This window comes from Pipistrellus hanaki (genome assembly GCF_964339955.1).
Source record: "Pipistrellus hanaki genome assembly, chromosome: 1".
NCBI lineage: Eukaryota > Metazoa > Chordata > Mammalia > Chiroptera > Vespertilionidae > Pipistrellus > Pipistrellus hanaki.
In genome coordinates this window covers 197,549,192-197,693,370 of record NC_140503.1, presented here as the reverse complement: position 1 = coordinate 197,693,370, position 144,179 = coordinate 197,549,192, and the positions used below count along the sequence as shown (strand labels likewise).

The 144,179-nt window shown below is 44.5% G+C and overlaps 2 protein-coding genes across 8 annotated transcripts; one reads left to right on the top strand and one right to left on the bottom strand.

Annotated features, from left to right (window-relative positions):
- Positions 1 to 20,496: 20,496 nt before the first annotated feature.
- SOD3 (superoxide dismutase 3) lies at positions 20,497 to 25,185 on the top strand. Its single transcript, XM_084890774.1, has 2 exons — positions 20,497 to 20,627; positions 24,210 to 25,185. The coding sequence occupies exon 2, from the start codon at positions 24,241 to 24,243 to the stop codon at positions 24,916 to 24,918; it is 678 nt and encodes a 225-aa protein (XP_084746900.1). The 5' UTR covers positions 20,497 to 20,627; positions 24,210 to 24,240; the 3' UTR covers positions 24,919 to 25,185.
- Positions 25,186 to 36,641: 11,456 nt separating this feature from the next.
- On the bottom strand, positions 36,642 to 130,402 carry CCDC149 (coiled-coil domain containing 149). 7 transcript variants are annotated; one of them, XM_084890629.1, is made up of 14 exons: positions 130,057 to 130,402; positions 98,289 to 98,450; positions 96,576 to 96,614; positions 82,413 to 82,520; positions 65,370 to 65,486; positions 64,394 to 64,566; positions 63,580 to 63,652; positions 61,608 to 61,692; positions 61,016 to 61,087; positions 59,042 to 59,186; positions 50,740 to 50,816; positions 49,435 to 49,467; positions 46,264 to 46,380; positions 36,642 to 37,277 (listed from the first exon to the last, which is right to left on the bottom strand). In XM_084890629.1, the coding sequence occupies exons 1-14, from the start codon at positions 130,102 to 130,104 to the stop codon at positions 36,850 to 36,852; spliced, it is 1,677 nt and encodes a 558-aa protein (XP_084746755.1). In that variant the 5' UTR covers positions 130,105 to 130,402; the 3' UTR covers positions 36,642 to 36,849. The 7 variants fall into 7 exon arrangements, with proteins under 7 accessions (XP_084746755.1, XP_084746750.1, XP_084746751.1 ...); XM_084890624.1 differs by lacking the exon at positions 49,435 to 49,467 and having other exon boundaries at positions 130,057 to 130,254; XM_084890625.1 differs by lacking the exon at positions 61,016 to 61,087 and having other exon boundaries at positions 130,057 to 130,254.
- Positions 130,403 to 144,179: the final 13,777 nt, after the last annotated feature.

Sequence of the window (144,179 nt, the reverse complement as noted above, 5' to 3'; positions counted from 1 at the left end):
ACCCACATCCCTCTATAGCCATTGGCCATAGTCACTGTATTTAACCACTACTGAACTGACAAGGACCAATCCCAAAGGATGTAGCTAGCCTTGGTGCTGAAGCTTCCGATCATTTGTGGAAGAAAGAAAATCCTATTGCTGATGACATGGTAAAGCTCCAAAACTCTTAAAATATATTATTGCTTTTTCACAGAGAGGAATAGAGAGTTAGAAACATCGATGAGAGAGAAACATCGATCAGCTGCTTCCTGCACACCCCTTATTGGGGATGTGCCCGCAACCAATGTACATGCCCTTGACTGGAATTGAACCTGGGACCTTTGAGTCCGCAGGCCAATGCTCTACCAACTGAGCCAAACCAATTAGGGTCAAAACTCTTTTATAAAGAAGAGCAAGGATCATTGAGTTATCCATGATTTTCCCAATAAAATATAGATTTCTTTCTCTTGAGATAATAGAATTCTCATGACCAATTTCATGACCAATCTTTTTGAATTCTAGATTTTGATATTGGAGTTCTTTCAAGAAAACAGAGAGCATCTGATTTTCTGGATGGCCCAGTTGTGCCAGGAATTAACTCTTTAGTTTCTGGAAACTGGGAAAGTCTCTGAGGGGCCAGGTTAGCTGGTAATGAGGAGATAAACAGAGGACTTGGATCAATGTCTACTTACCAAGGAGCATGAAACTCTCCCAATGTTTTAACAACTGGAGCAGCTGGGTACCAATGCACACCAGTTCTACCTACATGTACCATACCGACACACAGGACAGGTGTCCTCATCCTGATATCATTTCCTGAGGGTTTAGATAGCCAACTGAGGCTCTCAGTCCCCTGAAGTTTAGTTGGGACCTGGATAGGAGAACAACCCTGCTTCAGTTCAGGGCACCTCCCATGCTCAGGCAGGTTTTTCTACATACCCTCCTGCATAGATAAGAAAGCTATGTGGGATTGCCCTTTCCCCCTGTATCTTCAAAGTGAGGCAGGTCCGCATGCCCCAATTACCATTTTAGGGTTGTGCTCTGCCTCGCCTAAAAATAAAAGGTTGACTTATTTTTAACTTTAGCTCTTCTCCTTCTGGGCCTGCTTAAATGCTAGTTGATTCGTAGCTGGCAAAATGAAACTGTTTTCATGACCATAAAAACCCACCCAAGGTCCTCACCAATTCAACCCACACCCGCCTACTCCAAATCAATGAGGCTGACTCAGTGTCCTACTGACTCACAGCAGTCCCAGATTTATCAGTCAGCTGGTTCTATAGGTTAAAAGTGGCTCAGGCGGAACCGAAGATCCCAGAGAACCAGAGCAATTGCATATGGCAATGCTGTGAGGGACTCAGTGTGAGTCCTCAGACGTCCTCCCCGCACCCACCTCCCCAGTCCTGCATTGTACTCATGGCCTGGGTCTTTTCAAAGGGCTGAATTTCTCCAGTTTGCGCTCTGAAATGGGAGCCTGAGCAATAGTAGGAGGTTCAAGGACAGCTGGAAGCACAGAGCTGAGGTTGCTACTGAGCTAAAGGCCTTCAATTCCTCATCTGTTACTTAATATCAAATACTTTGGGATATTCAGGCAACCTGATGGTTAGGTGTAGAGAAAATCTGGGTTCTCAACTAAACCCCAATTAGTTGTGAAAGAAAGTAAAGCCTCTGCTGGTGACCTGGGAAGGCTCTGAAGCCCTTTTTTAAAGGAGAAAGGATAATTAGGCTGCCCATGATTTCCCCAATAAACCACGTTTCCTTCCTGCTGAGACCTATACAAGTCTCTCCACTAATCTTTTTTAATTCTGAGTTTTGATACTGTGGTTCTTTCAAGATAGCAGAAGGAATCAGATTTTCTTAAAGGAATATCTTCATGGCTTAAGATCAACTTTTAATATCCACTCCAGTGAATCTCCTTGCACAATTAACAACACTCACTCTGCTAATGAAAAAAAAATGGTAATCTCCTAATAAAATCAGACAATTCCAAGCTGATGGAACAAACTACTTTATCTTCTCATAATTCTTAATTTTAATAAAATCTATAAGCTCTGGGAGTAGAGCTTACAAGTGACAAGTACATGGTTCTTCTTGGGGGAGCAACTGAATTACAATTTCAAATAACCACCAAACTCCTGTATTTACTCCTTACAGAGAAAGTTTTTGATATCCCCAAACAACTGTTAAATTGTGATGGTCAATTTTATGTTTCAACTTGACTGAGTCGTTGTACTCAGATATGTAGCCAAACATTGTTTCTGGATGTTTCTGTGATAGGGATTTTTGGATGAGAGTAACATTTAAATCAATGAATCAGGAGTCGAGCAGATTGCCCTCTATCATGTGGGTGGGCCTCATTCAATCAATTGAAGGCAGGAATAGAACAAGAGACTGTCTTCCCTAAGCAAGACAGCAGACAGCCTTTACACTTGAACTGTAGCATCAGCTCTTCTCTGGTCTCCAGCCTGCAGCCCACCCTGCACAAGTTGGACTTTCCACTTCCATAACTGAATGAGCCAATTCCTTTAAATAAAGCTCCTTCTCTGTGTATATGCATCCCATTGGTCCTGTGTCTCTGGAGAAGCTCGACTAATACACAAATGTTTCTCTATGTCCCTGATTTGATTACCTCCTTCTATTCTCTCCTCAACCTTGGCTGAGCAGTGGAATCACCAAGGAACCTTAAAAAAACATAGATGCCCAGCCCCCAACTCCAGAGTCTGATTTGATTAGTCTGGGCTGTGGCCTGAGCATCAAGATTGTAAAAGCTTCCCAGATGATTCTAAAGTGTAATCACTGCTGAGAAAAATTGTCGAACTTGGTCAAAAGTTCTAAGTAAGAACTGGGCTAAAACACTTTCACTATGCTAAGTTCCTCATCAGCTGATTGGCTCCCTCTCCTGCAATCTTATCTTTATGAGAGTAGGAGTACAATGTGGATGTATTTTTTCTCATCAACCTACTGCGAGAACTCTTTGTCACCAAGTATGAACCGTGCCACTTTGTATTTACACACAAATTCCTATCTTGAAGAAGAAAGACGTGCTTTTCAATTTCATTTCAAGGCTTTACATTAATTCTTCAATGCTGGCAAGAGCTAGTTAATTTGCATCCATTTGACTCACAAGGAAACTGGGACAAAAAAAGACAATTTCTTTGCATAGAGTGCTTCCTCGCAGCCATAACTGTCCAGTGAAGGAATAAATTGCCTTTTGAGAATTTCTTCCCTTAGCGATGCTTATGAAGTCATGGAACCATGTCTACTGCTATATTTGCACATGAGCAAAATGACGTGCACACAAGGTTATCCATTAAAGCCTGGTTTGTGGAAGTAAAAGACTGGAAACAACCTAAGTGTCTACCACGAGGGACTAGTTAAAAAATTATAGTACATCCTAAAATGACATGCTCTGGAGTCATAAAAAGGAATGAGGCAGCTCTGCGGTATGGAATGATTCAGTCATTTGCTGGAGGGGCTTGGACACGTTTGTGAGGGCAGGTTATTAACATCTCCTCCTAACTCCGCAGCCAGAGACCTCACAGAGTGGCCATCTCCAGGTTAGGAGTTACACTGTGCAAATCATGAGTGCTACCAATCAGGGCATTTCCTAACCCACTAGAGCTGGTTATTAAACATGTACTAGTGCACCACTGAGAAGATTCTCCAAACCCATTGTCAAGTGAATAGAGCAAGGCACAGCACAGCGTGCATGGTATGATAACAAATGTGCAAAAATAGGAGGAGTTATGGACATTCAAAAAGCCTCTGGCTTCTCAATGAGAGAACTTAGGTTGTTTCCAGTCTTTTACTTCCACAAACCAGGCTTTAATGGATAACCTTGTGTGCACGTCATTTTGCTCATGTGCAAATATAGCAGTAGACATGGTTCCATGACTTCATAAGCATCGCTAAGGGAAGAAATTCTCAATGAGAGTTACTGTTTGACCAAGCAACCCTACCCAAGTCATATGAAAATATTATGTGCACACAGACACTTGTACACAAATGTTTATATCAGCATTACTCATAATAGCCAATGTGGTGAAAATAACCCAAATGTCACTCAGGCATACAGAGGAATAAAGTGCTGACACATACTACAACTTGGATGAACCTAAAAAACACCATGATAAGTAAAAGAAACCAGACAGCAAAGGTCATAGGTTTATGGTTCCTTTGATATGATGTGTTCAGAAGAAATGGAAAGCAGTCCATAGAGATGGAAAGCAGACTAGTTGTTACCTTGAAGTCAGGGAGGGAAAATGGGAAACAATTATTACCTAATGGGATTTAGTTTTTGTGTCTTTTTTCCTGGGTTGATGAAAACATTTTGTACTAGAGAGAGGTGGTGGTTGCACAACATTGTGACTGTCATTGAACTGCACACTTTCTAAAAGCCATATGTGAATTTCACTTCAGGTTTGGCAAAACCAAGACTGCAAATCTCTGGGAGGTTATAACAACTGATTAACTAACTGTCTTTGGGAAGGGGAACCAGGTACCTGGAAGACAGGGTGCAAAGGTGACCTTTCATTGTGCTTTTTTTTTTTCTTTGTGAAATTTAAAATTTTGAACTGTGTGGACAAAAGAAGGTATGAAGATTTAGCAGACACATACGTCCCCTTTGCAAAGGCCAAGCTAAATAGATAAAGAAGGAGTCAGTGGCAGATCACAATTAAGTTAGAATCTACAAATACTAGGTTTGCAGAGACTCCCATTGGTTGGGCTAAATTCGCCATATGACCTCAGGTGGGGGTTTCTTTTTCAAAGGGGACTTGGAGATCTGGGTGAGGTCTGCCCTGTGGATAGAGGATGCAGAATGGTAGTACATGTTTAATAAACAACTCTAGTAGGTTAGGAAGTGCCCTGATTGGTAGCACTCATCCATTCTGCACCATTGGTAGCACCTGGTGGTAGAGTGGATGAGGTTGATCTGGAGAGTGGCTACAAGTCAGTGGGTTAGGCAGGTGACCTCTTTGAACCTCAGTTTTCCCCTCTGTAAAGTGGGGATGATCAGATCTACCTCTCAGAGTTGTTATGACAATGCTATAGAGAATTAAGATATCATAAGGATGTACCCAGGACACTGCAGGCACTCAGCAACGCTTGTATCCTTTGCCAGGAAGGGCACAGTGCTGCAGGCTTCTGCCTGCTCAGTAGACTCTACCCGGTGACTTATGAAGAGTTGTTCAGTTTTCTTTGTTCAACTAGACCAGCTGTTAGTATGATCTTTCTTCAGTGTCTCTGTACGCCCTCCATTTCTGTTTTTAACCAATCAAGTCTGTCACTGAAGTGGAGAATGAATAACAAACTAAAAGAACTAGACTCCTAGGGGTAACTAGAGGTGGGATTTATTGAGCGCTTACCTTGCATTTTATGTTTTCAATGTATTATTTCTAACTCTTGCAACAGCCCTGGAAGCAATATATTTCCATCATCAATTTATAGGGCACAGAGATTTAAAAAATATATATATATTTCTTTATTGATTTCAGAGAGTAAGGAAAAGGGAGAGAGAGAAACATCAATGATGAAAGAGAATCATTGGTCGTCTGCCTTCCTGCATGCCCCACGCTGGGAATTGAGCCCACAACCCCAGCGTGTGCCCTTGATTGGAATTGAACCTGGGACCCTTCAGTCCCTAGGCCGATGCTCTATCCATTGAGCCAAACCAGCTAGGGCAGGGCACAGAGATTATAAGTAACTTTCTCACAATCACACAGCTAGTAAGGGTCAAAGCAGGAATTGTAACCCAAGACTTCCGGACTTTCTACCCACCACACTCCATCATGGAACCCAACTGGCAAATTCCCAAAGTCAAAACTACTGCTCTGTGTGGGCTTAGAGCAACCATAGTCTCTAGGTGAAGGTTGGAAGAGGCCCAAATTAGTATTGAGTCTAACCCCTACCTGACAAGGAACCCTCATTTCAACATCCTGGATTCTTTGGCATGGGAGCTCGCTACCTCATGTGATGGCCCATTCCATTTTTAAACAGCTCCAACGACTAGGAAGACTCATAATGTTCTATTTGCTGTCAGATTCACTTGCTATTTTCATTCCAACTTCATATACCCAGATGAGGCCATCATTAAGATGCGCTCGGCTGAAATCCTGAGCTCCATTACCTCCTGGACTTGTAGGAAGGCCCCTCACACCATTGCCAAGTAAAGTTTCCCCAGCACATCATCAACGCAGACAAAGCCATGAAAGGGATGTTGATTGCTGCTTCAGATGAGTCCGGGACAGGTGATTATCTCTTCCTGAGAACAGGTTATTCCAGATGGGATGGATTGCTACCCAGGATAGAGGTATAGCATATACTGCAGAAGTTTAAAATAACCAGCGTCGTGTGTAAGCCACACAATTCCTTGGTTAATTAAATGCTGCGAAAAGCAACGAAAGCTGATTTTTGTGCGTCTCCCTCTTCCTGGTTTTCAGCTTCTCTGGCAGTTTTCTGTTGACTTGAAGGACAGTCAGTTCTAAATGATCCAAAATGAGCTCGTGTTGCTAGCTTCCTGCACGAGGAGCCTACTGTAAGCTCCAATAACTAATAACAGAGATTAAAAATGGATACACATTTACAAGGGGGTATTCAAGGTCTTCCCGGCGTGTGAGCCAGGCTCATCTGCTCCTCCGCGGGGGAACTGTGCGCACCGTGGGAAACTGAAAGATGCCAGGGTCAGGAAAGCAATGCGACTCCTCTGGGAGTTCAGGTGGCAAATAGGATGGAGAATCTTAACTTTAATGAAGACAGCAAAAATCACATAATTAACACACACTGTTAACACCTCATTAGTCTCCTGGGGCTTCCGTTATGCTAAAAATAATCAACACATTTTGCTTAAATAAGCAAATAAATTGCTCTTACAGGTGGTTGTGAAGACTGCCTTGGTCAGAGCAAAACGAGGCCGTTTCTCTGCATCCTCTTCAGATGCTTTAAAGCTGGCCTTCTCTTCATTCCGAGGGCAGGACTGTTCAAAACATGTGTGGGACGATGGAGTAGAAATGAGTGTATTAGTGAGAGGAAATGACTGAATGAGTGAGGGGAAATGACTATATAAGTGAGAGGAAATGAGTGTATTACTGAAAGTCTGTCTGACTCCGAGCTTGACTCCAAAATCTTACACAGCCCTATTTCACAACCCAGGCCCCTCAGTCAGGGCTGTCTCCCAAATCAGTCTGCTAGGGAACCTTGGTGATTGCCCACAAGTCAAGCTGTGAAGCAGTTTTGTTAGGTGCCTTCTCTTCTCTTCTCTTCTCTTCTCTTCTCTTCTCTTCTCTTCTCTTCTCTTCTCTTCTCTTCTCTTCTCTTCTCTTCTCTTCTCTTCTCTTCTCTTCTCTCCTCTCCTCTCCTCTCCTCCCCTCCCCTCCCCTCTCCTCTCCTCCCCTCCCCTCCCCTCCCCTCTCCTCCCCTCCCCTCCCCTCCCCTCCCCTCCCCTCCCCTCCCCTCCCCTCCCCTCCCCTCCCCTCCCCTCTTCTCTCCTCTTCTCTCCTCTTCTCTCCTCTTCTCTTCTCTTCTCTTCTCTTCTCTTCTCTTCTCTTCTCTTCTCTTCTCTTCTCTTCTCTTCTCTTCTCTTCTCTTCTCTTCTCTCTTCTGGGAGAAACATTTTCCTTAGCTCATCTGGTTAGGGTTTACAGCCCTCCCTTCAGATAAGGCATGTAGAAGATGTTATTGTTATTGTTATTAGTCTGGGGCCTCTTTCTTTATGTTTAAGTTAACTGTCAGGAGTTAATTCCATGAATGAACTTAATTCTCCTGATCTAATCTCCTTTCTGTCTTTATAAAATCCCAAATTAAAGAATCTTTAGTCCTCCTTAAAGGACTAAAGATAAATATCCGAACAAGCGTGGAAGACATTGCTAGCTGCCTACATAATAGACATTCTCTCCTTCCTTAACAAGGAAAATTCCATTTTGTTAGGGTTGCCATATGTTCAGACAAGAACACTTGCTCTGCCAGGTTCCCATGGGTCTGGGGATGCTCTGTGATACATTTCTGGCCATGAGACATAAATTAAAGTCATCTGGGAAATAGGGTACTCTTTCTCCTTCCTTTCTTCTTCCTGCCTCTGAAATGAGATGCCATGTCTGGAGCTGTCACAGCCAACCTACAGCCATGAGGCAACATGCATGAGGGCAGAAATCTACACACTGGTGATATGGAAAGGAAAAATGAGAAAGCCTGAGCCCTGATGGTATAATGGAGCCTCCCTGCCAACAGTAGACTTTATTTTTCTATGTTTGCACCATGTGACAAACATCTGTATGTTTAAGGAACCTTTTATCATAGTTTCTGTTATTTGCAGCCAACAGTATTCCTGGCAGTTACTCTTGGGTTGACCCGATTTGAAATTGTAGTCTCGGTTCTAGGGAAAGGGGAAAGCATCCTTTATTGAGCATTACCTGCAAAAAGGCCAGCTCCTCACAGGGGACGGCACACTGTATTAGTGTGGGCTACAAATAAAAGAAACCCCTGGCTTGCACTAATTTATAGGACAGATCACATAGTGGGAAGTCCAGAGGTAAAGCTATCGGGCACAGAGCCATCACAGCCTCAAGGTCTCAGACTCTCTGCTTGGCCATCCTTGGAGAACCCCATGTGCTAATTGAATTAGATTCATCAGCAACTTTCTTTGGTGACCCTCTGATGTCCTTAGATACCTGAACAAACTACATACCAGTTAGAAAGACAACCAGGGGTTGATAATCACGGGAAGCCCAACGTGTCCATGGCACACAATTGTAAAGACTTTGCAAAATGTGGAAGCCCCAACATGCAAAACGAGGATGACAATCCTGCCAGCTGAGCACCAGCCTTGTTTTGAACACTTTCTGGCTACCAGCTGAAAGAGATGGCTTGTTTTCTTGTCCATTCAGCTAACATTCATGGCTTCCAACTGAATAGTCTGATTCATTCATCCTATTTGACTGGTCTCATAACAGGAAGCAATTAAAGTGTCCCAAGGGACCAAGTTGCCCACTTATGAAAATGGAATAGTTGAAAAAACAAACAACCCCTCCTTTCTTTTCCTCCCAACAAAGCCACTTTCACTGTACGAAAGGGTGGTGCTGAAGTAAACCCACGCTCTGTGTAAATGGAAGGAATTTCCCAAGTCTGGTCAATAACAAGGCAATGTCATGAACACTTCTTAGAAATGGTCTGCTTCCAGCAGGGGGCCAATGTTCTCAGGACTTTTCAGAACTGGTGCCTCACTGGGAATAGATGTGGAAACCAAGCAGCAGGATCATGTGACATGTAGGCAGCTTCACAGGAGTTCCTTTCCCCGCAGAACACTAATCAGCTTGTGCATAATGTGCTGTGGCATTCAGTGTGGCATGCATGGGGGGACTGATTCGTAGTGCTGGGAAGCACCTGCCAGGTGGACAGAATGCATCCAAAACAGAGCAGCACCTGTGTCTTCCTTCCGGGTGCCATGTCCCTGCCTCTCTCCTCTTCAGTTCTGGTGGTGCTGACCTCACCATGCCTGGCTCCCGGGATAGGCCTATGACAGAACTGCATTCCATCCTCATCACATAGGAGTTGGTTCAGAAATGGGAACGTGGCCCGCAAAGGTCCTATGAGACTCAGCCTGACACGTCTGTTGGAGGTACTCGGGTTGTAGAGCTACTGGAATATAAGATTCTGGATTTTTCAGTTATATGAACCGATAACATCCCCTTTTTCTAAAATTGGCAAGAGTGGCTTTTCTGTCTCTTAGAACTTAAGGAGATCTAGTTAATACAGAAGCAAAACATACTAGTATCTTGAGTCCGAAAGAGAAATAGACAACTGGGATGTTATAAAGAAATTCATTTTATATAGACAACAATCTTCCTACCCCCACCCTGAGATCTTTGTGTATTTCCCTAGCTCAATTCAGAAAGTGAATTAGCCTCACAAACAAGTCATGAAATTAGCAAATGTGGTGACAATATGCCAAGCACTTTGCTGGCTACTTTTACACACATTTCTCACTTAGACCTTACACAATCACTGTCTGGTTTTCACAGGGAGGACCGAGGACCCTAGAGCTGGAGTGATGACATGTGTGAGGGGCCTGCGGGTTAGTTGGCCTGAGGTCAGGAGCAGCACTCTCACCACTCATGATGTCTCCATCAGTGGTCAACTGTCCAGCAGTCATTCTCTCAGGGATTGTTTAGGACCTCAACAAGACAACCATGAATAAGAAAGCATTCTCTGTTCTAGAATTCTTGCTCCTTTGAGGTCTGATCTCAACCTCTGCAAAACTGAATTTCAAGGACCAACAACATGTGATACAAAATTCCATTTGAATAACCTTAACTGGAAAGAATTTGAACTTGAGGTTATTCTCACACCATGAGGTCAGCCCAACAGCTGCCAGCCAGCCTTGTTACTCTGCTAATGTTTGCAAACCTCTCTGCTTTTCAAAAATTATTGAAGTACAATTTATAAGCAACAAAATGCATCATCTCAATTGAGAGGAAAAGGAGACATATGTAAAACTTTAGACAAAAAAAAATGCATGATCTTTGACAAAAAAAAACAAATCCTCATGTCAGCATCCCATGTTCAATGTATAAAACACTTCCATCATCTCAGAAAACTTTCTCATGTCCCTTTGGAGCTAATTCTAGCACATACCCTGCCTCTGCCCCTCCCCCCCCCAACCACCACCAATGCCCCTTCACCTCATCCTAGGAAGCCATTGTTCTGATTTCTATGACAATGACTAGCTCACCTGTTCTAGAATTTCATGGAATAGTCATATAGTATGTGTTATTTTGAGTCTGGCTTCTTTTCCTCAGGGCAATGTTACTGAGATCCATCCATGTTGTTGTATGTACCAGTAGTGTATTTCTTCTTCTGAATAGTGTTCAGTTGTGGGACTATAATACAAATAATCTGTTTACCTGCTGATGGACAATCTGTGGTGTTTCCAGTGGAATTATTAGGGATAGAGCTTGTGTGTATATTCTTGTATAAGTCTTGTGTGGGCATTCATTTTCAGTTCTCTTAAATAAATCCTGGGAATAAGATTATTAGGTCTCATGTTAAGGGTATATTTCACCCTATAAGAAACTTCTGAACAGTTTTCCAAAGTAGTTGTGGCATTCTAAACTCTCACCAGTAACATATAAAATCTAGTTACTGTACAATCTCACCAATATTTATATTGCCAATCTTTTCATTTTTAGCCAAGCATATTGATGTGCAGTGATTTTCAATTGTGGTTTTGTTTTCCATTCTGATGACCAATTTGCTTATTGGAAATTTGTATATCTTTCTTTATAAAGCATTTGTTAAGTTTTTTGATCCATTTAAAAATTGCATTATCTTATTATTGTGTTTTAAGAGTTCTTTATATATTCTGGAAATATATTAAAAATATTTTTTCCTAGTCTGTGGTTTGCATTTTTAGTTTTATGAAGTTGTCATTTGAAGAGCAAACATTTTTACTTGTAATGAAGTTCAATTTGCCCATATTTTTCCCTATGATTTATGCTTTTTATGTTCAATTAGACAATTTTTGCCTACTTGGAGATCACAAAGATTTACCCCTTGTATTAGATTACTAAAGTTTTATAATAAATTTTGAAGTCTGGTAGTATAAGTCCCCTAACTTTTCTCCTCAAATTATTTTAGCAATTCTATAAAAAGTCCACTGGGATTATGACTAGAATTGCATTAAATTTGAGATAATTTGCATCCTAACAATATTGAATTTTATAAAATACCTCTCTATTTATTTAGATCTATTTTAGTATTTCCCAGAAACATTTTTATTTTTGTACATTTTGTAATTTTAAATGTATAGGTCTTATAATTTTTTCCTAAACTTATTACTAAATATTTTATTCTCTTTGGTGTTATTATAAACTAGAGGCCCAGTGCACAAAAACTTGTGCACTGGAGGGGGGTCCCTCAACCCAGCCTCTCACAGTCCGGGAGCCCTCAGGGGATATCTTACTGATGGCTTAGCTGTAGTCTGGCCTCCTTCTGCGGGAAGCAACCAGCAGATCAGGGGAAGGTGATGCCCCCATCACGCCTCTGCTGCTGCCACTGCTGGACAACATGGTCTGCCTAAGCCTGAGGCAGCCACTGTGGCTTTGTCCCTAAGGATGGCTATCCTAATTAGCATATTACCCTTTTATTAGTAAAGATGGCATTTATTTCAATTATTTATGCTAGTATAAATATACAATTGCTATTTATTTACTGACTTTTTACTTTGTGACCTTGTTAAATTTCCTTATTATTTATAGTAGTATTTTTAAATAGTTCTTCGAATTTTCTATGTAGACAAAGATGGTGTTTATATATTTACTTTCTTCCCACTCAATATTCATGAATTTTATTATTTTTTATTCCTGTCTAACTGCACTGGCTAGCACTGCCAGTACATTGAATTGGGGTAGAAAGATCATATATCCTTGCTTTATGCCCAATCTTAAGTGGAAAGCAAGCAACTATTTCTTTATTAAGTATGCTGTTACCTGTAGGTTTTTCACAGCTGCCTTTAATAAAATTAAGGAAGTTTCCTCCTATTACTAGTTTGCAAAAGTTTTTTTTTTTTTACCATGAATGGGGGTTGAATTTTAGCAAACACTTTTTCTTCATTTATCAAGATAACCATGTGATTTTTCTTCTTTTTCTTCAGTAATTTTGTTTTTAAAAATCATAGCTATTTTTCATGAAAATATTTATGTTAACATGTAATAAACTTATTGTTCCTTTGAAATAAATTAAACATTTTTCAATTTTAATTTCTAATACAGTAAATTTTCTTCTTTATTCTGTTAATGTGGTGAGTTGAATAAGTGAACTTTCAAATAAATGTTAAACAAATGTTGCATTTTTGAGACAAACTTTACTCACTCATGATATATTTTCAATATGATATATCTTCTGGATTTGTTTTGCTGATACTTTGTTGAGGAAATTTTCTCTATGTTTATGAGAGACATTGATCTGTCAATATTTTTATTTCAGGGTTACGCTAGCCTCAAAATGAGTTGAGAAGAATTTTCTCTTCAATTTTCTGAAGGAGTTTGTAGAAAGTTGGCATTACTTCTTTCTTAAATATCTGATAAAAATTTGGTATAAATCACCAGTGAACCCATTTGGGCCTACACTTTTTCTGTGGTAAGGATTATTTAAATTACAAAGTTAATTTTAAAAATATAGGGCCATTTAAACTATTTTTCTGTGTCAATTTTAATAAATTATGCTTTCCATCTTATCTCAGTTATTGAATTTGTAAACATAAATTTGTTTAAAATATTTACTTATCCTCTTGAACGCTATAGAATATGAGTGTCATGCCCTCTTTCATTTCTTACATTGGTAATTTGGATTTTTAAAGAAGTCTTGCTAGAGTTTTATCAGTTTTATTAATCTTTCCAAAGAATCCACTATTAGCTTTTCAGACTTTCTGTAATGTTCATCTGTTCTAAATCTCAGTGATTTATATTTCAAATTATTATTATTATTATTTCTACTTACATTAGATTTAATTTTCTGTTATTTTTCTAGCTTCTTATCATTTAAAGCTTCCTTTTAAAAAAATAAAGGCACTTAAAGTTATATATTTTCTCTTAATAACTGCTTTCTCTGCATCTCACAAATTTTGTTATGCTGTTTTCATTATGATTTACTTAGAAATATTTTCTAATTCCCTTACAGTTTCTTTTTAGACTCATGGATTACTTACTGTGCATTATTTAATTTTCATATATTTGGGGATTTTCTAGATATCTCATTATTGATTTCTATTTTTATTTCATTGAAATCAGATAACATAGCTTGTAGGCTTTAACTTTCTTAAATTTAGTGAAATCAGGATAGACTAGAATATGGTCTATATTGGTGAACATTTCATGAAAATGTAAAAAGAATACATTTTGCAACTATTGGGAAAATATTCCAGACATGTTGGTTGATAGTGTTGCTCAGATAATCTATGTACTAATTGATATTTTATTTATTTCTTTTCTCAATTAATAAGAGGGTCTGTCAAAAATGTGCAACTATGATTATGGATTTATTTCTCTCTGCAGTTTTATACATTTTTATTTACTGTGCTCTAAAGCTTTGCTACTGTATATGTAAATGTTTAGAATAATTGTCTTCCTAATAAATGTGGCTTTTATCATTGTAAAAGTAGCTGTGACTATCTACACACACTACAGCAATAGACTTTGTCTTGATATCTACTTTGTCTGATATTAATATAACCATGCTCATCTTATGTTTAACTGTTTGAATGATAAATATTTTTTCATCCTTTTACTGCCTACCTACCTGTGTTTTATATTTAATATGTCTCTCTTATAGGCAGCCAAAAACACTACTGAGCCATCATTTTTTTTAAAAAAAATGAGTGATGTCACATAGAAATCTGAATCTCTGGCCTCTCTTGAGAAATAGGAGATCTAGGAATAACAGGTTGCACTCCATATGGCAACATCCCGTTGAGCAGCCGATGCCCCCTATAGATTCGGCATGTTTTCTCCAGCTCCCCCTCTTCTCTATCGTCTTCCAGGCACCGGGGCTGAATTGCCATTTTTCAATGGGCTCTCATTCTTTTCATTGAAGACAAATATTTCTTTGGGTAAATATCCCCAATTACACAGGAAGACAAAATGTAGATAACAGGCTGTCTGTTAAAGACAATGTATACCTGTCCCACTTTATTCATTATGCCACCTGCTTGGCCTCCACAGACATTTGAGCTTCCCTTTCTATTGTAGTTCTGTTCAAGTTCTGTTTGAGATTATTGAACTCTGAGGATTAGTATTTTTAAGAAAGAGACAATAGTTTTAGCCTATGTACAGGCATTTCTTTTACAAATGGCTGTTCTCTCCTTGTAAATGCATTTAAAAAAAAATCAAGTGTATACTAGTGTTTTGTTTCATTTTTAAAATATATTTTATTGATTTTTTAGAGAGAGGGATAGAGAGTTAGAAACAGCAATGAGAAACATAGATCATCTGCCTCCTGCACACCCCCCACTGGAGATGTGCCTGCAACTAAGGTACATACATGCCCTTGACAGGAATTGAACCTGGAACCCTTCAGTCTGCAGGCTGACTCTCTATCCACTGAGCCAAACTGGTTAAGGCTATACTAGTGTTTATATAACGCATATATGCTCATGAATGAAGAGTTAACTTTATCCTGGTCAATAATACCCAATCAGAACAATGGTCTAGTTATTAAAATATGTCTCTATGAGTAAAATCAATAGTTGAACCAATAGTTGGCTTCTATCTCTCTGCTCTGGCTTTTGAGGGCAATAGACCAATAAGAAATAAATGTCTGCTTCTCATGTAACAGTTGTGTGGAAAAAGACCAGTGTGAACATTTTTTTATGCTGAGATGGACAGAAGGTGGGGGAAACATTTGCAAAGTTCCTTGCCTTGATCCCCTGTTCCATCCCCACTATAAGGAGATGTCCTGAGACCCAACCCTACTCCTATACTCTGTCCAGGTAGGGCAAGATGTTGCCCTCCATAGCTGGGCCAGGGCCCAGAGCACTGGGAGGAGCTTGATTGCTTTGTAAGAATGCGCCAACCTTCTGTGAAATGAAATGCAGAATATGCTACTGGGGCCATATCACAGAACCTTCCAATCTTCCAGATGCTTCTGGCTTGTGGCTTTACCATCTGGGAGGACATAGTGAGTGATGGTGGTTTGGAGGATGTAGTGAAGGTGGTCACCCATTCCATTTAGCCATCATTTAACAGTGGCCAGAGCCATACTGCACTCATTTTCTGAGACCCACGGCTGCTTTCCTGACAATTTCCTTCCCTGGGCCTAGAATCTGAAGCTTTGGAATCCTGTTAGCACTTACACATCCTAATTCATTTTCTATAATGGAGGCTGAATCATAAGACCTCTCCTTCCTCTGTAGTTTCTTTCAGCAATGATTTTCTATAAACCTAGGAGAAGAAAAGGTCTAGCACCTTTCCCTACATTCTGTTCTCCACATGTTGTGTGAGGTTTGTGCATTTTTCACACATTCCCTGAGGTTTTTCTGCCTGTGTTTTCTGTTTGGCCATGATGGTGTAGTGCAGGCAAGGGACTGGGCCAAGCTGGCTGAGTAGGGAGAGTATTTCTTCATTATGATGAGGTTGCAGGGTGTGTGTGTGTGTGTGTGTGTGTGTGTGTGTGGTCAGTAGGGGGAAGTTGAAGAGGTGGCCAATGGCTTTTCAACTTGTGCAGTGGGAGACAGCAAGAAGATGGGTAGATGTAGGCTGTGGGCTTAACAGATTTATACATTTTAAAATATATTTTTTTTATTGATTTCAGAGAGAGAGAGGGACATAGAAACATCAATGATGAAAGAGAATTTTTGATCAGCTGCCTCCTGCACGCCCCACATTGGGGATTGAGCCCACAACCTGGGTATGTGCCCTGACGGTGAGTCAAAATGACCTCCTGGTTCATAGGTTGATGCTCAACCAGTGAGCCACACTAGCCATGCTCACCAAATATTTTTAAATAAACATGACTAGAAAGTAGGCTGGAAAAGGCTTCTCTTCTTCCAAGCAGAACGTACTGTGCAGTTATTTTGAGGAAATCAGTACCACCTGGGATATGCTTTGGAGTTACTCATACTGCATCTCGCTTTTGAATGACTTGAGCTTCTTCTTGCAGGTCCAGCCAGAAAGCAGACCTGGAGACAGGGTCGGGGTCCATGAAAACGTAGCCCAGAGGGATTTCACTCCGTGTTTTCCTGAGAATGCTTTGCACACACTCACCTTCTGGTCAGAAAAGGCATTGCTTTTGTATCCAACCTTTGGTCACTGTTCTCACGTGGCCCGCCAAGTGGACCTAGTTGAGAAACTCCTGGTTCGGACTGGTGTTCATTACTTTTTGATTCAAACACATTATCCAGACACTTGAATGGGAGGGTGATGTGAAAGGGACACTTGCCAGAATGTGACGTGGACACAGAATGCAATCTGTCTTTTTCATTGAGGAGCAGTGCCATTAACTCGGATGAAAAGGTGCCTGTAAATTGCTTAATAAGTGCCTGGCACACAAGCAGCACTTAATAAATGTTCAATGTTATTACTATATTAATAAGAATGATGCCTTTTTCCTTCCTGCCCACCTTGCCAACAAGGCTCTCCCCAACCCTCCCCCCACCCCTCACACCCTCCTCCAGATTATCCAAATGTGTTTTGGACAAAATGAGAGGATCCAAGATTGAATTATGCAGTTACCTGGTCCCACTCCCTCCCCCAGGGGTTTCTGGAAGAACCATAGGCAGGTAAGACACTCTTGAAGTCTCCTGGGGCATGTCTGAAGGGCTCTGGTTGGGTAGCCTGTTATGACCCAGAACTTAGCCTTTTAGGGAGGCAGCCTGGAACCCTAATTGTTGCTTGTAAATTTTTTCTCTTCATGGTAACCACTTATTTCCTATACTTTCACTCTACTGACTTTTTGAACTCAGTGAGAGGGAAGCTATTTACAACTGGTATCCTACATAATAAAAGGCTAAGACGCAAATTGACCGAATGGCGGAATGAACTGTCACTATGACGTGCACTGAACACCAAGGTGCAGATGCTCAATGCAGGAGCTGCCTCCCAGGTGGTCAGAGCACTCTCACAGGGGAAGCGCTGCTCAGCCACAAGTTGGGCTGACAGCTGGTGGGTCCAGCAGCAGTGGTGGGAGCCTCTCCTACCTCTTCGGTAGCACTGAGGATATCTGACTCATGGTTTAGGCCCGCTCCCTGCCTAAGCCATCAGTTGGACATCCTCCAAGGGCTCCCGGGCTGCGAGAGGACACAGGCCAGACTGAGTGACACCCCCCTCCCCCAACTCCCAGAGTGCACAAATTTCGTGCACTGGGCCTCTAGTTTCTGTATAAAAGAAGAACAAAGTCCTCTAGCAGAGATTTCTTCTATGAACAGGGTGGGGCAAAAGTGGGTTTACCAGAGGTTCATATAGAAAATAATATAATAACGAATAAGTAAATAATACAAGAATAAACTCTCTTTTGCAGTCTCACAGCTGTAAACCTACTTTTGCCCAACCCTGCAGATATAAGTATGTCTGCATCTCCTAATACGGCTGCTTGCCAAGGCTCTCTTAGTTTCCTGTTGTACAGGGTGGGGCAAGGGTTGATTTAGATGCCAACATTTCTATGTCTCGAGTGCAGGGCAGGCACTAATGTTACAGAGATAACTACGCCTTGGTAGACTCACATGTTGTTTCTAATTTATCTTTCCTTTGTAGCCTGGGAGGTAGTAAAGTGTAATGATTAGGAATCAGAGAGTCTGGAGTTGAAATCTTGACTTTGCTATTTCCTAGTTCTGCAACTTTGGGCCCATTCCTTATTCTCTGTGAACTTTATTTTCTTGTCTGCACAGTGAGCAAATGAATAGCCAGTCCACACAATCATTGAAAGCATTGAATAGCATATCATATGAGGATGTGTTTTATAAAGTGTTCAGTTAAGTCCAATCCAAACAACTTAAGCAAAAATAAACGTGTATTGACCTCCTCAATAAAAATTAGAGCTATAGGCATGGCGAGATCCAGGGGCTCAAACACTGCTGTTGGGTCCAGACTTCACCTTACTTTTATTCTGCTCCCCTCCACATTGGCCCTCTCTTCAGACAGGTTCTCCCTTATTGGGGCAAGGTGGCTGCAATATCATCCTTCTTTCTCCCCCAGTTCAAGTCCAGGGGATAAGAGAGGATTCCTCTCTTCCAACAGTCCCAGCAAAAGTGTCAGTGCATTCATTAGCTCTGAATGGATTATCTAGGAACCAATGCAACCCTAACATGAATGGGGGAGGGGAAGGTAGGAACAAGGGGTGGAGTCAGTACCCTCTGAAAGTGCAATGGTTTCCAAGAAGGAAATTGGGGTGCTATTGCCAAAGGAAGGGGAATTAGATATTGCCAGGGTCAGGGTGAATTTCCCCTAGAAGGCCCTAAAGATGAAAGAGTATGAACTTTAACACCAGTTCTAGAAGTCCATATGGAGGTCCTTCTTGGACCTTAAAAGAAAGAAAATCAGATTAAATGAAGAAAGCACCACTGGCTGCAGCAATCGTGAATTTACATAATTGTTATTATTTCAAGAACGGAATGAAAATACAGAGTTAAAAAAAAATCAATGAAAGGTTCATCATGAGACACCAGAACATTCTGGAGTGGGGCGGGGTGGGAATGGTGGCCGTGACTCGGGAAAGGCCATAGCCCAGGACAGACACTACGCCCAGCTGCAGAATGCAGAGCGGCAGGGGCGGAGCCGAGGAGTTCCCCGGAGCCGGAGGATGGATGGCTGGGCAGAGGGCTGGAGCCCTGACTTCCCAGAAGTTTCCACGTTATCATCTGGACTGGCTGTCCCGGCCAAAGATCTTCAGTTCAAGTTCTTCCTGCCAAGTAGTGGTTCTCAGACTTGGCCGCTCACTAGAATGACCAGCTTTTTAAAAGATGATTCCAGGAAGCACCGGCTGATGTGCGGTTCACTCAGCCTGGGTGGGGCCAGAGTCTGGACGTGGAACCAGCTTTCCCGGGGCCAGGATTAGTGTTTGGGCCTCTAGGGGCCCTGTCCATCCCTCCCCAGCTGCACTCCCCACTCCATAATGGAAGGACCTGTTGACACTGCTGTCTCTTCTTCCACCCCCCCCCATGCCTCCTACCCTTAGAGTATGCGTCCCCTGAGGGCAGGAACCCCTGCTGCTTTGGACACCTGCACACCGTGCAGGACCTGGGGCGCTGTGAGCACCCACTAAGTGCTTGTGGGAAGAAGGCTGGAGGACACATAGTCTGTCAGGCCAGCTGCCTTTTCCCACGTGAGTTTTTCTGGGGCAGAAAAGCTGCTATTTCTGGAAGAGTCTGTGATTGAGGCAAGATCACAGCAGCAACGGAAGAAAGGCTGCTGGGGAGGAGATGTGCTCAAGGTCCACGCAGACTCCGTACTCCGTAACGTCTCTAATAAAGCGACAGCAACGCTGGTGACGATGGTACCGGTTAGCATGCCATCCCCATTTCACAGATGCAGATTAAGAAACAGAGGCACAGGGAGCCCACCGGGCCAGGAGCCCAGCGCTAGGACAGGACACAGCTGGGCCTCTGCCATCCGTGCCACCACACCTGCCTCCCAGCTCTGACAAACACCATACATACCTGTCAGGTGCCCATCTCCACCATGAAAGCGTCCAGCCAGAATGAGTCAGTAGCTAAGGAAATCTAGAGAGAGAGAGAGAGAGCAAAGGGCCTCTCATTAAAGAAACCATTGTCCACCTTTCCACACAGGCTATTTTCGGTCTCATTTTTATTCCCCTGCTGCCTTGTGCTGAAGGGCACTGGCTACGTCTGTGCACACCAAAGAGGTCACTGACAAGGAATACTTGGCCGGGAACCCCGGAGCTGGGGAGGAGCTGAGGGGGGAAGGAACAGAGGAGAAGGAGGTGAGGCAACCCCACAGGGGCCAGCCAGCTTGGCCTGCTTTCCCTCCCCAACCACCCAATGACCTTCTTTCCTCAGGGTGACCACTCCCCTGGGCTGGCCTTCCGGCACACCCACAGGCAGCCCGGCCCGGGAGTCAGTTGACATTCCAGGGACCAGACCGTCTGCATCTGCGTGCGCAGGGAGCTGCTCTCCACTCCTCAGCCGGGGAAACGCTCTTGGAAGGGCTGGCAAGGTGGGTGCCAAGTGGAGGTTCGTTTCCTTCTTCTCGGAGAGCGCCTAGGGAGAGTTTAAACCGGGGTGGGGCCTGAGGCCTCCTCTTGGGAAAGTCTTTGATCATCTTCTTGAGACAGAAAGAGGGACAGGCTGGCTGCTTGGAGGGGATGAGCAGGGAGCTGGGGAGAGGGGTGAGGAAGGCAGGCGGGAGACAGAGCTGTTCTCCTGTGGACCTGCCAGGGCCAGACCGACCGAGGGGACCTCAGTGCTAGAAGAGATCAGTCCGGAGGGCACTAGGCTGCCCTCTCTGGGCGCTGCATGGCTCCGGTGGTGGGAGCTACACTGAGAAAGAGCCACCTGCTTGGGGGAGGTGGCTCAGGCTCCCAGCCAGACTCCTTCGAGGAGGGGGGCGAGGCATTATCTTGTCCCCCCAGACCGGATCCTGAAAAACCACTTGGCCACCCACAGTTCAAACGAAGGGGGAGACTGTGTGGGAAGGCTGAGCCTTGTGGGAGCTGGCCTCCAGGGACAGAGTGGAAGGCCTAAGAACCCCAGAGTCAGGGCTTGTCTGGCGTTCAGGACGTGTTTTCTTTTTAAGAGAAAAACATCTCCATAGCATGTTAATTATTAGCCAAGTGTGCTGGAGAGAACAGTCTGTTTTTGCTCTATGCTTTTAAGGAAGAACTTTCCTGTTGGCAGAGCCCTCTGGGGTAGGACTGCCTCAGAGGGAGGGGTCGGCCCCAGATGATGGAGAGTTAGGCTGAGGCCTGGCAGGGATGGTCCCATGGCTGCAGGCACTTCCCGGGCTATGTCACGCCAGGCCATGTCAGAGTTGGTTCTCTGGATGTCGCTCTCTGGGCTTTCCCCCTCAGCTGCCACTCCTTGGAGCCTCTGCCCACGGCTTTTGTATCAGCTCTTATCTGATGGGCCGGAAATCTCTATGCATGGTTTGTCTCTGATCCCCGAGCAAAGAGCTGCCATTCACTGAGAACTTTCTGGGCATCAGCGCTGAGCTCCGTGCCCTCGTTGAGAGCTGTGCAGGGTGGGGTCTAGGCCAGGGGCTCAGAGCAGACCACACGCTTTCCAGTCTTGTCCTCCACTGTTACAGAACGTGTAACCTTGGACAACACACTCGCCCCTCTGTGCCTCAGTTTCCCGACACTTCAAGATGGAGCTCACAATACCACCTACCCCACAGAGTTCTTGTGAGGGTCGCAGGAATCGACACGTGCCAACTGCTTTCAACAGTGCCTGGCACGTGTGTTCAATATATGTTAGCAATTCTAATGGTCTCTTCTGAGCGTCACAGCAGAGCTGGAAGGAAAGTGTAATTATCCCTAATTTCGGATTAAGAAAACTGAGGCTCAGAGAGGAGGTGGAGCCTGGCTAGAGTTTGCAGTCCAGGCACTCTGCTAACAGGAACAGCGAACCCTTGGCGAGCACAGGGTTCAGACCTAGTCAGTTTCAGACCTAGGCAGCGAGCTTCAGAATCTATTGTTATTATTTTTACTCCTTACCCAGGAACACATTTTTGGTTGTTTTTTAAAACTGATTTTAGTGAGAGAGGTGGGGAAGAGAGAAACAGCGAAGTGAGAAAGAAACATCGTTCGGTTCCTTTCCATACTCGCCCTGACTGGGGATTGAATCCGAAAGCTAGGCATGTGCCCTGACTGGGAATCAAAACCCTGGGTACCTGGGCCGATGCTCCAACCAACTGAATGAACATCTGGCCAGGGCTCAGCATCTATTCTCTTCATCACCCTCCCAGACCACCTTTCTGTAATGGTCATGGAAAGAACCAATAATCAACCCCGGTGTTGGCTTCTACAATGACACTGGCTTTGGGGTTGGAAAAGGCCTTTGAAAGGCCTTTGAAAGTTGACCCTCAAACCAGCTTTTGGGAGGCAGCAGTGACCCCTGTGGGCAGACTTAAGTATGTGAAGGGGACCTCGATTATAGTAACTTATTTAATCCTTCCTGGGACCCGTGGTAGTTATACTGGGCTTATTTACAAGTAGCTAAGACAGAGTCAGACCTCCCCGGTGATGTCACAGTTGTTGGCATTGGCATTTGAATCTGTGTCTGGCTGGGTCCCAGAATCTTTGATGGAGTTTTTTTATTTATTTATTTATTTTTTAAAGACAATTCCGGCTCACAGGATCAGATTTTCTTAGGGAGCGCAGGCCTCAGGTGGTTTAAGAGCCAGAATGTCATGTGCAGCCAATCCTGAGAAGCCTGCCCAGCTGCGCTGCTGCCTCCGCGTGTCGCAGTTGCATTTCCAGGCCTCTGTTGAGTATCCCACATGGGCACTCTCCAGCATCTTCCCCTCTCTCCTCATGTCTTTGACCACCATCCAGGCACCCAGTCTCCCCTGGGAACCTAGGCATCCTCAACTTCTTCCCTTCTTCCCCTCAGGATTCCCCACGTGTCTCCCCAATCCATGCCTCCTCTACCTCTGCTGCCTCCATCTTGGAAAAAGCCTTCATTGTTGCTGCAACAGCTTCCTGATTCATCGCCCTCTGACTATCTGTTTCTCCTTCTCCGTGTCTCCATCTCTCCCTAGGCCATTCCCATTTCTTCTCCCCCGAAGGCCAGCCCACATCCTTCCTCCTGCCAGACATAATGAGCTAAAAGCTATCGCATCACCCACTTTTCTGCTTAAAGACGCCCATGCACACAAGCCTCCCAGCTAATATCCACGATCAGCACAGCAAACCCATCCCCTCAGTCCCTGGCTCAAAGTTTACTCTTGAGCTTCGACTTCTCCCCGTGACCCAGGCCATGTTCCAGCCACAATGAATCCCTCCTCCCCTAACAGTGTCCTTTCACAGCGTGTGCACATGCCACGCTGTGCCTTCTGCCTGAAATGAGCTTTTAAACCGGCTTGGCTGAAAAAACTCCTTGTAGAACCCAGCTCAAAAACCACCTCCTCTGGGAAGCTTTCCCGGAGTCCCTCAGAGACATGGACACTGCTTCCTCCATCTATCCCTAGCACCCAGCTCCATCTTTAATCACAGGATGAAGCTGGAACGATTTGATGGCATGTCTGTCCCTCAGTGAACTCCTCATCCAACAATCACCTATTAAAGGTGCAGGCCCAGGCGCCGGGGTACTGATGAGCAAAAGAGAGTTTCTGTGTTCACATCCACTGCACCTGGTTGAGAAGGGGGACAGGGCACTTCAGAGAGAGGGCCCCACACGGCAGAGACCCAGAAGGCAGGGGCAGCGCGTCTTAGGAGTGCCTGCAAGGCGGGTGCTTAGGATGGCAGGGAGGGAGATGCAGACAGGGAGGTGTCTGGAAGGGCCACGAGCTTCCTCTCAGGCGCCCTGAGGTCCTCCCACCCAGGAAGCTAGGACTTGAAAGAACCATGATCAGATTCGTGGCTCAGAAAGATCGCTACGAGTCAGTTTATTGAGAATTTCATGTCATTCATAAACACAGTTTCTGGATCTGGCAAAATAAGGGCTGTGGGTCGGAACGGACTGGATAAGGACGTCTCTTGGTGGGGATGGGTTGGATCTAAAGACTTTGGTCCCTGGGATTCCCTGTCTCTATTACTAAGCCTCACTCCCCTACCCCCACCCCCACCCCCACCCTTAGGGGTGCCCGCAGGTGCCAGAGGAGTCCAGCCATGCTGGCGCTGCTGTGTGCCTGCTGCTTCCTGGTGGCCTGCGCCTCGGGCTTCGGGGGCCCCGAGCAGCCGAACGGAGACCCGGAGAGCCGGGAGGAGCTGGCCCGGCGGCGGGCGGCCAGCACGCTGTACGCGGCCTGCGAGGTGCGGCCGTCGGCCAGCCTGGACGCCGCGGAGCCCCGGGTGACCGGCCTCGTGCTGTTCCGGCAGCTGGCGCCCGGCGGCCGGCTCGACGCCTACTTCGACCTGAAGGGCTTCCCCACGGAGCCCTACAACTCCAGCCGCGCCATCCACGTGCACCAGTTCGGGGACACGATGCGGGGCTGCGAGGCCACCGGGCCGCACTACAACCCGCTGGGCGTGCTGCACCCGCAGCACCCGGGCGACTTCGGCAACTTCGCGGTGCGCGGCGGTGGCCTCTGGAGGTACCGGGCCGGCCTGGCCGCCTCGCTCAGCGGCCCGCACTCCATCGTGGGCCGCGCGGTGGTGGTGCACGCGGGCGAGGACGACCTGGGGCTGGGCGGCGACGCGGCCAGCCTGCAGAACGGCAACGCGGGCCGCCGACTGGCCTGCTGCGTGGTGGGCCTGTGCGGGCCTGAGCACTGGGCGCGCCTGGAGCAGGAGCACCAGCAGCGCAAGGAACGCAAGAAGCGGCGGCGGGAGAGCAAGGCGGCCTGAGCTCTCCGTGCACCCCTCCAAGCTCCCTGAGATCCCCTCCGTCTCCCCAAAGGCCCTGCCCCGCCTTGATGGTCTCCTTCTTCTTCCAGAGACATCCTCTGCCCTGAGATCTCCAGCCAGGCCTGCTGAGACCCCCCTCCATCCAGAGGGCACACCCCCCTCCATCCAGAGGGTAGTCCCCCTCCATCCAGACTAGGGTAGCCCCCCTTCGGAACACCCCCACCCTGAGCTCTAAGAACCCCCAGAGGTACGCCCCTCCACCTACCATCTACCCCATCTACCCTTAGGGCCTCCTAGACTCCTGAGGTCCTTTTCTACCCTGTCACCCCTGCCCTCACCCCATGCGCCCCGAGATACCTCTATGCCCTCAGGACACCTCCCCTAACTCCCCCGCCCCGTAGATTCTGCCAGGCTCTCGAAGGCCCGTCCTGGGGTTGCCTAGAGTCCCCACCTCCCCACCTACCACCCATGCGTGACCCTGCCAGCCCGCCACCTGCAGTAAGGAGCCTTTGGCTAGTTTCAGCACCTCGCCACCCTGCGGAGAGATGCCCTTTGGGGCGGCCTGGCCATCTTCACATCGCACATTAAAAACGCAGCCTCTCAGCACTGCATCAGGACCTCGGTTCCTTTGTTTGTCTGAGGCTTCTCTCCGGGGCTCAGTTACTGTTTGAAAATAGCAGAGCTATTTCCCAAACCCCTTGCAGGACTTCTCCTTATCCCCCTTGTCCCAGTTCTGCCTGCCAGGATTGTTGTGGGAAGGGGGAGAGGGAAATTCCGTTTCCTGGGCTTCATTCTGGAGCTGTGGAACCCAGCCAGAGAGAAGGAAATCTGTTTGCAATAGGCTGCGGGTGATTCCGACCCTGGGGCCACGGGTCTGGGCCCTGGGGCTCCTCACCGCTGCCTGAGGTCCATTTCCCTGGTGGCTGAGGTCCGGCTGGTGAAGCTGGGTCACTGGGAAAGTTCCAGGAGGGTGTGCTGGTACACAGCATTGTCCGGCCTTTGCACAACCCGGACGATGCTCTTCTCCACACAAAGGCACTTGGAGGCAGGGGGGCCCGGAGACAGGCTGGTTTTAATTCAAAGCTTGGAGTTTCAGCCTCTCTTTGAAAATCACAATCTGCACACAGACTAGCTCAGTCTTGTGTATCCACCTTCATTTACTGAACAAAAGTTCTCATAATAACTTTTCAACCTCCTGATGTAGTAGACCCAAGCCCAGGCGTTTGCACCCTGGTTAGCTGGAGGCAGCTTCTGTGTCTCCCCCAACTCTTACAACAGTGAGTCACCCCAACCCTTAGCCAGAAACCCATCCCCAGCAGTTATTTTTACGGCTTACTAGGACTAACTTGTCATTGAAAGTTCTTGCTTTGAACCCAAGTGACAATTGGGGAGAAAGGCTATTGTTGTCTGATGACTCTGCTCCACCAACTGGTTCTCACTGGTTTGAAACCTTAACATGAACTCTACAGGTCAGCACTGAAAGGGGATAAGCAAACCGAGTCTTTAAATATCCTGATCTCAAAGAGATGGGCTCACCTAGCCCCACAATTAAGAGTTCCAAGCACGGCCAGGCAGCAATTACAGGGGACTAAAATGCCAGCCACGTCATCTTTGACTCCGCTGCCAGATTGTAGGTTAATTCGGGATCACCCAAGGAGGTTTGGGTTTATTTTTCAGAAGGAGACTGGTGATTTCCACCACTTACCTTCTGTCTTTCTCTGTTGGGGCTGCTATCACACACACACACACACACACACACACACACACACACACACGACTGTGTAACTTAGAAACAACAGGAATTGATTTTTCTCACTCCTGGAGGCTGGAGGTCCGAGATCATGGCACCAGCATGGCCAGCTCAGAGACCTTTTTTGGGGTTCACAGCCAGGGCTCTTTTGTCGCATCCTCACATGGTGGAAGGTGCAAGGCATTTCTCTGAATCCCTTTAAGCACTAATCTCATTCATGCCTGCCACTCTCTCTCTCTCTCTCTTGATTTTGGGATCTCCCAAAGGCTCCACCTCCTACAACCATCAATTCTGAGGGATAGCATTTCTACATGTCTATTTTGGGGGGACACATTCAGACCATAGCACCTTCTGTTCTTAGTTTCTGTCTTCACTACCCTCAGCCCCTCAGACTGAGGAAAGATCCCAGCAGACCTACTCCTTTCTGTTCTGTCCATCAACGGGAGTGGAATGGATTCCAGTGGTTGGCAAACTCATTATTCAACAGAGCCAAATATCAACAGTACCACAATTGAACTTTCTTTTGAGAGCCAAACTTTTTAAATTTAAACTTCTTCTAACACCACTTCTTCAAAATAGACTCGCCCAGGCCGTGGTATTTTGTGGAAGAGCCACATTCAAGGGGCCAAAGAGCCACGTGTGGCTCGCGAGCCGCAGTTTGCACACCAAGGCACTATTCCATGGGGCTCCAGAGCCAAGAAGCAGAGAGGAACTAATACAAGGGCCAATTCCAGTTCCCTGCCAGGGCAAAGGAACGCATGGAACGTGATGGCTGATGGCTCGGGCTCAGCTGGAAAAGCCTGTTTGAGACCCTGGCTCTGCCATACTCACACTCTGTGTGACCTGAGCAAGTCACCGCACCTCTCTGGGCCTGGCTTTTCTCATGTGTAAAATAAGACTATCCTGTTGGATTGTTGTGAGGGTTAAATCATGTATTACTCAGGAAAGCTGTAGAGCATCACATGAAGACCTCAGGATCGACTACGTATCTAATTAGTAACCCTGGCTATGGTCAGAAATATAGCTACTCCTCATGGATTGGACTCCCTTGTTAGGTACTGAGTGCCATACCACTGGGAAGATTCAAGTAAAGGGAAGAGTGACACCTCTGAGGTTTGTTAGAAGAGAAACTCTGCAATCCCAGCTCTTGCAGGGAGGGGATCGGAGATGAGGGACAGATTGTGGGCCAGAAAGGCAGGCCTTTGCTTTTTAGCCCAGAACCTGTCACCAAACCTGTCCTTTGGCCCCGACTTGGCCCCTGGAGGCTATTTTTAGCCTCTCCCCTTACTGTTCTATTTTGTTAATCTCTTTACATTTGCTGTTTTGACTTCCTAGCCAGCTTGCTAATCAGCTTGCCTATTTGACTCACAGGGTTTGCATTTGTCACTGAGACTTCAACATACACTTGTTTTGATTTCTTTTTGTAAAATTAGAAGCATTTGATGTAATGACTTTACCTAGACACAGCTGGTAAAGTGAGAAGAATGCTCAAGTTTGCACAGTTTAAACACAATGTAGACAATAATTAGAAATGCTATCTTTAGATGTTTAGGATAAGCTTTTTCTCAGAATTGCAGTGAATTTTTCTGAGCTGGGCTTTTCAGTGCATATATATATATATATATATATATATACAGAAATACTAAAAATGTGAGAAAATAGAGCAAATCAGTGAGTACTTGGATCAACTTGAAAGATTGCAGGAAATAAATGAACTGATTTTAGATCTGGCATTTTGGACTGAATGCATAAAATCTTTACATTCTCCTTAATTTTCATGATGAGCACATGAGCTAATAATTTTAGGGGATAGATTTGTAACTGATAAGTTGCTACAATATGAAGAAACGCTCAGCCAATGTTTGGCCTGCAGCGGAGGTGGAGACAGAAAAATGACCCAAATAATAAAGGTAATTAATCATCTGTATAAATAAAATTACCACATATTTATTTCAGGTAACAAAAAACGATATAGTCATGATACATGATGATCATATAATCTAATAAAGCAAAGCCTGTAAATGAATAGAAGTTACTTCTTTTCAAAAAAATTAAACTACAAAGTAGCAGCTGTTTTGCCCCCCCCCCCTTTTTTTTTAAAGCCAATTGTTCTAAATTTAATAGGTTACCACTGGCCTTGGCTGAGATTCCCAAAAATGTATATTCCCGGGCTCAGGTAGGTTCCAGAAAGTCAGACTTGTCAGTGGTATACAAACACTCACTGTGCATTCCAAAGCATTCTCATTTAGCAAAGAGGTGATACAAAATGTAAGGCAGCACATAAATATCTATCCTTTTAAATTGCCTTCATGCTGTATCAACGTGGTTTGCTTTGTTTTGGTGAGCAATCATATCGAGAGACGGGCCCTTCTTATTCTTTCTGCCTCTCATTTCTATTTAGCTTCACTACTGAGCTCTCTATTGCATCTCTCTGATCTTCGCATTTTTCTTTGTTCAGAAAGACATCTGGAAAAAAGGGGAATATATTAACCTAGTGAGTTAAGGGGACTCCTCTGCCTTTTTGACATCCTAAGGTACCCTCCGTATGATTAAGGAGACTTCCTGAATGAAAGCAGAGGGAGAAGATGCTCAAAGAGAGACCTCTCTCAAAGAGAAGTGGGGTACCAAGCCAGTCCCAGGAATGCAGGGAAATGGTCAAGCCAGGAGGAGGTGCCATTTTTTTTTTTTTTTTTTTGGAGGAACAGAAAACCAAGAGGAGCCAAGTCACGCTGTAATTTTAAAGAGACAGGGAAGTAGCTGGTCTTTGAAACTCCTTAAAGAGGAGACTGGACCTTTTATGTCCCGTGGGGAATCAGGGTGCCCATCCTCAATGCTCCAGTCGGAAGAACAGATCCGAAAATGCACCCCAACACGTGAATGATGGATACAGAACCCTTTTTAAGAACTTCCTAATGCGATGGTGCTTGGGAGAGAGGGGGCGGAAGAACAAGGACGGGGAAAAGGAATTTGGCTTATTTAAGGTTGCCAGCTGGGCAGAGGTTCCAGCAGGGGTTGAGCTGAGGGCCACGAGCAGCCCCCCTGGAAAGGCTTGGGGAATGGCTGTGTCCGCAAAGAAGAAAGGGGGGGGGGAGGAGGACAGAGAGGCTTGTGGGGGAGAGGCGTTAGAGATGAGAAATGCCTGGTTTGCAAAAACCAATCCATTTCCTTGAGCCTTAATTAAAAGAACGACAAACACTCATATGTAAAAATCCTCACCTAAAGGCTCCCGGGTACAGAGAGATCGCCAGCAATGCAGCCCGTGTGAACAAGCTTTCATTAAGAGACCTGTCAGCCCCGTTTCATTTATCCAGGCCGCTGTGCATTCTGCTGGCAACCAGGCTGGAAAAATAATGGCAGGACAGACACACTCGAGGAGGTAAACAAAGGTGGGAGCGTTCCAGCTTCAAAATAGGACGGATGATGGAGAAGCGAGGAGAGGGGGAGAGGTGGCGGCATTCTTCTCAACTGGCAAAACAGCACACCACCTCCCCCCGCTCCCCCAAGGCCACCCTCATCAGTAACATAATATATATATATATATATATATATATATATATATATATATATATATATATATATATATATATTTTTAATGGAGAATCAATTTTTAAAAAACCAGATAACCCTCCATCAGATGTGGGGTTCAGTGACAATGCTGTTGATGGCCTACTACTCAAATCTATTCTCAACTCACCTATGTTCCTCAAGACCTGACTTTGGTGTTTACCCTTGTAGGGTCTGCATGTTTGGGGACAGGGCCCCTCCCCAATTTGTGAACCTAAACCCAGGACATACTTCCATCTCCCAACCGGGGATTGGTTTAGACATAGGCAATTCTCACCAATGAAATGTGACAAGAACTGAGTGCTTTGCTCTTATACACACACACACACACACACACACACACACACACAGACACAGAGAAGCTTCCTTTTGGCTTTGAACACTGCTGTGAGAGGTGGTGATGGCTGGAGCTGTTGCAACATTCTCGTGAGCTTGAGGAAGTAGCTGACACTGAGGTGGCCAGAGCAGGATGACGGAGACCCAGATCCTTGATGACTTTCTTGCATGAACCAGACCTGGAAGCCCCTACTTCTAAAGCTCTTGTTATGCAGTATAATTCATTTTTCTATTGCGTAAGTTTCTTAAACAAGAAGTGTGAATTACAGGTGAGGGAACCCTGACTGATGCAGGACTATCTGGTGAAATAGGGGAGAGAAGGCCGCACCCTTTCACAGTGGCTCCTAAAAAAAGACGAAAGGCAGCCCTGACCAGTTTGGCTCAGTGGATAGAGCGTCAGCCTGCGGACTCAAGGGTCCGAGGTTTGATTCCGGTCAAGGGCATGTGCCTTGGTTGTGGGCAGTTCCCCAGTGGGGGGTGTGCAGGAGGCAGCTGATGGATATCTCTCATTGATGTTTTTATCTCTCTATCCCTCTTCCTTCCTCTCTGTAAAAAATCAATAATAAGAAATCAAACACATGGAGACTAAACAGCTTGCTATTAAACAAGGACTGGGTTACCAGAGAAATCAAGGAAGAAATTAAAAACATCCTGGAAACAAATGACAATGAAAGCACAACAATCCAAAATCTTTGGGACACAGCAAAAGCAGTTTTGAGAGGGAAGTTCATATCCTTACAAGCCTATTGCAAAAAACTAGAAAAAATAGTAACAGATGATCTAACTCTACAACTCAAAGAGTTAGAAAAGGAGCAACAAGAAAAGCCCAGTGTAAGCAGAAGGAAGGAAATAACAAAAATCAGAGCAGAGATAAACGACATAGAGACCAAAAAAACAATACATAAGATCAACAAAACCAAGAGCTGGTTCTTTGAAAGGATAAACAAGATAGATGGACCTCTAGCCAGGCTAACGAAGAAACAAAGAGAGAGGACCCAAATAAACAAAATCAGAAATGAAAGAGGTGAAATAACAACCGACCCCACCGAAATACAACGGATTGTTACAAAATACTACGAACAACTCTATTCCAACAAACTGAACAACCTGGAGGAAATGGACATATTCCTAGAAAAATACAAACTTCCAAAACTCAATCAGGAAGAATCTAAAAATCTCAATAAACCAGTGACTTGGGAAGAAATTGAAACAGTCATCAAAAAGCTTCCAGCAAACAAAAGCCCAGGGCCAGATGGCTTCACAGGAGAGTTTTACCAAACATTCAAGGAAGAACTAAAACCTATCCTCCTCAGACTATTCCAAAAAATTCAAGAGGAAGGAACACTTCCAAACTCCTTCTATGAAGCCAGCATCACCCTAATACCAAAACCTGATAAAGACAACTCAATGAAAGAGAATTACAGGCCAATATCCCTCATGAACATAGATGCCAAAATCCTCAACAAAATTCTAGCAAATCGGCTCCAGCAGAGCATCACAAAGATCATACACCATGACCAAGTAGGATTTATTCCAGGAATGCAAGGTTGGTACAATATCCGCAAATCAATAAACGTGATACATCACATAAACAAGTTGAAAGATAAAAATCATATAGTCATATCAATTGATGCAGAAAAAGCATTTGATAAAATCCAACACCCTTTCCTGATAAAAACTCTTAATAAGGTGGGAGTACAAGGATCATACCTCAACGTAATAAAAGCTATATATGATAAACCCACAGCCAACATCATACTCAATGGGCAAAAACTAAAACCATTCCCTCTAAGAACAGGAACAAGACAGGGATGCCCACTATCGCCACTCCTCTTTGACATAGTACTGGAAGTACTAGCCATTGCAATTAGACAAGAGGAGGAAATAAAAGGCATCCAAATTGGAAAAGAAGAAGTAAAGTTATCCTTATTTGCAGACGACATGATATTGTATATAAAAAACCCAAAAGACTCCATTAAAAAACTAATTGGCTTAATAAATGAATTTGGCAATGTAGCAGGATACAAAATTAACACCAAGAAATCTATGGCATTTCTATACACAAACAGTGAGTTTATAGAAACAAAGACTAAAAAAGCAATTCCATTTACGATCGCACCAAAAAAATTAAGATACCTAGGAATAAACTTAACTAAGGAAGTAAAGGACCTATACGCGGAAAACTACATGACACTGAAAAAAGAAATAGAGGAAGATGTAAACAGATGGAAGAACATACCATGTTCATGGATTGGTAGAATCAACATCATCAAAATGTCCATACTTCCTAAAGCAATCTATAAGTTCAATGCACTCCCCATTAAAATACCAACGGCATATTTCACTGACCTAGAAAGAACTCTCCAAAAGTTCATTTGGAACAATAAAAGACCCCGAATAGCCACAGCAATCCTGAGAAAGAAGAGTAAAGTAGGAGGTATCTCAATACCAGACTTCAAACTGTATTACAAAGCCACTGTTCTCAAAACAGCCTGGTACTGGCACAAAAACAGACATATAGATCAATGGAATCGAATCGAGAACCCAGATATCAACCCAAATCACTATGCTCAATTAATATTTGACAAAGGAGGCACTAATATACAATGGAGTCAAGACAGTCTCTTCAATAAATGGTGTTGGGAAAATTGGACAGATACATGCAAAAGAATGAAACTAGATCACCAACTTACACCATACACAAAAATAAACTCAAAATGGATACAGGACTTAAACATCAGACGGGAAACCATAAAAATACTAGAAGCATCCACAGGCAACAAAATCTCAGACGTATGCCAAAAGAACTTCTTCACTGATACTACCCCTAGTGCAATGGAAGCTAAAGAGAAAATAAACAAATGGGACTACATCAAAATAAAAAGCTTTTTTACAGCAAAAGAAACCATCAACAAAACAACAAGAAAGCCCACTGTGTGGGAGAACATATTTGCAAATGTTACCACTGATAAAGGTTTAATCTCCAACATCTACAAACAGCTTATACAACTAAATAAAAGGAAGATGAATGATCCAATTAAAAAATGGGCAAAGGACTTAAATAGAATATTTTCAAAAGAAGACAGAAGGAAGGCCAAAAAGCACATGAAAACATGCTCAAAGTCACTAATTATCCGAGAGATGCAAATCAAAACAACAATGCGGTACCATCTCACACCTGTCAGAATGGCCACCATCAACAAATCAACAAACGACAAGTGTTGGCGAGGTTGTGGAGAAAAAGGAACCCTCGTACACTGCTGGTGGGAATGTAGACTGGTGCAACCACTGTGGAGAACAGTGTGGAGTTTCCTCAAAAAACTGAAAATGGAACTCCCATTTGACCCAGTAATCCCACTTCTAGGAATATATCCCAAGAAACTAGAAACACCAATCAGAAAGGATATATGCACCCCTATGTTCATAGCAGCACAATCTACAATAGCCAGAATTTGGAAACAGCCTAAGTGTCGGTCAGCAGATGATTGGATCCAAAAACTATGGTACATCTACACAATGGAATACTATGCTGCCATAAAAAAGAAGGATTTCTCATCATTTGCAGCATCCTGGATGGAATTGGAGAACATCATGCTGAGTGAAATAAGCCAATCAATGAAAGAGAAACACCACATGACCTCACTCATTTGTGGATAATAAAGAACATTATAAACTGATGAACCATAAGATAGATATAGAGACAGTATATCAACAAGTAGACTGTCAAATTACAGCGGGGAGGGGAGGAAGATCTGGGGGAGATAATAGATCAACCGAAGGATTTGTATACATGCATATAAGTGCAACCAATGGACACAAAACTCTGGGGAGGGAGGGGATGTGTGGGAGGGAGGGAGGGGGTCAAAAAAAAATAAATAAAATATATTTAAAAAATAAATAAATAAAATAAAAAAATAAATAAAAAAATAAAATAAAAATAAAATGGAAAGGCAAGAAAAAAAATCAATAATATATATTGATTATATATATTATTGATTTTTGGGCCTTATTTGTCATATATATGACTAATTTGTCATATATGTATGACAAAAGGCAACCATCAGTAATGGCGGAAACTCCCTTTAATGCTGTGGAACAGAAGAACCACGCTGGGTTGGGAGAGCGGAGGTAGGACAATGCCACAGGTGTGTATGGGGCACGACAACAGGATCAACTCCTTGGCTCCAATGCCATCTCATTACACAAAGCCTTTCTAGGCTGATCGCCCACAGGGGGTTTGGGGGATCGCTCTCTATGACCTCCCTGCCCTGCACCCCAGGCTCCCTGGGGCTCACGGCAGTTTCCTGCCCACGATGGAATGTGTTGGGAGTTTGCTATAAGCTTTGCTTTCTGGAAAGTCATGAACGGGCCCTAAAGATGCGCACCTGGCCGACCGTGTGTCCCAACCAGAGCTTCTGCGGGGAGACACTGTCCCTTTGGTTAGGATGGTATTAAACCTGCCTGCTTTCCTGTGCAGCAGGGCTGAACATTTGCAGGCAATTAAGGCCGAGTGCAGCAGGAAAGTGATGTCTGTGGCTGCTGGGCTGTGCGGGCTCTGCAGCTGTGGAAATGGCCTCCCCGGAGGAGAAGCTGAGGGGTGGGTCTGGGGAGGGGGCGGAGAAGCTGGAGCACAGAATGGGGAAAGGGGCACTCCTGCCTGACAGACGGGGGTTGCGGGGGAGGCAGATGGTGTGTCCAGCTCACCAGGAGCCACAGTGCACTGACTCGGGCATGCCCCCATTCCACTGGCAGGGCAGACCTCCCGTGAGTGGAAAGAAAGCTGCCCGAGACTCCCCCTTCACGCAAGGGGCATAGGACCGGGCCTTCTTGTCTGCACGTTGCCTCTTCGGAATGAGAAGCACTGATTTCTACGGGCTCCGACTCGGCTACAGGAGATGAAAGGTGACAGGAAGTGTCAGGGTGGGCCGGCCACGCACGTGCAGGTTTCTCCCCAGGATTGTGATTGTCCGGTTTTTAGGGTGAATTTTCAACCTTTCCCACCCAGTGAACCTCTCTTGGAATGAAAGGGTGATTCTGGTTCTGAGTGTTTTGAGCTTTGGGATCTGGTATCGGGTTTTCCTGGGAAAAGAAACTGAGTTCAGCTCCAAGAGAGTCCTATCGTTGGATAAGTCTCAGTTTCCTGCAGGGCCAGGTGCTGCCAAGGGAAGCTTGCTTTATCGTTAAGGAAGGAACCTGGTGGAGCTGACCACGCCCCGTCCCCACAGGTGGACCTAGTGCTTGGTTCCACAGCCCCCTCACCGGCTGGAAGGTAGTCGTTTTCCTCTCTCTTTCCACTCTAGGGTCACGAGCTCCGTGTCTCCTCTTTAACATGCCTGTTCCTGGGGGCATGGAGGAGGCAGCCTTCACATTCTGTTGGAGAAGGGATGGGCTCGAGGTTCCAGGTGGGGCGGAACACTGACTGGGCCCTAAGCAGCTCTATCCTGCCCCCAATCCCACATGGCCCTAGGTCCGGTTGAATGAGAGAGGCAGCATTTGGAGGTTCCAGCCCTAATCTCACATCAGAAACAAAACATAAAAAACACCCTGGAGTGCTCCTCTTCCCGCCTCACCCGGCCTTCAGTGTAGTCGATTAATCCTGCAGAATTACCGGCTGGACCACGGGGCTCCAGCAGCCAGCAAGCAGGTCTCCGCAGGGGCTGCGGATGCCAGACCCGAAGCCTCACCTTCTGGGCCAGCTTAAGCCCCCTCTGCCTGCCAGTGAGGGCCAGGACAGAGCCCGCTGTGGGCAGGATGCCAAGAACACCCCTGATGGGAGGTCTTGGGGGAGGGAGGGCTGCCAGGATGCGGGGAGCGGCGGGCCCTCAGGACCCAAGATGCTCAGCGACACCTTCCTCTCCAGCCGCCTCGCCATGACGAAGACGGAGATCTGATTAAAAGCCCCATCGGTGGGAAGCCCTCCCATAATTTTGACGGACATGAAACGCTAATAAAAAACACATCTCTGATGACACCAAATGCTGACACAAGGAGGGATGCCAGGAACCAGCCATATGGCGGCCACAATGGCCCTGTTTGCAGCGGCACATCCTCGGCGGGAGAGATGACACTGAGATGCGTGAAGACCCGCATTTAATAAACCACAGGGCGCTGGCATCACCGTCACCGGGATCTTCACAGATTGCGGCAGGAGCGGTGTCTCTGCTCGCCGGCAGACTGGGAGGGGTTCTGGGGGAAAGCAGCTTTTCAGAGCTGTTCTGGCAGCGCATGCTTTCCAGTCCCCGGTGCTGCCCAGGTGTCCTCAGGCCACGTCCCGCCGCCCTTCATGTTTGCACGGTGCTCCTGGCGCCTCCATCCTCTGGTGGCTCCTGGCCATCTTCCCCAGTGGGTGCTTCTTCGGCTGCTGTCTGGCTGGATGCCGAGGGGTCCTGGCAAGACCTGGGCAGCTGCTGCTGCTCCGAAGGCAGGCCCGGCTGGGACAGTCCCTCCAGGGGACCCTCTCCCCTGAGCCCCGCCGGTTCTGCAGCTGCCTGCTCCCCTGTCAGTTTTGTGGCCTCCCTCCCAGGCCTGTGGCCTTCTTCCTCCACCGCAGGTAACGAGGGTGATGAAGGATGAAAGTGCTGGCGTAGGGGCCCGTGGCTCTGATTTGCTGGGGAGCTGACAGCCGCCCGCCCGGCGTCCTCCGGTGCTGTCAGCACCTCGGCAGCCGCACAGCTTTCATCTCCATCTTGCTCTTGCGTCTGAGCCTCTCCTGGAACAGAGCGAGGACAGCATCAAGCCTCTGGCTGGAAGGCAGCCCTCACTCCCTCCCGAGCTCTCCCTACCTCCACCCACTGGCACAGGGCCTCGGAGACAGACAATGGTGCTCCTGGACCCCCCACTCCCCTTGCTGAAGGGGGACACTGGGCCCAAGTTCAAAGAGAAAGCAGCAGGCACTTGGGTGATGATGACTGTGTCACTGAGGCAGAGAAAGGGAGCACCAGGGCCATTTCGTAACCCATCCTGCCCAGGCCCTCCCTACCTCCCGTGTCACTCTCTAGCCCTGGCCCCTTAAATTATTTGAGGACAAAGGTTTTGTGCTCTTTAGAAGGGAAAAGGGATTCTGTCTGCCTTGGGGGGCACAGAAGTGCATTCTCCATCAGCCCTGCAGTCTTTGATGCAGATGCTGAAGTTTCCTTCATTTTAAATAAAACCATCATATGCAAAGGCAGCTTCAAGCTCCCTGTCCCCAGCTAACCTGCCCCTGAACCCCCTTCTCTGCACAACAGAAATTCTCCAGCTGCAACTGGGTAGAGGCAGGAGAGAGGAGGGTCCCCAAGAGCCGGTGTCAGGCTCCCATTTTCCTACTCACTGGCTTGGTGACCCAAGGACCTGTCTGGCCTCCTTCTCCCAGAACAAAATGAGGCAGGACTCTCCGAGGTCTCTTTCCGACCTAACAAGCAAAGGGGGCTCTGCATGACCGGGAAGCAGCTGGGGAGCGAGCTTTTGGGTTCCCAGAAGTGAGGTTTTCTTAGCCCAGGGGACACACAGGGATGAAACATATGGAAGAGGCTGGCTGCTGGGTGGGTGCCTCCAGGGGCGGGGGTGCTGGGAGCACTTCCTGGTCCCCCCAATGGAACCAGAGTCGAATCCCACCACCACCAGGCCTGAAATGTATGCAGGTGCGCTTCAGGCTGGAATACCGGAGAACCGAGGGTGAACTGTCGGAGGGTTAGAAGGAAGTAGACCGGCCTGACCATGCATTTTCCTGTTAAAACCATCAGCTGGCGTCTTGTGGGTTTTAGGAGACATTTTGATTCCTTTCATGTAGGTCTTTCCCAGAGTCCTACCTGGTCTGCCCTGCTCTGCCCTGCAGCCTCATTTCCCACAGTTCGCTGGCCTATAGCGTCCTTCTGTCCATTCTGCGCTGCCTTTCAGTCTGCCTGCATCATCTAGCTTCCTCCCTCTCTAAAGGGGATTATACCAGCTCACGCTTAGTAGGTGCTTTTCTGTGCTAGGCTTGGTACTCAGCATTTTACACGTTTACCTTCTTCCAGAATATATGCAGGGATTTCACCTGACTTGTTCACAGTGCTTGGAACATTCTAAGCATTCAAGAATGTTAAAAAAAAAAAAAAAAAAAAAAAAGCTCTAGTCAGTTTGGCTCATTGGATAGAGCTTCGGAACCTCCGACTGAGGGTGGCGGGTTCAATTCCAGTCAAAGACACATACCTGGGTTGCAGGTTTGATCCCTGGCCCCCTGGTCAGGATGCGTGTGTGAGGCAACCAATTGTGTGTTTCTCTCACATCTATGTGTCTTTCCTAATCACTTTTCTCTTGCCAACAGCAACCACTATCATACTTCAGATGCCAAGGATGAGTTTTGCCTGGTCTTTGAACTTCAAATACTGAAATCATACTGTATGTTCTAGTTTGTGTCTGTACAGGGAGATAATAGGTATATGGTGACTTTTTAAGAATTATTTAAATTTTTGAGGATTATTTATATAATTTAGAAATGTTACATATTTAAAAGTGCATAAATCTTGCCCTGGTCTGCTTGGCTCAGTGGATAGAGTGTCAGCCTGTGGACTGAAGGGACTCAGGTTTGATTCTGGCCAAGGGCACATGCCTGGGTGCTGGGCTCAATCCCCAGTAGAGGGTGTGCAGGAGGCAGCCAATTAATGATTCTCTCTCATCATTGATGTTTCTAGCTCTTTCTCCTTCTCCCTTACTCTCTGAAATCAATAAAGAAATAAAAAAATAAAAAATAAGTGTGCATAAATCTAAATAGATATAATCTAAAAAATAATGTATTTTAAAATATGGCTTAGAATTTCTGCAACATGTACTAATATTATTATGTGTGTGATCCGTTTGCATCCTATCTAATAAAAGAGTAATATGCAAATTGACTATCACTCCAACACACGAGATGGCTGCCCCCATGTGGTCAAGGTGGCTGCCCCCAAAAGGACACAAGATGGCCACCACAAGATGGCTGGCAAGGAAAGGTAGTTGTGTGCAATCAGGCTAGCAGGGGAGGACAATTAGAGGGGGCGGGCCAGGCCTGCAAGGAAGGGCAGTTGTGGAGAGGGGACCAGACCTGCAGAGAAGGGCAATTGAGGGGGGAGAACCAGGCCTGCAGGGGAGGGCAGTTGGAGGCAACCAGGCTGACAGGGGGATGGTTAGGGGGCAACCAGGCTGGCAGGGGAGGACAGTTAGGGCAATTGGGCCAACAGGGGAGCAATTAGGTGTCGATCAGGGTGGCAGGAGAGTGGTTAGGGGTGATCAGGCTGGCAAGCAGAAGCAGTTAGAAGCAATCAGGCAGGCATGCAGGCAAGCAGTTAGAAGTCAGCAGTCCTGGATTGTGAAAGGGATGTCCCAGATTGGAGAGGGTGCAGGCTGGGCTGAGGGACACACACACACACACACACACACACATACACACTGTGCACGAATTTCATGCATAGGCCTCTAGTTTTAATATAATACATAAAGATATTTCTTAAGAATAGAAACAGTTGAAATAGAGTAAAAAACAAACAAACCCCACAACAATAACAAAGATCAATGAAACCAAAAGATGATTTCTTGAAAAAATAAATAAGATTGATAAATCTTTAACCACACTCATTAAGAAAAAAAAAAGAGAGAGAGAGAGAGCATTCAAATAACTAAAATCAGAAATGGAAGAGAAGTGACAACTGATACCACAGAAATATAAAAGATTATGAGAAAATACTACTAACAATTATATGCCAACAAATTGGACAATCTGAAAGAAATGGGTAAATACCTAGAAACATACAATATTCCAAGACTGAAGAAAAAAGGAACAAAATCTGAACAGACTGATTACAAGCAACAAAAATCAAAGCAGTAATAAAAAACTCCCAACAAACGAAAGTCCTGGACAGATGCTTTCACAGATGAATTTTACCAAACATTCAAAGAAGAACTAACACCTATCCTTCTCAAATTATTCCAAAAATTCAAGAGAAGACTCTCAACCTCATTTTTATGAGGCCGGTATTATCTTGGTTCCAAAATTAGATGAAGACACTACAAAGAAAGAAAATTATAGGTCCATATCCCTGATTGATAGATACTAAAATCCTCAATAAAATATTAGCAAACCGAATTTAGCAATAAATTAAAAAGATCATACACCATAATCAAATGAGATTTATTCCTGACATACAAGGTTGGTTTAATATCTGCAAATCAATTCATGTGATACACCATTATTCTAATAATTATGTATGGTGCCAGGTAGGTACTTAAAATACTGAGGGGATTACTTTGTAAATTACACGATTATCTAGCTACTATGCTATACATGTAAAACTAATATAAAAAAATATTAAATGTCAACCATTATTGAAAAATAAATAATGGAATGTGCTTTGAGCTTCTAGTTATTTAATTTAAAAGCTGGATTTTTTTTTTTTTTTTTTTTTTAGCATTTAGTTACTTAAAATAGTAACTAAATAGTATTTAGTTACTTTAAAGTTTTAAGAAACTTAAAAATGGCTGAACCCTTGGAAAAATACTCAGAGAAATTTTAGAAGAAATGAAATGTTGGTGAGATCAAATGGACCATAAAGACTGAAATGAAGTCACTAAGGTGAAGAAGGGTGGGGCACAGTGAAGGAAGAGATGACTGTGGATAGAGTGGTGGCTATGAGAGCCAAACGGGGTGGCATCACGGGGGAAGACAATTGTGGGTCTCAGCCAGGGAGGTGTGACCGCCGTCTTCATACCCCATACCTCTCTAGTCCTTCTGATACACATTTGCTTCTCACCTTCAAAAGAAGCTGTTTTCTTTCTCTTTAGCCTTTTTGAGAAAAAGTCCCAGGGACAGAAATTCAACCAATCCACATTGCACTTTCTAAAGCGTGTACTTAGTCATGGACAACTATCACTCTCCTGTCAGTAAGTACTGTACCTGAAAATGAGACCGTTACTTATACTTACAATGAAACTCATAGTATAAATGAGTGACTAAAGCAAGCCTTGATTTAAAAGAAAGTCCAATCTGTTCAGCCAGGATAATTAGGTTAGTTCCTTATGGGTTCCTTTGCTTCTAGTCCCCTGCTCTAATCCAACCTGTTGGGAGAGGGGCCTTCCCTAAAGCTTTGCGACTCTACATGGGGTCCCTGGCCTGGCTGTGGTGCATCAGCTGGGAGCTTGTTCAAATGCAAGCTCTCAGGCCCCACCCCAGACCCACTGGTTCAGAATCTGTATTTTAACGAAATCCCAAGCAATCTGGGTGCACATTGCAGTTTGAGAAACATTGTGAGCTTAAAACTCAAACCTGACCACGCCTTTCCCAGCTGTCAAAACTCCAGCCTGCCACAGCCACAGGACAAAGCCCAGGCCATTAGTCTGAGATTCAAGGCCTTCAGTGACCCAACATCTATTGACCTTTCTGGCTGAATCCCAACTCTCCTTATAACCCTAGGCTCCAGCCACATGGAACCTTCACATCATCCCAGCTCTACCCGCTGCACCTCTGCTTAGGGGGTCTATGCCTTCATGACCATCACTCCTGTATGTATCCAGATGGCCACCTTCTCCATGAAGTCCATCTGATTAAATCTGGTCAGAAGTCATCCCCCCAATGTCCTAATCCCCACAAGGTTGTTTCTGGACTCCAAGAGAACATAGTACTTTTTATTACCATTGAATGATTGATTATCCATGTATAGTTAACTTATAAAACCCACCTGAGTTATCAAATCTTACCTGGTTAATTTTTTAACTTTGCCATTGTTCTATAGTAGAGGTTCAATAAATAGCTGGTTAAATGTTTGAATCTATGGACATATACTCGTGAATCAGTGGATATATTAGCATATTGAAACATTATACATTAATTAATAAAGCAATCCTCGAATTTATAGTGTTTGTTCCCGATTGTATTCAGGTTGCTACCTGAAAAATTCTTAAAATGCATTTACAGGGGGTAAAAAGAGAAAGATTTCTAACTCACATAACATTCAGGTAGCCCAGGGAAGTAATTACATAATTTTCACACTAACAAATTAAAATTTTATAGCGGCTTGTGCAGGGGACATGGGAAATACCGAGTCAAAATGAGCAAGTTTCCAGAACAGAGTGAGAAGCCTTATCCTGGAGGAGTAATAGTTAGTCTTTTCTGCAGCCACACTTCCCACCAGCCTGAGGTGAATAAACTCCTTCTGGAAATCACTCTTATGATGCTACTTCTTCCAGGACACTTAACAGTATATTCTAATGGCCCTGAAAAAATTAATTAACCTTACCAGTGAGAACCCCACCCCTACACCATTTGCAGTGTTTATACCATGGGTCATGTTCATCTCCTCAGCCTTAATTTACATCTAAGTGAGGGGGGTCTAAATTACCGCAGGGGACTTTTGGTCGCTGGCACTTTGCCTTGTGCCATTTCTTTAGGTGACAGTCTGCTCAGAATCAACTGTGTGAATCCTTTTGAAAATGGCAAGCCTTTGAGATGAGCAGGGAGAACTTTTAAACTTTGCTTCTTGGGTCTGGGGAGGGGAACAGCACTGTGGTCATCAGTAGAGGTTGAAACGCAGTTGCAGAAGGGGATGGAAAAGGCAGAAATTCTATAGTTGGGTTCTATCGGGGATTGTTTTCTGAGAAAGGCTAGCTTTTCAGAGCCTCAGGACCTTAATATACATGGGCCAGGCTCCAGGAGTGGCTTATGGGTCTGCAACAGATTTATCAAAACACTCCTTCCCTTTGTTTATCCAACAGGTACATAAAAAATATACTCAAGCCACTGACAAAGAAAATTTGCTGAAAATGTCACAACTGTTGAGCCAAAACAAGGACCTTGGCTACTTGCCATGGGAACAAAATCTTCCTTTCATTCTGTGATTCTGGGACATTAATGCTGAAGTTGTGGGAATCCCATCTTCCCTGTGAGAACAGAGGCATGGCATTGCCATTTTCATACAAGAGAGATTTCTGATGTGGTCCAGAGTAGGAAAATATTATTACAAATAATAGTAATTATTCTGTGCTGTTTTAGCCAACAGAATTAGGGTCATTAATACTTATTAGTAACAATACACATATTAATAATGACGAGGCAGCCAACGGATACAAATGCATTATGACACAAATAGTGTGGAAAGAGAAATATATTTTCTCAAAAAAAATAAAAATAAAAATGAAGAAACAGTAGCTCTTTGAAAGAAAGATTGCTAGGTCCCTAAAAATGTGCTCCACACCGGCTCCATTGGCCCAATGGGGACATTCGTCTTCTTTTGTTAACCGGTCTCTGATGGGCTTTGTCCTCCGAGCGGGAGCTGCTTTCAGCTGGAATTAATCAGAGATGCTGCAGTGATGAGGAGGCCATCCCAGACATGACAGCCGCGACATAAATGCTTCCTTGTTCCACCGTGCTGGTGCAGGCCCGGCTGGAACAATGAGAGCTAATGATGGAACCTGGGAAGCGATCATTGTGAATCAGGCCATTACATATGCCTTCCTGGTGAAAATCAAGCCAGCCTCAGGCTCCCTTTCAGTGTAGCAGCCCGGGTCCCCCTGGGGGCTCAGCAGCCCGGAGCAGACAGAGGGCTTCGCTCTCCATGTGGATATCAGATGCTGGTAGGGAATGGCTACCAGCTAAGACATCTTCCGGACTGCACAGCAGGCCACACTATGTTTCAGACCAGCCTTGCAAATAGCCACGTGCTGCTGGGCTGGAAAAAGACCCAACCTTGCCTTCTGGCCAGTTGTGTGACCCACCCAGGTCAGGGGCTCTATCCAGGCATTCTCCCAGCATGTGCATGGGGGACCACTCTTGAAATCCCAGACCTGTCCTAGCTCCTATTCTTACTGTCCTGGCACTAGGATGAGTGATTAGCACAGGCTTCAAAACACAGCTGTCCAGATGTGTGCGTGAGCTTGTGGAGCTCATCTGACCCGAAGACTTGTAATCAATAATACACAGTTGCTGCTTTCAGGGTAGTTTGTTATACAAATAGCTGACTGGTTCAGCTGGTTAGTACAGTTTGATGGAAGCACAGTTTTCATATCAGAGAAACCTAAGTACATTTAGAAAGGCAGGCCAGGCCAGGTTGCAGAGCTGTGACTTTAAGTGGAAGATAGCTGAGAGCCACTTGAGAGTTCTGGGAAGGGTGCGAGCAGGATGGAAATCAGTGCTCCAGAGGCTTCACGTTAATGCAGCAGGATGAAGATGGGATGAAGACAGGAGAGTCTGGGAGGCAGGAAACCTAGGATGGAAGCCCTGCCGAGGAGGTAAAGTGGGCCTAAGGTGGTAGGAATGGAGGTACAGAAACTCTGAAGAAAGGTTTGGCTAAAGACTAGGAGTGGACCGGGAAGGAAAGTTGACAGTGGTCAATGATGGCTCTAAGGTTTCAAGCCTGGAGAGCTGCTGAGAGGGAAACAACAAAGGGAGGAGGCAGGAAGAGTTGGGGGTGTCATACTTGAGGAGTCCAGGGAGTATTTCGGTGGGAAAGATTGAGCTTTGGGAAATGTGGGACTGTAACTCTGTAAAGGGACCTGGATGTAGGGACAATTTTGAGAGTATTTTCATAGAGGTGATGGCCGAAGGCATGGTTCTGAGCAAGAGAAGATGGAGAGGAAATGTAGATGTTCATGAAAGGATCTTGACACCGCATGCAAGGTGTATTAGTCAGGTACTGCTGTGTAACAAATTACTTCAAAACTTAGCAGCTTAAGACTCAGGAGCCTGGAAGTTGTTTATATGGGTGGTTCTAGCTAATGGCTTTTCATAGGGTTGAATGCCAAATGTTGACATCTGAAGGCTTGACTAGGCCTGGAGAAACTGCCTCCAGAGTGGCCCCTCACATGGCTGATGCTGGTGGCTTCAGCTCCACACCACGTGACTAGCATGAAGGGCTGCTTGAGTACCTTCCTGACATGGCAGCCAGCTTCCTCCAGAGTGAATAATCCAAACAGAGAGAGAGAGCAAGGCAGACACTAAATGTCTTTTATGACCTAGACTGGGGAGTTACATACCATCACTTCTACTGTATTCTGTACAATACAGTTCAAACCTGACACAGTGCAAGAGAGGACCACAGTAGGTCATAAATACCAGCAGAAGGGGATCAAGCGGGGCCATTTTGGAAGCTGGCAACCACACTGGAAATGGAGGAAGAAGACAGGCCAGACTTAGAAAGATGTGAAGGATAGTTGATGTGAAGGATAGAAACAAGGCTGCCACATGGGAAGAGATCTACCCTCATACCTGCTGGTTCCTCTGGCACCCTAAATGGTCCCCTTCAGAACACCCTGCCTCCAGAAAGTGTGCCTGGAGGTAGATACAACTTTTTCTCCATGCAACTGATTCCCAGGTCACATATCATGTGCCAGGCAATGTGCCAAGATTTCCCTGAAGTTGGCACTTATACGTAGGAAGACTGAGACTGAACTTACTAGCCCAAGTTCTCACAGCCAATACAACGTGGGACTGGAATAGAAATCCAAGCTGTTCAACACACTGAGCCCTCACTCTTAACCTCTGTGCCACCATCCAGAGAGTGCAGGGCCTGCATTTTTTTTTTTTTTTTTTTTTTTTTTTTTGCTGGAAACTCCAAACAAGATGAACCCATGGGAGCAACAAGAAAGGATAAGAAAGAAACACAAGGAATGACCCAGCAGTGCCACAGAGATGGACGGGACTGAGGTCCACTGAGCACTCTTCTGTCCCAGGCACAGGCCACGCAAGGACCAAGAAGTCGGGGTGTGCTTACCGTCCTTGGGGTTCACTTGGTCCTCAGGGTGCTGCTCGGCAAACTTCAGCAGTGGGGACCTGGACCTCTGAGTGGTGGGGAGAGTGGGGTCGCTGAACATTATGGTGTCCTTGCCCCCTGTCGTGGAGAAGGGGAAATTGGACATATTAGTCCTCAATGGAGTTGCTGCTGCTTTCAACCCTGCCCCTATGGTGGACTGGCTTTGAATAAGGCACCTTCTTCAGTCGTAGGTAACACTGGGAAGGGCAATAGAGAGCAGGTGCTTTCTCTCATGTGAGGACAGGGAATAGCTGTCTATGAGTCCTGAGAGTCTGCTCAGGGCATAGATGCCCACAAACACCTATATGTTAGCTGAAAACTGAGTGACACTGATCAGAGTGAGTTAATAACAATAACAACAGCATCACCGTGCTTTGGAACCGCCCTACAGTATTTGTGTTCTGGACTACATCACTTGCTAGCTGTGCAACTTCTGTTCTCTGAGCCACAGAACCCTCATCTGTTAAATAAGGGCAAATAATAGCACCCACCTCACTAGGTGGTTTTGATGAATTAATTCACATCAAGCACTTAGGCATTCAGTCAGCACTGGGTAAATGCCAGCTATTCAAATTATTACTTTAGAAGGCACTTTCATAGCACTGTCATAGACACTCTATCTGATTTAATTTGATTTGGTCATTAAGATTGAAAAATAACTCTGTCATAAGTCAGGCAGTATTAGGTTCCTCAAATTACCATAGCCACTAGTAAACTTTCACTTAGAACATATAGTCCCAGACTAGCTGCAACCTTGGATCGATTTGTATGAACTCCCTAAGTGGACGGAGAAAATTTGAAGCAGAGAGAAGGAGGAAAGGGAAACCATTACAACTCTATCTCAAGGTTAGTTATGGAGTAAGGAGCAGGGAAGTCTGACTTTGAAAGTGAGCACCTTGAACACAGACACAAAAGGTGTGGGCAGAAAATGATGCTGCCACAGCAGTGAAGACAGATTCAAAGATCTTTCTTAGGAGAATCTGGTTCTATGGTTCCTAACTCAGTCCAGATTCCATCTATATTAACTACATTGAGCTCTAATCTGATGGCCTGCTGTTGCAGTTTCCCTTTGGTTTGTAGGACTGGAGGATGAGGAGTGGGCAAGGGGCCCACCAACTAGAGTCAAACCACAACTACTGGAGAAGGTTCCATTGAACTGGTGTTTGGACTTCTGGAAGCCTCCCTGATTCCTTTGTTAAGCTAATGCTTAACGTGGAGAAGAGAGAATTAAATGAAAAACTCCAAGAGCCAGGCTCCATTCTTGCCATATTTGTTCTGGCTTATCGTGTCTCTTTCTAGAGTATGAACACACACAGGGCACCTCCTTTCTGAGTTCCCCAAGCACCATTCTCCACACAGAGGCCAGCACAGAGCTGGGAGAATGAGGCTTCCAGGAAGGGGCTGGGAGGGCAGATGGTCATTCCTTCTGGAGGGGTGTAGAAGATAGGGCCAACCCACACTCTGGCTTCCTCACAATAACCCATACCTTTTCCACCTCTCAGAGATGGGATACACAGTGTGGAATATGCTTTGCTATCCAGATGACTCCTCCACAGGCTGTGACATTTGTCAGACTTGTCTACATCAAGAGCTACATACGCTTGACGGAGAGAGTGGAGAAGGAGGGAGAAGAGAGTCAAAGAAACATCACAGCATGTTCCATGCCCTACAGTAATTCTGCCTTGTAGCAACAAATGGTTGGCTCTTTCACCGCTGGTCTTTGGTGTCTCAGAAGAGACTGTCTTGACTTCTGACTTTCTCTTTTCCAATCCAACTTGCTTTGTGAACCATTCCTCATCTGAACTACCCTATGGTCTCTTCTCTGAATTGTATTTCCTAGGACAGGTGGCACATGGAATGATGAGCTGAACACCTGGGTTCTAACACCGGCTACTGTGGTCTCAGGTATCATCTAACTTTCTGTGTTCCTTAAGAAACCTTCCTTACCTAAAATGAGGGGATTAGACTAGCACAGGAAAGAGAAAAATGTTTTTTCACATGTCAACTCTGACCAAAGGTGGCTTCCTGGAAAACCAACAGTGGAAGGCTGTTCTGAGGGCCACAAGTGAGATCATCAAAGAAGAGCAATGAAATTGATTAGCAATGTCTGCCACTACCATGGGAATGGGTGTGGTGTATATACACCATGTATCTTAGTATTTGTCATCTTTGAACATTTTGTTCTCCACTGTCCTTCCAGGGCTAGTATTCAGTGACACCTCACACACCAACATCTTTACCTAAAGCACTGAATTATATGCCATTTCCCTCTTTCCTCTCACTTCTTGATGTACATCCCTCTTGCATCTGTAATGAGACTGTGGGTTCTTGGAGCAGGTGAGGGGCATCTCTAGAATGGCTGGTACAGAACTAAACTCAAAAAGTGATGCCCAAAAAGGTATCAACAGATTGAAGGGCTGATTTACTGGAGGAAACCCTGATAATTTCAAGACAATGGTGAATAAGAGAGCTAGCAACTCTCTGAAACCATTGAGACTCAGTTCCCTCCTTCTGGCTGAAACATTATGATTTGGCTCCCACTTGGGGAAAGAAAGAGGAAGAGAAAGAAGAGGAGAAGGAAGAGGAAGGATGAAAAGGTAGAAAAAAAGAAGAGGATGACCAGGAGGAGAAGGAAGAGGAGGGAGAAAGAACATACTGCTTCTTGCTCCATAATTAGATTCATAAACCAATGGTGCCATAACACAATGAGCAGGCAGAGGGACTGGTCTGATTTATGCTGGAAGAGGCCCACCCCTTACTCTCACACGGCTTTGAGAAGGATCATAAGGCGCTGCTTCCTTGTAACATCCTTCATCGCTGTGCCAGGGCCATGCTGTTCCACTGGGAAATGGCAATCCTTTTTCCCGCCCTCCCACTTTGTATCTATGTGGAAGCCAGAGATGAGAACTAACATGGCCATGGCATAAAATCCATTTAGCGGGGTTCCTCAAAGCTAATTTCACCATTTAATATTTGCTTTGTGTTAATTAAATTCTCCATTTCAATGGACTGTGCTAATCAGGGAAGTGCAAGCATACATAGAGAATGCATTTCTATTTATTTACATGCGGGGCAGATACTTATGCACTAATGATATTAGCCACAAACACAGAAATGTCGAATGGAACATACTCCCAAATCCTACTGAAATGTTGTAGCTCAGGCCTTCAGGCAGCAAAAGGAAGGAAAGAGACAATTGTTATCACACAATAGCCATTCGAACCTAGACCAAACATCACCAGAAAGAGAAAATCCTCAGCATTCATTGTTATTCAACTCGCAGCTTTTTACATAAGTTGTAGAAATAAAACATTGTGAAATTTCACTAAGTCATTTGAAGAGGGGGTGGGAAATCCGAACTTGAGTACAAGCACAGAAATAGCAATCTGACTGCACAAATAAACAACAAATGTGCCTGGCTGTGTTGAAATTCAATGCAATAAAAGAAAAGGCCTTCAAAGAAGATAAGGTTTTAACCGCTTCAAAAGGTTCTTGTGCAAAATGGATCATTCAAATCCCCAGGATGGCACTCGCCACTAATTAGTTTTGTTAGGTCTTTTGACATCAAGTTCAAGGAATCGCTGCTCAAAATTCCAATTTATGAAACACACTTCCAGGCGACCTAAGGCAGCAATTCAGATTTACATTAACAAACATGCTGTTGTTCGTACCCCTGTGGCAATGTTCATTCCCCGGACGTTATAGGGAAGCAACAGGTAGGAGTCAAGGGTAGAGGAGACTAGCTTGTGTAGAAAGGTTAAGTAACTAAAAATATATGTATCTACAACGTGGCTTCTAGGGGGAGAGGAGGCGATGGAAAATGGTAAGTACAAGTTTCTGGGACGTATAAAGGAAAAGGGGGAAGAGCTGACTGAGGCCAATGAAGGGGTTTTGCTACCAAGACAAGCAGAATAAATAGATAGTTAATACTGTGTACAACTTCGGGAAAAAAAAAAATCCCCACAGGAAATTTTGATCTTTAAGCTACATTAAAAATGGGATGGGCGAAGAGAGGATAAGGAGGTTGGTAAGTGAATGAGGGTTAGAATATTTGTTTTTTTCTTATTTTCACTTTTAGGGTTTATGATTAAATTGAACAAATCTTTATAAGACACCTATGGTGACAAAAATGAAGCAATTTACTCTATTCACAAAGTTTACAAAAAACGTATAGCCACATGGAGAGACTGTTTCAGATTTATGTTAGCGAAACTTCATAGTTATGTAGATGAGAACCTGCATATGCATTGTACTTTACTGATTTCCCTCCAAAATGATGGTTTCTAAGTTTCAAGCACTTGTAGATTTCTCAGCACTTATCTTAGAATACAAGGACATTGAAAAGGTAGAATCTTCTTTGCAAATTATGAGAGCACTTCCCTTTTTTTAAAAAAAAAGAAAAGAAAAGAAAAACAAGTTTTATAATGTACTGCTTACCTGGAAGACTCCACAAACCAGAAACTTCCAGAGTTCTTAATTTTTTCTCCAGTTCAGCCACCCGATTCCCTAGGATTCTGGAAAAAGGGAGAATATTGCAGCAGACAGATTAGTAGGCATCTCATCATCTCACAAGCTTATGAGCAGGCTACTTGGGAAACTCACTAGTACACTAATAAAAAATATTTTGAGATTAAACAGACATGCTAAAAATGGAATACACACACATGCACACTCTATTGAAATAACATAAAAAGTGCATAATTTTTTTAAATATTAAAATGTTGCCATTGAAGTGATTCCTCTCCCAAAAAGGTAGTTTCTCTGAGAAGCTAAACAATTATCCAGCCATTGCCCAAACATCTTGCAGAATTTCTATTTAGGAATTGCTCATTGCTAAAAGTGACTACTTATTTTGAATACCCTTAGTAGTATCACACCTTGAATCTTTGAAGGTAGATCTGAGTTTTGGAAACAATCAAGTCTAACAAATACCATGCATGAATATACTTGGTAATGTTGCTTTGAGTCAATAAAATAATAATATCTGCCCTCTTAGAACTAACCTATGTTGGACTGATGACTTGCTATCTAGCATAAGGCCTGGTAGATGCTCAAAAATGTATTTGATTAAATAAATGCTTTTCTCATGACTTGTAATTATCAATGTAGAATCCTATATAATAAAAGGCTAATATGCAAATTGACTAATATGCGGAACAACCTGTCACTAGGATGCACATTGACCACCAGGAGGCAGATGCTCAGTGCAGGAGCTGGCCCCTGGTAGTCAGTGTGCTCCCACAGGGGAAGCACCACTGAGCCAGAAGCCAGGCTCACAGTTGGCCTTGGGCTCATGGCTGGCGAGTGCAGTGGTGGTGGCAGGAGCCTCTACTGCCTCCGAGACAGCAAGGCAGCACTAAGGAATGGGCATCAGCCATCAGTGACCAACCTCCCCAACCCACTCTTTCCCCCTTCCTTCCTCCCCCCCCCCCCCCGCCCCCCTGCCCCAGGCTCCCGGAGTAAGCGAGGGTGCAGGCTGGGCTGAGGGACTTCTAGTTTAAAGATATAAACATTTCTAAAGAACTCTCAGTGATTGCAAAAATCACTAGAATCATGATATTGCTTCCCAAGGTGACCATTCTGACTCACTGATATGTGAGTTCTGGAATGAGTATTTGAATTAGACTACACTACTTACCTGGAAGTCAAACTTTGTATATATGCATGGAAAGACATAAATGTGGGCATATATTTCCCCTCCTTTACAGAAAATTAAATATGTTGGGAAATAATTAGATAGTTATCTAAAACTTCAGTCACTTCCCATTGGTTTGGAAATTGAAAAAAGTCTTTATTGGAGAATATTCATGGCACTGCTGTGCTAAAATGATGCAGAAATATCCCTTAATAGCAAAGTTTCAGTTCTTTTCAACAGGAGAATTCAGAACAGCAGAATTGTTCTCCCAGCTCTTTATATTCCAGAGATAGCTGTGCACACCCACATATACAGAGACATGAATATGTATATATCTGCACATATATATGGCTTTGAATTCATCCTTATTTTATCTAAATCAACTTACAGCATCTTAATTAATATTCCCCCTGAGTTCATGAAAAACTCTTTGATATTACTATGTGTGGTTTTCTTCATCTGGGTACTTAGAGCTTTTCTTTGCCTCTTTTCCTTAAGTCTTAAATTCTGCATAGTCTTGATCAATTACTTTCAATTTTCACTCCAATTGTTGGGTTTATTCTGCTTTCATGACTCTGACCCTTCAATAAACACCATTCTTCGTAATCTCATTTTCAATATTTTGCTCAGGCCTTGATCCAAGCTCCCTTTTCACCAGTTGATGGGTTTGAGATGCAATCTCAGCCGTGTTCAAGTTGACGCCTGTTTCTTAACGAGATCAGATCATCTGTATGTGGCTGCCTCTTGGAAACAAACAATAAGGCTTAACTCTTCCCTGGACACTGAGGGAGGCCTACAGGGCAACGTTGGAAGGCGTGGTGGAGAGACATTTGGCTGTATTTTTTCTGATGTTCCTAGAGAATAGCCATGTCTCCCAGAAATGGAGTGAGGTGAATTTGCTGGTGTCCCCAACAATCTACTTCCTAAGTTTGTCAGTGGTGACTGCTTTTATGGCCTGGCACTGGCATCTGATGCAGGGCTGCAGGCAGTAAAATGGACCCAGCGGGAGTTGTGGTAGTAGTGATAGTGTCAATAGCAATAGCAACTGCAATACTGTTAACACAAACAGCAAAACTAACCTTTCCCGAGTTCTGGACATGAATTGGGATCCATGTTGAACACCTACCAGACTTGCATTGCCTTATCAGACCTGACAAAACCCCTGCAGTGCACATTGTGGGGGTTTTGTTTGTTTGTTTGTTTGTTTGTTTGTTTTATTCTTCTTTTACACATGTGGACCCTAAGGAACAGAGAGGTAACCAACTTGCCTAAGGATGCAAAGTTCATCTCAAAAATCTGTCTTTTCACAACACTCGGTGCTCTTACCCACCATACTCTACTCCTCGCACTAGAAAACAGAGGCATTAGAAGTTAGTTAACTTGACCAAAACCAAACACAACTCAACTTGTGATGAGTCTGGATTTGAACCTGTCAACCCATGGTCATTGGCACCAATTCCAAAGACAAGAGGAACCCCAATTTGGGGTGAAGAAGGAAAGTTTATTTAGTGCAAACAGCTAAGAGCAATATAGCAGGGCTCTGAGGCTGTCACACGTCCTGGAGCCTCTTCAGCGCTGCAGCTCTGCTCCAATCACGGAAATGGGTTTCTGTAGTCTTCCCTGAAAAGTGTGCTCCCTAATACAATGCTAATTTTATATAGACAGAAGTCCCTACCTCTGGTCTCTGGTCCCTGATTAGTTCATTGCCATGCAAATGAGGATGCTAAATCAATCCTTGGTTTGATTGGTCCAAAGGCACTGTCCTGATTGGTCAGAATAGAGCTGCTCTGATTGGTCAGAGTTGTGCAGCTCCGATTGGCTGGGGAAAGCTTCAGTCCCTTGAAATGGGCCGCCAGGAACTCCTTTATAAGGGCTGGCTCAGATGGCAGGAACACAGTGTAGGCAGAAAGACAGTTGAGTGCAGAGGCAGACATGTTAATGCAGAGGCTTCTCTCCGAAGTGCAGCTTTTGTGGGAGGCCCCTGTGCAAAAAATGGCTACTACATTCCTTTTTTTTTTTTTTTTTAATTTGAGCCTAGTTAGCCTCCAGGAGCTCTTTTAGTTCTCCAGGTTCACAAACTTAAGCCTCAGTTTGCCTCTGAAGTGCATACTGTTAACCAATACCCAGTAATGGCAATGGGAAACAAGATTTCTTGTGTCTGGAGCAAATTCTCATTAAAACTGTTTATAATGAAATATGGATGTAACCACAGCTGACTTGCCAAATATAGACCCAAGATGCTTCAAATGACAAAGAGGGACCTCCTGATTGGCTTGACACTGAAAAAATATGGCAGGTGGTCTACTGAACGGCATGATGCAGCCCAGGAAGAGAAAGGGGCTATTTGGGTCTTAATAGCTGGCTGTATTTATAGATAGAGATGGTGGAAGTAAGAGCAGGGTCCATTTGATTCAGTTTGACCAAGTCAACAAATGATTACTGAGGCCGTAGGGGCTAATGAAGAGAAGCAGACCCTATCCTTGTATTTGAGGGACTAAGAGCCTGGTGGGAGACAGACACACAGATGTGTGCAGGCACATGCAGTGCCAGTGGAAAGCTTTTATAACAGTTGATATTTATCAATCACGTGTTCTGTACCAGATATTACCCTAAGCACTGCACAGTAATTATCTCAATCCCTTGCCACAACCAATGAGGCAGCACTTACTATCCTAATTTTGTAGATGTGGGAACTAAGATCCAGGAGGTCAACTAATATGCCTGGGTGACACAGCTGTTAAAGTGAAGGGGCCTGGAAATGCACAAGACCTTCAGCAGAACTGTACAGCAGAAGCGAAGAGTGAATGAAAGATGAATCCAGAGAGGCTTGTAGGGACCAAGATTTAATTATCTTGTTGCCATATTGACAATGTTAAGACTTATACACCGGGGAGATATTGAAGGGTATTAAGCATAGAAGTAGCATAATGAGGTTTAGGAAAAGTATTCTTGATGCAGCTTTGAGAAGGGACTGGAAAAAACCCAGTTAGAAAGTTGTTGTCCAGGTCGGTGACGATGGTGGCCTGAAACAAGCCAATGGGGATGCAGGGAAGCCAAAGGAATGAGGCAACAAGCAGGAGGCAGCTGAGGAGTGTGAGGCAGCTATAGCATCTCCATCTGGACTTGCGGGAGAGAGGCAAGATCTGGGAGTGCAGAGATGAGAGTGTAGCCTGGGGGAGTGGATCTGCTCACCAACAGCGTGGGAGAATTCAGAAGAACAGGGGACTAGACCGTCTCCTGTGTAAGGCAAGAATGGACCAGATAAGCACACGTGGAGACAGAGGAGGACAGCTAGGGCAATGTGGGGCCTTGGAAGCCAAGGGAAGAGAGTTCCAGGTGTGATGGTGTGATGAGTGTTGTCTTATTCTAGAAGTGGTCATACTTCTAAGTGAAAGTTTAGAGGAGGTCACTTAGAGAGTTTGCCGGACCTAGAGAGATGTTTCAGTGGAGGCAATGAAATTCAGAACCCAAGTGACAGGCTTGAGACAACAGCAGACTATGAAAACATTGAGGCGGTGACTTTAGATGACTCCCCAAGGAGTTGAGCAGAGGATAGGAGACAGCCAGGGCAGTAGCTCAAGGCTAAACAGGCTGGAGAGAGGATTTTTAAATTTAATTTAATTTTATTTTATTTTTTGTAAGATAGGGGAAATTTTAAACAAAATGTATAATTAGCTACAGTTTGTTTTAAGATGGGGAGATTTCTGCATATGCCTACATAATAGTCTAGGTCAGTGGTCTGAAAACTCATTAGTCAACAGAGCCAAATATCAACAGTACAACGATTGAAATTTCTTTTGAGAGCCAAATTTTTTAAGACTTAAACTTCTTCTAATGCCACTTCTTCAAAATAGACTCGCCCAGGCCGTGGTATTTTGTGGAAGAGCCACACCCAAGAGGCCAAAGAGCCAAATGTGGCTCAAGAGCCGCAGTTGGCCAACCACGTGTCTAGGAAAATCCTCAAGATGTCAGGACTCTGGATTTTCAGTAGCAGTTTCTGATAATAACAACATCAGAGGAGATCTACAAAGATGGAACTAACTCAAGAACTGGCCACCACTGTGCCTCTCTCCTTGCTTTCTGGACAACACAGGGAAGAGAGATCCCTGAGTGAGGGTCCTTGGGGAGAGTCGGGACCTGAAGCAGCCAGCAAGGGGCAGTGGCTCTTCTCAGACATGGAGATGATCCTGCCCCCCAGCTCCACCCAGGCGACCTTCTTTTGAATCTTTGCTCTGATCCATGATTGCTCATGCTGCTACTAAGATCCTGAATGTCTAAGCTACCCTGTTTCCCCGAAAATAAGACAGTGTCTTATATTAATTTTTTCTCCCAAAGTTGCGCTAGGTCTTATTTTCGGAGGATGTCTTATTTTCGGGGAAACACGGTATTTACCATTGGCCAGCGAAGGGGAAGAGCAGTGAACAGTTTTAGGCACAGCAGGAAGGGTAGTGAAAGGCCAGTGTGTCTTCATAAATTCACCACCACCCCCATCCCACCACCCCACACTGGCAAAGTGATGGCTTGTTGAGAAGGCTTGGAGAACTAATGGTGGTGTTCCATGGAACAGTACTCTAACATCTGCCTCTTCTATTAATGCTTTGCTGTCTGTCTTTAAGACAAGTAAACCTCATCTCTTCTGTAGCAATCAGACAACTGCCAACTCTTTGGCAACAAACACCTTGAGCAAAATGTCTAGTAATCTGACGTCCTCTCAAAATGTAAAGTCCTGGTTTTGTCATCAATTCTTCAAGATGGCACCCACTACACTTTTTCAAAAGGTGGGCGGTAACCATCAGTCATTGGGGAAGACACTTCCGGGACAGGGTATCTTTATTCCTACATATAATGCTCCCCCAAAACAAAGCTATCTTGTTACTTTAGTTACAAAACCCTAAATCATGGGGGATAACAGCAAGCAGACAAAATTCACATTCTATTCTTAGCCCACACTGCATTTGTTGTTTAGTGTGTTTTTTTACATGCTCCCAAATAAAACATTTATCAAAAGCATGAAGTTTAAGACCTTCTTAGTGTTAAAAATGGCACATTAGGTACTCTATGTACTGATGTGAAGCAATCTTCAAGATCTATTGTTATGGGCAAAGTGCAGAACAGTGAAAAACTTTAAAAAATACATATGCTAGCTACTATTTATTAAAAAAATGAGAGAGAATACCTACACAAATATACATGAGCGTTTTTGTATATCTATATAAATATATTCTGCACTTGCTTATATATGCATGCTTGGGAAGGATTCCTAAGAAATGAGAAATGGCAGTTTCTTCCAGAAAGCAGAACTGGGTGGCTAGAGACAACAGTAGTTTGGAGATACAGAAAGTCCTAACTTAACATCCTCAATAGGTTCTTTGACTTTAAGCAAAATGACGTATAAGAAAACCAGTTTTACCATAGGCTGAATGATATAAACAAGAGTTACTTGCCTTTTCAACACAGCAACATTATACTGAAGTTAATAACGCTGAATGAACTGATGTTATTCAAGGACCTGCTGTGTATTGTTGTTTAACCTTTTATTCTTAAAAAAAGTATATATATATATATATATATATATATATATATATATATATATATATATATTGATTTCAAGAGAGACAGAAAGATTAGTGATGAGAGAGAATCATTGATGGGCTGCCTCCTGCACGCCCCCTACTGGGGATCAAGCCCACAACCTCTAGCCATGTGCCTGACAGAATCAAACAGTGACCTCCTGGTTCAATATTCAACCACTGAGTAACACTGGCTAGGCTATTTAACCTTTTACATGTGAACCACGAAATGGTTCAAAAAAAATGAAATAGTTAAAAATGAAGAGGTACAAAATGCAAACGTTAGTCTTTCTCAAAAGAGGTGGCAACCCATAGGGAATCCATAGGGACACATTAGGAAGTCAACCTGTCAGAGAGGCGGAGTGTCAGGTCAACAGCAATGTGGAACTCTGCAGGGTTCTGCCTGAGAAAAGAGGATTCGTGCCTATTCTAGGATATTCCCATTCCTTCTCCCTCCCCTTAGAAGTATCTGCATTTCAGCCTCTAGCCGTTTCACTCCTTGGTTAAGATTTCTTTAAAAAGAATCTTTGAAATGACTTCTGTCAATAAATTACCCTTGTCATTCTTTGAGATTGCCCAGACTCCCTCCACTGCTCTCTGCCTTCTTTTATATATATCTTAATCTCCTGCACAATCTTCCCTTCCCTTTCATCTCCTCTTTTTCTCTGTTTTGTTTTTACAATACTCTCAATCATTTTCCAGGGCCCGACTCCCTCCCCTATCCCTTCCCTTCTTGCTGGAAGCCCATCTTTTCATTGCTGCTCTCTTCTTCCACCCCTTCATTTTGCCTCTGAGTGTAGGTCTTATAAGCAGGTCCAGCTACATAATTGGCAGGGCCCAGTGCAAAATGAAAATGGGGAGCCCCCTTGCTGAACAATAATTAAGAATTTCAACATGGAAACAGGAGCGACAGACCCCGTGCAGGGCCCTCCTGAGCACGGAGTGCTCACAACCAAGGGGCAGGGTTTGCAGTGCTTGCTGCTTTAATTTACTGTTTATTCACTGTTCTCTGAACACTTTCAGTTTTGCTTCTGTCATCTCTAATGGCTACTTCAACTTGCTTGATTTTGTCCAACACAGTCAGTATGTTTATAATAACCAAAGAAGACATTCTGTTTTAATTGTCACTCTTTCTTGCTATATTGTTTGCTGATCCTAACGTGTGACTCCTTTGTAGCCATATCTTCCTTTGAGAGGATGCTTGGCTGTTCCTGCCATTCAAAGCCCCTCAAAGGTAAAAATGGCTCCCAGGAGTTATCTCCCCTAAAGGAGACCTGGTGGACAGGGAGGCTGAATTACCCGGGCGAGTGTACTACCAAAAACATCATTTAATATGCAGTGCTCAGGGGTAGGTCAGGGTCAGTATTCAATAAGCAGTGGCCAGTATTATGTGCTTGCTTGACTTCAGCAGAGGCATAGTTCCAGTTTAAAGAGTTTCCTTCCAGATTGAAGGGTTCTCACCCGCTCCCTGAAGACATGTGGTCCCACCTCACCTCTCTCCTGCCGACCCTCACCCGACGGCCCAGCCACTTACTTGTTGGTCTGCCTCTGGTGTTGGATGACCATGTTTTTCTCATGGATTGTCTCCAGCAGGGCCGTCGCCAGAGATTTCAGATCAGAAATGGACTGCGGCGTCGCTGGCAGACTGCACCCGTGGTCCTCCGATAGCAGATCCTGGACTAGGTAGGACAGGACAGGGACAACTCAGACTTAAGTTGGAACACCTGGAACCCTGGAGTGCAGACCCATGTCAGCTCTTCCTGGACACTGACAACTTGCTTGATTGCCTCTGATTGCTGCTGGCTTGCATTGAAGAGTCCACTTTGAGGTTCAAAAGTACAACAGAATGAAATTCAGCATGTGGGTTAAACAGGAAGACGGAAGTCCTCATGGATTCCTAGCAACAGCTTTTAAAAGGAGAACCATCTGCTGCACTTGTCCAGTATTTCATAATTTCAAAGATACATTCCTATTGACTAACTTATTTGAGAATTAAAATAAACAACAATAAAAAAAAAAATCCACCTGGAAAGCAGCATTTGTCCTCATTTTATGGACAAGAAAGCAAAGTGCAGATGGATTCAAAACATTGGCTGAAGGCCACGCAGCCACGCTAATGACAATGACTCTAGTCCTGACCGCCTTCCTGTACGTCAGAGTTTCCCAGGGTGTGTACCTTTAGTTGCAAGATAATGTGGGAGGCTAGTTAAACTACAAAATACATTCTGTATATGCACATTTTTGGAATGGATAGATAGATGAAGGGTTTACATAAAAAGTCAATGACCACTTGTACTCCCACCAGACAGAAAAATAGTCTATATCACTTTATGTTTTTGTGTGTATTTTTTCACATATTAGCAGAGTTTAATTATTTTAGCCAACTGAAAACTAAATTTACATATAAAACATAAGATTAACATGATTATTTGTTAAGAGGCTCCATGTTAACTTAATTAAAATAATATGATTTATTAAATTAATATGACTATTGTTGTTTTTTAATCTTCATTGTTGAAAGGATCACATGGGTCCTCCTTTCCCCCTCATTAACCTCTTCCCTGACCCTAAAGCCTTCACTACCCCACTGTCTGTGTCTATGGGTTCACTATATGATTTTGAACAACATTGCTATATGCCTATACATACATATACTAATTCGTAGATTTTTCTTCAAAAATGGGCAAAAAGCTCTGCTCTTTTCACTTAACTTGATGTCTTATCTTGAGTATCTCCTTAAACTTAGTAGTTCATATACAGATCTATAATAAATAAATGTTGTTTCCAATGTTTTTTATTATAACTAATGTAGGAAGAACTTCCTTGAAGCAAAATGTCTGCATAGTTCTCTAGTTTAAGGCATCTCATAATAGGTTGCCTAACATTTATTTGCAAAGGTTGCTCAGATTTGCTGCTTGGCGGTGATGATTGAGTGTGGCTGGCATGCCCCATAGCAGTGGTAAGACTGGTCTCGGCACTCAAAGACACTATGCTGTCAAGAGTATCCAAAGCTAAATGTAGATGGGCTATTCCACATTCCTATAGAGTATTGTAGTTTTCTTAAAAAAATAAATATCTAGCCCTAGCTGGTTTGGCTCAGAGTATAGAGCATTGGCATGCGGACTGAAGGACCTCAGGTTCGATTCCAGTCAAGGGCACATGCCCAGGTTGCGGGCTCGGTCCTCAGTAGGAGGTGTGCAGGAGGCAGCCAATCAATGGTTCTCTCTCATCATTGATGTTTCTATCTCTCTCTCCTTCTCCCTTCCTCTCTGAAATAAAGAAAAATAGATTTTAAAAATCTATTTAAAAAAATCTAGGGTGTCCTTTTCTAGTAGAACAAAGAAAAAAGTTGCTTGGAAAAGTGCCTTGGATGTTAGCTAAGCTGGAGAGTCAGCATTTTTCTTCTACGCCACCCTCGCTCTGATTAAGACTGCCATCTGACTGTTGCTGTCTGCACTGCCAATGACCCAAATGTGGTCCAGTAGCACATGTTCAACCCCAGGCTTACGATTAAAACTGAGTTTCCAGGCTGTAAGCGTCAGAAGCCAGATCTCTGCTATTTGTTCCCTTTGGCCGGTTCCTGGAAGACCATTATTTTTCATTAAAATCGACAGGGAGGAGGAACAAAATTGCAATCAATACAAGATTCCTTGAAAAAGGCACATGCTTCATGATAAAATGATTCCGGCAGCTCCGAGGCTTCTATTCAAAGAGGCCAGGAAAAAGGGAAATTCAATGAGATTGCAACATGTACTTGGAGATGCTAAGCTGGTGATCAGAGAAGGGACAACATTGTTGAAAGAAGAGCACAGGGCCGGGGAAAGGACACAGAAGAGGCCAATTATTAGAAAAAACCTCTAACACGAGGTTCTTAAAGCATCAGCTTCACCTGGGGGCTTTTCATAAATGCAGATTCCAAGGCCTACCCAGACCTATTAAATCAGAAACCCAGTAATGTGTGTTCTAAGGAGCCCGCCAGGGAATTCTGTTGCAGGCGGAAGTTTCTAAAAGCCAGGTAGGTTCCCAGTTCACAAAACAAGATGTGATTGACAGCTCTAGCATTCTGGGGTCCGAAGAGTCCCCGTGAGAATAAGACCTACCTTGCTTTGCAGAGAGGATGCCCGTCAGAGCACTGCTGTTGGATCTGCCCTGGCCTTTTGTGTTTTTCCGTCTCTCGAGAGCATTCTAAAGCAGGATTGGGAGAAAAAGAAAAACCTCTGTCAGAAAAACCAATCATGGAAAAATACCTCGAAATGTTTAGTCGCATTCTCCCAGTTCAGCTCCCAAGAACCTTTGGCAAACCCCTGAGGCTGGCCCACCTGTTCAAGTTCCGAGTCCCTGCCAAAGGATTGGGGCTTTTTGGTCTCAGGAAAGAGGTTTTTAAAAAGTTGGTGCCTGGCAGGATGACAGCAATTCCCCTCTCGCAAATAGAAAAGGCACTCAATGCATATTTGTTGAATGATCAAATCTCAGTCTCATGTGTGAAGGCACTGGTTATGAAAACCCTTCCCAACAGACAAGAGGTGGAGAACAGGTTCATTTTCATGTACTGAGGCCTAGAAGTCGTTGGTGGTATTTGGAAGGATTCCGTGATTGGGCCGGAAAAACAACCACAGCCAATCAGTGATTCCTGCCGTGGTCACAGAAAGGGAAGTGCATTGGTGCCACCTAAATGTCATTCCTAGAAGAGACTCTTACATCGAAATGGATGTGTACTGCCCAGTTGGTGTGGCTCAGTGGTTGAGCATCAGCCTATGAACCAGGAGGTCATGGTTCAATTCCCTGGGTCAGGGCACATACCCAGGTTGTGGGCTGGATCCCTGGTGGGAGGCATGCAGGATACAGCTGATCAATGATTCTCTCACATCACTGATGTTTCTCTCTCTCTCTCCCTCTCCCTTCTTATCGAAAATCAATAAAAATATGTTTAAAAGAAAGAACACGGAACCAAATTATACCCAAATAATCCTGTTAATAAAAAAAATGATATGGCCGAAACCAGTTTGGCTCAGTGGTAGAGCTTCAGTCTGCAGACTGAAAGGTCCCGGGTTCGATTCCGGTCAAGGGCATGTACCTTGGTTGCAGGCACATTCCCAGTAGGGGGTGTGTAAGAGGCAGCTGGTCGATGTTTCTCTCTCATCGATGTTTCTAGCTCTCTATCTCTCTCCCTTCCTCTCTGTAAAAAAAAAAAAAAAATCAACAAAAATATATTTTAAAACAAAAAAAAAATGATATGTACTATACAGCCGGTGCTTGGCACACGGAAGAGCAGAATACATGTACTTGAGTGCATTTGTGCATATTTTAAAGTTATATATTAATTATACATCTTTCAAGCTGCATTCTTCTCTGGCTGCATGGGTATATATAGACAGGTATAAACTAATGTGTGGCTCCCACAGAACGGAAAAGAGGAACAGCATGGAGATTTCTGAGAGAATAAACAAGCCCACGTCAAACGCCAGGAAAATGAGAAGGCTCTCTCCCCCAAGCATCCAGACTGCTGTAAAACTTCCCCCTCAGCAAGGGAAATCAATCTATTTTCAAAGCAGAGAAACCCAGGAGATTTCTCTAATTATAACACTTACAAGAAACATCTGCAGAAATAGATATTATCAAACTAACAGCGCTGGAATGAGACGAAACAACAGCGGGGAGAACTCAGACACCTTGTCCTTCAGGGTGACGTGAACACTATGGTCTGGGTTGTGACTTCCTAATCTTTGTTTCTCCGTCGCTCGGAAACCATTTTCTTAGGGGCGAGGATAAGACCAATAGCATCTGGTGACAGAACAGTGTCAGGAAAAGCCAGGTAAGAAGCCTGAGGTCCCATGGACTGTCAAGGGGCCGTGTCTGGATTCTGGGGTCTCCGTGTGCCCAGTCCTGATGGAAGGAACTCTCGCAAAAGCTGTTTTGTTGTCTCGGGTTTAATTCTCGTTAGTTACCTTGATTAAAGCTCTTAAGGGCCTCTCCCTGGCACATACAATATCTTTGGCACATACAAGAGAATGAAATAGGATGACATTTGGATGTGCAATGGAATCGCCAATGCCATCGCCATGGTTCTGCTACCTTGTATTTGGCAATGTTGGATTTCAAGAGGTTGACCTCTTCATGAAGTTGCTTTAATCTCTCTTGAAGGTACCTGGAAAAAACAAGGACCAAAAAAAAACAAGTGTTTGGGGGCAAAAAACAAACAAACAAAAAACAACAACAACAACACACATACATTCACATAGGAGAGGAGGAAAGAGCACAGGCTTCAAGAGCCATCTTTTACATACAATGCTTCTCACCCCCGAAGGGAGGGGTGGGGGAAGTGGGTCTGTGCGACCTCTGCTTAAGTGGCTGCGATCAAGGTCAAATATGCCCAAATCACAGAAACCCCGCTTAAGAAGAGCCCCGTGCAGAGATCCCCTAAGGGATCTCCGCACGCTTTTCACATAATTCTCATTAAGATGATTCCACTGGGAAGAAGCAACAGCAGACATAACATTGAGTTAGACACATACACACACTGAAATTTGCCTCGGGGAAAAGAGGCAGCTCGGGGAATTTCTCAATTTATTTTCTCATTCTTTTCTTTCTCCTTGATAGCAGTAACAGGCAGCTTTCACTGGCTCCCTGCCCTCTCGCCCAATTGGGTGGGAGGGGAGAGAGGAAGGGGCACACGTGGGCATGCAGGTGTGTGGTGCTTCTTTCTGACACGGACTACTAATCTGTGACATTAATGTTATTATTTGGGTGGGGGGTGGGGAGAGTGTGATGTTCCTTCCATGGTAAGGCAATTCCCCCAAATGTGAATAGGGCTGCAAATAACTCCTAGCCCTCGGGCCGGTGGTGAGCTAGCCTTCTGCCTGCCGGCAGGCCCGGCCCAACCACTTGCCTGTTCTCCATGCACAGGGCATCCACGTCGATGATGCGGTTCTCGTGGCCACCCAGGATGTGGTTTAGCTCCTGGTTGAGCCTCTCCACCTTGTCCTGGTAGGAAGACCGCTCCTCCTTCACGTCCTGAAGCTCATCCACAGAGGCCTGCAGGTCATGCTCCAGAGACTCAATCTGAAACCAGAGGAAGCGCCCTTCCTCAAGACGTTCTTCAGGCACCCGCGGTGGGGCTTTCTGCGTGGCTGGCTGGTTTTTAGAGAGAGCCTAAGATGACCCACCTGCTGTAAAACCCTAAGAGCCACTCACTGGAATACGATCAAAGCTAAAAGGAAGGGGCCGGCGTCCTGCCAGACACTCACTCTGTCTAAGGTGGGAGGGGTGCACCGGCTTGGAGAAACAGAACTGATCAAGGGAGTGGGCAGTGCGCCCTGAAATCAGAGGCTCGGAGAGACCAAATCCCGATGCTGGGAACAAAGTCTTACAAACACAGGCTTTTCCAAGCCTCTCTAGGCCCAAAACCCGTGTTCTGCTCTTCAAAACCAATTAGCGAGAGAAGGAAAGCAAGCCTGGGCCTCTCTTAGCTGTTCCCTAACTAGGACTCTGTACCCGTTGAGATTTTGCCTAAAAAGCACTGCTCAGCATTTGAGCGGAAACTTGCAAATTAAGGCCAGTTTGTCACGTTTTGTTCTCTCCTTGTCTATCCTGGGTAAGTGGGGGGGAGTCTCTTATTGTGTTCAGAACAATGGTATCCAAAGTAACAGAGCAGACCTGCTGGAAGCCAGAAGCACAGAGGTGGCTTAGGAGCCTCGCAGAGTAGCACCCCGAAGGAAAAGCACTGGGCTGGCACCCTCCTTCCCCTCTGACTTGCATCCCAGGCACCTTACACCCTCTGGGCTACAGGGACACTGTCCCCTCTTCTTTGCGTTGTGTCCAGCTGTGCAAATACATCTCCTGCTTCGAACGGATGTTAGCCATACCTGTTCCTTCGCCCTCTCCAGCTGCTGAACCAGGTCTTCCCGCTCATGGGCTGCAAAGTGCCGCACACCAATTTCTTCATCCCCAAGCCTCTGTTTGGCAATTGTCATCCTCAAGAGCTGCATTTCCATCAGTAGGAAAGAGAGGGAGAGAGTTAAAATGAGTAGACTAAACAAACAAACAAAAAAACACACAAACCCAAGCACACCAGGCAGGAAGTTTTGAAAGATTTTCAAGAAATGCCGGGGAAAAGCAGAAGACAAAGAAATTACTTGCCAATATCATAAATTTTTAGAAATATACTGTATTTTGTCCATGCATGCACATACGCATGTGTGTATGTATGCATGGTACGAGGCTATAGAAGCACAGGCTTGGGCATTTGAAGGTGGATGTCCTGTGTAGCACAGCCCTGGTGAGGAAACCAACTCTGGGTTTCTTTTAAACTTAGCAGAAAGTTAAAAAAAAAGATGAGAGCACACTCTGAGGTGAGCATGCTTCTCTACATTCCTAACAATGAGGCCATATTATCAAGAGCCTTAAAAATGTCCCAACCTAATGACCCAGTAACTTCACTCCTGACAATCTGGGCTAAGAATAATCCCAGACAGGAATTTCCTAGCTTTAGGAAAATAAGAGAAGGCAGATTGCACTGTTATTTATAGAACAAGTAAACAAACTAGAAGAGCCTCTGACAATAGCGGAATTGTTAGCAAACCATAATGCAATCAATCAATGGGCTTCTTTGTAGCTGATTTAAATAAGGGTGATGTGAACTATGTGATCCCACTGACATGTTTAGAATGCCATGTGAAGTGGAGGGGGGGAAGCAGGTTACTAACTTTCATATGCAGTAGGACTAAAATTATACTGAGAACCCATGGGTAAAAGAAAAACATTACCAAATATATCAAAATACTAAAATGTTTAAGTGATGGCGAGACTGTGTATGCTGCTCTTTATTTTGTTTTTAATTTAAAAAATGTTTTCAATGACAGTTTACATTCAATATTATTTTCCTTTCGTTTCAGGCGTATATCATAGTGAGTGGTTAGATATTCACACACTTTGTAAAGTGTTCCCTCCCCACCATATTTCCAATACCTACCTGGCACCATATATAGTTGTTACAATATTATTTACTGTATTCCCTATGCTGTATTTTACATCCCGAGACTATTTTTAACCACAAATCTATACTTCTCATACCCTTTGCCTTTTTTTTATCCAGTCCTCTAAACCTCCTCCTCTTTCAACCATCAGTTTATAGTCTGTATTGTTTGTTCACTTATAGTGTTCTTTAGATTCCACACATAAGTGAAGTCATATGGCATTTGTCTATCTCTGACTAACCTACTTCACTTAGCATAATACCCTGTAGGTCCATCCTTGTTGTCACAAATGGTAAGATTTCATTCTTTTTTTTTTTTAATGGCTGAGTAATATTCCATTGTATAATATATATGTACCACTTTTTTTTTTTTTATTCACTTAAATATTGATAAGTACTTGGGTTGCTTCCATAGTTTGGCTATTGTAAAATGCATATATTCTTTCAAATCAGTGTTTTGGGTTTCTTCAGATACATTCCCAGAAGTGGAATTACTGGGTTATAAGGCAGTTCCATTTTTCATTTTTTAGGTAACTAACTCCATACTGTTTTCCACTGTGGCTACACCAGTCTGCATTTCCACCAACAGTATGTGAGGTTCCCTTTCTCCACATCTTTGCCAACTCTTGTAGTTTCCAAACTTTTAAAATAACTATGCATGACTTTCATAACATATGTTTATTCACATGCTTTTAGGTCCTTAGGGAAATAATTCCAGAAATGCAGTTTCCACAAGGATCCCCACAGAATGCATAGCTTCCCCACATGGCAGGGCCAAGCTTCACAGGCAGCGCCAAACCTCCAGGTAGAGCAACAGTGGGACCTCTGTGAGACCAGGAAGATCCAGTGGTGCCAGAAGACCCTTTATCTTCCCATTAGAGCCAGGCAGCTTGCCATTAGAGTGACTTTTAAAAGTCACGGTACTACTTCCGGGTGATTCTTCTATAAAGGTAGTAAGCCTGACACCCCCGCCTCCCTGTAGGGTGTGTGTGGACGCGCTTCATATATGGATGAGATCCTGGGGATAGTTTTTCCCTGTCACACAGGTCCCACTGGCCAGCAGTGCCTCCTTGGCATACACTTTTCCCCATTCCTTCCAATGAATCTGGAGGGATTTGTTGCCAGTAGAGGAAATGGCTTCATTTTCAAGTTTCTGAAGGATTTAGGGGCAGGTGAGAGGAAGTTAAAAGGCAAAGTAGAATATTAAGTAGATTGAAATAATAACCAACTTGGAAAAGAAATGATGACTGGAGAAACATGAAGAGCATTTTCAAAGGACATCAGCTTGGGCTTCTTATTTATTTATTTATTTATTTAAATATATTTTATTGATTTTTTACAGAGAGGAGGAGAGAGGGATAGAGAGCTAGAAACGTCGATGAGAGAGAAACATCGACCAGCTGCCTCTTGCACACCCCCTACCGGGGATGTGCCCGCAACCAATGTACATGCCCTTGACCGGAATGGAACCTGGGACCTTTCAGTCCGCAGACCGACGCTCTACCACTGAGTCAAACCGGTTTCGGCTTGGGCTTCTTATTTAAGAACTACTCAGTTGAACTGGACATACTAGTATATTTATTGTGCACCTACTATATGCTAAAGCATCATTGGGGTTGGACAGACAATGTTCCAGGCAGCAGAACAGCTCATAGAAGACCTGGCAGAGGCTATACACAGACCATGTGTTTGATGGAATCTGATCATAGTCGAGCCATACTAGTCAAGGATTCTGTATTTTCAAACTTGCCCAAATTTATTTGCAATCTCAAAATCAACACCCATGACACTTCTAAATCCTGCATGGGCATGGGTGAACAAGTGCAGAGTTGCAAAAAAACACATGCGTTGTTTATTAATCTGGCTCCCAGCTGAGGTTGAAAGAGGCAATGCTCTGCCCTCGCTTAGCTCTCTACACAGTGTCCTTTCCGTGGTCTATTTAGTGCCACATTTTTCGGCTTTTTTTTTTTTTTCTGTTTAAAATGGCCCTCAAGCATAATGCTGAAGTGCTACCTAATGTTCCTAAGCACAAAAAGGCTGTGATGCATCTTACAGAGAAAATACGTATGTTAGCTAAGTTTTATTCAAGAGTGAATGGTTGTGAGTTCAATGTTGATGAATCAGCAATATGCATTAAATAATATGCATTAAACAGAAACAAAATGCACATAAAACAAGATTATGTATTGATCCACTGACAAAAATGTTGTGACCAGAGGCTCACAGAATCCTGGCACCAATTTGACGTTCAACAAGAATCCCAATTTGGGATGTGGTGAAGAAGGAAACTTTATTCAGTGCAAAGAGCTCAACTGTGATACAACCAGGCTGTGAGAAGAATGCTCTCTCTCCCTGAGCCAGAGGGAAGCTGACTTATATAGACAGAAGTCCCCGATCCTAGCCCCATTTCGTCCGTCCTCATACAAATGAGAACTCCAAATCCTTGAAGTCTGATTGGTTCAAAAGGCACGCTCTGATTGGTCAGTGAAGATGCTAATGGAGATATAGCTGCCCAGCTTTGATTGGACAGGAAATGCCTCAGTTCTATTGGTTAAAATAGGATTCCAGGAACTTCTTTGTAAGGGCTGATTCAGAGGGCAGGAACACATTGAAGGCAGGCAGTTCAGTGCAAGCAATGGGCAGTTTAATGCAGGCTTCTTGTTAAAGTGTGGCTTGTGTGAGAAAGTTAATGGCTGCTAGGTTCTGCTTTTAAATTTGAGACCAGTTAGCCACAGGAGCCCTTTTTGGTAGGTATCTTCTTCCTCAGGGTTGACAAACCTAATCCTGACAAACCTAATCCTGTATTTTTCCTAGGAGCCATAGTTCTTTATGTGTTACTTTAGCATTTGCAACAACTATAGAGAATACAACTATGGTAAATAATGAGAATCAACTGCATTGGGCCTGGCGGGTGTGGGGGGTGGAGTTTATAGCATCCAAGATTAATTCAACTGAAAGCCGATCTGTGAGAACTCTTTCACATTACACAGTTCCTTGGCTCAGGACTTGCAGAACCCCAAATTGCCATACAGAAAGAAAAACAGCCAACCAAAGGAAAAAAGCTTTCTCAAATCCAAGGGCGGAGGGACAGGTAGGCACCTGCCTCTGCGGTCTGAGGCAGCAGGAGGCCTGTGACATGACTTGGAAAGTGGGGCTCCTTTCTTGATATATGAAAAGCCAGACTGGCGGCATGAACTTTAAGTAATAAAACACCACGGTGGTTTTCCATCCACAATCCGCTTCACTGAGCACTTAATTTAGAATCACCCAATTATGTTTGCTTAATGCCAATTAATTATTAAACATGTTTACTCAGGTCTGACAGCCATATAAGAGAGTCATCGTTTATATACTGGATGCCTGTTAAGCTTCAATAAATATGTTAACAATCATTTGGTGTTTAATGTGCATACAATATCGGCTATTAAACCTCAGGGCTAGGCTGGTTGAAACACTTATTTTTAAAGTGAGGCCCAAGTTGGTGATAGCTGGGTCGTTAGTTGGTTTTGACACTCAAGTGCAGTCAGCCAAAGGGGCCCACGGAGGCCACGCGGCAGGAATGGCAGGCCCAGGAAGAGGTCTGCCTTCCCAGATGACAGCTCAGAGGCTTTGAAGTCCCCCTGCCTCGGGGTTCACCTCCTGGCCCCACACTCTTTGAGCTGTGCAATCTCAAACATGTGCCTTGATGCCTCTGAGCCTTAGCATCCTTCACTGTAAAAATATGACAATAGTATAGCTTTACACTATTATTAAATACTACATTTAACTTAGGGAACTCAAATATATGTGTTTGGCAAAAGAAAAAAGAAAAAAAGAAAAGAAAGATGGGGTGAGGAGGAAGAGGAGGAAGAGAGAGAGAGAGAAGAAAGACTGAGAAATAAAAGTTTTAAAAATTGGGTGACTTTACCCTCCCCAGCTTTCAGTGTCCCAGACTGAGAAATGGACAAAATCATACTGTTCGTATTTATACAGAATACCACTGTTCAGCTCTACACGAACCCTGGACTTTATAGGAAATTTAAGGGTCCATCAGGGGAATTTTGATTAGACACAAGTTCCTGCCTCTCACATGCTGACTTCAGAACCTAATCCTACTTGAGAGAAGATGTGATGTCTCCGTGCTACTTAGCACAGCCCGGGGAACGGGAAAAGCGCTCCATCATGTGAGCTGCTATTACGACTGTCATGGGGATGACGGTCAGTGTCATCCTCCATGTAAGTTTCCGCACAAAGGCCCCCACCGGAGGAAGCAGAGCCCCCACACCAGCCTCATCTGTAGATGGAAGGCGATGGATGATGATTTTCCCTCTTGGAAGAGGCTAGGAAGCAACTGCTCTGGGCGCTCAATTCTCACAAACATAGGGTCACGACTGCTCAGCCCGCCTCCCAGCTCCAGCCTGGATGTGGCTCAGTGCCCTAGGCGTGCGCACACTGCCATCAGCGGATGCATTCATTTGGTGACTTAGATGGAAATAAACGTTTATGAGTGAATTATGGGTGTGAGTCGTCAGCTTATGGATGAGGCGCAGCTGCAGCTGGGATGTGGCTGAAGGGACTGGAAATGAAGGGGCCAAATGGCTCTTAGGTGCCCATCCCCCAGCTGCCATTGAGTCTAACTCCTCACTCAATCTTGGGTCCTCCTCAAGGCCCCTGGCTCCGAATGACCCCGTCCTTCCCTGATCTCTTCTCAGGTTTCATCCTTCACAGCCTTCCCCATTCTCTCTCCCCTCCTGTCATCTGCCTGAATCCATCTCCCCCCTCCCACCACCACCACCCCGCCCCACCCTGCCCTGCCTCTAGTCAGTGAGGGGCAGCCAGGGGCAGGAGCAGGCACTCCTCCCCAGGTGCTATCTGCACTCAGATCCCGCTTTTGCTGATCTAGTCACTTTCTCAGCAGCCACCAAACCTCACAGGGGACTTTTTTTTAAAAAAAAATATAGGAATTATCTTAGTCCAGTGGTCGGCAAACTCATTAGTCAACAGAGACAAATATCAACAGTACAACAACTGAAATTTCTTTTGAGAGCCGAAAACCGACTTCTGCACATGGGCCACAAAGTTTTCAATTGCACTGTACGTGTGCACCCGCACGTGGTATTTTGTGGAAGAGCCACACTCAAGGGGCCAAAGAGCTGCATGTGGCTCATGAACCACAGTTTGCTGACCACCGTCTTAGTCCATTCCTGCGGCTATAACAGAATATCATAGACTGGGGGACTAACAAACAACAGACATTTCACACCGTTCTGGAGGCTGGGAACTCCAACATCAAAGTGCCCCCCGACTTGGTGTTTGGTGAGAGCCTGCTTGCTGGTTCATGGATGGCTGTTTTCTCACGCAGCAGAGGGAGCAAAAGTGCTCACTGGGGGCTCTTTTGTGAGCACTAATCCCATGTGTAAGAGCAGTGCCATCGCGATCTAATCTCCCCACCTGCAATACCATCACCCTGGGACTAGGCTGCAACAGACCAATCTCATGGGGACATATCCAACCTATAATAAGGCTGAAGTGACCCCGTAGACAGCACAGCTATGAATGGCTGCCCGGCCTGTACACCGCACAATTCCAACTCCGGGGCCTCCATCTTCTCAATAGGAAGATATACATCAGTGATTTTCAACCGGTGTGTTGCAAGAATATTTAAAACATGTAACACCAGACTGTGTAGTCAGGGGCAGTGACCTCTTTACCCTTCAGTTGTCAAATAAAAAAAATGACAACAGCCAACATAATAATAGCTGCCCGTTGTGAATGAATCAAAATTATACCTATTTTTTGGGGTCAGATCAACAAAAACTTTTTTTTTTTGGTGTGCTTCAGAATTTCAGTGATTAGTTTATGTGTGCCACAGAAGAAAAAGGTAGAAAACCACTGATATAAGGCAAGGACCACTCATTGTTGATGTGACTCTCGCTGTTGACTTAAATGTATGGTTGATGTAGTGCTTTGAAAGTGAAATCCCCAGTCACAGTTGGTCTGGTTACAGTTCATATTAAAGTGCCTCTTTGCCAGGGTTCCTGGGAGGGTCGGCGGAGAGAATGGCTGAAGGATGCAGATGCTAGCCCTTCCTCACCCCCAATCCTGAACATGGACGCAAATAGCTCACCTAGGAAGAGGTCAGCACCAAGAGGCACTTATTCAACATTTGTTGGGCAGAGTGCTGTGCGGGGCAGCTTAATAAACAAGGCCCTGACTAGCTTTGCTTTTCCTGTTGCTTTTCTCCACACCCTCTCCCGCTGTCCCTGATTCTGAGAAACCTTTGATAAAACTGAACATGAGAGATTAAGAGGCCCCATGTGGGCAACTCTGTTGTGTATACCAAAGACCAAATTTCTAGTCTTGTTTCAGCTTCTAAACAGAAGCATTTGTCACTTTAAAAAAAAAAAAAGCACAAACCCCCCCTCCCAAAAAACAAACAAACAAACAACAACAACAAAAACACAACACCACAGACCCAGCAGTTTTCACTCTCTCTCCCGGGCTCTGGAGATCACCATGCACACACTCATTAGTGTGTATCGATGTTGCCCAGCTAATGAGCACCCAATTTGGGCCAAACAACATGCTAGAAGTTTCCTTCACATGATGCTTTCAGTGGCTTTTCGCAGCGCTGGAATAAATGCCTCTGCCCTCTGGAGGCTAATGAGCTGCTCCCGGCCCATCTCCAACCACCCTGCTAACGCCCCCTCGTTCTGTTCTCCAGCCACCCCGTACTTCAGATACACCAGGCTCCTGCCCTCGCACTTCCTATGCTCTTGGACTCACCTGCCCACATGTCTGTCCAGAGCCCATCCTTTTGTCTCCAGGTCTCAGGTTAAATGCCACCTCCTCAGAGAAGTCTTCCTTGGACACCATCACAGAAGCTCTTTACCTGCACGTTACTCTTCCTCGAACAGCCCTGCCCTGCTGTCTTCATCGCACCCACAGACATGGCCGCCTTCACCTGCGTGTGTGCTCCCCTCTGTCAGCTGCCCACAGCAGGTGCCTTGCCTGTCATCTGCACTGAAATAGCTCGGCATTGAGAGCAGTGCCTGGCTCTCCCAGGGGCCTCAAGTGCTCCTTAAATTAGGGACCTCTCATTTCATTAAATTAGGAACCTCCCACAACTCCAGGAGGCAGACACTGTCCTCCCTTCTCTACAGCTGAGAGCCCCCCTGGGGGGCTGACCCAGGGCTAGGAAGTCAGGTCTCCTCACCCGGAGCAGCTCAGGAGCAGTCCTCACCCAAGGTTTCAATCTTAACACTCAGAGCAAACACGTGCACAGAACTACCCGCCAGGCCCTGTCCTGGGTGCTCACACATGTTAACCCATGTAAGTCCAACAAGCACCTTACAAGGTGCTGCTACTATCCTCAGTTTCAGGTGAGAAACTGAGACACACAGACAGTTTGGCCCACATTGGACCTTACCAATGTCTGGGCCAGGCGTGGAACCCTGGCCATGTATAGTCCTACAGCTTCTGCTATGCTGCCTCCCTCCACAACAACAACAATACTGCACAATGCCCCCACCGTGGAGTGTGTGCTGTTAGCTTTGTATAACTTCTGCTATTTCATCCTCACAAAAGGCTCACTGGCCCCCAAGCTGGGCCTCTACCACACCAAGCTCCACCTACAGGGTCTCCTCACCTCTTACCCGGGTTATTTGACCACCTCCCACCACGGTTCCTTCAGAGCTGCCCATGATTAGATAGATACTCCTTCCCAATATAAACAGTGCCCCCATTCTGCGCCTGCCCTCCCTCTCCCACCCCAATTCGGCCAGGCTGCATGCTACATAGTCTGTGATTTACTAAGCACTTAGTTAGCACCTTCTGACACAATATATCATGCAGCAGGGCCCCTTCTCTGAGAGGGATCCATTCCAAAACCACAAGGGGTTGCCTGAAACTTTGGATAGTACTAAACTCTACATGTACCATGATTTTTCCTATACACACAGACATTTCCACTTAAAGGAAGCAGTGTACATCTTCTCTTTGACATACCCAAATTACTAGCATCATACTCGTGCCATTTGAGGCCATTAGTAAGTCAACTACAGGTGACTTAAGCTCAAGCACTATGACATCAGGATCTTATAGCCGAGATGGCTACTAACTGCCTGATGGGTGAGGAGTGTATGTGATGCAGAAACACTGGAGTGTATGTGATGCAGAAACACCCCACTCCCTGTGGGGTGGAGTGGGATGGCTGGAGATTTCACCCCGATACTCAGAACTGCCCTCAATTAAAAATTTATTAATTGTTTATTTCTGGAATTATCCATTTAATGTTTTTGGACCATAACTACCACAGATAACTGAAACTGTGGAGAGCGGAATCTCAGATAAGGAGGGACTACTGTATTTTATCAAATATAAGTCTATCAACTTTGAGACCCACCTTTACCCACCTCTAAAAAGAATACAAAGTGTCAATGATAATTTCATGATACTACTGACTAGGTCAGAGGTGTTCGTTCACATGTGAAAACCTGTGAAATATGATTGTGGGGAAGCACAGGACTTGGTTGGAAAGTCAGTAAGGAGGAATCTCTGAAAGGTCAGGGGCCTCTAGTGGGCCCTTGCCAAAAGCAACAGGCCATGTCTTGACTTTTCCAAATAAGTGAGCCCCTAGGTGTTTTATTGGAATCTTTATATTTATACTTCAAACGTCCTTGCTTAAAAAGATACTACAAATGCATGTGTCTTCTCAAGGATGCTTACCCTGTTATTATTGTAGTATCTAATAGCTAATTTTAGTTCAAGCTGCTACTACAATAAAAGCATAAGGAGGCAGGCTAACAGGGCTGTCTGGGTCCTTTAACCAGGCAGTCCCTTAACCCTCTCTTTCACAGAAACGTGCGTCAGAGTAATCATTCACCCATCACTTAGGGTTCGATGGTCAGTCCTGGCATATAATATCAAAATTTTTTTGTTTATTGCCCATCAGTCTCCACTACAATGGGAGCCCCATGAAAGCAGGGGCTCACTCACTACTGTCCTATCCCCAGAGCTTGTAGTCAGGTTCCCAATAAATATGAACTGAATCACCTACCATAAGGCAAGTATTAATATTATCTCCACTATACCAATGAAAACAACTAAGGCACAGAGAAGTCAAGCAAGTGACACAAGATCACACAGCTACAAAGGCCCTGAAAGACCTTCAGACAATTCAGTACAACTGCTCCCAGAGCCACAATCTTTAGTGTCCCACCAAATGGTATGAAAGCTGCTTTTGTAGGCTTTGGGCATGGTTGCTATAAGATCAGTCTTGGGCAGAAATCTCTTTCAGAACCAGTTCTCTACTAAGAAGTATAATTATACTATATGGTCAATGAGATTAAAGTCCAAAACTATGCTGTGTTGGTCACCTGGGCAATCCATGCTACAAGCTCATATAAGCTAGAGCAGGCTCAAAGATGGTCTCTGAGACCAAAAGCAACTTGCTCATTTGCCAACAAAACATTAGGGCAGTGTTCAGCAAACTTATTAGTCAACAGAGCGAAATACCAACAGTATAATGATTAAAATTTCTTTTGAGAGCCAAATTTCTTAAACTTTTTCTAACGCCACTTCTTCAAAATAGACTTGCCCAGGCCGTGTTATTTGGTGGAAGAGCCACACTCAAGGGGCCAAAGAGCTGCATGTGGCTCGCCAGCCATAGTTTGCCGACCACAGCCCAGCTGCTCACTGACCCAGCTGAGCACTACCTGTAGTTCACAGTCAAGATCCCAGTCCAAGTAAGATATTGTACAATGGGGCTGGAGCCAGGAAAGGGCTCTTATCCCTCATTTCAGTTCTCTGTAATTAATTTCTATAATGCGCCAAGGTGAGAGCTTTCCATTAAGCGCCCTCTTCATTGGGATTTCAGCACGACGGGACACCTCTGAGCTTTAAGCATCAAGAGAAACCAGTTACTAAGAGCTCCCTGACCCTTCATCCAGAACCATGACAAACACCCACTGCACAGCTCTTTTCCTTCCTTTTTTAGTGAAGTCTACTTTAATTAGTCACCTGCATGCTCACTGGTCTGTCTGGACTGGCTCGTGGCTTTGACTTAATTGGTTTGCCCGCTGGATCTATCCAAAAGTCCCACGTCAGTAGAGGTATGGTCACAGAAGGGCTCCATTGTTTTATGGTGCCAGCACCAGATAAAACAGAGGCACTGAAAGACGTCAGCTGGTGCAACATAAAGCTCATTATTAAGGGCGAAACCCGGGGTTTATGGAATGTCACAAAAAGCTCCATTGAAGCTGGCAGTGGGGCCCTGGAAGTGTGAATGCATGCCCCTGTCAGAAGCACTGCCCCCTGAACCTTCTTGCTTTGGAAAACCTCGCACTGCCCTATCGTTCTTCTGAACTAACATGCCAGACTCGGCAAAATGAAAACACACACACACACACACACACACACAAAAAAAAAAAAAAAAAAAAAAAAAACGAAAGCCAATGGACAAGAAGACCAGCTGCTGGCTGCCTCCATGGGAACATGAGCTGCGGCTCCTGGAGTATCGAGTAGGTGCTTATCCCACCAGGGGTACACAAAATACAAGGAAGCTTCCAGAACTCTGCCCCAAAGCAGTAGAGCTGGTGCTGGCAAAGTTGGGAGTAGTGATAAGGAGGGCTGAGTTCTAGGGGGTCATCTGCCGGGCTTCTCGTCCCGGTCTCTGTCTCCGTGGGAAGGCACCCACCCAGACCACTGGAAACAGATGATCCATGGGAAGGAAGATCTGGGAAGATTTCTGGTGGAAATCAAGAGGATTCTAAGCTGATCTGAGCCTGTGTCATGATAAACACACCAGCAACATTTACCCTTGTGGAGTGCTTACTGGGTGCCAGGCACTACGTTACACACTCTACAAACACTTAATATTGCATCCAAACACACACACACACACACACACACACACACACACTCATTAAACCTCATTTTCTGGCTTTCTCTTTTTCCCCCAGCACTAACCACTGTCTAATGATCTCACTTGTTTATTTTATTTTCTGTCTGTCTGTCTTCCCAACTAGAACATAAGCTCTGTGAGAACAAGTACCTGGCCTTTGTTATTTCTTATGTATCCTTAAATCTTAGAACATGAATCAACACATAACAAGTCCCTAATCATGTGCTGATGAGTGAATGATGAAACCTGAGAACAATTCCATCAGAGGAAACTGAGGCCTTGAGAGAACACTGACTTGCCCAAGGCCACGGAGACTGTAACTGACAGAGCTAGAACATAAACCTGTCTCTTAACATTTCCAAAGAAGGACCTATGGGACTGTAGAGTGAGTCCTCAATGTCATCAATAGGTCCTTGGACACTGACTTTAAAGAAACGACATATAGCGAAACTAATTTTATCATAGATTAATTGATATAAATAAGAGTCAAGTTCCTACAGCCTATTTCTGGTCACAGAAACATCACCAAATTTATAAATAAAGACCCAAAGTATTGAAATAAACATGAACTCTACGTACATTTAAGAAAGATGAATAGAAACAAGTGAAGATAATTCTTTCCTAGCCCACTGATTTCAGTTCAGGGTCACAGGTGGCCAGAGCCTATCCTAGCTCCTCAGAGCGCAAGACAGGACCCACCTGGGCAGGATGCCCTTCCATCTCAGGGGGCATCACCCCCCATACCCACTGGGACAGTGTAGACTCTCATGTGCACATCTTTAGCATGTGGGAGGAAACCGAGTGCCCAGAGATAAGCCATGTATCTCTGGGCATGTATAGATAGACATGGTGAGAACATGAAAACTCCATGTGGACAGTGGCCAGGAATCAATTTTTTTTCTCATTAATTTTATAATAAAATGAAGTTGAACAGAACACTATTCAGAGACCTGCTGTCCTGCACTTCGCCACTTGGCAGAACCATGGCAGGCTGAAGCTGGCTCTTTCTGGAGTGGCCAGTCTTTCCAACTCCAACGTCAGTGAGTTCACTTGGGGAGCCTGACATTTGTCATGGCATCAGTAGTTACATGGTGGAAATTAGCAAAGAGAAACTGGCCAGGCTTCCTCTTTTGGAGACCCAGCTGGCCCACCCACTCACCTTTTGGATATTTGTGATTCAGATGTGCTGTGCTAGCTTTGATGATCGACTCTTACTAATCCTTATATTCTCAGAATCTTCCTTCTTCCTCCAGGTCCCCTTCCCCTGATCCGGCACTTTTCCTAACGCCCAGACAAGGAAGCTGGCAGACCAGCGCAGGAAGAGGAGCAGCCATTCCTCAGTGGGTTGCTTTCAGAACTGAGGCCCTGCATGGGCCATTGGATCTTTCCACATCATTAATTGGTCCTTATTCCTTATAGACTGACACACTGAGTTTCCCAGGATGATTTGAGAGGAGGGGACACCAGGAGGGTGTCGTCTTCTTAGCCCCATAGAACTCCTCTTTCATCATTAACCTTTCAAAACTAGAATTATCAAGGCAGGGGAGGGTATCTAGTAGATTTCCCACCTCACACCTTTCATCTGGTTTGGATTGGGGTGTATGTCCATCCGGGAACCCCAGGAAATTCTTGGGCACTGTTCAGAGGGACCGCAGGGGGTGTTTGGTCACAGGACCCCTGTTGTTCCAGAACCCTGTCCCCAACCCCACAGGAGTGCTAAGCTGTTTGTAAGCCAAGGTGGCAACAAATCTTTCAAGAGGCTGTTTGAAAATGCTTTATAGCACACGGGGTTACAGACTCTAGCTGAACAAATGGGAAAATTAGTCTACCTTAAAATATCCAAGGCAAGTCATTTCCTATCACCTTGTTTCTTAAATGTACTTAACACGCAGAAGCTGGGCTTCCCCAATATAGATGAGGGTCATCAGCTAAAATGGCAATGGGGAGATAAAAATCTTCCACTTTAATGGCTGCTCATAAAAGGATTCCGCCAGCCCTCTGTTTGGGAAGTGGGAGTTGGGACCAACAGCAGCAGCCATGAAGTCTTCTAGAATTTAACAGACTTCAACTCTTCAGCTGGACAACGAGCAGGACCTTACCCATGTCCACCACGAACCATCTGCTCTCCACGGGCCTTCCCCAGCTCTCACACCTTGGGTTTGCCTTTTTTTTTTTTCTTTTTTTCCTCCGATGAAACAAACGATTTGCCTTTCTAGCTCCTTTCTCCAAATTTTTAAACTGTTCCTTGCTCCATGAAGAGAGTTACTATTGACAACCAGTGTGACAGTGAGTCCACTTATTTTCTTGTATCCTTTTTTCTTTTCTGATCCCTTTTGCTCTTCTTTTCATTCCTTTTATTCATTCATTCATTCATTCATTCACTCATTCATTTATTCCATTCCATTCCTTCATAAGGATTTATCAAATACTGTCTACTGATTAGGAACCAAGAATGTTAATTCCTAGGGATACAGTGGTATACCAGTAAGGAATCTGGCGTGCAAAGAGGTTACTCATGGGAATGGGGGAACCACACAAGTGCAAGCCGAGGGGAGAGAGCAGGGCATTGTGGGCAAGCACAGAACCTGCCCCTAAGAGGTAGAGAAGGCTACATTTGACCTATTACCTGAAAGATGAGCAGGAGTTTTCAAGGCAAGTAAAAGGGAAGAGTGTACCAGGCAAGCAAACAACAGGTGCAAAGAAAGAACCTGAGGCACAAGGCAGTTCAGCTTAGCAAAGGCGCTGAGTTAGTGCTGAAGGGTGGAAGGATGAGGAGATCAGTGGTTAGAGATGTGGTCGGAGAAATCAGCAAGGGCTAAATAACAGAAGGTCTAGCACATGATGGCAAGAAAGTGGAACTGGATCCAGAGAGCCATGAGAAGGTTGGAGCAGAGAGAGACATAATGAATAAAATGACAATAATGAAGGATTAACTGATTCTCTTATCACATGGTCACAGCCACCTTTGAACAGGGGCCTCTGAGTTCCTCAAGATGCCTGGTGTCCTTATCAAATGAGTAAGTCTGGCCTTCACATTGGTGAATGTGGGTGGGAGGAAGGGGAGGATGGCCATGACTCACAGGGGCCTGACGAGAAACCAGCCCAGGAACTTTAGATGCCGATGAGAATAAATGAAATCCCTGGGGCTCCTCGCAATTGGCCCTTTTTGAGGGGGGAGGCTGGACACTAAGATGCAGGGTCTGTTGAACATTATGACATCCTCCCTGCACATTTTGGCAGGCGAATTAGTTCACAGGCCATGAATTTGAGTCCCTAAATTCTAAACCTTGGCTGGGGAAACAAAGTTTGATAAATGTGTCCAGCTCCTGGAATAAAGACCCAGAGCACAAGCAAACCATGAAGTTCAGCCTGTGTCACAGCAAGAGAAGCCCCAAAACACACACACACACACACACACACACACACACACCTCACATACACTGACACACACTCATGCACATACACACAAACACACACTTGCACATGCGCGCGCACACATTCACACATACACATACACTCATGCACACACACTCTCCCTTTCTTTCCTTCAAATATCAGTTGCTAACATCAATTCCTAACATATTTTCTACCTAAAAGGTAATACAAGTGACCAAAAAGTGACCAAAATATGATGCACACTTAGGAAAGTTGGAGATGGGGTAGCTCCAAAAGAAAAAAAAATTAGTCATCAAGAAGAACCACAAATCCAAACATCACATTATAAAATGTTTCAGTCTTTTGTGGGTTTATAACATCTCCAAAACTCCTGTCCTATTTTTGTGGGCTTACAGGAAACCACTGCACATGCTTGAGGAAATGACAGAGAAGGGCTGGCCTTGAATTACTGGCCGTACACCTAGGTTACAGAGCTCAAGTCCTTTTCATGATGCATAAAGCCACACCAGAGGCCTGGTTAGCGTGTTCCTGGCCCATTAGAACCTTTCTTTGGTGTTCTTTCCCACCCCCTAGTTCAAGACTGGAATTAGGAGAGCCTCGCTTTCAAATACATGCAAAATCTAAGAGGTATGAAACGTGTTAAGAGGCGAATGAAGCGGAGAAGAGGCTATGTAAAGATTTCCCACAGGTGGAGGCTCAAGACAGCAGCACCCTGAAATCCTGATCTTTTGTTGTGGAAGGAGTTCTTGGGGCACCCGACACTAACATGTATTTAAAAAAATAAATAAATAAATAAGTGAACAACATTCAAAATGGTGCCTTGCCATAACCAACAACTCCCAGGAACTAGGCCCATCATCACAATCTGTCAAGAAAGCACCTCCTTGCATCTCCCTCCACGCCACCACCAACCCCCAATGTCGTACCCGTGAGTGACATTCCAATGGTCATCTCTGTTGAGAGCACTGCCTCCGGCAGGGAGTTAAAAATAAATCTATCTCGGCAAAATGGGGACTTGTTCGTGGGGACGGAATTAAACTTCAGCGCTTCTTCCTTTTCTCAGTTGTACTTTTGTCCCTAGCTTCAGCTGGGAGAGAGTGCACACATTTAGTTGGGAGTTTATGAGTTCATATTTTATAATTAACGTTGCCAACAGGGGAGTTTGATTAATACCGAGCGGTGGATTTTGAGCAATGTTCCATACAAATTGCCAAATTTAGCAATAAAATAAATTGGTTATGTGCACATAATTAGTAGGATGACTACTTAAAATTCAAACCCGAATGTGAATAATTCCAAATCATCTGAGCCACAAATCCATTATTTGTATAGAAGGGGGAAAGTACAGCATTTGGCTTTTATTTTGCCCTCCACCACAATGTTATTCATCATCAGGCTGAGCATAATGAAACTTCTACAATGCGTTGGACAATATTTTAGAGCAATCCTGAAACACACACATGCAAGTGTGCAGGCGCTCACAAAGGGAATGCCATGAAGATAAGAAATACTCCGCGGTGAATTTTCACCGCAAATGTAAAAATCTATGACAAACTTTTTCAGCAAACGCTGCATTGCATGTTCCTGAAGCGCTGTCCATAAACCTCGGGCGCACAATTACCCAGCAGAGCCTTTCCCTTTAAATAGTCATGGTACCTTATTGTCACCCTGGACTTCTCCGAGCCTCTGCTGCAGTTCTTTAATTTCTTCTCCCAGGTGTTTATTTCGGTCCTGAGAGTCTCTCAACAGTTGTACAAGGTTCGCCTGGAAATACCAACACATTAGGAGATACGATCAGACACGGAGGCGTGGACAAATGTGAGGCTTTATGAGGCTCGGGGAGGCTGGTGTGTGAGCCCAGCTGAGCCACACAAAGCCCATCAGAGTCAAGGCATTTGTGAATGCAGCAAGAGTGCGCAGTAGGCCCCGACACTGCCTGCAGGAAATGAGGTTGGCCCTGAACCTCCATTTGGGGATGTTCTTTATTTCCAGAATAGCTCACAGGTAAGTAATAACAAAGTTGGTTGTATTTGACTTGTTTGGTTTATTTGTTTGTTTGTTTGTTTATTTATTTATTTATTTATTTATTTATTTATTTATTTATTTATTTATTTTAGTAAGAGCTCTTCACTAAACATCTTGCAAGTGGACATTGAGTTCAATTCTAAAATCTGGGTCACCAACATAGGAAAAGTTCCATTTCCTTGTTTAGACTGTTTCCCCTGCCTCCCTTTCGAATAGATCTTGTTTCATGAACTTTTCTTTGCTACCTCGATGCCCAGAATTTTGATCACATCATGTGCCAGTTTCAAAAGTCAGGCTCCAGAGATAATTCCTGGGCTGGTTTTTCTACCTCCTTATTCTCAAAGATAATCACCTCCAGGCCCATTTTCATGACGCCATCCCTTCCTTAAGATTTGCACCCAGCTCAGACCCAGATCCCTCAGCCTGAGTGGGAGGTAGTTCAACAGCCAGCCTCCCCTCTCAATCCCACTTCATCTCACACCATGTCTGCCCTTTCCCCGCAACAAGTGGGCACCTTTCACCACGTTCCCACCCCTCTTCCGGGTGCCCCAAATTTGGAATTGTTTGCTCTCCCAGCTCTGGACATGCTTTCATCCACTCAAGCCTATAATTTATCATTCCACTGAGCCTCATGTGGCTTCCTGTTCTGTGGTACTATTTTGCATTTTGTTAGCTGTCACTTGTTCCAATTCTCACCTTGCTTATTGCGTTCTAATCAAATATTAGCAAGAAGACTGCAAGCTATGAAGAGGCAGAGATTACATTCTCTGCTTCCTCAGCTATAGGAAGCCTGTGCTCCACCTAATGTTTTAAAGACTTGTGAGAGCCCAGCCAGTGTGGCTCAATGGTTGAGCATCGACCTATAAACCAGGAGTTCACAGTTTGATTCTGGTCTGGGCACATGCCCAGATTGCAGGCTCAATCCTCAGTGTGGGACATGCAGGAGGAAGCTGAGCAATGATTCTCTCTCAGCATTTATGTTTCTCTCTCTCTCTTCCTCTCTGAAATCAATATATATATGAAAATAATAATATATATATAGATTCACGATGAATAAAAGAGGGAAGGAAGCAAGCAAACAACCAGAATATGACTCCTGGAAAGGAATCGATCGGATATCATCACTCAGGCATTTTAAAGATTACCTCATACAATCCCTTCATTTATAGCTGAAGAAACTCGGGTCCAGAGCCAGTAGGACCCTAGTGTAACTGTAGTGGCTACATCTCCCAAGACTCCAATGCTATCACATTGGGGAATACTCAGGTAAGTTAGGTATTCAAAAGAGAATAAAGGTGAAAGAATGTAAAATTAAACCTGGGCTCATCCTTGCCTCCACATTTTATCTCATCTCCCATATCCCATCTTTTGTCTCTACATTCAAGGTATCCCCCACCCCAAGTCAGTTTCCCTCCAAGTTCCTTGCTGTTCCCCATACATACCAGACAGGACCCCAGCTCAGCCCTGTTGCACTGTTCTCTCACTGGAATGCTCTTCCTCCAGAGTATCTCATGCCCTCACCTTTTTCAGGCATGGGATACTTGTTTAAAGTTCATAGTATCAAAGGGGCCCACCTAAACCACTTCATCTAATACTGCAACCTGCCCACCTCCACCCTGAACTCCCAAGCCCATTCCCTTACACTACTTCTTTTCTTCAGAGCACTTGTTGTCTTTAAAACACACACACACACACACACACACACACACACACAAAAAAAAAAAAAAAAAAAAAAACCAAAAAAACCAAAACCTGTTTTTATTGACTTTAGAGAGAGAGAGGGATAGAGAGATAGAAACATGAATGAGAGAGAAACTTTGATGGGCTGCTTCCTGTGCACCCCCCACTGAGGATGGAGCTCACAACCCGGCATATGCCCTGATTGGGAATCGAACCAGTGTCCTCTTTGTTCATGGGTCAACTCTCAACCACGGAGCCACACTGGCCAGGCAGCACTTGAGCTTCCTTTCTGATTTATTGCTTACTATGTATTTCCTGTCTCCTTCTCCCTACTAAAATGGAAGTTACATGAAGGACAAGGAACTTTGTTTTAGCTATTGATCTGCCTCAGCACCTAGAAGATTCTCCATGAATATTTTTCTTAATAAGAGACAATATGCTGAGCCTGGAGGTTGTGATCTCAGCCTGGAAGGGAGCTGGAATGATGACAACAATGACCAACACTGAAACCAGTACTGGCATGGGCCCTTTCATAAAAAAACCCACTCATCCCCACAGGCTGGGTTTAACCAATCCCTGGCTTCTACTTACTTATTTGTGGATGTTACTCAACAATGTGATCTCATGTTTTTACTGTGTATTTGCAAAGCTCTTATCTTATAATCATTACATTCCAATCCTCTTAGATTCTGTTCTCAGCAAATAAAAATTTGGTGAAGGATGAGAAATGTTAACTCCCACTTTATAGGGAAGGACACAGAGAATCAAGGGACATTGTAATCAACAAGCTATTTTTGGAAATTTATCAATGGAATCAGAAAGACTAAGTTGGATCCCAGTCCTGCCACTTCCTGGGCTGGGTGACCCTGGGTGAGTTTCTTAGCTTCCTGAGTGTCCCCATCTGTAAAACAGAGTCACCATATACACTTCATGTGGCGCCTTGATATTAAAATTGAGCAATAAAGACTGGACACCTACCACAGTTCTTGGCATAGATAGTTGCTGGTTAATGGCTGGTTGCCTCCCCTTGATTATGTCCTTCCACTTGCCCCAACTCAACCACACAGGGGAAAATCTGGCCAAATGCCTCCTTGAGCACAGTTGGCTCCTTTGTGATCCTGGCTCTTCACTGTTCCTTACTCATCTATTTGTTTATATAACAAATATTTATTGAGCACCCACCATGAGCCAGGCACTATTTTAGACTTGGAAGTTTTAGCAGTGAGCAATACATCTAACCCCTTGCCCTTGTAAGCATGCATTTTAACAGATTATATTATACTATAGGCCCTGTGCATGGGTGGGGTTCCTCAGCCTGGCCATGATCGGGGTGATCGAGGCCATATTTCCCAGTCCCAATTAGGGCCAACTGGGGCTGCCTGGCCAGGGGGAGGGACCGTGGAAGGTTGGCTGGCTGCCGGAGGTTGGCTGTGGGAGTGCACTGACTACAGGGGGGCAGATCCTGAGTTGAGCATCTGCTCCCTGGTGGTCAGTTCACGTCATTGCGACCAGTTGACTGGTAGTTTGGTTGTTCAGTTGTTTGGTCACTTAAGCTTTTATATATATAGATATATTATATTATTTATATCATATCATATTATATTGTAATAAAATAAATAATCATCAGTAGTCGGATGGTTAGCCAGCACTATGGAGAAAAACTGAGCAGGAAAAGGGAACTGAGTGTGCAGGGGAAAAAGCCACAGAGACCTCATTGGGAAGGGCACATTTCAACCAAGACTTGGAAAAGGGGAAAGAGCGAGCAAGACCCCTGTGGTAGTCCTGGGGGAAGTTCCAGCTACTAGCTTCCCTCTCTCCCTCTCTCCAGCACATCGAAAACTTCCACTTGGGAGAGCAGTTCACCCCAGAGACTACATGAAGTGGACAGAGGATTCAGCTCTTGAATTTTTTTTCCCAGTTCTTTTCCTGGTTCCACCCCCTCCCTCCTGCAGGTCTTCTTCCTCAACACAAACTGTCACAGTGGGCAGCCTCTGCTTTTCCTCCACGCAACTCCAAAACATTTCCCAGGCGTTTGCTCAGCAAGCATAACTCCTTTCCACCAGACGGGGGGACATCCCCAGGCCCAGAAACTGGCCCAGAGGAAGGGGAGGAGCCCAGCGCTGAAGGCAGCCTCCCAGGGCTGGCTGCTGCCTGCACATGGCCAGGCATCTCAGCACCCCACCTGCAGGACACACAGCAAAACCCACCTTCACAGCGCCTGCCTTTTCTTCAGCGGCAGGACAGCTGCCCAGAGAGACATGCTTGTAACAGTAATAGTGAAAACTTCATAAAAGACAAACAATTCCCCCAAAACTGCAATTCCATAACCTTCCCTGTTTGAATCAATAATGGCTTGCACCCCTCACATGGGTGGATGTTAGCCCACCAGCGTTACTGCAGTACCTAAGTCAGTACAACGCCATGTGTCTGTCTGTGGTGAAAGACCATGGACCTCTACTCCGTCTCTACCTCCACTCCATCACAAACAAGCACTGTTGGAAAATACAATAGAAATCAACTACTAGGAAAATGAATTTAAGACATCAAGGCTCCAAGTGTTTGTTAGATTCAAAACTCCTATTGTCTGCCTGGTCAGGGTGCGTGGCTCAGTGGTTGAGCATTGACCTATGAACCAGGAGATCACGGTTCGATTCCCAGTCAGGGCACATGCTGGGGGTGCAGGTTTCATCTCCAGTGTGAGGAGGGCAGGAGGCAGCCAACCAGAATCTGACAGAATGATTCTCTGTCATCATTGATGTTTTTATTTCTCTTTCCCTCTCCCTTCCTCTCTGAAATAAATAAAAATATATATTTAAAAAACCCTGCTGTCAGATTGCTGTCAAAGTTTCTGAACGGTTCCTCTTCCTTTCCGCACTGAGCTCGTCCAGCAGCAGCAGCCTGAACCGGGCACTGGTCCTTGGGCATCATTTTGAACAGCGCTGAGCTCAGCGATGCCCCCAGGATTTAAACCTCAGAACAGGGTGGGCACCCGGGATATACCTCCAATGACACATAAAGAAGAGAACAGGACTGCTTCTGGGAACAGCAATTCAGAGACCCAGTGATGTAAATATTCATGTCAAACCTGATTCACTCTGCGGCCTGGCTCAAAAGAAATCTACCGAAATAAAACCAGTCGCATCTACAGTGGCTGCAAAACAATAGTCAATCAAGTGAGTTCACAGTAAATCTATACCAGCTTTAACACTGACCCCTGGGGTAGGCTGGGGTGGGGAGGTGTCCTGCGTGAGGGCAGGTGACTTGTAATTTTCTTCTATGTCTCGCGGGCGGGAGGGCTTGTCAGCACACAATTCCTTCCTATTCATCAGGCCTTCCACCTCCGCTCCAAAACAATGACTGAAAACCAGAAAATGACTACTCTGATACAGTGCCTAACACCTTCAAGAACAAGAAAGAAAGAAAGACAAGAGAAGCTGTACATGTCAAAGCACTCAAAATAGAGGAGAAAAGTTCACACCATTCTTTTGACCGAAAATAATGCCCGTGACTCACACACGTTCACTGTAACAACCCACCCAGCCAACATGGGACGCCTGCTTGAAATTTGTCAGCCGTGCAGAGCGTGTTGTGCCCATGTTATCGGGAAGGGCTCTGGGACCATGGGTTAAGAATAGCAGCACCGGGTGCAGGAAATGTCAGGGGAAGGTGGCAGGTGCTGGGAAGGATTTCACAGGGAAAGAAAACAAAGCCGAGAGATTATTTTCTCTAAACCTCCGGGGGGCAGGTGGGAACATGAATAGCAGAACATGAAAAGGCTTAAAGAGAAGCCTATTTTCAATATTCAGATCTAGCCAAGGCCGACAGGAAAAGTTGACATTTTAGCTCTGATCATAGCGGAATGCTGAATACGGTGGAACATATTGCCGAATCCACATATATTGAAGTCCCTCTTTTTGGGCTAGAAGTTGATCTATTAAAATAGGGATGCGGAAGGGAGGGAAGAGAGAGTTGATGAAAATACAGCCAGGAGGCCTGAGGCTGAGAAGATATCATGGCTCTCCATCCCGAAACATCTTCCTTTGTCAGAGGAAGAGCTCAGCCCCCAACAATCCCTGATGCCCTCGGAAGCTTTGCCAGGGCCAGCCCCCGCTGTGGGAACGGTGGGGCTCCCAGAAATTCTCTCTGCACAGAGGTGAAGACGACACACCTGATGGTTGTTGGGAAGGCAGAGCCTGGGACCAGAGAGGCCAGTGAGCATCTCACCCCAGCGGAGCGCTCCCTCTGCTCTGCGGAAGTTCCCATGGGGACAGATGCGTCCTGTGAGCAGTGAGAGTCTCTCCAACTCTCCCCAAGGCCTATTACATCCGGTGAGCTCCAGCCACATGAAATATTCATAAAATCATATGCTTTCCCTCTGTTCATCGCTGTCCTGTTAGCTAAATTTGCAGGCCCCCATTCACGGAACCTAAGAGGGCAGAGGATAAAAACAACAGTCCTGCCTCTGCCGCTGTTTCAGTTCCCTTAGAAATGCTACAACATGTGTCAGAACCATTTACATTCTAGATCAGTGGTTGGCAAACTGCGGCTTGTGAGCCACATATGGCTAGCGAGCCACAGTTTGCTGCTCTGTTGACTAATGGGTTTGCCAACCACTGCTCTAGATGCAATACATTCCTTAAACTTACAAAGAGTGAAGGGAGATTTGTAAAAAAATGATGCCTCATGCGTGGCAAGGATGATCACTGTTGAGGCCTCATGTTTCCAATGATCGAGTAATCATCACTGGTCTCGAGGAGGGGGTTTCAGGATGTGAGTGGAGGAGAAAGCCTGAATCTCTGAGATGGGAGAAAAGACACACACCATTTTTCTCCCCAATGGTTACAAGCAGGTCAGACTACGTCACTCCAAAATATGCCACTTTGTCATACAGATTACTTTGAGCTGAAGAAATTGAGAATCAACAGATACAAAGAGCTCTCCTTCCTCCCGTTTCCTGCCTGAAAGCAGGGCATATATTTCCTTTTGTGAGCATGTCCAGTCGGTGCCAGTACCAGGAAGAGGAGAGCGACTCTTATCACCAGAGACTGAGAGGAAGCACCATAAACTACCATAACTAAAATAACTCTAATCTCTGGTTAGTTTCCACATATATTTCCTAGTCACTTACCCACAGTTTATCATTCCTTGAAGTCCAAACCCCATCCTTTGGTTAGAATGGTATATAAGCCCACCCATAGACTTATATGGTATATAAGTCTAACTAGTTCGTTGAGTTTCCCTTTTCTCTAAATTCCCTTCCATGTAAAATAGACATAAAATCATGCTTTTTTCTCCTTTAATTACTCTTCTGTTGGTTAAGAAGATATAAAACATGAAGAGAAAGTAATGACAACATTAAAATAACCTTCCAACCTGACACTAGTCCAGACCCTGGGAGAGCTGGTGTCTTCACCGGAGCCCTTAAATAATTGAGACCAGCGACCAGGAAGGGGGAGGGCAGCATTCCAGGAGCCATCCCTCAATCATCTTGAATCTTGCTAATTTATTAGATGAACAGCATTTCAGGTAACCTAGACATGGAAACGCTCCTCTACACTGTAGAGTAAATGAGGATGCATTACCAGGGAGCCCTGTATCTTACTTCTCAATTTGCTGATAGAGCAAAACTGGAAATCAAACATGTGAGGGAAAAGTCAGAGCTAGATTGGTAAAACCTTGACCTAGGCACTTCCTCAAGAAAAGTAAGGAGCCCAGCCAGTGTGGCTCAGTGATAGATCATTGACCTATGAACCAGGAGGTCATGGTTGGATTCCCGGTCAGGGCACATGCCCAGAGTTGTGGGCTCCATCCTCAGTGTGGGGGGAGCTTGCTGGAGGCAGCTGATCAATGATTATTTCTCATCACTGATGTTTCTATCTCTCTCTCTCACCTTCTCCCTTCCTCTCTGAAATCAATAAAAATGTTTTTTAAAAAAGAAGAGAAGTAAGGAAAAAAGAGCATGAGAAAGAGACCAGATTTAGAAAATGTGACTCAACTACATGGTGTTAAAAAGTTTGAGACTCTGGCCCCCTTACCCCACACCTTCAGTAGGGGAACATACTACATCAAACAAGAATATGTTAAAAAAAAAAAAAAAAAAAGTTTGATGAAACATCAAGCTTACTTGAGAGGTGTGATTGATAGCAAATTTAATTGCAATTTCTACTCGGCTGCTCCGGTGTACGGCGCCTCCTGTGTTATTGGTAATAGAGCGAAACTTGTTCTGCTGAGCAAGGGCCCCCTGTTCACAGCAACTGCCAAGGTGATGACCTCGGCTACAGTGACAGCTTTCTGATTTACAGAAAACAACCACCCGAGAGATTATGCCATACATAGCTGTTGGCTGGGCAAGGAGCCCTCAGCAGCTTCCTCCCACCTCATAGAAAGATCTTGGACATAATCTCAAAACACACACTCGCCAATGAATGCATTTCCAGCCCACGGGCAAACACTCTTCGGTAGGTTTGGAAGGTGGCTACATAACTAAATATTTGCCTAATCTTGCTCATTATGATTCTGCATCTGCCATTTGAGTGGCTCCCTTAACAGTTTCCCAGTTCTTTAGACGCATTGAGTCTCGATTTCCTCACCTACCAACTGGGGTGCTTGCACCTCCCTTACAATATTGCTGTTGGGATTCAAAGGGCTTTAGTGCAAGAGGCATGAGGGCTCAGAAGGAAGTTGCCATTATATTTTGGGAGATATCCCACAGGCTGGACCCTGGATGTTTCCCCAGGTTCGTTGGTGTGACAGGAAAGTCGTACTTACTGTTCAAAGTGTTATGAAAGGAACATCTCAAAGCGCTCCAGACCTTTCAAGGGAGTTTTTGGTTCTGAGCATCAAACCGGGACTCAGACGCCAAGCTGCTCTGTCTGGCAGTCACCGGGGAATGAAATGAGATTGACTAAGAAGACTGCTACTGAACTGAAAAGCTCCGTGCCACCCCACCGAGGGCCCTCTCTGCTCTGATTTCTCCAGGGTTGTCATCCCAGCATATGTCACCATCTAAATAAGCCATCACTGTGTGTGGGAAGAAAGCAAAGGCTCCCTCCTGGACCCAGAGGGAGCCTCCCGTGGCAGATCTGCACAAAATCAAACCCGGAAAGACAACAATGCATCTGGTTCCTCACTCCAGGAGGAATTGGCGTGGGGAGAGTGGGCTGCCGTGACTGCCCCAAATCCCACATTATCAGGAGATTAACCCGAGATCATTTAGATTCCCCCTTGTCTCCTTTGGAGAGGCTGCTTGTTTAGCAAAAGACAGATATTTAGAATCATCTGAGGTCTCTCGGGGATCTCTCGCTGCAGTGCGAAGAGGTGCCCCGTGCACGGTTCTGCCCAGAGTACCAGGAAGAAATTTCCATTTCAGTATGGCACGGGAAGCTATTAGTGCATCGCTGCTGTCACGTCGTCTCCACAGCTTCTTTAATGGATGATTTACCATTGGAAATTGAGTTGTTTTCAAAACTGTTCTAAGTTCTAAAAGAAAGCCTTGACAACCATGTTTCTAGCACCACAATCATGAAAGTTCTGGTCTGTCCTCTGAGGAGGAGACAAAAAAGGCAGGAAAAAAGGCTCTCGCCTCCGGTTTGGCTCAGAGAATAGAGTGTTGGCCTGCAGACTAAAGGGTCCTAGGTTCGATTCTGGTCAAGGGCACATGTCAGGATTGTGGGTTCGATCCTCAGTACAGGAGGCAGCTGATCAATGATTCTCATCTTTGATGTTTCTATCTCTCTTTCTCTCATTTCCTCTCTGAAATTAATAAAAGTACATATTTTTTAAATAGCAGAGGAAAAACTATGGCCAGATATTGTTGGCTGCAAGAAAGAATAGTGGGTTAGGCAGAAACTCTTAAGTTAATTTCTGGTTTTCCATCACTCTGAAACAGAGGGCTTTGAATAAAGCATTAAATCTGTGGATTTTCAGAATGGGTTGAATTAAATACTGATTATGCTTTCTCTCCACTCAAATATTCTAAGAATCAAATGTAGAACAAAACCACCTGAACTCAAACCCTGAACCACAAGTTAGGAGATCTGGGTTCTAGTGCTGCTCTTTTAACCTGTCGTGTGGCCTTGGACAAGTTACATGAAAAATTAAAGATAGACAACCTACTTTTTCACTCACCATAGAGCACTCACCGAGTACAAGGAAGTCAGCATTATCATACTAGTTCTTCATAAGAACTTTATGAATATGTGTCATGATTATGTTCATTTTGAAGAGAAGGAAACTGAGTCTCAGAAAGGTTACACAAGATCACCCAGTCAGCAAGTAGTTGGCTTAAATTTGAATCCTTGATGCCCTTAATGTACCCTTGAGTCTTCATGAAAGACATCATTGCCAGTGTGACCTCAGAAGATAGATTATATCCAACCATCCATCCATCCATCCATTTATCCAGCCATTCATCCAGCCATGCATACATAGTCTCTGAAAAGCTACTACAAAGCACAAACATTTTCTATTTATATCTAAGAAGAACCTTCAATTCATTTAGAGCAGCAGCTCTTAAATGCAGTGCAAGGAATCCCAAAGATCCATGGACAGGAAGCAGACAGTCAATAAATCTAGGAAATTGAAAGCAAATATTTTTGTGGGCATCTATGTGCCACATTTCTAGAACAAAGGTCCATGGTTTTCATCATATCTCCAAAGATATCTCTGATTCTCAAGAATGTAAGAACTACTGGTCCAGAGAAATGGAATTAGAAACACTACTTGAAATATCTCATTTGTTCCTTATAGCCACACTATGTGGTGGGCACTACTTTCTCCCATTTTATGAATTAGAAAGCTGAGCCACACACACCAAAAGCAACCTTCCCAAATCCACACAATTTGTTTGATGGGTATCACTGCTTCCATTTCAGGTGCTTAATTTAAGGCAAATAATGTACAGTACGCTCCTGGTGAATGTTAATAGACCAGGAATAAGAGCATGTCCAACACTCACCCAACTAGACTTGTGTTCTATGGCTGGATTTTCTACCTCTCCTGCTTTGGGGAACCAGCCTTAGAAGAAAACTTATGCTAAGAGGAAGCTGGCATTAAAATAGGCTCAGTGGTAGAGTGGTCAAATAAAATACCAGATGCCCAGTTCAATTTGAATTTCAGATAAACAATGTATAACATTTTAGCAAAAGTATTCCCTAATAATGCATGGGACATAACTTTATACTGAAAAAGTATTAATTGTCTATCAGAATTCAAATTTATCTGGGTATCATGTATTTTATGGGCTAAGTGTGGCACAATGGAGAGAACCAGTACCTGACAACTATACAGCATCTGAAGCCTGCACTACCTTTTGACTTTGAGTTATGCAGGGTCATTGATTCCTGCATTGCTTAAACAATCTAGAATTTCTGTCACTTGCACACCAATGCATCCTACCTCATGCAGCAAATCAGTGGTTCTAACCCCAGCAGGAAGGATGTATAGTGCAAGCTCACAGCACCATACTAAATCCCAGTGGAACAGAAACTCTATACCATATTAGAAGTTACAAAACCAGTGCTTAGGACATTGAACTTGTGTAGCTTTTTTATTTTTATTTTTTTAGCTATAAGAAATAGCTTGACAGACTTACTGGAATTCATCTGTATTATATAGTCACAGGATATGTATTCATTTACACTGTAAAACTCCTTCTTATATATAACAAACTCTAAAGTCATGCCAGAGATGACTGCTCATAGCCACCTCAAATAACAAAAGCACCTAGCAATTCCAGATGAAGGATCCCAATTTTTAGACATTAATTCTAAATTTTCATGTAATTTTGTGTAGAAAGAAAAATCAACTTGCTCCATAGAAAAGCTTGACTTTAGGTAAAATCTAAAACATTGTAAAGTAATCAAATAAAATAGCAAGGGAGGTTATGGGAGTGAGTAGAACCGATTGACTGGATAGTTAACCACAGGACTGAATTGCTATTTAAGGGTAAATGGGGGTGCCTGTACACATGTGCATGTGTGCGTGTGCGTGTGTGTGCGTGTGTGTGTGTGTGTGTGTGTGTGTGTGTGTGTCTTGGTCATATTATTCATGCAGCATAAAAAATTACAAGGTAATGAACCCAAGATGTTTATATGCAATACCAGGTATACATGATCAATGAACAAAAACAGGATGTTTAGTTAGCTGTGACAGTTATGAAAAGACCAAACAAATCTGTTTTTATTTACATCCACAAGTTTCAAAGCCCTGCTCTGTTATAGAGAATTTCCATAACATGAAACACACAGCATTAACTTCACATCATCCAGACTCCCCTCAAGCCCATAAAAGGAGATAATTCAGGGTATGTCAGCATAAAGAAATTGTGAAGTTAAGAAAAGTTCTAACAAAGATATCTTTGGAAAAAGCAATATATGTGTATATATGTAATTGTATTCAAAGAAATTTGATGGACAATATTTCTGGACATAATCTTATGAAAATGTTAACTGTCCCCAAGTTAATCTATAAATTTAACAAGTCCTGATACCAATAGGTATGTATTTGGAGAGGTGGGCAGAGGAATCAGAAGAGCACATGATAAAATGTTTGTTATTTTCCTGAAGAAGAAGAGCAAAGGGAAGGAGATTAGCCCGAATAGATATTAAAAGTACTATAAAGTAAAACCAGAATAATGTGGTAGGACCACAGGACTATATAGAAGCGCAAAGGGACAGAACAGAAAGTCCAGAAACAGATCCATGTATTTATATAAGGATTTATTCATTGGTAAAAGTGGGCATCTAAAAGCCACAGGGAAAAATTGAATTTGTCAGTAAACAATGTTGGCTACCATTTAGGAAAATGTGAGTTTGCTGGTAAGATGGCTTTTAAAAGTCTGAAGTGCTAGGTGTCCACTGATAGATGAATGGATAAAGAAGATGTGATGCATATACACAATGGAATATCACTCAGGAATATAAAAAAATTGAAATCTTACCACTTGCAACAACATTGATGGACATAGAGGGTATTATGCTAAGTGAAATAACTCAGAATGAGAAAAACAAATACCCTAAAACAAAACAAAATAAAACAAATGAACAAACAAAACAAACCCATAGCAACAGAACAAACTGATGATTGTCAGCGGGGAGGAGAATGGGGAGATGGGTGAAAAGGTACAAACTTCTAGTGATAAAATATGTAAATCATGGGAAGGTAATATACAGCACAGGGAATCTATATAATTAAAACCCAGTGGTCATAATGCCATAACAACCAAAGAACCGTCACCAGGAGGAGCACTGATGGGTCCCTCGGTGCACCGGGTCTGGGTCTCACAAGCCTTTACACACTGTACCTCTAATGTAGTCAATAATATCACAATCCTTAGCCAGTTTTGCTCACGGGATAGAGTGTCAATGGCCTGAAGGGTCCTTGGTTTGATTCTGGTCAAGGACACATAACTCAGTTGCAGGCTCAATCCCTGGCCCTGGTTGGGGTGCTTGTGGGAAGCAACCAATCGATGTGATTCCCTCACACCGATGTTTCTCTCTCTGTCTCTCTCCCTCCCTTCTACTCTCTAAAAATCAATGGAAAAATATTCTTGGGTAAGGATTAACAACAACAATAATAATAATATCATAATAACTTTTATGGTGACAGATGGGTCCTAGACTTATTGTGGTGATCGCATTGTAGGGTATACAATGTTGAATCACTATGTTGTACACTTGAAGCTAATATAATATTGTATGCTAACTATACTAAAGTATAAATAAAATAAAATACAAAATTGAAACAAAAGTCTGAAGTGGCAGAAAATAAATAGTAAAACATTACCACCCATGGAATAGTAAGCTAATGTGCATAGGACCTTCAACTTACCCTTTCTGTCCAACAAGAAAGGGAATGTGGTCAATTCCTTGAAAGAAGGAATGGGGTGCACCCTGCCACCCTGTTGGACATCACTCGGTTCCCTTCACCCTTCACCCCACCTCAGTCCCTCTCTGCAGTAGAATTGCTCTACTACCCACTCCTCCCCATAGGACAAAAGGATCCTGGAAAGTAAAAGATTTCTCTGCACATCGTGAGATTCCCTGATCGCCTTAACTGTTGAAGGCGCCAATACACACAATTTGAGAGTTATTTGAGATCAGCAGTAAGTCTCACCTGTTTCCTCTTTTCAGGTGGAAGTGACGGATCTCCATCCTACAAAGAAACAAATGCTACATCTTAGTGTTTTTTGTTTTGTTTTGTTTTGTTTTGTTTTTTAATGTGCTTAGATTCAAGGAACTGAATCAAACTATGAACTAGATTCAAACCCTCCCAAGTCCTACCCCCTGCAACCAGTAATGTGCTGAACCAAGTTCAGATATGCTTTCAAAAAATTACCTACAAATTCAATCATTCTTTTTTTGGAAAAACCTCTGAGGGATCAGTTGCACTTAAGACCAAACCTATATATTTTCCAAAACTGTGCAAATCAACCCCCCCCCATACAAAACTGAATTTATCAAAATTATTTTTGAGTAGAGCCAATCTTATGTAATATTTCATTTGGTTTGAGTTGAGTTCCTCTTTACATTGTTAGATCCAAAGGAACAGCAATGGATACACATATACACACTTGAGCTTTCTCTATGAACAGAAAAATATGGAGAGGGGATAAAAAAGATATGCTCAAAATAAAAGAAAATTAACTGAGAACTTCCAGTCCTATCAGACTTTTTGTCTTAAAAGAACTCAATTTCTTTCCCTTGTAGGTCATTCGGGACTACAAATATCTCAGATGAATGAGTACACTTTTATCTGATGCTGTCTACATATAGGTCAACAGTACTTTAACCCGAGGAATCTTTCTACTGTATTTCTGTGCCAGGACAGTTCAATGAGCCCAGCACAAATGGTTAAATATTAGCAATAGTGTCAACACTTTAAAACGAGGCTGCATACATGAGTAAAAAAGCAGCAGGAATGCTCTTGGTATCCTCCATTTCCATATAATTTATACCCTTAAAAATCTTGCCATATAAGCCCTAAAGAAAACCTAAATGCTCACGATGAGAGAAAGATTTTTAAAAATGAAAATATTACTATGCAACTTTGTTTAAAAATGAGCTCTAGTTGTATGTATGGCCTAGAGAGCTGTCCAAAATAAGGTGTGAGTGGAAAGAGCAAGTTTTAGAACAACATTTACACCGTGCTGTCCGACAGAACTCTGCAGAGATGGAAACACCCTACATGGAACCGTCCAGCATAGTGGCCACCATGGAAGGGCCTCGTAGCAATGCAATGCAATAGAGTCACCACCGGCCACCTATGCCAATTGAGTCCCTGAAATGTGATGAGACTGAAGAACTGAGTTTTCAATTCTATTTCATTCTAATTCATTTAAAATGGAATTTAAATAACCACATGTGGTTTCTGTATTAGACAGATCCTCTTAAAAATACTCCATAGGGCCGAAACCGGTTTGGCTCAGTGGATAGAGCGTCAGCCTGAGGACTGAAGGGTCCAGGGTTGGATTCCAGTCAAGGGCACGTACCTTGGTTGCGGACACATACCCAGTAGCGGGTGTGCAAGAGGCAGCTGATCGATGATTCTCTCTCATTGATGTTTCTAACTCTCTAACCCTCTCTCTTCCTCTCTGTAAATAAATAAATAAATAAATAAATAAATACTCCATAGGAACAAATGAGTAAATAAACCGACATGAACACATATGTATACATGTGTGCTTCATAGGTGCCCAGGTAAGCTGTCTGGAGGGACTGGGTTGTGGGACTGTTTGAATTCAACCCTTTTTTGAGGAAAGGGCATGTTAAAATGCCCCCTTTCTGTCATAACCAGGGAACGGGAATGCCATGGTGACGCCACACGTACAATCAGCTCTCGATATTTCTTCTTCAGGGACTGATGGCGCTCTCGGAGCTGGTTGGCCATGAGCTTGTACTGGTCCCTTTCCTGCTGGCATGTGTCCAGCTCCTTGGAGAGGATCAGCAGAGCCTCCTTTTTGCTCTCCAGCTTCCGTTTGCACACCAGGTACTGCAAGAGAAGTGCAAGCAACTGGTCAGCACCTCAACAGGACTCCATTTACCATGCCCTGCTGGCTTGTTTTGTTCTTTGTTTTGTTTTGTTTTGTTCTGTTGCTTGTTTGTTTTTAGAGAACATATACCCAGGCATTTGTCAGTAACTGACATAGGCACCTAAAGGCTGGGACAGTACCTAACCTATCCCTCAGGAGAGAACCCAAGCTTTGGATGCTCATGAACTTTGGCAAACTGGGTCAGATTAAATCATTTCATTACAGACAAGTGAAACAATAGAATACTTTTTTAAAAATTACATAGCTAAATAGATAATAGCTGGACCCCAATAATTTTGTTTAAAGGGATTTCTATATCTAGATAAGATTATGTAAAATTTTGTTAAAATTTTACAAAATGATATACAGAGAAAAACACTTATTAAGACATTTGCATATTACAAACGATTGTCTCTTGGCAGCAAAATTATTTGCATGTTTTAAATTTTTATTTTTTAAAAAAATATTTTTTCCCTAGATTTCAGAAAGAAAGGGAGAGGGAAAGATAGGAACATCAATTATGAGAGAGAATCATTGATAGACTGCCTCCCGCACACCCTCTACTGGGGACTGAGCCTACAACCCTTGTATGTGCCCCGAACAAACTCTTTGTTCCTCCTTCTCCCACCACTGAGCCATGCCAGTCAGACTAAAATTTTTATTCTTTAAGCTTTTCTATGCTTTTTAAAAATTTTAGACTAAACTCATACAGTGTCTGTAATTTAAAGAACACAAAAATATTATTTAAGATAATTTAATTGAACCATAAATTGTTGCAATAGATTGCACCTGTACACACAACACAGCAGACATTTTCTCACTTGAGAATTTTGGTTTACATTTTTGACCAAGATATACACAACTTCTGTGATTCCAGCCCCCTGCCACCAGAGACCAATTTTACGAACTAAGTACTTTAGCCACATTTGGAATTATCCCCAAATAGTCGAGTGTACCTTGTGGAAACTCTTTGTTCCTCCTTCTCCCCCCACTGAGAACCACCCCCACGTGACAACCACCTAGCACATGGGCCAGCGTGAGCCCTGACCAGGACTTCTTTACTTTCATTGGCTATACCGCACCATCTGGCGTTATTCACATACGTGAAATGTGGCACTAAGTACCTTTTGAATTTGCCCCGTAAAAGACCAAATTCAGAGCATTCATGAAAACAATTTATAGTTTCATTATACACTCTGACATGAGCACTTTGTCATTGCGGACGCTCACACAAAGCAGAGAGAATCAGCACTCCCGAAACATTTGAGTCAATGCTCTTTTATGGACAAAAAGCATTACTCATATAGAGAGCTTGCTCAGAACTGACTTTGTTAAGTTCAATTTTGAATAAATGAAAGGGGGAAAAAGAGAGTTTTGTGCATTAGCACAATTTTTTTCCTTTAAAAAAAAAAAAAAGTAATTGCTTGGCTTCCAAAACAAAGGGGAGAGAAAAGCCATTCTGAGACGGATTTGAGTTCTAAGAGAGGACACTTCCACCTTGGATGAATCTTATTCCTGGCAGTAATGAGCTTGGAATCCTGCCTCAAAATGTCCTGGATTTTAAGACTTTGACATCCTCTTCATGGAGGCAAAATGGTTCTGTTGCCTCAGTGATTTCTCAAGAGTAAAATCCCCAACGAGTAAATATCAAAGGCGAGTGGCTCAGAAACCTAAGCTGCAATGTCCTAAGGGAGGTATTGAGATTTCACAGGAAAAAAAAATACCGTTTACACACAATTGAACAGACCTGCCCTTGTGCCTTTGGTTCTTTGCCCGCAATCAGCAGCGGTGGTTGTCAGTGCTGTTAGTATTGGTGGCACCACAACAGCCACCTTTGTCCCTTCAGATCCAAATCTGAGGTGAGGCCCCAAAGATACGCAGTGTCTTCCGACTTCAGGGAAGAAAATCCCAGTTGTGTGGGGGCACGGTAAGGAGCGGTAGGCAAGATAAGTTGTAATATCCGGTCTATGAAGAGGAGCAGGCCATCGCCACCATTGTTGGCCAAGTGGAAATTCAAGTTCCCAGACTTGAACTGCAATCAGTTAGGGTCCAAGAGAGAAACTGGTTCTCTCTCAGGGCATGGATGAAATGGGGCCTCAGAAGCTGTGATGCCCACCATTTCCTTGGGTGTATGGTACCTGGTAGAAAACAGGCAGAGCCTCTGCTCAGACCCAGTGGCCAGGATCTGAGGAGCAGGACCATTGCAGTTCAGTTCCCCTTGGGGCACAGAACACAGGACAATTAGGACTCCACTAAAGGGTAAAAAAGCAAATGCATTCTGTGTAGATGATGTAGTCACATCAACAAAAGGGTGGTCTTTACAAATGCAGGCTGGATTGCTCTTTCCTCTGCTTACTATGGTCTACAGCAGTGAAGTTCAAGAATTGTAATCTATGCCTATCATTATTCCTGGGCCCAGCCCAACCCCACTGAATCCAAGTCAGGTGACTGGCTCAGGAAGCCACACTGTTAGCACATGGCACAGGTGATTCTCAATCCCATCTACACTTTGAAAACCCAGGCTCAGGAGGTTCCAACTTTATGGTGTCTCAAAAGTTAGAACCAGCTATAATACAATGGTCTGGAAGGACCGAGAGGCCAGCTGCAGTCCACCAGTTCAGGACCAGGGAACGGTCTCAGCATTGTTCTGGGATGTCTGTGCCACCTTCTGTAGCACAGAGGGGTTCTAAACAAGTACAAGCATTTCCCTAATAACTAGTGATGCTGATGTACCCCGGTGTTCGTTGCAGCATTATTTGTACTAGCCAAGACATGGAAACAATCGAAGTGTCATCAAGGGATAAAAGGATAAAGAAGGTGTGGTCCATGGACACAGTGGAATGCTACTCAGGCATAAAAAAGATGACACGTTGCCATTTGCGACAACATGGATAGATCATGCTGAAACCGATTGGCTCAGTGGATAGAGCATCGGTCTGCGGACTGAAAGGTCCCGGGTTTGATTCCGGTCAAGGGCATGTACCTTGGTTGCGGGCACATCCCCAGTACGGGGTGTGCAGGAGGCAGCAGATCGATGATTCTCTCTCATCGATGTTTCTAACTCTCTACCCCTCTCTCCTTCCTCTCTGCAAAAAAATCAATAAAATATATTAAAAAAAAAAACATGGATAGATCATGAGGGAATTTTGCTAAGTGAAATAAATGAGATGAAAAAGGGCAAAGTCATATAATTTCATTCTGAGACTATAAAATATAGAAAAACAATGAACTGATAAATCAAAGATACTGACAACAGAATGGTGTTTATCAGAGGGACAGGTGTGTGGGGAGGGAAAAATGGGCAAGGGGTCAAATATACAATAACAGAAGGAAACTAAACTTTATGTAGTGAATCCACAAATGTATACAGAACTCAAATTATAATATTTTACACCTGAAATTTATATGATGTTATTAACCAATGTTACCTCAATAAATTTAACTATTTTTAAATGCCCAAGTATAAGCACAGACTATATTTCACTGCATCTGGCCAAAGAACCTACATATGCAGAGTCTCAATGAAATAACAACAGGAGTCTCTTGGAGGAATGTGTTGGTGGGATATTGGGGTCAGGGATGGGACTTCTCACTCTCATTCTAAAATGATGACAGTTTAATCCCTGTAATGACAGCTGTTAAAATGTTCCATTTCCTATCTCTCTAGTTGGGCACAAACAACTAAAAAATCAAGAAAAAGGCCTTAAAGATCCTTTTGTTGAAGCTCTAACCAATCAGCAAACTCGTGGATTTACTCCTTGGCCTTAGATGGGACCAATCATAACACAGAAAGCGAGACCAGCCAGTGCTTGGGATGCTTTTGCTGCTAAGAGAGGATGAATATGGTAAGCGTAGATGATGGAGAAAGTGGGTGGAGAGCAGTAACCACCAGGCAGAGCCCAGAGGCTTTCATCCAGATGTAGGTCTAAAAATGCACTAGTCCTGAACCACTGAGACCCCAGGAAAGCCACAGAACACAGGTACAAAACCAGCACACACTGCCTGGGCCTCAGTTTCCATATATGGAATAGGAAGGGGAGTACCCAGGGTGACTTCTACTTTGAGAAACCCACAATTTCAACACCACATCCAATATGATTGGGGGTGAATAGTGTCAGGGAAAACACTGGGGGGTGAGGGGCTCGAGTCCAGGGGGTATGATTCACTCCAACCTAAGACAGAGCCCACTCAGTGAGTTCGAAAGATCATCCACGACAGTGGCAATACCAGAATCTCAACATAGCAGGGCCTTCAGCAACCTTGTTGGAAGGGGTGCTTGACCTGTGTTTGCAAGAGCAGTACATGATAGAGTGAGAAAAAACTAAACATCTATGTAGTCAACATTAGTGCTTCTCTCCAATATTTCCATTTCTCCTCTACTTCCAGACATGTGGAGGGCCTGTCCTTCCCCATGGGTTGGAAGTAAAGCAGGGCCATGTAATTTGCTTTATCCAAGTAAGTGGGGTTGGAAGGAACATGAGAAACTTCTAGGGTGGAAGCACTTAAGAGTCAAGGTAAGAATTCCCAAGCTTTCTTCTCTCCTGTCGCAACAGCTGTGGAAGTATGTGTTGTTATGGAGGTGCCATAAGAACAAATCAGCCTGGAGCCTGAAGCCAACACACAGACAACTGCCCTGGAGAGTCATTCGGGTCCCCAGAGAAATCTGTGTGGTCAGGAAATAAACGTTTGTAGTGTTAAGTTTCAGAGATTGGGGGTGTTAGTTACCGGAGCATAACTTAGCCCATCCTGACTGGTACAGTCCATATCAAAGAGTGGGAGGGTGGGAGATTGGTGGAGGTTATATTTGCTCTTGCTCTGTGCTTCTGCTGAGTCACCACAATGGTGCTCAGGATGAACATTTTCACTATTACTATCATTATTTAAAAAACAAAACAAAACAAAAAAAAAACCCCAAAGTTTTGTGACAAATGCTTTTTATGTATGATCGATCACCTTTCATCCTCACAACATAATGAGACCACTATGTTATTATTATTTTTGTTTTCTAAATGAGATTATGGGTCTTAATCTATAGAGTTTAAGAGATTGGAAGACCCAGAATGCAAACCCAGGTCTTGAACTGTAGAACCAAGCCTGTGAAACCCCAATTCCAACACCAATCAGAAAGGACATATGCACCTTTATATTCATAGCAGCACAATTTACCAAAGCTAAGATTTGGAAACAGCCTAAGTGGCCACTTAATCTAATGAGTAGATTAAAAGACTGTGGTATATCTACACAATAGAATACTACACTGCTATATAAATAAATAAATAAATAAATAAATAAATAAATAAAGGAATTATTACTGTTTGCAACAGCATGGATGGAACTGGAGAGCATTATGCTAAGCGAAATAAGCCAGTCAGAGAAAGATAAGTATCACATGATCTTAATAATTTATGGAATATAATGAACAACATAAACTGATGAACAAAAACAGAGCCAGAGACAGAGAAGCATCAATCACACCTCTCCCCCTTACTCCCACCCTCAGAGGGAAGGTAGGGGAGAGTGGGGGTAAGGGGCAGAGATCAACCAAAGGATTTATATGTGTATAAGCCTAACCAATGGACACAGACACTAGCGGGGTGAGGGTATGAGTGTGTGGGGGGAGACAATGAGGCAATATGGACACATATGTAACATCTTAATCATAAAGAAAAAGTTGGAGGAAAAAGAACCCCCAATTCCTGACAAATTAAGCATTCTATGCCTGCCCCCTCCCCCCAAAGAAACTCAGAATATTCCTGGAATTGGTTACTACACGAAGTTGGTCGTCCCAGCACAAAGAAGCTAAGGAAGGGCACTTTTGAATGTGGCTATTTTTTAGACCTAGAACAAATGGGTAAAACCGTTATAGTTTCACCACCCACCAACCCCCCTAAAACTAGTGGGCCTGCCTCTCCTTTCCTCAGATTCAAGGCCTGAAAGAAGAAGGGGGGGGGGGGGGGGAAACACAGAAAGCATCTGCACCCTCTGCTCCTTGTGAGGCAGCCAACCGGAAGCAATGGGTTTCCATCTACATGTAAGAAATGGGATAAGCCCAGAGAGTCTCACAGAGGAACCATAGAGTTTTCCTCAAAACCAGCTTGGTCATAATGGAGCTTTTCTATAAGCGATAGTGGGTCTCCATTTTTCATTCAGCAAATATTTGCTGGGTGTCTGCTGTGTGTTAGGCACTGAGCCAAGCATTGGTCTCCTAAAGGAATAAAGGTTCTGTTGATTTTGAAAAGGAACCCAGAGAACATTTTACTTCCACAATCCCTTATGGGGTTGTTGTTTTTGTTTTTGTTGTTGTTTTTTTGAAACTCCCAAATTTCTAAAAACTGCAACCACATTCATACCTTGTAATGACTTCAGCTGGTGTGAGGGTGTTTATGGTCCTTAGGCTACTGAGTATGAATATGCTCATATTTGCTGAAGGCGAATCAATGTGTTTGAGTACAGGCCACTGCCCACGCCTCTACTGGGAATGATACAACATATATAGTAATGCTATTGCATTTCCTTTCCACCACCCAAAATTCCTGATTGGAAACATTTGGGGCCCAAGCATTCTGGACAGGGAACCCAACTTTTATTTGAAAGTTGCCCTTGCAAATCCTACATAGTTTCAATGATATATGTGTGACTAAAATAAAATGTTTCTCCAACAGTAATTGCCCCAAACCTAAGCATATATTAGATGTCTACTTCCTCACGTAGCCCAGGGAAAACTGCAAGTACATCCCATGCAGTAAATGTTAGGCTGCTGTCATGCTGAACTGCTATCCCACAGCCTCCTGATTTCTTTATCCTTTAGCTGAGCGTGAATGCTGGTGCTGGGCAAACCTCACAGATAACCCAAGTGACTCACAAAGAACAAAGCTCCTGGCTGCCAACAGTCCATGGCAGTGTTTTCCAAATTGTGGGTCATGATACATTAATCTGGATAGTAAAATGAATTCAGTTGCAATTCTCATTTTCTTCTTTTTCTTAACATTAAAATTAAAAAAAAAATTAGAAAGAGGAAGGAAGGTAAAGTGAGAAAGAAACATCAGACCTGGCTAGTTTAGCTAAGTGGGTAGAGCATCAGCCTATGTCTGAAAGGTCCTAGGGTTTGATTCCAGTCAAGGACATGTACCTCAGTTACAGGTTCTGGGCCCTGGTCAGGATGCATGCAGAAGGCAATAAATTGATGTGTCTCTCTCACATCAATGTTTTCCTTTATCACTCCCTCTCTCTTCCACTTTCTCTAAAAATCAATGGAACAATATCCTTGGGTGAGGATTAACAAAGAGAGAGATAAAGATAGAGATAGAGATAGAGATAGAGATAGAGATAGAGATAGAGATAGAGATAGAGATAGAGATAAAGAGAAACATCAATTTGTAGTTCCACTCATTCATGCATTCATTGGTTGATTCTTGTATTTGCCCTGAGGAATGAACCTACAACCTTGGTGTATTAGGATGACACTCTAACCAACTGAGCTAATCCCAGGGCCACTCTCATTTAAAAAAAAAAAAAGAAAGAAAGAAATACGCAATAGACCAGAAAATATCAGCATGAATCCCATACAGTAAAGGTAAGTATTATCTCATGAAACTTTTTTTTGAATATGTATATGAGAATAAACACACCTATATACCTATTTTCACCCGTTTATTGCCGACTGCCATTGAAAAAGTTTGAAAACTAGTATAATAAGCCACTCTGCACACGTATTCATTCAGTCAACAACTATTTAGTGAAAGGCACCAAGACAGGCAAAAGTGAGGCCTGGGGGTGGGGTTGGGGCAGGGAGGAAAAGCTACAGGGAGAAAAGGATTCTTGGGAATGACTTTTGAGTGATGGGTAGATATAAAAGGCATAAAATAAAGGCCACGATGTAATGGAAATAATTAGCTGCTTCTTTGGGACTGAGGCACCACTCCGATTAATTAATACCTGCTCTGCCCATCTCCCTGAAGTGACTGTGAGCTTGAAATGAAAGGTGATATGCTAAACTTTTCCAAATTACAAGTATTATTTTCTAGCATTTAAAGCTTATAAAACACTGTCACTGACAATCTCTCACTTGACAGTCAACACTATATGACAAGTGGGACAAAAACGTTTTCCCATTTTACAGACAAAATAGTGGAGCTTGTCTTCTCAGAGGCACATAGCTAACAACTGTCAGCTCAAACTGGGGCTCCTCGCCACCAACCCCAGGCTCTCCTCACTCTTCCGTATTGATACCAAATACATTATTAGCCATTCCACATATTACCTCTCTTGAGTCCAATCATATTTTTTAACAAGACACTCTGAGATAACTGTAACTACTGAAAGCAATGCATTTCATAGCATTTCCAGGCCCTGTTTGGCGGTGAAAAGAAAACAATACTCCTGGCAGGAAACAGCCACAACAAAGCACAAAGGTGAGACCCCAGAAGACGCACTGTGGGAAGAGTGAGCACTGTGCCGGGCTGGCCTCGGTGGAGGGTGTAAATGAAAGCCGCGTGTGATAGAGCTGGGAAGAGATAGATGGGGGCCAGGTCAGAAAGGGCCTGGAAGGAGTTCAGGCTTTATTCTTCCAGCAAGTAGGAGTCTCAAGGGTCTTAGACTTGGGGAGTGACATTAGAGTCTTTTTAGGAAGACAATTTCATCTTGACAGCATTGAGAAGGGGAGGCTGTTCCATCATGTGACCGCTGCCTGTCCGCACATTGGACCTGGGCCAGAATGGAGGTTGTTTTCTGCAAACCCTTCTTAGAGACTGTCTGACCTTAAGTGATGCTCATTCTGACTTATGTCAGCACCACTCCCCTATCTTCTGCCACGTGCCGGTTCCTAAAACTGGTTGTTGTCCTGACTTGATCAAGCATATGAAGTAACTTCCCACTCTGAGACCATCTTTCCTCCCCCTTATCCATATCATTCTTGGTGACTGCCAAGCATGCATAGTGATCCATTTTTATCTTGCAGCCGCCCCAAGACATGCTTTGTATGTGAGTTTCCCTTAATGAAGTCTATTGATTACTAAACTGGAATGGCCAGCCTCTTTCTTCGGTACCTCCCACTCTCCACTTACGGGAGTAGATTGTCAGTCTCACGGCTCCTACCTAGATCTATGTATACTGACAGTCATGTGCTGTTAACTCTCTTGGACTATGTACAGCTTGGGTAGAATTTGTTGCCAAGCTCACATGAGAAGGGGAGGTGGTTGGGGTTCAGCGCCGCCATCCTTGCAGACACACCTCCAGGTCCTGCAGTAGGAACTGATCTGCCAGGCCTATGAAGCATCACTGGCTGTGCTGTTTTTAATGTGGGGTCTGTTATCTCCTTGTATAACACGATATTGTTGGGCAGGTTGTTACCAGATGCATGCATGGGCTTAGCCTCAACCAAGGCAGCTGATATCAGAATCACATTAGTAGGTAAGTGGGTAAGTGCGTCACGTGGCCACCCAACCACACTCCAAAGGGCTGAATTGAGCAGGACAAATCACAGAAAAGACTCTCACTTTCTGGTCATCCAGGTGGGTCCAAGGGATGCACACTCGGTTCTCCTTATGCCTTTGTTTTCACTCTTCAGTCAAGGTGCAAAGATGCTTGTCAAATTCATATGCAGAAGGGGCCAGAGATATTTGCTCACCTCTCTAACCCAGACAAGGAGGGTTGGGGTTTGTATTTTGGGCAGAGGAAGGAGAAAACAGGTCAGTATTTTTTGAATGTCTACTATGTGCCAGGCACTGAGAGGAAGTATAATAAGGAGACCTTTATTTGATTATAACAGGAAATGCAGCAGCCACTACTTAGTGAACATATTAAATGCATGTGGCTACCCTATGGAACAGGTTGTATGATTAGCTCCGTTTTAGAGATGAGGAATACTGAAGCTCAAAGAGGTCAATTTGTCCTTCATCCCAAAGGTTATATGCAGCAGAGCCAGGCCATCCTCTGCATACAGCAATTAGGACCCTTTGGTTATACGCAACAGTAATTGGCACAGCAATCTACTGGGAGGATATTGGCACTCATAGAATTGGCAGGAGGACAGAGAGGTCAACTTAGACACAGGTAGGCAGCAAGGTGACTCTGAAGGCTGGAGGCAGGACCAGGGGCCGCCAAATCTCAGGGAAGTAAGTTCAGGTCAGAGGTCACCACATAGGGCAGAACTGAACTGCACTGTGTCTCAGACCTTTGGTCTCTCTGCTCAAGGGTGTCTCCAACTGGCCCAAAGCAGATCATTGCCATCCTTTGCCTTAGGGGAGAAGAAGACACCCAGATCGTGTCCCTGTGATCTGTCCCTCCAGATTGTATCCGTGGTAACACCCTCCCAATTGGGATCCAGTTAGTTGAGAAAGAGAAATCAATGTTGGGAAGAGAACAATAAATGTTCACCACAGTAACCTACACAGTAGCCCATTCTATGAGCTTTCTCAATCTTGCTGAGGTTCCCCTTCTAGTGGTTCACGAATAAAGGTGAAAAAAAAGGTGCTTTTTTCACAGCAGCTATTTAATAACAATTTCTTTTATTTTAATCAATCTCAGCATCTCTATTAACCACACAGAGAAAAACAGAGACAGAGAAGTTTACACAACTAGAGAAAGGCAAAGACCAGACACCAGTTAGACTAAGTAATCAGTGGAGTTTAAATGGAATAATCTTGATAAAATATGCCCAGCTTTTGGCATATATACTAGATATCGTGAAATATTTTTATTATCCTCTCAGAAACAGTTTTCTTTTGAATTGCATTCCAATTATATTTTTAAAGCAGAGCTCATAACTCATCTGTCGATGTTAATTCACGCCCGTCTGCAAACACCATGAAGGTAGCCTTGTGCTTATCATCTTAAGGATCCCAAATCACAATTTTCACTACTGAGTGGCTTTTATCTACCCGTTTACTGTTATCTGCAATAAAGCAAGTCATAATTGCTACAAAGAAGATCATAATAATTAAATGACTATCTGACATACTACATTACTATCTGGATGGCTTTACAACCAGATAACTGCCGAGAGAGATAAAGGTAGTGGGATGTCAGGGAGGGGACCTCTCCGCCCAGTGACCCTCTCCATCAAACAATGACTCTCGGTCCTCGAGGACTGGTACTGATGGGATCAGGCTGACTCTCATTACCGCTGCAAGAACACAGCTTGCCAACTCAGAAAGGTTTCTCTGTGTAATGATGAACACATGTGACCATGTGTTGACCTCTCTGTCCTGCCAATTCTGAAGGGTTCATGTTTGGGAGTAATTTACAAGCTTATCAACTGCAGACTCACTCTTGGAGTTATTTCTTCCCTTGGCCCCCAGTCTACTTTCTACTCTGTTACTCCCTCTTCCTACCCCACTCTTTCTCTATCCAGGACTACCTACTCTCCCAGCCAATACGTACCTCCAGGGAAACAGGATTCAACAACCAGTGTAATTTCAACCTCACCTATGTCACTCCCTCCATTCCTAGCACCACTGCTTTGCCTTACCCATTGTTCTCTGGCTATCATGACAGCCTCCTCTTGCCTCCCTGCTGCCCAGTCCAAGTACCAGAATCTCTGAAAACCATCACTCTTCTTTAAAAATGCCTCCATCAAGGAGATTGACAAGTAAGAGCCCTTTAGTATGTGCCCTCAGTCCACCTCTGACTTTGGTTGCCCACCGTGTCACTGTTTGTCCCACCTACAGCTACCCCACACCTGATCCCTCTCCCCTCTCTCTTTCTTGTCATATCCTGGATCCAGCTCACAAGTCCCTGTCTGGGAAGCCCTCTGCTACTGTTGGGGCAGAGGAAGAGCTAGCTCCCAGTGGCCCCAAGGCATTCTGGGTACACCTTGATTAGAGGACCATACACTGCATCACCACCACCTGCCCACCTGTCTGCCTCCCCACTGCCCGAGGCCTCTCTGCAGCCAAGGTCATCCACCTTTGTGTATCCAGAGTCAAGCACAGCTCCTGGCCCAGAGTGAGTGCTCAACAGATATTTGAAGAATAAATTTCAGTTTTCACTAAACATCATGTTTAGAAGATGAAAAGTCCATATACATAAACGCCATGTCTATGGATAGGTCACGAGGTAACTCCTATAGGATCATCCAACGGCATTTGCCTTTAACATCATTTTTATCCCTTACAATGAGCACTTCCCTACATTACTTGGCCCTATACTCAATTCGCCACCTTCATTTTTTTGAAGTCTTGCAGATTCATCACTCTAGATTAGGGGTGTCGAACTCAATCAGAGAAGGGGCCAAAATCTAAAATCCAGCCTAAATTGCGGGCCGAATGGTTTACTGAACAGTCATAAATTGACAATGTCATAAACTGACAGCGGAGTGCAGTGATGACAGCGCGGTGCGGGCCACATTGCAAGGCCTGGCGGGCTGGATTTGGCCCGCGGGCCTTGTGTTTGACACATGTGCTCTAGATGTCATAGAGTACTGTCACTTGGAGATGCAGGTATACTTAACCTGGCCACACTGAGCCATCTGTAGCATAAAATGCCGTGAGAAGCTAACCACACGCTGGAATGATTTGCACTGAAGTCCTCCAGTGCCCAGCAACCCTGCCCCACAACACAAGTGGCCAGTGCCTTCAGGATGCATCTTTCCTGCCTGAGCCCACACCTCAGTCTCCAACTGCACAGCTTCCCCGGCATTTCCACAGCCCTTGTCTAAATCTGTGTCCGCCTCTGTAATTTTTAGATAACATTTCAGCAATTTCAAGTGGGTAACTTAGTGATTCTAATGCCATTCTCTACGATATATTATTTTTTAATAATCTATCTTTCTCGGAGCCATCTTGGTGGGTTCCCCTCTCCAGGATTGCTTTCGACAGGCAAACTTTGATTATTTGAATGCCCCAGGGGATGTGCTGAAATTTAAGTTAAGTGAGATTTCAGGTAATTGGAAGAGTTTATAATGTGAACCACAGTTAGCTGGGGGGTATGTGGGATTCACTGACAGTCTTGGTTAACTGGAGTTTTGAATAGGGAAGGTTTGCCTGAATATCTATTTCAATCCTTCATTCCTGCTATTTCTCCCTTCCGCCCTCTCCCCATCTTCTCAGTCTCCTCTACGCTCTACAAAGAGCACCACCTGCTCTTGTCAGGCCTGTAAAGAGGAGGAGGAAATGCAAGGGGGAAACGTTGGCTTTCCTTCTAGTTGGCCATCACCAGGCGAGGAGGCCACATCTCATTTGCTGAAGAGAGCATATATTTTTAAAAATCACTGCCGCCCAGAGTGAGTTTGCTGCCTTTTCCCTGTAAGGCTGATCTGACCTTGCCTCGGGCCGAAATACTGGTGGTGGGGCGAGCAATTCTGGTTTGTCTCAGAGATCAGGTGTTCAAGATGGAGCATGGAAACTACCCAGGCACCTGGGCTCTCCCTTCTCCATCCAGGTTGCCAGGGGCCTGGGAGACACTGGATGCAGGCTGCACCTCATGTCACCAATTCTCACGTCTGCAATGACATGATGTAACAGTCACATATGGCATGTAATGGCAGATTCGCTGGTCCTTTCATTACATTGCAATCCCATTCAGTTGCAGAGGGCCTTTCTTGTGGGCTGAGTAGCAGTAAAAAGCCAGCAAGGCATTGACAACTTTTGGTCAAACTGTCTTTAAAAGCTGTCAAAATGTTGTCGCCCATTTTGCCCTTGTCTCAAAGAGAAATCATAAAAAGACCTAAAACCCCACTCTCAGTGAGCTACGGCACCTCTTGCACATCTACCAGCTCTTAGCTTCTCCAGTCTGCCTCAAACACCACAAGGCTGAGGGGACCTGGGACCGTGCCTACTCGCTATAGACGGGGGCCTGAGAGACTTACGGGTGGCATCTGCCGAACTAGAAACGACTCCTGGACTGTCCCTCAACAAAAGGTGTTCGGAAGATACAGAGATGAAGCGCCACTAACTGAAGCAACTGGGTTAGGAGTAAAATATGGGTTTCACTGCCATCACCTTCCACTGGGCGTGAAGCCACTCACCCTTTCTGCGCTGTTCCCCTTTTATAAGTGATCACATGATAACCATCATCATTTGGGGGCTATTCGGTGCTCAAAAATGACTTAGCATTTCACATCCATAAATCATTAATCCTCATCACAACCCCAGGTGGTAAACTTACTATTTTCTTTTACAGATCAGGAAACCAAGGCTCAAAGAGATGACAAAATAGAACATGCAGCTTGTGAGGACAGAGGTGGGATTTGAACCCAGGCCTGTCCCATGCCCTTTCTGCCAGTGTCTTTCCTCTCTCACGGGAGAGTCTAAGGATTCTGTAAGAAGTTGCATATAAAAAACACACACACAAATAATAAATCCTAAAGGCACCAATCTCATTATCACAGTAATGAAAAGAACTGTGTCAGTCCTATCCATTCCTAAGTTTGCCAGCAGACCCTGCCTTCCTGACAAATACCTTCCCTCTGCTGGGATGAATAGTTCTATGAAAGGGCCAGAGCGCTCAAGGGGAAGATTCAACTCAAGAAGCAGCACTTGTGAGACTACTTGTGGGCTCCCACCTCTCAGATATAGAATCAGGTGCAGATACTCTTAAGCAAGGAGATGTTCATCCAAGTCCACCCCAAAAGGCAGTCACCTGCAGGCTAGAGATCTTGAAATCAGCCATGCAAATCCATCACCACGTTAATTATCCAAGTATATAGAGCTCCTATCACCATAAGCCAAGATTCTCATCAGTCTCAATCATTACAGCTCCCCCAATGGTTCTCTATGGATGAGAACAGTGGAGTCATCGCTAAGGGGCCACGTGGGCCCAAATTTCCACCTGCGGGATAAAGGTCTCCCTCCTGAAGCTGGCGGCTGGGAGCTGTTTTTCCCCCCTCTCTCTCCACTTTGCTCATATTTTTCTGAGCACCGTTAATTTGCTCCCGCACTTCATCTTAGTCATTCTTACTTTCTCCAACAACTCCAGGCAATACTGATTAGTGAGAAATCTTCCTCTACAAGAACTGTCAGTTCAGAACTCAGCCCCACAGCAAAAAGTCAGGTGGAGATTCATTCCAGAACACAGGTGGGTGTGCAAACCTGGTGATTCAAATCCCCTGAGACTTCCGAGGACAGACTGAACTGTAAACACTTCTTAAGGCGGGGACTCTGTCTAGCTCTGTTTCTCTGACTGATAAGTGTGCACATGAGTTGATTATGTTAGCGAGAGGCTCCCGTGGGTGGCCTGAGTTAATTATGGCTTTCAGGGAAATGGCAAAAATCCTCATTGGCTACACATCACCAATGGACCTCAAGGCAATATTGGGCATTGTTTTACTTGCTTTCCTTGACAGTCCATTTGCCTACAACCACCACTACTTCCGTCATCACCATTCACCAGGAGAGCATTTAAATGCCAATAAAATAGGTTGCTCCATTTTACTATTCCCCAACTACAGAATTAAGAACTGACACTTTAAAAATTCCTTGGGGAAGGGCACACAGACATCACTGCTGCAACTAATGTCAATGTTTGGGCATTTCTCTTTCAGTAAAGAGAACTCAGCAATGATCAGGATCACTATAGATAGTAGCATCAAGAGGAAGTGTTAAGTATATGAACAGGCTGACCCTCCAAATAAAGATGAAATTTCAGAAGCAGAGAGACTTAAAAGGATAGGGAGGGCAATGGAGGTTCCAAGTAAGACCCTGAGCTCAGAAGTCTAACGTTCTTGGAGTCCAATCCCTGCCTGCCGCATTTTGCTCAATGACCTTGAGCAAATTAATCTGGCTCCTGCTGAGCCCAAGATCCCCGATTTGGAAAATGAGGACCATGGTTGTATCTATATCATAGGATGTGTGAGAAGATTAAAGAAAATAATAAAACAAGGTGTCTAGCCCAAGTAACTGCCATGTGGCTGGCATTTCCTAAGAGGTATCTTCATCATTGTCATCACCATCACCATCCATAACCATCATCTTCATAGATTCATCAGGACAGGTTACTGTCCACTTTGTGTGGGAGGGGACGAACACTAGTTACAACAAGTCCTACTTAGGAAAGTCCCACCAAGCCTCATGGGCCCAAATTCCAGAAGTGACCATGGACGCATCAGACAAAAAACAGATGGTAGATTCTTCTACCTTTGACTGTGTAGCATCCCTGCTACAGGGACTTTACACACTTGATCCTCACAATGAGACCCTATGACATAAGTCCTACTACAATCCCTACATACATAGAATGTGCTGGAAGCAGAGGGGTCCTGCAGGACTTCTAGGACGTTTCCTTAAGGAAAGGGTACACACTTTTTCATGTCTCCCTCCTTCCTGCAATCTATTGGTCCACAAAATGGAAAGCCTTGCTCTTGGAATGGAGTGGCCAACCAGAGACACTGAAGGTACCTGGAATCCTGGCAAACTATGAGCCGCCACATTGGCCCTGCATGCCTACCTCAAAGTTAGAGTTCTTGAGAGAGACACAGATAACTCTATTATATTTCAACCACTGTTGTTCTTAATATCACATTAAAATGAATCCTAAATAATATACCAATATCTCCAAACAACTGATATGGAGGAAATTTGGCATCATATAATGCAAAATATCTACTTATTGATCAATAAGGTACCATCTCTCATCTGTCAGAATGGCTATCATCAACAAATCAACAAATTACAAGTGCTGGTGAGGATATGGAGAAAAAGGAATCCTTGTGCACTGCTGGTGGGAATGAAGACTGGTGCGGCCACTATGGAGAACAGTATGGAATTTCCTCAAAAAACTAAAAACGGAACTCCCATTGACCCAGTGATCCCACTTCTAGGACTATATCCCAAGAAACTAAAAGCACCAATCAGAAAGGATATATGCACCCTATGTCATAGCAGCACAATTTACCATAGCTAAGATTTGGAAACAGCATGAATGCCCATCAGCAGATGAGTGGATTAGAAAACTATGGTACATCTTCACAATGTAATACTACACTGCTATAAAAAGGAAGGAACTCCTACCATTCGCAACAGCATGGATGGAACTGGAGAGCATTATGCTAAGTGAAATATGCCAGTCAGAGAAAGAAAAATATCACAAGATCTCACTTATTTGTAGAATATAATGAACAACATAAACTGATGAACAAAAACAAATCCAGAGACAGAGGAGTATCTATTAGACTGTTAAAGAGAGAAGGCAGGGGAGGGTGGGGGTAAGGAGGAGAGATCAACCAAAGGACTTGTATGCATGCATATAAGCATAACCAATGGACACAGAGACTAGGGGTTGAGGGCACAAGCTGGGGGGTGGGAGGGCAGTGAGGGGATAAGGACACATATGTAATACTTTAATCAATAAAGAATAAAAAATAATGAAAAGAAGTTAAGGAATGGGAAGAAGTCACACCCTAAATTTGCTGTCCTGTAAAAACCTTTGTAGCATGTGTGAGGCTGCAGGATGCCCTGTCCAGCACATAGAGCTGTCAGCAGGATGTTCAGCATGACACATGTGCACTCAAAAGAAGCAAGCAAGCTTGGGAGGGCACAAGCAGGCCTTGCAAAACAAAACAAAACAAAACAAAACAAAACAACAACAAAAAAAACCCAAAATATCCCACACACACACACAAAAAAAAAAAACACAGGAAAATCTCCAGTCACTAGGCCTTCAGCCTGTTGTAGAATAGAACTCTTGATGGTGGGAACAATACAATCAGTATTTCTAAGACATGTTCAAAGCCCAACAAATGGCTAGCTTGTCAATACTTGGACTCTATGCTGCCATGATGACTGATGATTGTGAGGATAATGACAATGAGCTAGCGATATGGAGGCCATTCACTCCTTATTGCTGAGTAGACAAGAGAATAGAAACAGCATACACTGAGTTAGAATATGGTTACCTGGGGGAGGGGTGACTGGGAAAGGACATGCAGAACCTCGGGAGCTGGAAACGCTCTGGATCTGGATCTAGGCGGAGGTTACATGGACACAAACACGTGTAAAACGGCATTGAGCTTTCACTGTGTTCAGTCACAGTATGTATGTGAGCCTCCATACAAATAAAAACATAAAATACCTTTCAGTTTTAGAAATAAAGCCATGAGAAAATGTCTGAAAGATTATGCACAAAAATATTAACAGCAATCAGCTTGAGTACTGAAATAATTTTTCCCTTTTAAAATGTATCCATAATTTCTAAATTTAGGGGGTGCAATGAATTCATATTACTTGAATGTTTCAAGTTAAATCCACTATGACCCAAGGTCTTATCATCTCCAGATACTACCTTTGGCTACTCACGTTTCTTCCCCAACCTGTCCCCATTCACAGATTCAGTCCGTCACAGGCAGGGCCCTCACCGCTACCTAAGGAAGCCCTGTGCTGAGGGTGAAGCAGAAGGGAGTGTGACAGTGGATGAATCCTCGGCACTATTAAACTCTCTCACAACGGGGCTGGGTCACCCCGGTCTGCCTACAAAGGCAGAGATTGTCCTTCAAGATATGGTCTCATCCACAGGTCTCCCGACACCACTTTCACTCAACTTCCAGCCCATATAGAAGTCTTGGCAGGAATCTGAAACTGGACCCCCAAAATATTTCTTTCAGCTCAAGGTCTTGGCTTTAGAGCTGGGCTGGCTGATGTGAATGGCAGAGGGTCTGCACCCAAGGCTCCCAGGGGGAAACACATCTATCTGACTTGAAGTTATTGTAAAAGACTGAGCTCCATACACTCGCTTCTTGCCCAGTGACCATAAAGGAGGCCGCTGACTTGCCATGTATTTGCCTATTAAATGAGGACCCTACCCCTGCTCATCCTAACTTGCAAGGAGGTCATTGGATTAGATTAGGAATGCAGAGCAAAGTGGCAATATCCTGCTGCACTTTGCACTCCAACTTTTAGCTAAGTACCTGACATATATATAGTCTTCAATATCAGAGGGAGAAAGTCAAAGGTATGTCAAAGTCATGAAGAGACAATGGGCATAGGAACCAAAGAAATTAACACAATTTCTTTGCACAAGAGTCAACGCTGGGTGGTAGATGACCTTGGAGCAAAGGTAGTCCAGAGCACAGTTCAGGGCTGGCATGTGCCAGCCCCACATAATACAGATCATAGCCCATCATAAAAAGCAGCTCTGGACAACCAAACGACCTCCCATCCGAAGCTTCTGCCTGACTCTTTCCAAGCAATATATCTGATGCCATAAAATTCCAGTTTGGAAGAAAAGAAGGAAAAGAAGGAAGGGAGGGAAGCAAGGAAGGAGGAATGACCTTCTAGTAAATTCTTAAGTGCCTTAGAACATATTAAAAGGAGATCTGACTTAATCACTTGAAAAGATCTCCATCTTTTGAAACTCAGAAACTCTGTGAGATCAAATGGATGTAAGAAGACTTTGGAGTAAGAAACAGAGGAGAATGGTGTTCTAACCAAAATAAATAGATATCATTGTTTTCAACTCGTGTTAACTGAGAACTCAGTAGGTTTGTCATCCCTTTTAAATGCGTTCACGACACACAGGACTGTGCACTGGGCACAGTGGGTGATTCACAGATGAATCAGCCCTTTCCTGCTTGGAGTAACTGACAGCTGGAGGCGAGGCAGAACATAAATGATTTCAGCATAAGTGGGCCGGGAGACGCAGGTCACAGAGGCGTGCTTAGATGCTATGGGATCGCAGAAGGCAAAGGAGCTTTCAGTTGGGGGGCCAGGTGGTCATGACTCAGCAAGAATTCCAGAAAGAGGACACAACCTGAGCCAAGGCCAAGTACATGGAAACCCTAAGTGGTTCCGTTTGCCAGGAGCACGGAACATGTGAAAAGGAGAAATACAAAACAAGATTGGAACATTTGGTTTAGATGAAAGTAAGAAAGGCCTTCGATGACAACAGAGTCTGAACCAAAGTGAGAGCCATTAGGAATAACGATGGAGGTCTTTGAACAAAGAAGGGTCAGGCCCGGAGTGTTATGCGCAGGCTGGGAAGGCAGAAGGAGATGCAGGAGGCAGGAAGCTGATGGAGGCACCTGCAAGAACCCAGGGGAAGAGGGTTAACTGTTAGCCCTGTCTTTTCCTCAGCATTGCCATCAGCTTAAGAGGAGGCTTGTTCAAGACTCCAACAAACAAGGAAAGTGAAGTAGTAAGCAGATGGCTAACAACCAGAGAGGGGTGCAAATGGGAAGGGCAGATCCATCGGGGGAGAAGATTGGATTGGGGGACAGCAAGAGGGGTGTGATAGAAGGTGAATAAGGGGAGAGAAGAAGAGGCTGGGAGTATGGGGGGGATTAATTGAGTAGCTACAACCGTGCTGAAAGGTCTGGCAACAACGGAGACTGTTGGGAAAGGAGAGAAGGTGAGCGAGTGACCCTGACAGAACTCACCAGGCTGGAGCAAATTAAAAAGCAAATTGGACCTGGCTAGGAGAAGGGAGTCCCATGCCTGCCACCTCCAATATTACCTTGGTCATGGGTCTGCAGATGGCAGAGCCAGCAGATCCGTCAATCTGTGCCCCATCAATATGAATTTTCAATGGCATCATCTTGACAGCCGGCAGCTGACACATCACCTCTCTCTGCAGAAGCATCTTTGAAGACCTGGAAGGGTTTTCTTAAAGCCCAGGCAAGAATAGGACCACCACCTCAGCTGTAGTGGGTTGGTGACTTTAAATCCCATTTTCACATCACCCCATAGTATCCTCATCTTAAAAGAGACACACAAGGCAGATTCTGTTATCCTCACTGTATGAAGTCCAGAGAAATTGAGGCCTGGAGAAGTCAGGAGATTTGCTCATGACCATGTAGCTGTCTAGTGGTACAGCTTGATGACATAGGACCCACTGAATCCTTCCCCTCTGTCTAAAATCAAAGAGAGAGAGAGAGAGAGAGAGAGAGAGAGAGAGAGAGAGAGAGAGAGAGAGAGAGACGGAGAGAGAGAGAGAGAGAGAGCATCACACCGGGATCAAACCTGAAATCCAGGTATGTGCCCTGACCGGAATCCAAATGACAACCCTTCAGTGCATGGAATGATGCTCTAACCAACTAAGCCACACAGGCTCATCATGACTCATCATTCTAGAATTCCTCTTTTCTACCCAACACAGGTGGTCACAGTCTGGTCTCTGAGGAGCTCAGTACCTTGTGTTGGAGTTAAGATGCACACACAGGGAAGGTGCTTTCCTTTTTTAGGGAGCATGTAAATGCTGTGTGAGCAGTTTGGAACCTTGTCTGTAAAGGGGAACAGAATGAAAAGTTCATTTCAACCTTGGGAGACGTATGAGGGCTGTGGGCTTCTAGTCCACCTCAGGGAAGAAGTGGAAAGTTCACCTGCACAAGGCCAGGGTGTAAAACAAGATGGAAGCCAGAAAGCATGACGGATCAGTTTGGCTGGAATAGCTCATTTATGAGCAGAGCAGTGAGACATAGGCTAGGAAGGTCAAGGCCAGTTTGAGGAGGGCTTTGAATGCCAGTTATGGGGAGCCATGGAAGGCTTCTGAACAAGAGAACCTGGTGAAAGCATTTTGGTTTCTTAAGGTGACCCGATAGGTTAGTTGTGTAGAGGGCACACTGGCTGAAGAAGATCCGGTACCCTGAACATAATTAGGATGTGTGGTGGTTCAAAACCTGATTTTCTGAAAGTCAGTCCCATAGGACACTTAACCATTGTTCATGGCTATTTGCCAATTCTTCATCAGATCAAACACTGCTGCTTCTAGCCATCATATAATAACACAGTAGCTTTTTAAACTTTTAATAATCTAGTTAATATTCTATCAAGCATCACTGTTTCAACAAGTACTCTTTATCAGTGTCTCTTAATTCAATAGCTGAGTATTGTAATTATTTTCCTCAGATGTTTTATTTTCTCTTAACTTTGTATTTCTGAAATTATAATGATTACACTTTGTTCTGAACAAATTAAGATAAATATGTTGAAATAATTTCTTTTTTTAAAAAAAGATGTGTGTTACAATAAAATAGCAAATAATAATGAAAACAGAGTAAAATAGGAGAGGGAAAATGAAAATGGGAAGATTTCAAAATAAAAAATTGACCAAAGATTTGTGTTCCTTAGGGACTGAGTGTCCCCTACCACTGGTGCCACGTTACCTGATGGGCTAGAGATGCAGATTCTCCACTAAGCAAAGTCCTCCGCCATGAGGTACCCAAGGCCCCAGTGTGGTCTTATTGGTGGAAAACCAGGCAGTGAGAAAGAAATATCATTCGCTCTAGTCATTTTCATTCAAGGGCTAGCCAAAGTCTTCATCTAATCTTAAGCCCATTATTTTACTCAATGCGAGAGTCAGTAAATTAATTTTTAACATAGTAAGAGTATAAGTTGTCAATTTTAGAAGCATATGTGCTAATTTCCCTGCACAGGAGAGAACATGAATCCCATCAGATAAAAATAGCGGTTGTGCTCACTTTCCCCTACATGCTAATTTTAATAAACTTACTCTGAAATCATCTGCCTCTATGAGGAGAGCTGTTCATCAAAAATTCGCCCAGTAAGCACTAAGCTTACTCATGGGAGTTCTAGTGCTCCCAGGAGACTGAACAATGCAGAGTTCTAAATGGAACTCCTCCTCCTCTCAGCATACTCCGCCTTCTGTTGGACACAGCATCCCCACTCTCACACCCATCAGGGGTCATCTTGGACTCTCTATTTCATATCCCAACCCAGTTGGCTGTGAAATCATAAAGGGGTCATCCTTTATACTCTTCCTATTGCCATCCCTTTTTTTCTATTCCCACTGATGCTGTATCCAAATCATTCATTCAAGCATCCAAGCATTCATATAGTCTACATGTATTGAGCACCTACAAATGACAAGATACTATAAGTGTTAAGATCACAAATGAATAACATGTGGCCATTACTTTCAAGGAATTCTAGATCTTTTGGATCCAGTTGCAAGAGAGACAAGTCAAGGATTAGTTCAAAAACCATGTAAGTGTAATGATATAGACACAATAGGAATATCCGGGAATGTTGATGGGGACAGAAAAACTAGATTATTGATCTCTCATCTTATCCTTTCCTGATTCCTGGCTAAGTTACCAAATTAGTCTTTATTTGACCAATGGAGGCTTGCTGGTGATAAAGGCTTAGTGATTATTGAGTTCAGTGGAAACCAATCTTTCCCAAGTATTCTCATCAACTTGTATTCCAGCTAGAACAGCATCCAGTGCCTAGAACAGCATCCAGTGCTACCAGCTCCCCACTGTCTTGCTTTGGAAGTCTTTCACCATCTGGTCCATCCTGGCTAGTCAACCTTAATGTCTTCTATATCTCAGCCCATTGGTTTCTGTCTTTATCTGGAGCATTTCCTCAGAGGTCAACCACCAGCCCAGTGTCATACTTGTTTCCTGTCATGACTACCCATACCCTCTTCAAACCAAAGGGAAGGACACAGTTCAAGTTCCACTTCTTCTAAGAAGCTTTCTCCCATTTCACAAAGCCTCACCAAATGCCTACATATGTATATAGGATGTATTATTCACTTTCCACACCATTTTTTCATTTAATAACATTATTAATGTAAGTAATACTTTGAAATATTAACTGATACCCTATCTATCAATCCATTTTGCCTCTATTTCCTATAACCCCCATGCTGTATCTCCCCACATACTCCTCTCCCTTTTTAGAAGTTCAAGGGAAGGGAGAGGCATGACTCCCTTTTTAGAAGCCAGACATTCTGACTTTGTGTTCCAAAGAGGGGAGTGCCCAGCAGAACACAAGTAACAAAGTGTTTTGAGAGCCTGGTCCTAAAGACATCAGGCATAGATGAGTCTCCGCACTAGCTCCCTTCCCCCTGATCCCTCCACACACATAAAAGACTAGAAAATATTTCTAAGTTGGGAAAGGGGGAAATCAGAGTGCAAGAAAGGATAAACACTGAGCTTTGCCCGGTCAGTGTGTGGTGGGGATAAGGGAGTGAGGCCTGGGGGACAGAGGTGGGGGCATGGCTAGTTATGATGGAAACCTGATGAGTTGAGGAATTGGACAGGGAAAGAGTAAAGTCTCTGTAGTGATAGCTGTCTTGAATATACTTTTCTCCCTTTAAAAGATAATAGATTTCTCTATGTGAATTAGGGACATAATTCACATAGAGAAAAATTCACCCTCTGTAGGTGTGCCATTCTATAGATTTTCATAAACCTGTACAGTCTTGTAGCATTCCCACCATCAAGGCAGAGACTATGGCCATCGTTCCCCAAAGTTCCTGCGTGTTCCTCTGTAGTTGATCCACTCACTCCTCTCCCAGGCTCCAGCAAAAATCAATTTGGTTTTTGTCTTTTTTTGTTCTACCTTTTAAAGGATTTCATATAGATGGAATTTTACAGTAGGAACATTTGAATCTCTGGCTTCTTTCAGTTACCAAATGTTTTTAAGAATCATCGACTTTTTGCATGTATCAGTAGTCTGTTCCACCTTAACACTGAGCAGGATGGAGCACAGTTCATCTGCTCACCCGTTAATTGGGATTGTTTCCAGTTTTCAGCAATTATAAATAAGACCCTTCTAAGCATTCACATACAAGTTTTTGTCTGAACATGTGTCTTCATTTCTCCTGAGTCAATACCTAGGAGTAGAATTTCCGGGTTGTTTGGTTAAGTGTATGTATGACTTGATGAGAAACTGCAAAACTGTTTTCATAAGTGGGTATACCCTTTTCTATTCCTCTAGCCACGTCTGGGACTTCCCATGTGACTCATGCTTGTCAGCACTTGGTTTGCCCATTTTTCATGTTTGTTTTTCCATTCTAATAGGTGTGTCTCGGCATCTTGTGGTTTTCATTTACATTTCCCTAATGGCTGATGATGCTGAATATCTGTTCATATGCTTATTTCCAGGCAAATCTCTTGCTGAGTGCACCTTCTGTTAACTCTTCTGCCCATTTTTAAAATTAGGTTGTTTGTTGTGAGTTGTGAGAGTTCTTTATATATTCTGGATATATGTTATGTGTTCTGCTCACATTTTCTTCCAGTCTTTGGCTTGTCTTTACAGGGTCTTTTAAAAAATAGAAGTTTTTAATTTTGGTAAAGTCCAATTTATCCTTTTTTTTCTTCCTCCTATCCTTGAGGTCCTATATATACATATATATATATATATATATATATATATATATATATATATATACCCTTCTTATTTCTTAACCTCTCAGTTTTTGAAAGATCACCTCAAATAATAATAAGAGTAAATATCCATAATTTATGTTAGGCATGTCCAGTTTAAAGACTGCCATCCCTAGGCTCCCTTGCAGCTAGCAATGGCCACATGGCTAAGTTCACCAATGGGATGTGAGCAGAAGTGATTTGTACAGCTCTGAAGACATCCTTAATTAAAGAAAAGTCCTTTGCTCTGAACTCCCTGCACTCTCTTTCTCTCTCTCCCTGTCCTCCCCACCTTCCTATGGGCTGTGACAAAACCACGGCAACAACCCAGCTTTAACCATACAGTTGAGGACCAACCCCTAAGACACAGTGAAGTAACAAGTTGTGAGAAAACCTTGAGTTCTCAAATGACCCATGAAGCAGAACCACTCTCCCACCCTGGCCCACCACATTGTGATGTAAAAGGCATCCACATATCTACCTGATTTAAAAATAACATATTGGGGGATGAGTTGGGGGGTGGGATAGGGATCTTCAGTTTAGTGGCCTAGACTTTACCTTAATATACACACCCTTCTTCCTTAGGAACTACAAAATAACCCCATTGTCTCAGAACACGGCCTGGTGTTGTGTGGTGCATCCGTGTAGACAAGGGCACAATAATTTTCCAAAGTTTTCCTCAGCTCAGGAGTGATTTGGGGGCAACAGAATACGACTTTGCCCCCACCTTGGGCAAGAGCTCAAAGTTCCCCATGCCCAGAACAGTGAAGGCACTACACCAACTTGTTCTTCGTTCACCCAAAGCCATGTGGGTGTGATACAGACAAAGGGCCAGAGAGGCCCAAGAGGGAACAGGGAGGACACCACAGTGACATCCAGTGACCAATAATCAGATACTAGACTGAAATGAGGAGAGTGTGGCTCAACAAAAATAGCCCTCCCCCTGTTTGGGTGATTGGTTGAGCATTGCCCCGACATTCCATGCATCGTGAGGTTCAATTCTGGATCAGGCATGACAGGGTTTTGGATTCCCCCAATAAGGGATGTGCAGGAGGCAGCCAATTTCTCTCTCTCTCTCTCTCTCTCTCTCTCTCTCTCTCTCTCTCTCTCTCTCCCTGCATCTCTCTCTAAAATAAATAAAAACATATTTTTAAAAATAGCCCTCCACCCCATTATCACTGGCAGTGGCTGAGCACTACTTGAGCCCCCTAGAACTTAAATATAAGTTCAAGGAAAGGGAGAGGCATGACTCCAATCCAGCTTACATTTCCACCACTCTCACAGTGTGAACTTGTAATCAAAATTAAGGTGTTATAGCAAAATAAAGAAGTTTTCATTTTGTGAACACCTGAATTTGTGTCCTGAGGTTCATGTTTATTGTACCAGTGATCACTAGACACTTTCTACCCGGCGGAAAGTTAAGCACTAACAGGGTTATTTAATTTGAGCCTCACAATTATAGCACCTATGAGGTAGTACTTTATTATCCTATTTAAAAATGAGAGAACGAGGCTCAGAGAAGTTGCACAGTGTGGTGATTCTCTCAACATCTAATCCCCTTCTTCTGGCAAACAGCCTTGAATGTCCCAGTCCTCAGTCCACGTGATCAGAGCAGGGCCCCATGCACAACTCCAGGCCTAAGACAATCACATCACTACACTCCTGAGTGATTCCTCCCAGGAAAGGCAAATTATCTAATTGAGTACAAATGGAGTGACTCCTGGGACTTTATAGGATCTACCACATAAGAATTTCTGGCTTCTCCTCTGGACTTGAACTTGAGAGGCTGAGACTGAAGGCGTTAAGCAAGCAGACCCAAAGATGGTGAGGAAGCATCTGCTTAAGTGCCGAATCCAGCTGTGCCCAAAGTCATACCTATTTTAGTCACATCAGCTGTGTGTTAGTTGACTAAGGCTGCCACAACAAAGTGCCAAAAGCTGGTGTCTTGAAACCACAAAAGCTAATTCTCTGATATTCTTGGGAGTTGGAAGTTCAAAATCAAGGTGTCAGCAGGGCCATGCTCCTTCATAAAGCTCTAGGGCAGAATTCTTCCTTGCCTCTTCCTGGTTTCTGGTAGTGGCCAGCGATCATGGTGTTCTTTGGCTTTGAGTTGCATAACTCCAGTCTCTACCTGTCATCACATGCCCATCTTTTCTCTGTGACTTCACCTTGTCTTCCCTTTGTGCAATTTTGTGTCACATTTCCCCCTTCTTTTTTTTCCTTTTCTTTTTTTTTTTTAATATATTTTATTCATTTTGTACAGAGAGGAAGGGAGAGAGGTAGAGAGTTAGAAACATCTATGAGAGAGAGTCATCGATCAGCTGCCTCTTGCACATCCCCCCACCGGGGATATGCCCGCAACCAAGGTACATGCCCTTGACCAGAATCGAACCCAGGACCCTTCAGTCCCCAAGCCGATGCTCTATCCATTGAGCCAAACCGGTCTCGGCTCCCCCTTCTTATTATAAGAATGTTACCCTGTTTCCCTGAAAATAAGACAGTGTCTTATATTAATTTTTGCTCCAAAAGATGCTTTAGGTCTTATTTTCAGGGGATGTCTTATTTTTCCATGAAGAAGAATACGGTACACATTTATTGTTAAATGAAAATAAAGGAAATTTATTACCTGTATACAGTACGGTAGTACGGTAGTTGTCAACACAAACCAGACAAACTGTGAATCCTACAGTATCAAGAATTTACTCATTTATTCAATGACAATCATGTCATCATCTTCTGGAGCATCATCATAACAATCCAATTCCTGAATTTCCTGGTGAATTGCTTGTAACTCCATTTTTTCAGAATCAGTGGACCAAATCTCTCATGTTTAGCCTGGGGGGGGGGGGCTTATTTACAGGGGGGATGCCTTATATTTCACTCAGAGGGAAACCTGAAAGTATGTCTTATTTTTGGAGGATGTCTTATTTTCGGGGAAACACGGTAGTCATTGGATTAGGAGCACACTCTAATGACCTCACTTTAACTTGACTACATCTTCAAAGACACTATTTCCAAATAAGGTGACATTCACAGATCTTCTTGGGGACATAATTTGACCTACAACATCAGCCAAAAAATTCCCTCTACTATGAACCACTTTGGGTTGGGTTTTTGATCATTTGCATCAAGAAACAGCTAGAATCCTGGCCAGGTGGAAAGTCATCCCATATACCATAAGGATGCGGGTTCAATTCCTGGTCAGGGCACATACCTAAGCTGTGAGTTCCATCACCGGTTGGGGCACATACGGGAGACAACTAATCAATGTTGTGCTCTCATATCGATGTTCCTCTTCCTCTCTCTCTCCCTTCCTCTCTCAAATCAATAAACACATCCTCAGGTGAGAATAAAAAGAAAAGGAAAGGAAAAGAAAGAGGTACAGCCAAAACTCACCACCCCAGACTTCAGTCAACAACTGAGACAGATAACTATGCCCTTAATCACAGAGCCAGACTCTTCCCCTCTTCAAAACTCCTCTCTTTCAAAATCAGTGGCTATCCTTGGGGCAGAGGCCCAGGGTTAACTGTCTTCCATCTGCCTAACAGCCACTGCATACAACACAGTCAAGGAACACAAGAGTGATTGCTATCTAATTAATTAACCAAAATTTATTAGCCATGGTTTATCATAGGGCAGTAGCCTGAAAGATGGCCAGGATTTTTATCTAAGAAATAAAAAGTTATTGATTGCCCGCATGGCTGCCTTTCAAGATCTTCCCTTGATTTTGAGAGATCACCTCAGGAGGTGATAAGGAGAACATGTCCCCCTCCCCAGACATTTAATTTTCAAAATCGACTATCAGCCATGCCCCTTTCACACGCATGGCCACGTTTACTCCAGGGCCTGTGAGAAGGCTGTCATTTCAGCTTGTTATATCGAAAAGATGAAAGTAAAACTGATGTCTGTAGAATCATTTTAAATGAAAACTGCTTCCTAGAGGCAAGCTAAGGAAGCAAACTGATTGAAAGAGAGCACAGGCTCTGGGCAGGCAGGGTACTGGCGTGCAGACCCCGCATGAGAGGTAGACACCAGGACTTCTGCAGAAATAGGCGTGTGTCAGAAAGCCGTCTTCATATGAGCTTCCTCTGGGGTGTCTCAGTCTTTCCACAGCCTTTCCCCTGGTAGCTCTACGGCTCAACTCTCTTTTCTCTTCTAAGGAGGGACATCACTCAGATTAAGGCCCACTGTAAATCTAGGATGATATCATTCTGAGATCCTAAACTTGATTATGTCTGCAAAGACCCTATTTCCAAATGAGTTCACCTCCATTGGAGGGCAGGGAGGGAGATTTCAATCCACTACAGTAGATTTGGGGTGAGACTAAAAATATTGCATTTTCCCCAAAATACAAAATGACTCTGCACTCTTTGCTGCTAAAATGACTCTGATGCAGGTGATCTATAGATCATACTCTGCAAAACATTTAATCCAGTTGCTGAGGATTCAAAAATGAACAAGACATGGTCCCCTCCTTTAGAGAACCTACTGTCTAGTGCAGTGGTCGCCAATCTTTCAGACCTCACGGACCACCAGTGGTCCACGGGTCACTGGTTGGCGACCGCTGGTCTAGTGGAAGATACAGACAGATGCCCAGATGATTAAAATACACAGTGTGGCCTAGTGATGCCAAGCTCCGGAGTCAGAAAAACCAGGGATCCAACTCTGCACCTCTGGCTGTGAGGCTCCAAGCAAGTTCTAAGCCTGTCTGAGCCACAGTCCCCTCATCCATGAAATCAGAAACAGTTGCTCCCTCACACCACTAAGAGAGCGGGCCATGTAAAACGCTTAAGATCAAAGATGGACCCAAATCGTCACTAGCTATTGTGAAGGCGGGAAGCATTTCGCATTCATTTTCACATCCCACAGCCCCTCCACATCCTAAGCCTTTAATAAATGCTTGTGGAAGGGAAGAAAGCATAAGTCTGGGATAGGCAAGACATGTCCTGGATCTCAACTTATTCTGCAAGCATTTTCTGAGCACCTTCCGTGTATGGTGCTCCATGTAGGCCGCTGGGAGAAAGCCAAATAAAACACACAGCCTGGGGGGGGGGGGGGGGGTGTAGATTACAATACAGTACACCTCCTTCCTTTGGTTCTCCAACCTTCATATTACATTCTTTTGTATTTTCTTAGGATTCGTAGAGTTTGGAAAGGCCCCTCCCAAACTATACCATATGCCCCAGGAGTCCTTTGATGGCAAGAAGAGTCCTCTCTTTGCCACTGAATCCCAAGGACCTGCCAATGAACCTGACTCCTACGAGGCATCCGGTGAGCATCTGTGGAGGTGGTGAACGTTCTGTTGCTATTTCAGAGTCCAATACTGGACTTCTGTGAAGAACCACCTCCAGCCTCCTGGACTGCTGGGTCTGACTCTTGATGGGCCAAGAATATAGTGGCCCAGAGGATCTATTCCTTGACAAAAAGCCTGATAAGTTGGGGGAGATGGGGACTGCAATACAATGTACCATAATTCTGTACAGTTAGGCGTTTCCAGTTACAAGACCAAGAGTAAACAAATTGAACGACAGAAGAAGCTCTGACATCTCCTTCCTCTTCACAACTGCAATGCTTTGCACGTGTGAGACATTAAGGACTGTTCCCCCGCTGACCCAGAGGCCCAGAGGACATTTGAAGGGAAAGCCTGTGTGCACTGGGATCAGGAAAAGAAGTCCCCTGCGCCTCGGGGACAGAGGCTGATTCTCAGGAGGGAGAGAAGAGCACGTTTCTGGTGGATGGCCAGCCTGCCTAGGTGACATGGGTGACTGCATCACTGGACCAGCGGCCTGTGAGAAGGAGACATCAGCCAGCTCTCTCAGCTGGAGAGGTCAGGTAGCCCCTCTCGAATCAAAAGCTCTTAGGGTGGACGGAGGAGGAAATTGGATAAGAGTCCAAAAACACTGACCCAGCGGTGATTCTGACATGATAGGGGGGCGTGGTGTTCTCTGCTCCCACAAACCCAGTGGCTCTGCACCTGTTTCCTTTAGTAGGCCCACAGTCTGCCCATGTGGACTTAATGGAGTGGTGCATGAATGGGGGCTACGGAGGACCCTGAACTCCCCCGCCCAAAGCTCCATTGCAGGTAATGAATGCCACCTGGCCCAGGGCGGCCCCAGGGCCCGGATTTCCCTGGCACCACCTTCCCACTTGAGTGCCGGGCGTCCAATCGCCAGGCTCCAAAACAGCGGCTCCCAGGAAGGCAGGTGGGGCTTGGCGCCCTCTCCTTCCTCCCGGATCCCGGCTCCACGCTCCAATCCAGGGCCCAGCCCAGCGGAGGGAGGGCCCCTCCCCGCGGGCTGTCACCAGATGGCGCGGAGGCTGGTGGCCCCGGGCTAGACCCGGAGGAGCGGGCGGAGGAGCCGCGCACCTATCAGGGCGCGCAGGGCCAGGCGCGGGGGCTCCGGTGCGCGTTCCCCTGCTCCGGGCGCGCGTCCCCGGCCGGCTCGGCCATCCGGGGGGACACGGCCCGGGACTGGGGGCCGCTCGCCGGCCCTTCCCGCTTGGCCTGGCCGGCGCCGCGGCCTCACCTCGCTCACCAGCCCCTGCCAGTCGCTCTCGGTCCGGTCGCCGTTCATGGCCTCCTGCTGCCGGCGCGGGCGGGCTGCCCCGGCGCCGTCCTCCGCGGCCTCCTCCTCCTCCTCCTCCTCCTCCTGCGCCGCCGCCTCCACCTCTACCCTCTGCGTCTCCGCCGTCGCCACCGCCCGGCCCCGCGAGGGCCTGGATGGAGCCTCGAGCCGCTGCGCCGCCGCCTCCTGCGGCCGCCCGCGCTGTCGCCTCCACGTCAGCCTCGGCGGGAGGAAGGGGAGGAGGAGCCGGGCCCGGGCGGCCACAGCCGCAGCCCCGCCGGCCCGCCCGGCGCAGCCCGGACCCGGCCCGCTCCGGGCTCTAGGGAAGGGGCTGAGTCCCAGCGGTAACCCCTGACCCCAGCACTACAGATCTGCAGGCCAGGAGGAGGGCTGGGCAGGCACCTGTGTCTCCCACCCCAAGAAGCGCACCCCCAAATCCTGCCCTTGCCCCACCACCATCGGGCCCCTGCTCTCTGATGGAAAGCACATTCTACAACGAGTTGTTGAGCATCTGAGTGAATGGACCACGTGTTCTGTATTTAACATTGTTTTCCAAGCATCTACGGTTGATTTGTATTTATTTCTTAAGTGACCAGCTGTCATGAATAGAAGGAACGAGTAACAGTGAACAGTAAAGTGATATTGAATTCTCAATAGGTCCAGAAGCTGAGGGTGATGCTTAACCCTTGGCAGGAGAGGGGCTGAGATGCATTCCCGACAAACGGAGACTTCCTCTAAGAGGAAGGACTGAAAGCCGATGGCAGGGCAGGTGAGTCTCACAGGAGTTTGTCATTCGAGGTGCTTTTCCTGCGCCACCTAAACCGCTCTCCGGGACCATCCCCAACAGTGAGCCTTCCGTACCTGCTCAGCCCTGCCTGCCTGTGGAGATGAGCAGGTGGGTTGAGAGAAGCTGTGAATCCATTTTACAGGTGCAAAGCACACAACCAATATTTATTATTTTCTATTGCCTGAAATTTGTGCACAGGTGTTCCTTAGCCGGACCTGCACCCTCTCCAATGCGGGAGCCCTCAGGGGATCTCCTACTGATGGCTTAGGCCCACTCCCCATGGTTCTCTGTTCTCTGCGGGGCCTGCCTGCTCCACACCACTGCGATGGGCAAGCAGGTCCTGCTGGGTGCTGCCTGTGGGCCTCGCTTGCCTGCTACCAGATTGCGGTAGGATGCCCAAGTAGGTCCTGCTGTCTGCTGTCAATCAGCACAGCCAGACCCACCCGCCTGGGGGCGGGTCCAGCTGTGCCCCCCCACCCTGGAATCAACAGTCCTGTCCTGCCTGGCTCTCCTGGCCCCACAGCAGCCTCGGCCACTGCCGGTCTGGCCCTGCCTCCCTCTCCAGCCCTTGAAGAAGCCTTGGCGGCTGCTGACCAAGCTCTCCCCCAGTGCCAAGACTCCTGCCGCTCTGCCCCCCATGCTGCATGTGCAACCTCATCCTGCCCAGTTGATCCCTTACAGCATCCTGGTTAATTAGCATATTTCTGTATTTTATATATATAGATTACTTTTAGCCCCTATTGATCCTGTAACAACCCTATGAGGTAGATTTTATCCCCATTGATCAGATGGGGAAGCAGAGATTCAAGTAGGACCATGGTCGGCAAACTATGGCTCGCTAGCCACATGCGGCTCTTTGACCCCTTGAGTGTGGCTCTTCCACAAAATACCACGGCCTGGGCCAGTCTATTTGAAGAAGTGGTGTTAGAAGTTTAAGTTTTTAAAAAATTGGCTCTCCAAAGAAATTCTAATCGTTGTACTGTTGATATTTGGCTCTGTTGATTAATGAGTTTGCTGACCACTGAATGAGGACATCTGGCTCCAACAGGCCCCATTCAGCATCTTGGAAATCTACAAGCAAAACATCACCCCTGGGAGTTGCAAAGATTGGGACTCTGATGCTGGCCTTGTTTTGTTGATGTGGTAGATTGTTTGCAAAATGGCGTGAATAATTTCCTGCCTGTGTCCCAGCCATTGTCTGTAATTTTGACCCTTGGCCCCGCCATGTGACTTGCTTTGGCTGATGCAATGTTTGCATATGTGCTACACAAAGAGGCCTGCAAACACCTGTGTGGTCAGACTTACCCTTGCATACGTCCTTGGGAACCTCTGATCCCCAAGAAAACAAGCCCAGAAAAGCTTGCTGGATGATGAGGGACTCAGGGCCAACTCAGCTACCACAGATGTGAGCGAGGCCATTGACTCCCAGCTGCCATGGATGAGACCAGCAGAACTGCCCAGCGGAGCTCTGCCTCGTTTGCTGCCCCACAGGTCACAGGCCACATAAACTGATGTGGTTTTAAGCCAGTAATGTTTGGAAAGGGTTTCCTATATAGATCAACACATGACTGATACAAGTGGTGACAGTAGCTGAAGAGCCTGGATGGCCTGCCTGGCAGCATGCAAAAAGCAACATCCCCTGGCATCCCGACCTGTTGGGTCCTCATCTAAAGAAGATTCTACAACAGATTCTGGCAGGCCAAGGACTGGGAGACTGCCAGTCAGCACCTTTATTCTGTGCCTGTTGTATACAAACCCTGTACTCACCCTGGGTTCAATAGCATTGCAAACCACAGCCCCTGTCCTGGGGCCCGTGGGGTTTTCAATCCTTACCATCAAGATTATGCTCTAAGGCAGTGGTCGGCAAACTCATTAGTCAACAAGAGTGGCAAACTGCGACTTGCAAGCTGCAGGTGGCTCACAAGCTGCAGTTTGCCGACCACTGCTCTAGGGAATAAAAAGAGAGAAAAAGGGGCTAGAATGCAGCTAAGGCTTCTGACCGTGCTGGGCCACCTTATCTATTCTCTTTTTAATCCAAGGAAGTGGAAAGAAGGTCATCCCTGAGCTGAACATCTAGGGTTAACTCAGCGCCAAGCTCCTGATCTTAAACAGCCTGATGTCTCATGCTAAGAAGCAGGTACTGCCTGCCAATATATTGCCCTCTGGCAAACCATCTGGTTTCCTTCTGACCTGTCGATGAAATAGACTGTAGGAAGAGTGGACATAACTTGTTCCATCTGCCTTCCGCTGCCTCCTGCTCTGCGCCTCGCTCTCGGCTGGCATTCAGGTGGGAAAGCAGCCTGCCCCTTCGTTTAGCTGAGGCTTTCAATACCGCTGCTCCTTGGCAACGGTCACTGATATATCAGGCCGTCAGCTGCCAAGGACCTTACATGAGAGGCCACGTACCTCTGCACGAAGTCATTTCTCCAATTTGCTTTTCTTCTCTGAAGTAAGTCAGCCCGTGTTTAAGGTATTTTAAAATAAAATTAGGGCCCAGTTTGCGTGGCTCAGTGGTTGAGCGTCGACCTTTGAACCGGAAGGTCAGGGTTCAATTCATTGTCAGGGCATATGCCTGTGTTGTGGGCTCAATTCCCAGTGTGGGGCATGCAGGAGGCAGCTGATCCATGATTCTCTCATCATCAATGTTTCTATCTTTCCCTGTCTCTTCCTCTCTGAAATCAATAAAAATTTATATTTTAAATAAATATAAAATTGGGGAGGAAAGTCAAAGAGTGTAGGCTTCTTCCTTCGCCTTCCTGTGGAGAAACATCCAGCTCAGTTGAACAGCATCTCCAGGAGCTGGATTCTCCTTAGAGGTTTCATGCCCCACCTGCCAGCTCGAACCTGCCTGGCTTCTGAGATGTGATGAAATCACATGTGATGAAATCACAAACCAAGGCAGTGTTGCTGCGAGCGATTTTTTTTTTAATCTCTTTTCATTTATGGAGCCTGACATTGAGTAATAATAATAATTAAGTGCCATTTAAGCTTTTAGGCACCTATACCAGCAGGCCTCTAGATACCTCATCAAGAGCAGCCCAGGCTGACGAAAACAACGCTAATTATATTGTTGGTTAGCTTTTTTCTTTAAAAAAAATAAAAATGAAAAATAAGGAAAACTGCTGACCAACTCTTCTGACCTCTCGTGAAAGCAGCACATTAAATGCTTCATCTGACAGTCCATTTACACAGAACCAGTTTAAAACCAGCTGCCCTTGACTTGAATTTCCCTCCTAGAATTGAGTATTAACATGTGACTCTAACCTCTATTTTCTTTCTTTGTTTTAAAGTTAAATTTCATTGTATTTGCTGTAGAAAGAAGCTTGTGAAATCTCCTGTGACCTAGGTAAATTATTATAAATATTTTAGCTTAACTTCTCACATTTTTTTCTATGCATTTATTTGCAGTGGGGGTGAAGAGGGATGTTGATTTTTACTTTGGTGTGTTTATTCTATATTTTCTACCCTTTTGCAAATGTAAAATAAAAGCGCTATTAATAACAATTGTGTATTTTGAAAGCCCACATCAGGAGGGTTTATTTCTTCTTTATTTTTCAAATACAGTTGACATGTAATATTATTTTGCATTAGTTTTAGGGGTACAGCATAGTGGTTAGACAGATACTTTACAAAGTGATCCTCCTGATCTATCCAATACCCACCTGGCCCCATCCATAGTTATTACAATATTCCCTATGCTATACTTTACATCCCCGGGACTATTCTGTAACTACTGATCTGTACTTCTTAACCCCATCACCTTTTTCACCAGGCCCCCCAACCCCTCCCCCCTCTGGCAACCATCCGTCTGTTCTCTGTATTTATGAATCTGTTTCTGTTTTTGCTTGTTCGTTTATTTTTTAGCCTCTATTTTCATGTTCCCTTAGCTCCCTGAGAAATCTCTAGGGACCCAATTTTTCCGTATAGATTCGTAGCCCCGGGACCAGTTTTATTTATTTATTTCCATGAACCTATAATGGCAGAAGAAAGTGGATGCTTTTTGAATGATGCTTCTCACTTTCAAACATTGAAGAGTTTAGATGTGGGAACTCCAAAAATAGCTTGATCTAAGAAATTAAACCAGCAGGTACTGATGCCAACAAAAGAAAACAAAAAAACAAGAAATCTCTGGAGAGACTGGGAAAGGGTGACGTGAATCTTTTGTTACAAACCTGAGCCTCTCGTTGCAGGCTTTCTACGGATGTGCAGGTTGACTCTGGCCAAGTCTCAACAGCCCCAGACACACAGGGAAAAACCCTAAAGCTTTTGACACAACTTCTCTGGACAGTATTTTCAGTTCAAATTCTGGCTGCCCAAGCAAAAATGCCAGAGTTTTCATTAAGGAAATGAAGCAAGTCTGCGGGAGAGGTGTTTGGCTCGGTTTTTCTCTGAACCATGCAATTGGGCAGTATTCACGGCCACTCCTTCCCCAGGTCACTTTTCTCCCGCCTGAATGAAGAAACCAAGGCTGATGGGCCTGAGAAGAAAATGATTCAAATGACTGTGGTTTGTAGTGGTAGATACAGATTTTTTTTTAATTAGCTCCATGAGAGTCAAGGTCCTCAATTCTTGCTCTTGTCACCCGAGGGCCATTTTGACAGGTCCTGCCAGGAGCCCCCCTGGGCTGGTTGCTAAATGCCTTCCTTTGTTCGTGATCTCCCCATCTAGGATCAGGAGACTGCAGGTGGCACAGTCCACTGCGGTCAAGGTCATGCTTCCTGCACAGCCCTGAGACTTGAGGTCCCCTGGGCCACTGGCCTCAATTCCATAAGAGATCAACCTCCTGTCTTCTCCCTACCTGGGGACACTCTGCAAAGGGACTCATCCATTTTTCTACCAGGGCCGGCAGCCAGACAACAGACAGGCAGGGAATCCTGGCCAGGTTCCTGACTCAGAGCATCCTGTCTCTTAGCCCCCTGAGCTCCTGGGCCCTCACTCTGCCTGCACTAAGCCCTCCCTGCCCAGCAACAAACAATCAGTTGCTGGCTGCTCCCCCGCTGCCCTGCTGGCTGCCAATCAGCCCAGCAACAGGGGGTGGAAGTGAGTTCCACTCCCCGCTGAACCACCAGGAGGTGCTCAAAATGACTGAGTGGGGCTGATGACGGTCTGGCAGGCTGGGGACCCGCAATTGTCATCCTGAGGGGGCCCCGGGCGTGGGTGTGATTAGCTGGGGTGTTGTGGGGCAAGGGGTGGGGACTAGGGGGAGCAGAGGGGCAGATCCTTCTACTGATGGAAGAGTTCCAGGAGGGGAAACCTACAGGAAGGGGCGATCTGCCTGCCGAGGCCAGATAGAAAAGGAGAAGCCAGAAAATCAAGATCCAGGTGGAGAAATGGGAAGCCAGGCAGGCAGGGTGGGTGGGAGAAAGACAACTTGGGCTCCTGGGGGAGTGGAGCAAGCAGTGGCTCGAGGAAGGAGTTAAATGGAAGAGAGACAGGGAAAGTCACTTGCCTCTCAGATTATTCAAATTTATTATACTTATTGATAATGAATTTCATTTCTTCTGCGTGGGGGGGATATGATTCAGCACAAATCTGATGTAAATTTATGGAAATGTAGATGCAGAGAGGCTGTAGGCAGGAGCTGCTGGCGGGCAGGTTGCATGGCCCTCCCAGAGGCTAGGTTACGGCTCTCTGGACTTGGGGAGCCAGAAATAGAAGCAACCGCCTTGGGGGCCACTGGCCTCAACTTCAGGCCAAGAGCGGGGCTGACCCTGTCGCTCTGGAAGGGGTAAAAAAAGAAGTCTGATGGCCTTCTACAGTAGAATCACCTACATTGTCCTCCTGTTTGATTTTTTTCTTGTGGTGAGGGTGGTGGGGGAGCAATTTTTATCCAGTGGAGAGGGTCAGGGGAGAAAGAAGAAGAAAATTACCACTAACTAGAACCTACCATGTACACAGAAGTGGCTAGAGAAGTGACAGAAATGTTATTTTTCCCTCTGCACTATGAAAGAATAATGGGGTTTGGGGAGGGGGGAAACTGAAAAATAAAGAAAACAATTTGCTAGAGAGGGTGAAAAGGTGGCATTGCATATAAATGGCCGGAGCTGGTAAAATATTTATTGTCCATTAGGCTGTCCTTCACAGCACTGAAGGCTGATTTTTATCTTCTCCCCTCAAACCAGGTCAGGGCATTTATCTAAAGATGCGCCTCTCCCAGTGGGTCGCAGCCTCTCCAGCTTGGCCATGACCATGACAGTGACAGCAAAGAGGACCGTTCCTAGGGTACGGGTAGCCCCTCTGGACCAGGCCTCCCTCTGCAACTGGAATTGCAGTGACACAGGAGATTCAAGACAGCAGAGACCCGCCAGACCAAGGGTCTCACTGTCCCTTCATCCCATTAGACAGACATTCTCGCTTCCTGCCAAAGCTGCGATTCCTTTCAATGTCCAGACAGTTGTGGGCCCCAGAGCTGCTGCATGCGGCTTGCTTGGTCTGGAGGAAGACAAAGAGGTGGTTAGCTGCAGCCCACAGCCCGGGTTTGAAACAGGCATGTTTGAGCGAGTGTTTCAAAGGATGGCAGTGATCTGCTCATTTTTATTACATTCGTGGGGCAGAATTTGTCAGCCCTTGGTGACACCCATTATAATGCTTTGACCTCATTCAGTCACCAAAGGGCAGATTTCTCTTTGTTCGCCAACGGAAACACAGCATGGCAAGTAAACGTGAGTTCTAAAACGAGACTGTCACCAGGGGTATTTATGAGCCTATCATGTCCCTGCTGTTGCACTGAGAAGCTCACCTTTGAAGAAAGAGGCATATGTGTGCCCCTTATAGGCCCTCGTGTGACAACAGTGGTTGCCATTTATTAACCCTGTTTATTCCCATGAGACAGGAGAGGTAATCTTAAGGTGACATAAGAGAGTCTTAGGAGGCTCTCCTTTAACATATAGGGTCATTTACTCACTTGACAAACAATTGTATTTTTATTTTTAAATTTAAACTTTTTTTTTATCCTCACCCTATTGATTTTAGAGAGAGGGGAAAGGAGAGAGAAACATCAATTGGTTGACTCCTATATATGCCCCAAGTGGGGATCAAACCTACAACCTGGATAGGTGCCCTGACCCATAATGGAACCCGCAACCTTTTGGTGAAGAGAATGACACTCCAACCAACTGAGCCAAAGCACAACAAACATTTCTTGAGCATGTGTATGCTGAGCTAGGCCACGGGAATGACAGCCAGGCTTGGACCCTGGCTCTGTCCTCGAGGCTCTTAGCCCAGCAGCCTCAAGCAGCTGAGCCCTACAGGAACACAGAGAGATGCTCCAGGACTGGCCTTTTCAGCTAGGAGCCACAAGCGGTTCTTTGGCCCCATGAGTGTGGCTCTTCCACAAGATACCACGTATGGGCATGCACATATAATGCGATTGAAACTTCGTGGCCCATGCACAGAAGACTGTTTTCGGCTCTCAAAAGAAATTTCAGTTGTTGTACTGTTGATATTTGGCTCTGTTGACTAATGAGTTTGCCAACCACTGAGCTAGAATATCACACAGGCTTTAAGACTCAAGAATGGATTGTGAAAACTGGGTCCATTTGGTACCTTTAAAATGGTTAAAATGGCCAATGTGATATATATTTTCCCATAATTAAAAAAAATAGTAAAAGAAAAAACTTTGAGAAAAAACAAACAAAACAAATATCAGAAAATGTAAAACCAGGTAGATCCATGTGGAAAGCTGGGACAGGGCAAGGTCAAAGACACAGAGTCACAGAAAGCACGTGTTGGCAAGTTTACTCACAAATCCCAGAGCGTTTAAAAAAAAAGAGGAAGCAATGACCCCTTTCCACAGGGAAGGGAGGAGTCATTGGGCAAGAACTTTAGAAAGGCTACCTAGGTAGAAGCAGGGGGTGTGCAGCTGGGATGTCTCCACCTCTCTGTGCTTATCATCATCTGTACAAGGAGCAGATTGGGCCCAATGACCTTGAAGATCGGTGACTATGAAATAAAAGCAGAATTTTTCATTTGAATGGAACTATGTACAAAAAGTTAGCGAAGGTGATATTTATATCATCCAAGAGAGCTTACAGTGCCATAGAGCATTAGAAGTATGAGGAATCTTAGCAGTCTAGACCCAAGAGAAGAAACAGGGGCCCAAAGTGGTAAAGGTCACAGAGCTTGTTAGGGACAGAGCTGTGGTGAGAGCCCAGACTTTGGATTCCCCATGTTCTGCCTCTTTCACAATGCTTACAGATTGGCAATATTTGAGGTTCCTAAGAGCAGAATTCTGGTTATCTATTGCTAGTCAATAAACTTCCCCAAACCAGTGGCTTAAATATTAATTTATCACTGTCTCTTGTGGTTTTGTGGGTTGACTGCACTCAGCTGGAGCCTCCTGGTAGAAGTCAAATGGAGGCTGGGGCTGCGGTCCTCTGAAGACTTGGGCGGGCTAGATGTCCAAGGTGGCTCACTTACATGGCTAGTAGTTGATGCTGGCTGTTGGCTGGGAACTCAGATGACTGTTCACTGGAGCACCTACTCATGTCTCTCTGTGTTGGGCTTCCCACAGCGTGGGCCCTGGGTCCCCAGAGGGAGTTGTCCAAGGACGAGTGCTTCAAGGGAATGGGAGTGTGTCTCAGTCCATTCTGGTTGCTATGACAAAACAACATGAACTGGGTAACTTAAAATCAGTAGGAATGTATTTCTCACAGTTATGGAGGCTGGGAAGTTCAAGGACACAATGCAGGCAGACTCAGTGTCCAGTGAGAACCCACTTCCAAATGGCCATCTTCTCTCTGTGATCTCACAAGATGGAAGGTGAGCTCTCTGGGGTCTCTTTGATAAAGACATAAATCCGAGTCATAAAGGCATAGTGTGCATGACCTAATCACCTCCCAAAGGCCCCATCTTCTAATACTATCACCTTGGGCTTAGAATTTCAACATACGAATTTTGAGAGGACAGAGACATTCAGACCACAGTGAAGTGGAAGTTGCCAGTCCTCTTAAAAGTGAGTTCTGGAATTGACATAGAGTCACTTCTTCCATGTCCTTTCTGTCTCAGTTCCTCCCAAGCCAGCCAGATTCAAAAGGGTAGATAAATAGAATCCACTTTTAAAAAAAATATATTTATTGATTTTTTACAGAGAGGAAGAGAGAGGAATAGAGAGTTAGAAACATCAATGAGAGAGAATCAACGATCAGCTGCCTCTTGCACACCCTCCACTGGAGATGTGCCCGCAACCAAGGTACATGCCCTTGACTGGAATTGAACCTGGGACCTTTCAGTCCGCAGGCCGACGCTCTATCTACTGAGCCAAACCAGTTTCGGCAGAATCCACTTCTAGAAGGAGTTGAAATGGAGTCACATGCAGGGAGAGGAAAATGTAATGGTTCCCAGCTTTGAAGACAAGCTACCATAGCAGCACTTCTGATTTTTACCACAAATTATCCTTTGGGTGCCCTGTTTGGAAAAAGGATACTATGCAGGTATTAACCAAGCCTGACATTTTTTATCTTAAAGGGATCAAAATCAATTGAATTCAGGCTTCAGTACAAGTGTTTGTTTGTTTGTTTGTTTGTTTAAAAACCTACCAAATTGGGGATCACTTAAGCCAAACCATGACATAGCAAGTTCCTAAAGAAATATCGAATGAGGAATGCATGGGGACATCTAGTGTGGATAGAAAGGTGGAATCAAGAGTGCTAGGCATTGAAATACTGGAAGACCCTCATCTCCCTTTATTATGAAAAGCAGGGAAGTAGAAAGGAGTATCTCAGCTCTGCTAAAAATAAACTCCTTGAGGGCAGGGATTATTCCACATTCATTTCTGTATTCCTAATGCCTGGGCTAGTGCCTCGTAGGTTGTAGGTGCTTAATTAATGCTTAATAAATTGAGCTCCATTAAAGTACCATTCTTCGCAATTATAATGCAAACTAGCATTTATTGTCATATGCCAGGCATTTTTCTAAGCACTTGACATGTGTCATCTCATCTAATCTTCACAAAACTGTATAATTATCTGTAATTACTACAGGCCTGATTTTCAGCAGGTGAAAGTCAGGAAAGCCTGATTGATTATTGATATTAAAATGCTTCCACATAGGTTGGTAATTAACAGCTTCTCTGTATTCCCTGAATAAGCCCCTCACTTCACACCTGAACACCCCAGCCCAGGAGAGACCCAGGTGGGCACTATCCTGGGTAGAGAGCCCTGAGTGCTTCCTCCACAGTGGTCATGCATCTCCCTGTCCTGATTGGACCAACTCTAAAGGAGTAGACAGAACCCTGGCTCATGTATTGATGGCACCTAGGCAGATACATGCTCGGTGCCTGTCTAGCCACCCAAGTCTGGAATGAATCTTTAAGAAGGAATGGACCTAGAGTCACCCTTCAGTGGCCACGGGTGGGTTCGGCAGCCTCTGAAGCACACCTAATGGGCTGTTAAATTTCTTGAATATCACTCCTGATTATCTACATGTTAGAGAAAAGGGAGTTGAGGATTTTAAAGAGTTTTTAAATGACTTAACCAAAGTCACATAGCTAGAGAGGGGTGGATCCAGGAGCTGGGCAATGCCTCCAAGATCTATGCATTCTGCTATTGCTCGATCCTCTATGTTAGGTGGCTCAGGCTGCTGCAACAAAGGACCACAGGCTGGGTGCTTCAAACAGCAGAAATGTATCGCCACACAGCTCAAGAGGCTAGAACTGTGAAATAGAAATGGGCTGTATTGGTTTTCTCTGAAGGCTGTGAGGGAAGGATCTGTTCCAGGCTTCCGGATGCCCATCTTTTCCCTGTGTCTTCCTTCTATGTGCGTCTGTTTCTGTCCAAATTTCTCCTTTTTTATAAGGACACCGGTCATATTGGAGTAGGGGCCCAGCCTACTCCGGTATAATCTCATCTTAACTAACTACATCTGCAATGATGCAATGATCCTATTTCCACATAAGGTCACATTCTGCAGTACTAGCGGGGAGAGAGGGAAGGGGCACACAATTCAACCCATAAAGCTGTTTTCTTTTCAATGAAACTTCTCGCATCTCTGCATAACAAACTTAACTGGGCATCCACATAAATTATCTGGATCCACTAGCTTCTTGATGCATGCTTAACCATCCCTAACCATCCCCTCCAAAACCCACAACACACCCACTTCAATCAGAAGTTGTCTGAATTGGTGCTACTCAGCAATATTTGCCCTTCCCCCATGCAATCCATATCTTTCTATTGTGCCCATAGCATGGATTGTCCCAATCCATTTTGGTATATCTAGTGGAAGGCACTGAGATGAGGTGTTTTTACTCATTTTATTCCTTTTTGGTGCTTCTTTAATGTCTTTAAGCTTGCTGACTGCCTGACATATGAGTCAGCTCTTGTGCCTTCAGTACTTGAATGAACTCTGCAGCTCAACAGATCCTGGAACTGCTGATCATGTATGGTGACTTCTTTCTGAGTTCCAAAGAGATACCGCAAAGGCCTTTCCCAACAAGTGCTATGGGAAGCATTGCCTTTGGGACTCTTCTCTCACCAGGAGCTTCAGCTATATTCTGTGTGTGAGATGCTCATCTGATTTTCTTACACACTCCTTCCAAACAGACAGTAACCTTGGTCTTAGATGCAGTGTCCTCAGACTTGGAAACTCATTGGACCAAAAATGTCTACAACTTATTTTTTCCCCTTAGATTCTCTCTTTTTTTTTATTTTATTGATTTTCCATTTTTAGCACAAGATTGATCACCAGCCAAATACCAATTTACATACAAATTCTGCTAAACTCAGCATCCTATATACTTGGGACTTTTTCATCCATAAACCAATTTTTTAAAGAGAGAGATTCTATTATCAGAAGTGTCCCTGATGACACCAAGATGGCCTACCGGGAGCAAACTCGGGGGGCCCTCAGCCTGGTAGGGTAAGCTCAGCTGATTTGTGAGCATAATAATTACGAAGTCAATATTGTAGGTTGATACTGTATGGGCAAGTTCATATTTTGCTTACTTTTATGGCCACGAGTTTGAACTGCAAACCTTGGTCAGCTATCTTACAATTTCACTCAACTAAATTTAACAAATGGTCTTTGAGTGCCTACTATGTTTCTGGCTCTGTTTAGGTACTGAGATTAGAGCAGGAAACAAGAAGGACATGGCCTTGTTCCCATCATGTCTACAGTATAGTGGTGAAGCAGATATCAAACAGTTATGCAAATGATTATTTCATTAGCAAGGTCATAAGTGCTATGAAAGAAAAATACAAGGATACTGTGAGAGCATGAATAGGAAATCTAATTAAGTGTCATTTAAAGCAAAACCTGAAATATGTGTAAAAGTTCACTGGGAATAAGGATGAGCTGAGAAGGAGTGCTACCCAAGCAAAGAGAACAGCATGGAAACAAAAGAACTTCATGAAGACCAGCTTAACCTGAGCACAGAGAGGAAGGAAGAAGTGCCAGGAGATTGGGAAAGAGGGGGGAATCTGAGCCTTAGCTGTGTTAAGAATGTTGGAATTTGTCACACAAATCTTTTTGAGTCAGACCCTTCTATCTCTTGGGCCCTAGTGTGCTTATTGTGGGACTCTGCCCTCAAGATTCTTAGAAGTTTCATTGTTTAATGAAGAGAATCTACAAGGCACACACTAAAGATCTTTAGAAGCCTTTTATCTTTTTGGAAGAATTTCTAAGGTTGCATCTTCGATCTTTCTGAGATTTAAACAAAAGATCTTAGAGCTATATCTTGAACTTATATTTTCTCAGATGCCATTTTTTAATTTGGGATCCTTTTTTCTGGCTTAAAAAAAAAACTGTTCTAGGATCTATAATAATAAAAGGGTAATATGCTAATTAGACTGGACGTCCTTCCAGATGTCTTTCCTTCTGGACAAAGCTACAGAGGGCGGGGCAGTGGCAGAGTCTCCCTAGCCATGGCTGCAGCGGGCAGGGGCCCGGGACAAGGCCCTTGCATGAATTTTGTGCATTGGGACTGTAGTATTTATAGTCTCCAAATAGCTTGAAAACTTAAGAATTCATTCCTTAGTCCACTTACTTCTCTGTCGGTGTTTTGTTTTGGCAGCACCTTCAATACTCTGCCTGGAAATCAAGTTTACTAGATTATATAAATATATTTTCTACTTATGCATAAGAAACAGTTTTTGCTGAAACATCTTCCATTACATTCAAGGCTCTTCTTTTCATCAGTTTCTAATAACATTTCCCTCAGTTTGCTTCAAGCCCTCATCAGCCCTCCTGGAGGCCCTTCCAGCTTTCCCTCACTGTCCTCACTAAGGGCTTCCGGAGCCCACCTGCCACTGGGTCCCTAAGCTAATGCCATATGTTTTAGATTTTTGTTACAGTAGTCTCC

What these genes read in the sequence shown, in the direction of transcription:
- CCDC149 (XM_084890629.1), bottom strand. Translation starts at nt 130,104, where the DNA reads ATGAACGGCGACCGGACCGAGAGCGACTGGCAGGGGCTGGTGAGCGAG. An exon ending in CATCCTCTCTGCAAAGCAAG is followed by an intron (nt 61,088 to 61,607) that starts GTAGGTCTTATT and finishes ATGGTCTTCCAG; the next exon opens with GAACCGGCCAAAGGGAACAA. An exon ending in TGGTTTGTGGAGTCTTCCAG is followed by an intron (nt 49,468 to 50,739) that starts GTAAGCAGTACA and finishes TGCTGCCTGAAG; the next exon opens with GCCTGAGCTACAACATTTCA.
- SOD3 (XM_084890774.1), top strand. Translation starts at nt 24,241, where the DNA reads ATGCTGGCGCTGCTGTGTGCCTGCTGCTTCCTGGTGGCCTGCGCCTCG.